Below are 144179 nucleotides of genomic sequence, written 5' to 3'. Positions count from 1 at the left end.
AGGGAAATGTATGCATGGCTTATTATTTTCCTAGATTTTTCTCCATCTGTGTCTTCGGAAACATGAGCATCCTGAGAAGAGGACGTGATGACTCTCCCTTAGGCTCTGAGAAGGGATATGAAAAATGTAGCGAGAGAGGCAGTGGAAGGGTTAAACCATCTCCTGTAGCACTCCTAAGGCAGCAAAAATAGGGATTACTTAGAAAAGCAAGAGCTGTCACTGATATGCCAGGTTAATTCTCGAGTCTTTTCCCCTTCCTGAAAATTGAGCTAGTGCCAGTGGATGCATCATTTGGATCTTGGTCCGTTGTGTGAATCGTTCTACGTGCATAGCAGGTGCAAAATAGCATCGGGATCAGTGAAGAACAGCTGCAATCTCTGTTCGGCCTCTATATGCACTGGAGGAGAACTTGATAAAAATGCTGGTCTGGACAAGTTTATAGAGACACGTTTAGCTTCATATTGCGTGGAAATAGAGAGATAAGAATTACAACGCACCAGGGAATATTTTTCAAAGTATCTTCGGTGTAGAAGTGTTATTTTCTTTTATTGTCTCTTGCATCATATTTATGGCTCATACACACAGACATTTAAATCAAGCACACAAAACACGCATGTCAAAGCCTACTTAGCGATCTCAATACTCTCTGAAGCAGTAGCTCCAAAAATAACGTCAGCGCTGTCACATCAGTTCCGATATTACTTGCAGCATTCACAATCGTACACATATAATAAAAGTTATGGAGTTCTATGGAAATGTTAATTGTCGTCTGTGAAAGTACTATAGCGTACCATGCTTCAGCGCAGCTCTGAGACACGTTAAAGAACACATGTCTAAGGTCTCCTGAAGCTCAACTTCCGCCCATGTGTACGTAGCCTTACCAACTGCCCGGCAAAGCTTTCTTTATCCAATGCCATGCATCAGAAAGGACAAAAACAAAATTTTATTTTGCAGAGCGAAAATTATTATAATGAGATAAAGTGGTGGAGAAGACGCATTTTAAGAGGCCTACCATTTTGTAGGGAAGGGGGCACAGCCCTTTCCACTCCGCAAAGAAGTTGAATTTTGCACAAGTTTAGAGTTGGCAGAGATTGGATCTCTCTCATCATCGTCATCAGCTATTTATATAGCGCCACTAATTCCACAGCGCTGTACAGAGAACTCACTCACACACACACCCTCTACTAGTATGTTTCTAGAGCATAGGAAGGAGACCAGCACCCAGAGGAAACCGAGGCCAACACATCATCCCACTTCTCTGTTCCCATCAGAAGGACACATATATGCAAACCAATATGTCACAAAAACGGTTTTAAAAAGGTTCTACATTAAAAACCTTCAGCAGGAAAGCAGAAGACAAAGATAGGTTAAGATGATGAAGCAAGAAAAAGCCCAGGGCCACCAACTCTGCCGTCTTACACCCTATGTGACCACAAATTATAGCCTGACTGTTCTATACCAATTTCAATTTATTTATGTCATTATACGTTGTCATCAAAAGGACAGTCCCTAATTTGGTGTGGTTGAGATGAAAGGGGTAAATGTACCAAGGATGTAAACTAAATTGTTTAGGAGAGGACGTTGATGAAACCTGAAAATACATTTTGCAATGCTTTATAGTAGAGAGTGAAATACAGTTCTCAGCTTGGTGACACATTCTGTTTACTCAGATGATAGATGTAGCCCCTGCACCACCAGGTACCTCGATGCACCTGGTTGGGAGAGGGGTAGTAAACCTCACGGTTAGGGTAATCTCACCTTTTGTCAAATGCAGTGCCTCCATCCAAGCTGTGTCTGTCACGGTGCTGGCAGCTCCCAGGAAAGAACCACTTGGCTGGGGTAACAATCAGAGACACAACACGTCTGGCCAAGCCACCTAGTCGAGAGAGGACTGGTTGTGAGGTACAAGCTGAAGTCAAATGGTTGTAGAAGGAAGAATAGTGAGGATAAATCCAAAGTCAAGGGATTGGAGAAGATAGAATAGTGATGGACAAGGTCAAAGTCAAGGGATTGGAGAAGGTAGAATAGTGATGGACAAGGTCAAAGTCAAGGGATTGGAGAAGGTAGATAGTGATGGACAAAGCTGTTTTACTCTCCGCCCATCCAACTTATAGACCCTGTCTACCCCTCCCCTATGACATCAGATGGACGTACTTTATAGTTAACTATTAACCCAAGAGAATAAATCCAGTTAAAGATACAGCCTCAGCTTTTAAATTGCCTTTGAGCTTATTTCAGCCCTCAGTTCTTATTTCAGTGGTGTGTTGGGGGGGGGGAGGAGTTACCAGTGTCGAGAATCCCCTCAGGAAAGGAAAAGTCTGAAAGTTTCTACTACAGGCAGAGGAAAGTGTTTATCCCGCCTGCACCACTAATAGTTTTTGTGTGACTCTCTGTAAGAGAAACAATATTACTGTATAAAGGTAGTGATATCTATCCAAGACTAATATAAATACTTTTGTATTCAGCAGCAGAACTACCAGGGGTGCAGGGGTGCCCCAGAGGCGAGGGCAGTCTGGTAGTGCAAACTAGGGGCCTGATTCATTAGTGATCTTATCTTGTGCAAAAGTTAAGATACTTATTTTAAGATGAAAAACGGGGAGATAAGAGTGAAGTTAAGATGGATTTTCATCTTAACTTAAGAAATTCTTTAGTTACGCAGTGGATTTTGCTTCTTATCTCCCTTTTCTGAGCATGCACAGAGTGGATTTGCTTAAAATAAGCAAAAAACAGCAGATAAGATCCTTAATGAATCAGGCCCTAAATTCTTAAAAATATGAAAGCAAGAAGAAAAGTATTTCTATTGTAAATTATGTTTATTTATTCACAGCACAGTTCTACAAACTTTCAGACAGATCTTCAAGATAAGCTACAATAACAACTTACCTCAAATGTAGAATGTGTATTTCACAATACCATATCTGTCATTACTCCTAATCATAACTATTGCCTATTGTTTATCTTACCTTTAAGATGACTATCAGTTGAATAGTATGATTCATGTTTTTATTACTATAAATTACTTTTGTTATTACAACGCATTTTCTTTTATTTTTATATCATAATTGAGTTTGACAGCGATCAGCTGATACTCTAGGCGACAAACACCTTTCCTATCTTCCCTATTTGAGGATGGTGTTTGACTGTATGTTCTGTACTCAATTAGTGGTAGATATATCCAACCTTCTAGAATGGTAAAGGTAGAGTATACTAGAAAAATAATAGCTAGAATCTGATTGGTTGCTTTGGGCAACATCTCCACTTTCACAAATCTACCCCTTAACCTCAGACAAAAATTGTGGGTAGATGTAAGAAGATTCTTGGGCTCAATCTGTCATTAATATTGATTTAATTAAAACATTTACAGGGACACCATATACAAGTTTTGAGATATAACCTTGAATAAACTTCTGTCAGGTATTACAGAGCCTTAGAATTTGCAAAAGTAAATTCTCGATTTCTATTAGAAGAATTTTCCACCCGCATTACCCATTTAATATATGGAAATAAAATGCGTCAAGACAAGCTATAAAAAGATATCTAAAAGTTTCCCGTTTGGAGTTTCCACGGTCAGAAACATCATAAAGAAATGGAAATTAAAGGGAATTATTGAAGTAAAGGAAGATCTGGAAGATCTATAAATATCTGTGATAGACCCGCTCATACGCCAGTCAGATATGTAAAGCAGAACCCACATATCACTACTAAGAACCTTCTACTACACCAGGGTAGTGGTCCATAATACAGGATTCAGAAAGAATCTGCACAGAGGAGATTTCAGATGGACACCTTTCCTAAGACCTCATCAAAAGGCAACATCCGAGGTATGCAAGATAGTATTCAGAAACTTTTTGGAACAAAATGCTGCAGACTGATGATTACTTTTAACCTCAACCACAAAGGAAACAAAGAGAAAAGCAGGAGAAATGTTTCTAGAAAAGAACTCCTTGCCAACCTTTAAGCATTGAGGAGGATCTATTATGCTATTGGGATGTGTGGCCGCTTTTGGCCCAGAAAGTATTGTCCAGGTGTAAGGAAGTATCGTCATCATTAGCTATTTATATAGCGCCACTAATTCCACAGCACTCTACAGAGAATTGTCATCAGTCCCTGCCCCATTGGAGTTTACAGTCTAAATTCCATAACACACACTCACAAAGACTAGGGTCAATTTGATAGCAGCCAATTAACCTACCAGTGTTTTTGGAGTTCGGGAGGAAACCAGAGCAAACCCACGCAGACACATGGAGAACATACAAACTGCACAAAGGTCGGCCATGGTCAGGAATTGAACTCATGACCCCAGTGCTGTGAGGCAGAAGGGCTAACCACTAAGCCACCGTGCTGCCCATGGGTTTCACTAAATGTCTCCACTCCTAGAAGATATTGTCCTTGCATATTTCATCATAATAAAGATCCAAAACATACCTCAAAATTAATCATGAGATCTTTACAGGAATGGAAGATTAAAGGTTTTGGATTGGCCTTCAGATTCTCCAGGCTTACATATTGTTGAAAATATGTGGGGAGATTTTAAAACATGCAATACATGCTAGAAAACTCGGAAATATTTCTGAACTCAAAGAACTCTTAAGGAAAGGCGGGAAAGATTCCTAAAGCAAGAATAGAAAGACTCTTCGTTTGATACAAGTAACGTTTTAAAGCTGTGATTTCTGGCCCATGAAAAAAATCAGGTGTGTTTTTTTTTAACATAAATCACTGTGGCAGGCTATAAGAATGTTGGTATTTACCATATTCCCTTTTGTTTCCTTCAGGCTGCTATAAATGATTTATGATTCTGGACTACCATGGCAACCACAGTCACATGCCACATGATATAGTGAACAAAGAGCCTTTAGAACACCCCGCTGAAATATTGTGAAATGGAGATAATGACTTATAGAAGGATAGCTAAAAAAAGAAAATACCTAAAAAGTACTGAACTTGCTATTTAAAGATAAAAATCCACATGGCATAGCTTCGTTATTTTCAGGAAATAATTAATAATTGATCATTGATATTTGCAGTAATATGGACACATTAAAGCAAATTACATTTTTTCTTGTTGCAGGCCCTGCAATTTCCATATTGCTCAGTTTAGAATATCAGAACATTATTCAACAGGGCTGAAAACCCTTCCAAATATTTTAATGATGACCACTATGAGTGAACTTCCTGAGTTTTTTGTTCTTCAAATTAAATAGAGACCCCCAGCCTTAATCCATCATTTTATGAAGATGACTGAATCCTTTTTCTCATCGCTATTAATTCTTTATGTTTTTTTTATTATATTAGACAGCAGATGTCTAAGTAAACCATCCTCTTAGAAAAGATTATTGTGTAAATGAATATACATATGTTGCTCTGCTTTCACACCCACACTAATAATGCGAGGCTAAGCACGCACTTTTCTGTTTGGACAGCTGTGCTTGACAACACTATTTAAAGTACAGCGTATCTCAACATTGCCTGGATGCATGCCTTACAATGCAGCAGGTAGCTTGCAAATTGCACCGATGGATATATATGTGCGTCAAAATCTAAATTTTGTATTAATATAAAAAGTTACTTTTTTCACAGCTCAAAAATAAAAAGCTTAATGTTTTTTAATCCGAATATATTGGTTTGTAATTTGCAACTTCAGAAAGTTCCAAAACTGCCTTCTCTGTTTTATCAAACATTTTGCCCAAATTACAGTGATTTCAGGATTTCTTACAAGTTTATTTTAATAATTTTCACAAAAGATCTCTTATTAAAAAATGTTGATATTTATTTATTTTGTATACAAAATAAAAAAAATGTGTATTTTATATACACGTATAGTATATATATATTTATATTTATCCTGACGCGTTTCATCATGGGGACTATATGACGCCAGGGCCTAATTAAGGGGTCAAGCCACCCTAGGCTAATATGCTTGCAGCATTCCATTGAATTCCATACTAGGCTAATTTGCAGTAGGCAATATTGAACTTGTTCTTAATTTAAAATCCAGCTTCCTGTACCCCTTCCCCGAACAGTGTTTTCATTCGCACATTTTTGAAACTCAGCTCCACCTGGCCTTTTAAACATGTCATGGCAATCTTTATCACTCATTTTATTTTCATTAAAATCATAACTGCATAGCGAAATGGAGGAGTGAACAAGCGCTACTGAGGGTTAAGGTGGAGGTGGGGGTGGCTGTCGCTTCTTCACCTGTCGACATCCTTGTCTCTCCTGCCTGTTTATGCTCAAGCGCCCGCCAAAGGATGAATCTTTGTTTTCGGTTTTATACCATAGGAATACTACATTTTTCTTCAATGTTTTCATTTTACTTTGAAGAACAACTATTCTATTCTATTTTAAAATTAATTTCAGTTTGAGCCCCAAACAACCTTGCACCCTAGGCTGTCGCCTAGCCAGCCTTTTGGATAAACAAAGCCTGCATGAAACTGTAACCTTCCTGAAATGATAACTGAGCTGTGAAATTCTTTTTCTGCACTGTAGGAAAAAAGTTAATGAAAGCAAAAGCAAAATGATTAGAAAAATAACATACAAAGAAATCTAGTTACATGGGATTTCAAACAAATAAACTCACTTATTATCAAGCACAGTTATCACTTTTGCACTTACATCTCTTGTAATTGAGTGTTATATAGTATATGTGTTGGTGATTGCTTAGGAGTCTTGTTCTTTAGTTACTAATAGTTTCCTGAATTATCGTATGGCCAAGTGGCTTCAGTCTCTCCACACTGGGCAATACGTGTCATAACTTTAAGCCAATAGTAGATCCATACTTGCCTACTCTCCCAGAATTCCCGGGAGGCTCCCGAATTTCGGGGAGTCCTCCCAGGCGAGTAGGCAAAGCTCCCGCAGTCGCCGAAATTCATGGCATTGAATGGAGGGGCAGGGCTTAACCGTGTCATTAAGGCCCACCCCCTATTAAATGCCGTGATGCAATGAAATGGAGGTGGAGCTATGATGACGCGACAATGTCACCACACCCCCCTCCTACCCCTTGTCACATGACTTCTCCCCCGGGAAAAATCTTAAAAGTTGGCATGTATGGGTGGATCTCTTTCCCTTAAAACGTGACACATAAGTTATGTTCCTTTAATAGTTTTGGGTCCAAATATACTACAATTTTCGCTTTTTACACCTAAAATGCCCTTTCTTGATTTCTTCATCTCATTAAAAAACAGCAAGGCCAGATTTCATGTTGTAAACTAAGTTTAAATTACTCTTAAAAAGTTTTCTTGAACATGGTGTCATGGTGTTTATTCAGCTGGGTCTTAAAACTTAAAAGTCGGAGCGTATAATCTGTCCGCCCACTGTCCCTCTTTATGTTCCTCCAGCAAGCATTTCAATTTTCACGCTAAAGTCGTGTTTTGCAAACGTTTATTCAGACATGTGACAATTATTCACTGGTCACATTCTCCATTACATGCTGAAATCAGCAGCAATGTGTAACAGCAGATGATACTCTCTGCAATCTTTCAACACTTCAAAGATTCTCACAGAATATTTCTGGTTCCTACGTTTAAAATGTAATGTTAGTTGTGGTATTTTCTTGATTTCCTTGATAAATGTGCCCCTAGATTTTGATATGTTGTGTAAAACTAAAATCAAATAAAAGCAAACTTTGCAGTTTATTACATTGGTAAAAATAAATAAATGATAGTTTTCATATTTACTTTGCCATTGTTATACCCTTTCTCTTTGTACTTTCATTTAATGTAAGGGTTGTTTTTAGAGATGCTCAGGCTCGATTCCTCGAAAACCAAAAACACGCGAACTTAGGGGATCTGAGTACCTTGCCAGCCCTCGGAATTGAAAACAAGGCAAAACGTCATTGTGACGTTGTCGTATCTCGGATCTCGTGAATTTTGAATTCCTTTTAAAGATCCAACATCACGGAGGGTGGGAGGGAGGGAGGACCCCCATTTATCTTTTCTGCCACTGCTGTGTGCCAATGTGTCCTAGATGTGCTAGGAACTGCCGTGTGTTTGTGTCGTTGCTCTGTCGCTTACCATCCAGCCAGGTCGCTGCAGTATTTGTCCCAAAGTGTATGAAAATAATATTGTGACCTATGAGGTGGTGTAAATAGACTGCAAATTACTTGAAATTTGTGTTATTGAGCCTAATAATAATGTAGGAACAAAAAAAGAGCAATATTATGTGATTTTAGCATATTTTAGGATTCTTCCTAAAAAATCCAAAACCAAAACCAAAACAAACGAGGGTGGCTTGCCAAAACCAAAACCAAAACACAAAGCTAATCCAGATCCAAAACCAAAACCAAAACCAGTTCATGGGTGTCAGGGAGCATCTCTAGTTATTTTGCTTAAAATAAAGTTTTTTGTATTGTAAACTTAAATATTAAATTAAATATTCTCCTTTTTACTTTAAAATGTTCAATTTCCATCGATCAAGGGTCGGGGAAGGACTAAATAATCAATCATTTTTTAATTGGAGACAAGGGGTAAATTATTATGGGCCCGCATACTGAGCACAACGTGTGTTTGTTTTAAAAAGTACGGAATTCCGGCATACGTACCCCCAAATTCACCAAGGAGCGGATCTGAAGATACGTGCGCTGATGAATTCAGGTGTAGATCTGCTCAGCTACACAAGACACTGCAGGATATGTCCAATACCTTTGTGGAATATACATATCCGAAATGCGTAGAAAGAAAATTCAATTAATGTCACCTGTTAATAACATAGTCATTAATGAGAAAACAGTTGAAAAAAAGGGTTGTTGCTTTTATTTTTCCGTGAAATACAATTATTAGAATGTTCTTAATGTCTAGTGAACATAACAGACATTTTTACAGCTGCTTGTGATTGCAAACACATGTTATAGCATGCACACGAGACAGTCATCACTAGTCGTCAGGACGTAGACTAGCCCTGTAGTTGGAGCTATAGATGCGGTGGAAAAACACGTACCTTTGAGATTGCCAAAGCTTGAATCAGACGTGGCTTCGCGCAATTTAGATGGGCACCCCCATACCCTCCATTGACTACAGACGAACACCCCTTTACCGCCCCGTTCCCTCAGAGAAATCATAAGCTGTAGTAAGTGTCCTTTGCGTATGAAGATGAATTAACCATTGCTGTGTTTAATTGTGTCCTTGATGGATCAGACCTATGTCTCTTTATATTGCCATGTTGTTATTTTTGTGTATATGTATAGGTTTTTTTTAGATTGTTGTTTGTTCAGTAAAAGTAATTTTATGTCCAGCTTTATGCTTATCTTACTCTATTACTTAGCACAATTGCGCTTTTATAGAAAGGCCACACTGCCGCCTCCACACACATGGACAGATGTGGTCACCATCCGGCCGGATGATCCAGTCATTTCAAAAGGACTAACCTATTGTCCAGCAACATTATGTGAGGTTTTAGACAATCGCTGGGCAATGTGCTGTAAACTAAGCAGAATCAATCAGTAGAATCATTAGGAACACAGACCTAACAAAGGTTGAGTGGGTGTGTACTGCAGGCACTAGAAGTCTAGACTCTGTGAGCTGTTTATAAGAGGACTAATAAATAACGTCTTCTTCCGTCACCGCAGAGTTTACATATCTGTAAAGAAACTGAAAAACAAATCATAGAGTAAGTTTCTTCTGTTCTGCCGAAATCAAGGTCTGGGGTCAAACCAATACCCAAGCTTTGCTTGTTCCAGGGTGATTCATGGTCCGGTGCCGCTATTTGATGACACACTGCTTTTGTGGGGCGTTCTTGATATCTGTGTTTTGTCTACAGTGACTATTAGCTATATTATTGTAGAACCATTTTACTTTGGCCCATGTGATCTGGGGGGAATCATACAGACAGGTAGCAGGAGTGAGCAAACATTATAGGAGTGTTTTCCCATTGATAAAACACACCTACTAAACTGCATGCTATTTAATTGCTTTAAATTTAAATTAGCTAGGCGGGATTAAAATAATTATACAAGATTGTGTGGGGGATAAGATACTAAAATTATGGAACCGTCTTAAGTTTATCCTTTTTTATTCATGCATATCATTCTCTGCACCTGTGAAGCTTACAATCTTATTTCCCAATAGGGCCTGATTAAGGGCTCAGGTAGCCCTAGGCTAATAGTGGCACCTTGCCTTCCACACCAGACTAATACATGATTGGTTAAAAACGAACTAATTTATTTAAAATTCCGGGTTCCTTCAACCCCCTCCCCCTTCAGTATTTATGTTTCCATGCTTTCGAAACTCAGCTCCACTTGTCAAAGGCCACAGCAATCCTTGTGACTCGTTTTGTTTACAGTAAAATCTGTATAGCAGAGCAGAGGCATGAACGGACGCTAATGAGAGGTTAGATGTGAAAAGGGAGAGGACAGTCATGTCTGTGCCTGTCGCTGTCCTTGTCTCTCCTCCTTGCTTATCCTCAAGTATCCGCTCAAGGATGACTCATTGGCAGGTATTCAATTACAATTCGCGGCTGCGATTATAAAGCGTCATTACGGTAGCGCAACATCGCAGATTTCTGTGCGCACCACTATGGGGTATGCACAGAAATCCACGATGTTGCAGTACCGGGACCTGTGTGGCCGTACGTAATCCCGCCCGAGAATCATAATTGAATATGCCCCATTGTCTTCATTCTTTACCATAGGAATACCTCAAGATTAAAACCTTGCTACATTTTTCTTTCATGTTTTCTTTTTTACTTTGTAGAACAACTATTCTGTTATATTTTAAAATTAATTTCAGTTTATACACCTCCCTGTCACAATTTTGCACCCCCAGCAATTTGGCTCCCCCAAAAAGCCTTGTGCCCTAGGTTCCAGCCTAGTCAGCCTAATGGATAATCAGTCCCTGGTCCCTTAACACACACACACACATACACACACACACACACACACACACACACACACACACATAAACATGAGACAATTTAGTTGGCAGTCATATAACCAACCAGTATGCTTTCAGAGCTAGCTATGAAAATTTATGAATTGTTATGAATAACGGAATAATAAAACAGAACGTTTGCATTAAAGGTAGCACCTGGTTATTGCATTTTGGTTATACAACTATGTGGGAGTATTATATTAAGGCCTAACATATGTTACTGCTACTATATATTTTCACATACATGTTTCGGAGGTTTCTTTAAATAAAGTATTTTTTATTGAGATTTTTTTTTGGGTTACATCATATAAATAACATATCTAACATCCTATCTGATTAACACCTATCTCTACCTATGTCGCTATAAATATTATACAGTGATATTTTTATACTATTATATACAATTTTATGTTATTATACATCATATTTTATTTTTACTATACAATATTATATATTATCTTATACTACTATACATTACATTTTTATGATATAATATAATATATTATAATATTAACTTTTATTAATTACACTTCATGTCAGATATATTGATGCTGTACAGGGCTGAGAGCTAACTACCCACCTGGTGACTCCCCAAACCCACCATATCATCTTGATGGGGGTGGATAACATAACTTGATTCATACCAATGGTGCCATATTTTATGGTATTAATGCATGGCCTTCCTACTTTCAGACATGAACCTCTCATGCCTCCAGACTTCAGTAAATGGATTGATCCAGTGAGGCACACTAGATGGCTCAGCCACCATCCACCCCCTAGCTATAGCCTGTGAGGTTAAGGTAAATATATATTTAAAGAGTGGGTGATTTATATTCTTTTCTAGTACAATACCAAACAGACAGATCTTAGGACACAATGAAAGGGTCACAGGTAGTGTGGAAGAGATGCAGATCCATATTTGGCCCCAAGGATTGGACAACTAGGCATGACTATAAAACATGCCAAAAAGTGCCCTCAGGGTCACCACACTTGGGGCACTCCACAGAGGTGCGCAGTCTCATCGTGTGCATCCTGACTGGTGTTAAGTATACTCTGTGTACCATGTAAAAATGCATCTGCTGAAACCTAAGACAAGAGGTGCCAGGTCTAGTACTTCCCACCACCACACTCTACTCCTCGTCGTCAAGAACCCCCAAATCGGCCTCCCGTTTTATTCTGAGCGGATCTAGTCCTCCCGGGGACACTTGAGGCAACAATAAGGCATAAAGTACAGAAATAATCTTATATAATCCCACAGACCGTAATACATTTTTAACTGGAGAATCTGATATCTGAAGTAAACCCCCAGGAAATTGGGCATTCAGGGCATGTGACAGCTGTAGATACCAGAAGAATTGGTTGTTGGGGAATAGGAAAGCCGTTCTCAATTGTAGCTAAATGACTGTCTATATATATTTGACCAATGGTGTAATTTCCTGCCCCTTTCAACAGTACTGAACCTTCCAACCCCACCAGTTTCTTGAAACCAGTATTGAACCACAAGGGAGAGTCCCTTCACCTCCCATAAGAGCATGTGGTTTTACCCAAAACATTGATGCCTGCCTTATTATAGGGGCCATCTCTTTAGGTTTTTGCTTAGATAATAAAACTTGCCCCAAGGGAGGGGTCTGTCTGCTCACCCAAGAAGTGTCGTAGAGTGATGTTCAGCGTATCTCCCAACCAGGATACCAAATGTGTAAGCTGGGAAGCAAGATAATAAATTCTACGATTGGGCAGGGCTCCACCTCATGAATTTTTGGTTTCACATAGTGTGTTCAAGCACACCCTAGCTGTCTTGACACTCCAGATCAGGGAAATGAGATGTTTATTAATATTTTAATATGCCCCTAGTCCACCTCAGACACTAAGGAGATCAGAGCGTGTGAGGCCAAGACTATATCTATTCTCAACAGGGAGTGGTGGGTGTGGGAGTGACAAGGAAAGTGTCTAATCTCTGGGTTTCTGAAACTCCAGACATCAATCAGACCCAGATTGTCAATGAGTTTACCAAAGGTGGTGGGCCCTCTTGGTAGTGACCAAAGGGTCTTTGCGCCATCTATCTATGGATACATCTATTACATTGTTAAAATCTCCTAGACATAGCACTGGTGTGTCGGGAGCTGGGGCAATAAATTTGGCTCCCTTACACATGATATCATTATCATCATGTTTCGGAGGTCTACCACCTATGTGTGCTGTACACTATTCAGCGTTGTTGTGACAAACGATGACGGTTTGTGTGTGATTTACAGAACTTTCAGGCTGATGTTTACTTACTCAAGGCTGTAATAAATGTTACACAAGCCATAACTGAAATCACGAGGGCAAATAAGAGATTAGTCTGTCTATGAGAAAAGTATAGGGAAGCCAGCCAAGTGTAGACTGGCTATTTAGTCTTTTCTTCTTGTGTAGCACTTATCGCCAAAGCTACAAATGTTTACCTGTCTGGAAAAACACAGTTGTACACAGTGGTATAACTAAAGATGTATTAGTCTTAAGGCAAAATTTAAATTCTTTATTTCACAGAGCAGTTTATTGAGGCACAGGAAACAGGTCTGTGCTTGGTATCACAGCATAGTATATATATATTATAATGACTAGATATAAGGGAACAGCACAGCCTTAATTAGTATAGATCAGGGCCCACAATGGTGCATAGACCTGTTAGTGGTTGCATAACTTGTCTCTATGATAAAGTAAGGACACTTTCATAGTGTCAGTCATTTGCTACAATCACTGCACCATAGAGGGGGCAATGAATAAACAGAGCTGGCAATTACTGCTGTGTATTTAGCCAATCAAATTTGCCCCATAGAACAAGCAACAACAGCTGCCAATCAGCTGCCTTCAACGCCCTGGGTCAGTCCCGCCCATACTGGTGGGTATCTTGACCCTCATATATAGAGAGAGAGAAAGAGGCCCTAATTCATTAAGGAAAGTAAAGCAAAAAAATGAGTAACTTTGAACCTTGGCAAAACCATGTTGTATTGGAGTGGGAGGTAAATTTAAAATGTGAGGACAGATTTATAAATGGGTTAGAACATGTCATAGGTCAACTTTTAATGTCAGTGCAGAAATAAAACTATCAAGTATTTGTGTGCTACATGAAAAGAACAGACAATGTTTTCCTTATGTGCAAAATAATAAACTAATTTGCACCCCTTGCATTGCAACATGGTTTTGCCAAGGTTCAAAGTTACTCATTTTTTTGCTTTACTTTCCTTAACAAATCAGGTCCTGAGTGTTTATAAGTACAGAAAATTTGCCAGTACATACATGTTTCAGTGTTAAACATTATAAAAAGTAAAAAAAAAAGGCTAAAAATGCAAAATATATAACAAAATGTATAACATCTAGATACCTACCACATATACACATTTTAATTTCCAGAAAGGATATTTTATAGTAAACACATCATTAAAGAGTGTGGGAAATTCATTGTTATTCCCCCCAGGGTTTCTCACTACTGTAAGTGGTGCAGACGGTAAACAGGATTCAGCTTCCAGTAATGAGGTAATGCAAAGCAAATAAGGCTGTATCCTAATGCCAGAAACATTTCATATTATCCGCAAACAATGACTGGTAAACATTATATTACACATTCATGTAAGTGACTCAAAATATATTTAAATTGCAGATGATTAATCTTGTAGTCTATTTTAATACAAAATACATTGAACATTGCTTATACAGACCTTGGGGTATATTTACTAAAGTGCGGGTTTCAAAAAGTGGAGATGTTGCCTATAGCAACCAATCAGAATCTAGCTTTCATTTATTAGTGCATTCTACAAAATGACAGTTAGAATCTGATTGGCTGCTATAGGCAACATCTCCACTTTTTCAAACCCGCAGTTTAGTATATTTAGCCCCTTGTGTACCCTTCAAATGTCATAAAGCCTCTAGATGGAGGTCAACTGGTTTATTTTGGCCCCCCGGCAGTTAAACTAATAGAATCTATCTGATAAAGTAACTGGCGTCTTTGACTCGGCAGTAAAAAGTCAAGTTTCAGAGGATTTGGAGCCAACTATTATCCCTGCACTGACTAATATCATCATCCTTATATATAGACTGACACTTTAATTTGATGCTGTTGTACAACTTTTGTATATGTAGCCCACCTACACGAACTTTCATTGCACGGATTCCCAGCCACACCGCACAGGCTTCAGACGTTGTACACTTTAGAGGAGTTGGTATGGTCCAACCAACAGATACAGCTGTTGCTCTCATGGGATCAAAGGACGGGGAAGTAGAAAACTGTTTAACTGCTACTATACTGTATATGTTCCTGTAATAATCATAATTAAGTGTTTAATGACGCATTACGGTGTTAGACATAAAGAACACAACACGAGTCATGATACAAAGACTCCCTTTCACATTGCACAGGCCTCCGGCTGCACTGTAAATATCATAGGTCACAATGCACTGACTGCTGGGCAGATAAAACAGAAGTCAACCATATTGCACAAACCTATAGCTTAACAGACACCCAGACGAATTATACAGCCTCTGTCCTCTAGTGTTATTGCACAGTCTCCTAGACTGATTACACAACTCTCAGCCGTACTGCACAGATTTCCCATATCTGTCCAATCGGTTCTATCACCACCAGAGGCGGAACTATCGAGCTGTAGGCCTTGGTGCAGGGAAGCCCACAGCTCGCTAGTTCCCCGTGCAGAGGGCCCTATTATCTCCATGGGTGCCGGTGCACTGCACCTGCGGCACCACTGATAGATCCGCCACTGATCCTGATATTATTAGAAGCTTTGGAGCTTTCCTCAATCAATGGTCCTCTCCAATAACCATGTTGTCATATAAATAACATTGATAAAGTTTGTTCAGTGAAACAATGGTTAAAGCATTGAATATGTATATTTAGCTGACTAAAGAGTTAAGTATTTATTGTGGCATCAACACATACATCACATCATACTTGTTATGCTCTGACAAATGATGACTTCCAATCTAATTATGGTGCTTTGATAACTTAAAATGCACACTATACTCATTTAACACTATAACATTTTGAAAAACAGGGAAAATTTACCATGAATAAATTAGATATAGAAACTTATTTATAATGGAGGCTTGTGTATTTTGTGTAATGTGTTTCTGCTATTGTACATAAAGGGTAAATCTAGCAAAAATGTATTTTGTACCCAACACCCACCTAATGTCCCAGCTTGTGAGAATCATGAGGGTTGAATGCCAGACACCTCTGCAGTTTGATAGAATTCCACCAGTACTACAGGACTCCTAGTCCAGGAGTTGATCGCTGGAAAACCGAAGGTTGAAACAGTTGCGAATTGGACAGAGTTGTGGTTCTACTCTTGGGGGACAATGGAATGTTGGGTAAAAGTTAAATTTATAATAGTGATAGTGCTCCCCACATCATTACTCCCTACTATATGCCCGAGCCTATCCCCTCTATCCGCTGTTGCTGCACCCTCCACCACATATGACTTTGTCATCCCCCAGACATCCAATCCCACCAACCTTATTCCCATCCTTCCTTTCACTCACCTTCCCCTGTCCTGCTCGCTCTGGAATGCAAGATTTGACTGCAATAAGCTCACTCCCATTCATGACCTCTTCCTCTCTCATTCCATTAGTCCCTTGGCACCTACGGAAACATGGATCTTCCCCTCTGATACTGATTCCCTTGCTACACTCTCCCGTGAGGGTCTCTCCTTCTCCCACAATCCTTGTCCTGGGGCCCACCAAGGAGGTGTTGTAGGTGTCCTACTGTCTTCTGACTAAACCTTCAGTATTATCCCCCCTGAACCCTCCCTCTCCTTCTCCTGCTTTGATGTTCACTCTATCTGCTTCTTCTCCACTCTCCACCTTCATGTCGCTGTCCTCTATCATCCCCCTGGACCTTCCTCCCAGTTTTTTGATAACTTTGCCATCTGGCTTTCTTGTTTCCTCTCTTCTGATCTTCCCACTATTATTATTGGGGATTTTAACATTCCTACCGGCTCTCCTATTGCCGCCACGGTCTCTAAACTCCTAACTCTCACTTCCTTCTATGGCCTCTCCAAAAGGACAACTTCTACCACCAATCGTGATGGTCACTCCCTGGACCTAGTGTTCTCCCATCTTTGTGACATTTCCAACTTCTCCAAGTCTGTCTAACCCCCTTTGACCAAAATCTCCTTTCCTTTACCGTCTCTTTACCCCTTGCTCCCACCCAAAGTCGCTCGCATGCAGCGTCCCCTCAACAGGATTGACCCCATCCTCTTTGCATCCTCCCTAAAACCCCTCCTCACTTCCATTCTTCCCTGTAATGCCCCAATGCCGATGTCTCTCTTTACAACTCTATACTCTCTGTTGCCCTTGATACTTCAACCCCAGCCACCCCATTTTGTCTCCGCCAATCTAAACCCCAACCCTGGCACACCCCTCTTTCTCGTCTCCTCCAAAAGTACTCTCGCTCCTCTGAACGCCAATGTAGGAAATCCCGCTTCATCGTTGACTTCATTCAATTCAAATTCATCCTTTCCTCTTACTATTCTGCCCTCTCCCTTGCCAAACAATTTAATTTCATATCCCTCATCTCCTCTCTGTCCAATAAGCCCCAACGCCTCTTCACTATCATTAATTCTCGACTGTTTCCACGCCCACCTCATCCCTCCTCGTCCATCACTGCTCTGAACTTGGCTACCTACTTAAAAGACAAAATTGACTTTATCCACAATCATATCTGTTCTTACCAGCTTTACCTTCCCCTACCTGTCCTCTCTATCAATCTCTGTTCCAACCTTGGCTCCTACCCTTCTGTAACTGTGTCTGAGATACTCACTCTTCACTCCTCCTCTTCTACAACCTGTCCTCTTGACCATGTTCCCTCCAAGTTCCTCCACTCCCTCTCTCCCAATATCTGTTGACACCTCTGCAAGCTAGAAGAGCGCCTAGGTGTGTGGAGAGGTGGTAAAGTGTAAAGAGGAGAACTGTTCAAAAGGGTAAATGTTTACATTTGCTAAAGGTGTGTTCAATTAAGTCAAGTCTAGGACGAGACCTGTTCTCTGCCAGCTCAGTTCTGGTAAAAAAAAAAATCAAATAATTTTGCGGAGTGCAAGTAACACCCATAGGAATAAGCACTCACCACCCTTTCATCTAGTTTCAATATTTTAGGAAGTTATTGGTTTATGCAGTCACTTATACCTCATCTGGGAACGTGGGTGGGTGGACGGATGGGGCTCCAGCCCCTTAATTATTGCCATCTGCCAGGGGAGGGCTGGCAAATTTTAGTCCGGGGGGTAAGACTCGACTCAGCAGCCTATTAGGAACATTTTAAAGGTGGCCCAGCCCAAGGTAGCCCACTATGGGCCGGCCCAGGGTGGATGCCCCCCTGCCCCCCAGCCCAGCCCCCACACTAGACCTGGACCAAGTACTTTGTAACCATCCCCCTTCCTGTCTGCGCCCCTGCTGGTAACACTACACTATTTTAAGCAGAATATAAATTCGCCAGTGTAATGACTATTATCTTTTGTTCATTTGTTAGCAAGTAGACTTTTACCTATACACACAACTTATCTCAGAAAACACTGTCAGGTTAAAGATATCCCAAGGGTATTTACTAACTGTCAGGGTTTATCTTGTTTTGAGTTGTTCAGTTCCTCTTCTGCCTTTTTTAAATATGATTCATAAAGGAGGGAGATTTCGCTGACAGCATTCTTAGCGGCTGAGTGGTCAGGGAAGGAAATAAAAGTTATTGTAGTACTCTAAGAGGGCACTCATGGGGTTTAAATATACACTTGTTTTCTGACGAAAATATAACTTAATTAAAAAGGCCATGACTCAAATTACTGTATATCCAGAATTTGATCAATGCAAAAACAAATCGTATCAGCTTTCATAATATGTTTTGAGGAGTTGTGCTTTGTGGCACTGGATACGGTTTACAGAACTGAGTCAGTTTGTTCATTTTCGCATTTATGGATTATTGCAGTTTTGAAACTCTCAACTCAAACATTTTATTTTCTTTAAATGGACATTGCACTCCAGAATTCCTTGTTTTAAAAATAATGCATGTGTAAATACCACAAAGATAGACAGTGTTATTATTGCTGTCAAGCAAGAGTGTGTAATGCATGTAGCCCATAGCTGCCTACTCTCTCGGAATGTCTGGGAGACTCACGGATTTCTGGGAGTCCCCCAGGACTCCTGGGAGAGCAGGGCAACCTCCCAGCCAGTTTGGTAAGTTAAATTTAGGGGACGGGGCGAAGTGACACGATTAACCTGTCATCGTGGCCCTTGTTTAGGGGGTGGGGCCAATTATGCAAGTTTCCGAGCCCCCCCCTACACACACACACACACACACACACACACTCACCTGCACCCCGGAACTATCGGAAAGCAAATTGCAAGGTTTGGCAAGTATGATGTAGCCAGGGCTGCCAAGAGGAATTTGGGCTCCCAGTACAGCAACTATTTGGGCTTTCATCCATAGGAAAGAGGAAAGGAGACCCGATATTTGCTAGCTAAGAGATGGTGCAACAATAAAGTCATTTTGCAGCGTACACCTATCCACATACCAAGGAGCACCATTAATAAAAACATTTACTACCCCTTACACCTCTTTTCAATATATTTTGCTCCACAAAATCAAATCTCGTTCTACAGCGCTCTGTAAAACTAGGTGTAATATTAAGCCTACTCCGTACAAGAAATGCCCTCACTCCTTCCAACATCTCCCACTGGACTAGTGCTTCTCCAGATATGCCGCCATGTTGCTCCATAAACCTATAGTTACTACCCTGCTCACTTCACCTGGGTGATTCCTCTATCCTTCTCGCACAGTGTTAGAAAGAAAGGACACTATGCAGATTGAGCTGCTCTCTCCTACCTGTTCTTGCGGCTATCCCTACCTGCTGCTACTGGTGTCTTAAGCTCCTTTGCTGCTAGCCTAAATCCTGGAATGTTGTGGCATCCTGTTTCCTGCTTGGGGAAAAAAGGATAGGCGCATGAAGTATGGAAAGCCTAGCAACGGGGAAACCCTCTAGGCCTCCCTCACCCAAACCTGCCTAATGTTAAACCAATAGCACCCACGTTTAATGATTAGGCCTCCCTATCTGCAACATGTGCTGACATTAAATTAATAGCATTCACACTTTATAAATAGACTTATTTCCTCATCCTGCACTGATATTAATTAAATAGTATTACATTTAATAAATACACCTACTCCCCAAACAGTGTTGATATTAAATAATTAGTATTCACATTTAATAAATTACCCTTCTTCTCCCCAAACTCAGACCCACATTTAATTATTAGCCCTGAAACCACCCCATCATTAAATAAATGGTCTCATTACCCCATCTTAAATTCACAGGCACTACCATGATTCATCTATCAAATGAAATAGCCCCCACCATCAACACCCCAATAAATCAATATCTACAAGCAACTGTTATATGACTAGCCCTCACAATTACCTTTAAATGGATGATCCATGCACCCCCCCACTTATTAACGACCCCCCGTACTAATCTTCTTTGTTGTATCCCAAACTCTGGATAAAACATCAGGGGGAAGGTGATTATTTATAATGGAAACTTCGATGTGTTTAGTTATTTTCTGTATGTGAAGTTAGAGGATAAGGAAAAATTAGGACCCATTACTTATCCCTACATCCTCCCAGAAGCCTCCATTTAACCATAACTCAATCACAGTGATAAGCAACCCCACATTGTCCCCTATGCTGCTTATTTTGGATACTTACAGAATGCCCCTTAGTGTTTCCTGTAGGGCCTTGTGGGCAGGGGGGTGGGCGTAACTGTGCCACTGCACCAGGCAAAGAACAGATACAGAAATTGCCAGAACACATTCAATGTTGCACTGCATGCTGCGAGAGATGGCCATATCACAGGATTAAGGGAGCAATGCACTGTCTGGGCCCCAACTTCCTAAGGGGCCCTTCTGGAATTTTCCCAGTTCCCCGGTGGGCCAGTCCAACCCTGGTTCTTTCCACTAGACAGGCACTTATGTTATTATCAGTTGAACTGGCAACCTGGGCCTTCCGAAACAAATGCCATCATGCAGCGCTCCTTCTTCTTAAACCCCTCCTCCAGTCCTAGCGCAAAACCTCAGCAACAGCTGGTGTTGCACGCGCAGCCTAGGGAGTATGACTGCGTGGAAAACATCCTAGACTGCCCACTTAGCTTTGGTCAAAGCCGGTACTGCACACGCAGCCTATGAGGGGTGTGACAGCACGGAGCAATAGGAAGTTCTCATCCGGCTCAGATGGGTACATGGTTGGGGTGATGTTGCTGAAGCCCTAATCATCCCCAAAATTATCTCCCCCAGCTAGCCCCCTCTCTAGGCACCCCTGCTGGTAACTCTACAATCTTTTAAGCAGAAATTAAATATGCCACTTTAATTACTAATATCTTTTGTTCTGTTGTTACTATGTAGACTTTTACCTATACACAACTCATCTCAGAAAACACTGTCAGGTTACACATATCCTGAGGGTATTTGGGAGCTGTCAGAGTTTATCTTGTTTTGAGTTGTTCAGTTCTTCTGTTTTTTTTAATGTGATTCATAAAGGAAGGAGATCTTGCTGACAGCATTCCTAGCTGCTGAGTGTTCAGGGAAAAAAATAAAAGTTATTGTAGTACTACACACTTGTTTTTGTTTTTATAAAAATCTAACTTAATTAAAAGGTCCGTGACTCAAAGTACTGTCTGTCCAGAATTTTTATCAATGCAAACACAAATCGTATCAGGTTCCATAATATGTTTTGGAAAGGGGTGCTCTGATAGTTTATGGCGTTGGATACTGTTCCAAGAACTGACTAGTTTTGATATTTTTTATTTGAGGATTAAGCTGTTGAAATATTTTGACAAAGGAGCCCTTAAAACGTTTGCTATGGGGCTCATGGACGTCTAGTTATGCCCCGCTACGGTGTCACAACTGAAGTTACTGCTCTAAGTGATGTCATAGCTGTCAAGCAAGAGTTCATCCATTTTGTTCTGATTGAGTATGTTATTGTATGGATATATAAATTTTCAATAGCTGAAGAGGGAAATTTAAAATGTAGCACACCTTTTCTCGTGTTCACAAACAGTCAGCAGACTTATTATGTGGACTACAAAACCTTAGAATTAGAGATGCTCACTGACCCTCGTGAACTGGTTTTGGTTTTGGATCTGGATTAGCTTCTTGTTTTGGATTTGTAAAAAAGCACCCTCGTGTGTTTTGGTTTTTGATTTTTAGAAAAAATCCTAAAATATACTAAAATCACATAATATTGCTCTTTTTTGTTCCTATATTATTATTAACCTCAATAACACTAATTTCAAGTCATTCACAGTCAATTTTGACCACTTTATAGGTCACAATATTATTTTCATACACTTTTGGACAAATACTCCAGCGACCTGGCTGGATGGTAAGCGACAGAGCAATGACTCAAACACACGGCAGTTCCTAGCACATCTAGGACACATTGGCACACAGCAGTGGCAGAAAAGAAAAATGGTGCAAGATGGAATTATTCTTGGGCTCGCCCTCCCTCCCACCCGCCGTTATGTTGGATCTTAAAAAGGAATCCAAAAATCGTGAGATCTGAGATCCGACGAAGTAACAATGACGTTTCGCCTCATTTTGAAATCCGAAAAAGTGCAAAAGTACCGAACCGACTGAGCTCGGTACTCGGATCTGCTAAGTTCAGGTATGTTCGGTTCTCGGGGGAACCGAGCCTGAGCATCTGTACTTAAAACAAGCAAATGTTAACATACATTTACTAGCGAAGTAAAAACAAAAGAAACCACGATTAGGCATTCATTATAAGAACACAGTGACTGATATCACCTATAGCGGGTACATTATGCAGCTCCTATAAGGGGTAACTCTACCCCCCCCCCCCCCCCCAAGTGGAAGTAGCTAATAATTAACAAGAACAAGAGGCGCTGAATGTGTCCCAACTGGATGTCAAATACTCAATAGCACATAACTTAAATAATAAAACATATATAAAAGTTTAGAATTATTTGCGAAACGCATCACGCTCAAAACATATTAATCTGGTTGTTACTGGTTAACGTATGAAGGTTTGATGTTATCCTTGCCTGAATGATGGTAATTCTTTACCTGGATGATTAGTAGAGGAATTGCATTACAGCGCTGCAAAAAGTTCCCAGTGACAGAACATATTAGCCATGGCTCCGATATACAGCAAGCTGTGAATTTGGAACAGTAAGCTAATTAACTGCACATATCGTTTCCCGGGTTCCACACCATTTATTGCACACTGAGTTCTTTAAAAAAGCTTTGACAGCACTTATTTATTTGCAAATTCATTATCTCAGCACAGAATTATTTTTTAAACAGTAAACGTACTATAACTACAGCATATACTTTATAGATGTCACGTCAAATGGAGAATTCATTTCTTACAGGGTAATTTGTGAAAATAGAGAGCAACATTCTGTTCCGGATTACACTAATTTGACACTCTTACTCCTGGAGTATTTTCCTATGGACATATTGGGCCTGATTCACTAAGGAAAGTAAAGCAAAAAAAATGAGTAACTTTGCACCTTGGCAACACCATGTTGCTTTGGAGGGGGAGGTAAATTTAAACTGTGGTGACAGATTTATAATTGGGGAAGGGCATGTACTAGATCAACTTTAAATTTCAGTGTAAATATAAAGCTATCAAGCATTTGTGAGCTACATGAAAAAACAGACGGTATTTAACTTATGTACAAAACAATAAACTAATTTGCACCCCTTGGATTGTAACATGGTTTTGTCCAGGAGAAAACTTACTCCTTTTTTGCCTTATATGGCTGAAGTCTGCTACTTGTTTATTGATTATCGCAGCCAAGAGTAATTATGATTAATTATTAATTATGTCACTAACCTCTTATTATTCTGAACATCCATATTTTATTTTATTTTATTATGATTCCTGCTTTTCTTTTATTCATTATGGTTATTGTCCACTAATTGAATATATATGTAATAGTTGTTTTCTATATGTGTTTTATTGTTCTTTCTATTTGGCATCTAGTTGTGACTCATTCAGAGCTCCTTGTTCTTGTTGATTGTTACCTTCGTAGCCAAGAAGACATTTTTGATGTTAATAGATGAGTCTACACATACAAATCTACGCAAGTCACTTTATTTCTCATGCCTCAGTCATTACTTACTAGGGCACTGGTTTCCAACCCATTTTATGCCAGTGACGCATACGCTGATACATCCGTTTCATATTTATTTTTAAGACACACCTGTTTTAGAGCATTGTTCTAAATAAAACTAACATACCGGATCAGCCCACACAATAGCTGCTTCCACGAAGTGGAGGTGACTGGTCCACTTTAAAGCAACTTTCTCTGACTGTGGTCTATCACCTGGCTAATCTCCAGTTAGCTGCAGGGTTATCCTATGGTGACTAATCACCTGCACCTGCATTCATAGACAACTGCATGCATCTGTGGCTGATCAGTAAAACCCACCCCCTGCAATTCCTGATGACACCCTCACAGAGGCATTGGCCAGGGTAGTCAATGGGCACACCGGCTGTTATAGACCTTGTGCCGTACTTGACCAGCATTTAGTCAGCTAGTAATTGGAGAAATAAATTTTTTGGAAGACAAGGGATGTCACCTAGATGATAGGGGGTTTACTTGACTAACTAGATTTTGGGGTGGAGGTTGAGCATATCTGAAGAAAGTTCTTAAAATGCTCTTAAAAATGCTTCATTGAATGGGATTCTAAAGAATAAGTGACTAAACATATGTTTTAGAAAGTTCTCTATGAGACAACCTAAAAAACACTTGTAGAGTTTTTTCTTAAAATGTCTTAATGCAAGTTACCCTCTATTTGCCCTGGAGTGCAAAGTTAGCATGCTAATCAGCCCAGCTAGTATGCTAATCACTTCAGCACGTAGAGCTCTGCTTCTCCACCACCATCTTCTGCTGTATGTGTGTGCCCATCATCCTAAACCATTAACAAGCTATAAGAGTGCTGATGTGGAGCAGGGGACAGAGGGCAGTAGAGAGAGTGTCAACTACTGGATGGTTTGAAATATGGACAAGATTCTTTCTGGATGCTTTCCTGGGCAAAGGTGAGGGAGGATTTTATCTATTAAGCCTTTTTGACTATGTAGTTTATTGAATGATCCCTGTAATTAATTGCCCATTGATGGACCCTCTTAATGGTTGCCTATTATTAAAAGTTCACCAAACCTACAAGGCGTATCCCATATGAAAGACATCTTTGTAATATTTAAGAACTCAGCGCCCTATCACATTCAATATATATGATGATATATCTGAAATATTTGTCAGTGCTGAATTTGTACCCACAAGAATCACATTTAGTCTATGTACCACAATATGTATCACTCGTGACATATAGTAAGTACATTGTCTGATAGTCCATACCATGCAGCCAAATCAATAAAAATACTTGTGTGTGTTCAGCAATATTGAAAACACATAATGGAATACTTGACAGTATCTATTGTATTATCACTGCACAAATTCTACAATTAGGTTCCAACCACCATCTTGTTCTGAAAAAGAATAAAAAAAACTGATAAATCCATAATATTACAACATAAATGGTTAGCTCCTGGGTAGTTCTGATGGGCCTTGTAACATTAGCAGTCTGTTTCCATAAAACTACAATACAGGTGGAAGAGTAACAGGGGCATATTCAATTAGCTGTGATGTTCGGATGAACATCGCAGCTGCGCATTTTTATGTTATACAGTACCGTAATATCGCAGATTTCCCTTTGCAACCCTGTGCTGAAGCATAGGGAAATCGGTGATGTTGCGATAAGGCGGAGTGCCTCCGGAACGGAAGCGAAGGCACTCCGCGCACCATTGAATATACCACACAGTGTGCTCTTTGTAAGTATTCTCCTCTTATAGATTCCACACTTTAACTGATTTACTTAGTCCAAGGGTTCTTTATATTCCATATATTGGTAGTAAAAGATATCACTTACATTTTCATTGATGGTCTCGTGCACGGAACAAGTTTCTTTCGGATGGAGGATACCTATCCTCATGAAATATCTCCACCTCTCTCAGGGAGATATTTCCTCCTCGTCTGTCTCCACAAGAGGACGCTCCATGTGTTGAAGGCTACTGCACTGAGCTGTTGCTGTTTCACATTTAAGCTCTGAATTGGAAAATGTTTTAGATAAGACTTCTTGAGTTTTGCTTGTAATAGGTTATGGTTGTATATATTCCAACGCATTTCACTGCATTATTGTGACTTCTTCAGGGAATCTGTTTATATCATTGTAATACTTGCAAATTACCTAAGGTGTAACGACAGCATTGGATAAGATAACAAAAAACTAGAAACTCTTCATGAGGTCTTCACCTACGGCAGCCCCCTTTCAAAGGAACGCTATATGTTCCAGAGTACTAGGCTGCACCCAGGTTTTAACTCATGGTTAAACATTACATATTATATTGCTGAATGTGGTGGACAAGATATGGAAGGAGGTAATAAATGGGAAGCGAGATAGGAAGAAACAGTCCAATACACAGGCCAAAAATCAGGGCGGGCAGAGATCAACAACGAAGTCTATAAACAAGGTGAAGTCAGGGCTGGCTGACATTAACAGTAGTACTGATAATACAAGCTGAGGTCAAGGCTGAATTCCGGACAGAATCCAATAATCAGTCCAAGGGCAGGATGGGAAGAGGTCAAATGTGAATCCAGATAACAAGCAGTGGTCAAGGGCAGGGGAAATGCAGCCAAATAACTACAGATGTTCACTGACTCCCATGTTCTGGTTTTGGTTTTGGATCTGGATTAACTTTTGGTTTTGGCAAAACCGCCCTCGCGTGTTTTTCTAAAATCCCATTTTTTTTTTAAAATCACATAATTTGTCTCTTTTTGTTGTACCTACATTATTATTAACCTCAATAACATTAATTTACAGTCATTTCCAGTCAATTTTTATCATGTGACAAAAACACTGCTACCCCTCCTGTTTCTGTGTGAGCAATGGCACTGAGCAATGTCACTGGAGACTGGAGAGTGACAAGAACACTGCTACCCCTGTTTCTGTGTGAGCAATGGCACTGAGCAATGTCACTGGAGACTGGAGAGTGACAAGAACACTGTTACCCCTGTTTCTGTGTGAGCAATGGCACTGAGCAATGTCACTGGAGAATGGAGAGTGACAAGAACACTGCTACCCGCGAGATCCGACAACGCAACGATGACGTTTTGCCTCGATTCAGAACTGAGGACGCGCAAAAGTACTGAGCCGGCTCGCGAGCCTACTCGGATCCCCTAAGTTCGGGTAGGCTCGGTTTTCAGAAATCCGAGCCTGAGCATCTCTAGAAATAACGGTCTGGATCACAGCAGCAAGTCAATTCACAGCACATTAACAGATCTTAAACTCTCACCCATACAGGTGATAGACAAGAAGGAGTCTTTATTTGCTGGGCAACTAATGAGAGGCAGAGCCCAAAGAGCCCTAACAGGCAGCACCTGAACAAATAGAAACACTGCCAGGCAGCTGCAACTGGCTGGATGCCGGCAGCAGAAGCAGAAGACGCTAATTGCCATTACCTGGTTACCAGTTGGGAGCGAGTTGGCACCTGCCTAGTCCTACTGGTTATAGGGCTCTGGTTGACGTTGACAGACAACCAGCTCAGCGGACTGCGGTGCCCGCAGCTACTTTTAGCACAAGGTAATAACGCTAGATATCTTTTCCCATCAAAACTAATAAAATATCAGTATTCCTAATTACATTACATAAATGCATTTCATTTTATGGTAGGATGGTACTTTGCCAGTTACCATATACCTACAGTCATGTTTGATCCTCTTTTCTGTATTTACAACTGTTAAACACCCATAGTAGGCTTGTATGTATTTATTTATTCTGACAGGCATTCCCAGAAAGCAGTTAAAGTAGGTTCCTGCAGGGATATGGACTGGGCAAGCCCCACCTTTCATTTTTAGCAACATAGATGGGCATGTTTTCCAAAGACCGGTCATGACTGCTGGCCTTTACTCCGCTCAGCCATCCAGATTATGCTGTGAGCGGGAGAGGATGGTTAAAGGCTTGTTTGCACTCAGCTAAATAACGTTTTGTTTATTACATACAGTCCGCTTCTTGCCATCCCCTTTATTCTACTAGTTATGTTGTATCATGCTTATAGTGGAAAGTTCTCTGTCTGACTGATAATGTTAAGGCTTGGGTGGTCAGACAAAGATCTATTTTTTAGCAGAGCTAAGTACATAAATAATCAAATAGAGAGGTTTTTTTCAGTAATTATGCAGAAGTAACCTGGTATCAATAGGTAGGTGTATTCTAGATTTGGGACCGGTTGTGATAGTAGCTGAATAAATGTTTCTGTAAACTGTGAACATCTCAAAGTTCCAAAATAGAATGTTTGGGTGGCCTTCCCTACATTGCTCCACTGTGACAGCAAACCGCATCTGAGGCTGTATGAATGGATCTCCCCTGAGAAAGACTCATCTTAATTAGTCCCGCTATTCCCACCCACTCCACCATCAAGATGAAAGTAAAAGCATTAAAGAGTAAACAGCTGGCAGCTTGAACACACATTAAACTTTCCAGTCTCCTTACCAAACTGCCGGAAATTAATTAAATCAAATAGAAGATACACACAAATTAATCTCTTGTTACATTGTTACCCCCTCAGACGGCAGGGGTGCAGGTGAAATAACTAAGAAGTTGTGATATTTCATGATAACAGTTGACAATGCATTTTTTATTTTAATATTTGAACGTAGCTACTTTTTCATTATATTGTCATGTTACACATAAAAAGTGCAATCAAAAGCAGACATGAAGAGGCAATCAAGAGAAGGATTAGCCTGTGTCCAGCGTATGATAGGGTCTATGAGACAGAGCACAGCTGATAATGACCAGCACGGATGATATGAGTAAGATCGCTGTGGGGTATGGAACAGGTGAAGGAAATGATTTGCTCTCCCACCTGCTTCCCCACGTATCATGCTGCAATAGTGAACTTTATAACATAAACAGCAAAAGTCCAACATGTAGTACATACAAAACAAGGCCAAATAGGATGTTTAAAATAAATACCAGGAAAACAAAGGTGACATTGACCCTGGTATTCATTGAAAGGTCCTGTTTCATCATACTTTCTTGGAACATGCAAAACACTTTTACGCATTGACTTGTTTAAACAAGATGTTCCATTAAAGCACAACATATATATATATATATATATATATATATATATATATATATATATATATATTTGCCAATAAAACCTGTGCATATTACTTTAGAACATACAGCAATGCCTGGACTATTGTGGAGATTTATTATTTAGCTTGGATGGCCTGGGTAACAGATGACTATGCAGTCTTGGGACAGACTGATCCAACTTCAAACTTCATTTTGTGTTGCCTTCTCAGCTGTTTGGAGAAACACCACACTATATTGCCACTGCTCTCCCAAGAGAACTACCCAAAATTTGGGAGTCTCCCACATGCTCCGGGAGAGTAGGCAAGTATGAATAAAAATCCAAAGACACATTTTTTGGGCAAGCCACAGATACTATTTAAAGGTGAAGGTTATATTTAACTTATTCCCATTAAAAAGCAATTTCTACACTCTTAATTTCATTCATTTCATACTGTACCTCCAACATGGTCCATTTCACTTGTTTATTGACCTCCAACATGATTTGTTTCCCAGGTACTAAATGTTCTGTTTCTGACATTACCACTTATTTTCTTAAAACAACTTGTGGCAGAATTAAAGGGACACTAATCCTAAAACACAAGGTACTTTATCTGAAAGAGCAACTATGGCATTCAAAAATATATTTGTAAAAATTCCTGTACCTTTACGGAAAGAGATTTTGGGCCTGATTCATTAAGGAACTTAAATTAAGAAGTTTCTTATTTCAGTCTCCTGGACAAAACCATGTTACAATGCAAGGGTTGCAAATTAGTATTCTGTTTTGCACATAAATTAAATACTGACTGTTTTTTCATGTAGCACACAGTTACAAAAATCTCATAGGGCTGGAGTAACAGGCTTGTTGGTGTCACTATTAAACAAAGACAAATTATTTTCAAACCAGATAAGTATAGAGATTATTGCAACATGAAGACGCTTTATATAAGGGCAGAACAAGGTGGTGCCCTAGAATCCTCTGGCTCTAACTGAGGGACTGTCAGGGAGAATAGTAGTCAGTAATGGCTGTATGCTCACTACAGCAATTATGGGCCTGATATAGAGTTGAACCTAACTGCATTTGCGTGACACAAACACGTGTCTTGGCACACAATAGTCACTGAAAGTGTGGAATGGTAAGACTTTATACCATGTAGGAAGTAAAATTCTGAGAGTTCCGAGCGTTCAAGAAAAGACCATCCAGGTTCCTCAGGTATGGGTACGGCCATGGGGACTAAGTTTACCCCTAGCTATATGTACCTTTACATGAATCTTCCTACATTTGGGGAGGTGAATTTGGGCTGGACCTTGTCCTCTATGGCCGTTATATTGATAATCTATTTATTATTTGGGGAGGTGGTGAACATAAAGTGCTGGAATTTGTTAATTTTCTTAATACCAAATATGAAATTTGTGCACAAGTATTACAGAACCTCTGCTAACTTTCTGAACCTGTCCCTTTGGGTCAGCGGTGATGCCATAAGCATGTCCACATATAATATAAACATTTGCCTTATGAGAGTGGCCACCATAAAATTTGGAAGGATAAAGTCCCAAAAGGCAATGTATGTGTATAATAAGCCATTGCTATTATCTTCATGAGTCCAGCAGCAGAGATGATGTAGAGTTTTAGAGAAAGAGGGTATACACAGAGTCAAGTAAGAAAGGCCTTCGATGACAAATATGTTCTATTAACATTATTTCCCAGAACTACTCAGAGAAAGAAAAAAGAATAAAAATAGGAATAGAAAATGTCCGAATAAAGAGTCACTAAATTTTTCTAATGTGGCTTTTATCTCCAAATTAAACAGACTATCATATAAAATGAAGTGGATTATCAAAAACAATTCTACAATCTTAAAACAAGATACAACACTAAGACCTCTATTATCTCTATACGGTCGTTATATTCCAAAGAGGGACCAACCTAAACATTGACAAGCTCCCAGTTTTTAAGATGGGTTCACGCCAGGCTTTAGCTCAAAAACAATATGTTTCACTTGCAGTTTTATTACTAATAAAGTTACTGTGATATCAGATAAAGAAAATACCAGCCAGTTTAAGATCTGAGGCTTTACTTCTTGCAAAACTCGCTTTTTAATACATTTGTTATGCTGCAGATGTGACTTATTACATTGGTAGAACCACAGGGTCTCTCAAATATAGATTCAATGAATGCAGAAGTAACATTAAAAAAAGATCAATGACTAGAGATGCTCGGGCTTGGTTCTGCGAGAAGTGGTAGAACGGTTCTTGGCAGTCTTTAGTGCAGTTGGGCAGTGTCATATCTAAAACAGAAAGAGGAGGGGTGGCAGCTTTCTTAAAAGTCTCCAGTGACATTCTGCTGAATTATAGCTCACACAGAAACAGGAGAGGCCCCAGTTGTTGTTGCCAGTCTACAGTCTACGTGCCATTGCTCCATTGCTAATTGTCATTGCTGAAATAGAAATAATAGGACTGTCAGTGTTCTTCAAAATCATTGTACTGTGTTATCAAAATGGATTCACAGCAGTACACAGAAGACCAGGAGCACCAAGCAGCTGCTGCCACCAGTCATGATGATAGTAATCCCTCTACATCATCTGCTAAAGCCTATGTTAAAATGCATAGTGTTTTTAAGTCAGGGAAACAAAAATGTAAAAAACACCTTTTACCTTGGTCAAGAAAAAAAGACCTGTATTCCAGGCAAAGTTAACTGCAGTAAAAAATAAAATTGCCAACATGCCATTCTACACATCCAGTCACCATCCTGCTGTGATCGGAGATTTACAGCGCCGGTTTGGTTGTAAGTCTGCTTAGATTACAATCGTTTTTTCACACATTTGGAATTTAACTGTAGTACTCCTCGGTGACGGAATTATCCGCACCGTAAAATAGTACCCAACCACATTCAATGCTAGTAAGCAGGCTTTTCATAGGCCTTGTTGTAAGAGAGCTTTTTATAGTGGCATCCAAAAGAGGTGGAACAGGTGAAGTAAATAATTTGCTCTACCCCCTGCTTCCCTGTATCATGCTGCAATAGTGATTGCTGTAAAAAAAAACAGCAGAGGTCCAACATGAAGAGTAAAACAAGGGCAAACAGGAGGTTGAAAATAAATACCTGGAAAACAAAGGTAACATTGACCCTGGTGTTTATTGAAAGGTCTGGTTAGGTTTCATCATACTTTCTTGGAACATACAAAACACTATTACACAGTGACTTGTTTAAACAAGATGTTCTATTAAATTTAAAACAAAACAGATATATCTGGCATTGGTATCTATAAGAATTAGTTTAGAAGGTGCTACAATGCCTGGCTGGAGTTATAACACCCATGGGGTTGCCATGGTGATGTTAGTTCCCAGTGACAACCGATGTGCTCACCAGGAGTGCAGCGCTAGAGATGGGTGCTGACCTTAATATAGTAGGAAGGCGCTGGTGACGCGTAAGGTTACAACACCGGAGAGATTGCCCCATGCAATGACGTGGGCTGCTGTGTCATTGGCAGGCAGAGGTGCTCTTAGGGGGAATTGCCAATTGCCCAAAACCTCCTTGGGCTCCAATCATGACAGTTCTGTGATTCAGAAAAGGCAACAGAACCTCCTGCTCCTGTCTGCATTACAAAAAACTACTAAAAACAAAATTAATGTTTTAATGAACTTTGGCTTCAACAAAATGGCCGCCATGATGATTCTTACAGTTGGCTTTAGTGTATGGTTCTTACATATGTTTTGGCTCTATTATTTCTGTGACTTAAGGAGAAAATAGATAAGCAGTAACAGTATGATACCTGTGCTCCTCTGCAGTTTCCTGGCTGCTGAGAGTGATGTGGAGCAGTGGATGGAAAACTGTAACACTAATTGTGTGTGTGTGTGTGTTTTTCATCAAAACCATAGAAAAATAAGCCCGCGCTCGGTATATCCCACATTATATATGGTACCAGCTGCTTGGCAATAAGCCTGCGCTCAGTATATTCCATATTGTATGTGGTACCAGCTGCGTGGCAATATAAATGCCCATATATGTGTACAAACAAAAAGACAGTTGTCAGCGCTTATCCTTTACACTGCATATCTGTGTGTGTCTAGCAAAATGAAAACATGAGGTATTAGTTCATATCTTTATCAAAAGATTTAAGCCTACATCCCAGCGTCAAGGAAACCTCATTATATGCAGGTCCTACACTGACCTATATGCTTTAAACACCATTAAAATGCAGTTAAAATCAGATGCACTCACCTCCCAGGTATAGGGGTTTACATCTAGCAAGGACTGGCTTGTGAGCCACACCCAAATGTGCCTTAAATAGGATTAATGGACAGCTGCTATGACAAAAAGGCAATATTTTGAAACAAAACCATAGAAAAATAAGCCCGCGCTCGGTATATCCCACATTATATATGGTACCAGCTGCTTGCCAATAAGCCCACGCACAGTATATTTCATATTGTATGTGGTACCAGCTGCGTGGCAATATAAATGCCCATATATGTGTACAAAGCAAAAAGACAGTTGTCAGCACTTACCCTTTACACTGCTCCTGTCTGCATTAATGTTTTAATGAATTTTGGTTTCAACAAAATGGCCGCCATGATGATTCTTACAGTTGGCTCTAGTGTATGGTTCTTACTTATGTTTTGGCTCTAGTATTTCTGTGACTTAAGGAGAAAATAGATAAGCAGTAACAGTATGATACCTGTGCTCCTCTGCAGTTTCCTGGCTGCTGAGAGTGATGTGGAGCAGTGAATGGAAAACTGTAACACTAATTGTGTGTGTGTTTAATGTAAGATATGAGGGGAGATTAGCATTCATTTTGTAGAGTTGTATTTCTATTCGTTTGGTAAGATGGTCAAGATTGATTTTTTTAAAGGAGGTCAATATTAATGTAGGTCTTTAATGTACAGTTTACTTTACGCATCATTATTTAAAACAAATAAACATCATAAGAAATTATAACAAAACAATCCAACTTCCCTGGTCCGTCTACTGGGGTTGAATGGAAGAGATAAGAAAAACAGATTTTGCTACCTTGAACTAAGAAATATTTTACTACTTTTTACACCAAATCAATATTTTAAACTTATTTCACCATAGGAATAATGATGCATACATAATAATTTTAGAATTTAATGAATATATAACAATTTTAGAGTTTAATGAATGCTCTAAACTTTTACAGTAATCAGTCCATCTTAAAGTTCATCCATTTCCAGCTGCGGTGACCGTCTTCCCCATGTCTCTGATTGTCCTCTGCAGGACGTGTATGTTATTATTCTTAGCCCTCGTCTCCTTCTCCGTTCTCATTAATTCCTTCTGTAAGATCTCAATGTTCATCCTCATCAGCTTGTTCTCCATTTGTGTTTCCTTTAATTCCTTCAGAAGTACTTGTACCTCCTCCCTCTCGTCTCCATAGATAATATAAGCCGTACTACACAAGCAGAGCAGCGAACAGACAATCGCGATAGTAGCCTCAATCTCCGGTTCGTATTGTAGAATCTTCTCATACACAGTCTCCACCTCCGTCTCACCATCACTTCTCCCTCGCTCACCCAGTCGCTGAGCCCGTCCCGGCATCGTGCTGGAGGGCCGCGAATTGCAAATCCGAAATAAACCTGAACGTTTAAGAAGCAATCAGTTCAGTCACAAGTCCAAACTCCCTCTGACGGACCGCGGTTGACGGACCGCTGACAATAAGAACACAGATGATGTCAGAGATGATGTCACAGTGGTATTATTTCACAGTGACGTGGATAACTAAAGGAGAAATCTTCTAGCTATGGCTACAGCTGCTCCGGCAGTAAAGCACAAAATAAAAAAATTCCTCAGCTGACTTTGTGGTGCGGCCATCATATAGTCAGTCGTACATCTCAGCCATCACTGTGAAAACCGGATGTTTGGGACAAGCACAGGGCTATTGCCAAGGGAAGGAAAAGTTTAGTACAATGTGTAAATAGCATACTTGCTCCGAATTTTGGGGAGTCCTCCCAGACTCCCGGAAGAGTAGGCAAACCTCCCAGATTTGCTGAAATTCACGGCATTGAATGGCAAGGGGCGGGGCACAATCGCGTCATTAGTGCTTAGTGTGAGTTTATAGTGGGGGCAGGGTTATGGTGGCACGACTGCAGTGCTACCCGCCTGTCACATGACTTCTCCCCATGCATGGTCAATAGGTGAGCAGTCAAATATGTTTAGGGCAGTAGAGCACAAAAGAAAATTCCTCAGCTGACTTTGTGGTGCTGCCATCATATAGTCAGTCGTACATCTCAGCCATGACTGTGAAAACCGGATGCTTGGGACAAGCACAGGGCTCCGGCCAGGGGAAGGAAAAGTTTTATAAAATGTGTCAGTAGCACACTTGCCTACTCTCCCGGAATTTTCCGGGGCATGATGGCGTCATTAATCCCCACCCCTGCTATTCAATGCCGTGAGTGTATAGTGGGTGGCGAGGTTATGGTGGCACCACTACATCACTACTCCCTCTCCTACCCTCCCACCCCCCTGTCACATGACTTCTCCCCATGCATGGTCAATAGGTGTAAGTGCAGTTCTAAATAAAACTGGTCTGTTTATCTCCTAAAATACTCTTTGGTTTGTGCTTAAATTGTATCTTGAATGAATGATGTGAGTGAGAGAACATCCGGACTGTATATATTACATTTGTGTGCATAACGTTTTTTTAATAAGCTCTTTACAATGTGGCAGAAAGGGGTAGGCACAGCCATTTTGGTGGAGCCCAGCATCTAGGTGTTGCTTTCCCAATCTCCCTGAAATGATTTTTCAAAAGCAGACAAGTATGCCACAAGGTCCAACTCTTCGGCTTCTGATGGAGATCTAGGGACACTGGCACAAATTGGACATTTATTCAATATATTTAATCAATATATTCCTGTATCTTTGCTACTTCCTTACTATAATTATATCATCAGTGACAATTGTTTTTGTGTGTAACCCTGGTATTCCACGTAGTTTCACTGTACGCTCTGTGTTGGATGCCATAAGAGTAAATAACTAAATAACTACTGGATCATGTAAATAGCAGAGACAGGTGACAACTCAACTCATTTCACAGTCTAGACCAGTGTTGGCTAACCTGTGACACTCCAGGTGTTGTGAAACTACAAGTCCCAGCATGCTTTGCCAATATATAGCAGCTTATTGCTGGAAGGGTATGCTGGGACTTGTAGTTTCACAACACCTGGAGTGTCACAGGTTAGCCAACACTGGTCTAGACTGTGAAATGAGTTGAGTTGTCACCTGTCTCTGCTATTTACATGATCCAGTAGTTATTTAGTTATTTATTCAACTATTGATTTTCCGCACAGTAAGGCGAAAATCTGAGACTGCAGCTTTACTGTACAGGGTCGTTTGCCCAGAATATTTGTAAAAAAATATAACCTTTTGTAAAAAATGTCATTTATAACAGTAATCTATCCTTAAGTTTCTGTTTAAATATATAGATATTTAGGGATGCCCTTAGATGTGGGGGGTCTCTAGTAATGACAGTTCTATGAACCAACTCCTGTTTACACTGAAAAACTAACATAGTCTGCAGTCTAAGACCCATTTTTGTGGGGATTTGCCTTTTTTTTAATGAACTTTGGCTTCAACAAAATGGCTGCCATGATGATTCTTACAGTTGGCTCTAGTATATGGTTCTTACTTATGTTTTGGCTCTAGTGTCCCTGTGACTTAAGGAAAATAGATAAGCAGTAACAGTATGATACCTGTGCTCCTCTGCAGTTTCCTGGCTGCTGAGAGTGATGTGGAGCAGTGGGTGAGTGACTGTAACACTAATTGTATTTTTTTTTTATATATATATATATATATATATATATATATATATATATAATCGGATGTGATGGGACTAAAACATACATTTTTTAGAATAGTATTACTTTTCAAAATATTATATTATATTAATATTAATGTAGGTTTTTACTGTACAGTTTACTTTATGCATCATTTTATTTTAACGTGCACTATTACATTTACATACATTAAGATTTTATAACTTTAACATCATTGTAGCGAGTGATCTTTGTTTCGCTTTTTCTCTAAAAACCAAGCATTTGGAACCCCCCCTTAGAAATCCTGCATCTGCCCCTGGCCGCGGCATGACCAACAGCGTATGGAAGGGTGACTGGATTCTATAAAGAGTTTATAAAGACTCTGGTTTCCCCACGCTAGGGGTGCTTGCTACACTGAAACGGGGGGAATTGGGTTGACAAGCTATTGCTGTGATTTAAGAGTAAGTTGATAATACCCAAGGAATTAAGTAATATTGAAGGGAAGGTACCACAGGGGGTACACCAGGAAGAAGGCACCAGAAGGGGTGGGAGCACAGGAAGCACAGGAAGACATTATATAAAAAAAGAGGGGAAAGAGCCCCCCAATACCTAAGAGCCCCCAACAATTAAGAGGGTTCATATGAGAAAGACCACCCACTCCTTAACCTCTAGGCTGTTTGAGCTCGACCTGTTGATGTTCCAATGCTCTTCATGTGTTCCAAGTCCTGGGGGCATCCCATGGGGAAAGGTGGCTGCTATAGGCCCAACAGCATGCTGGGAACTCGGTTCTCCAATAGTGGTTTGTAGCTATTCTTATTATTGTGCTATTCCTGCCTCAGTCTTGTCAGAGTATTGAGTATGTGTCCTATTTATGGTGTCATTTAACTCCTGGTATTGACTCCTGCCTGACTACCAGTTTTGTTTTTACCAAGTGCTACGTGGCTGCCTTCTCTGGACTACTAACCCTGGTCTGTCTGACTATTCTCTGGTTGTGACTCCTTTTATTGGTTACAATGTCCACAAATTATCCCTCTCCGCAGAACCTCCCAAGTCCCCACTTGCCCATCCTGTCCATTTCTGTTATCTCCCGTCCTGGGATTCCATTGTCTCCCAGTTACTGATGAGCGATAACCAGCTGATCATTACATTTTCCCTATCGATTTTTCCATTTGCAGCAACCTGGTATAGATTGAATCATGTAAAAACAGCTTTTATGTCAATCATTTAATACAGCACAGATTACGTTAAAGCTGCACTACCAGCTGGAGCGAATGTGCATCACTTTAGGTGTTAATGCAGCGTTAATGAGAAAATATGTCAGGAAAAAACATACCATGGTGAATAAAGGTTTTATCTGAAGGTATAAAAATTATTGACGTGTTTGTAAAGTGATTATAATAGATTATTCTATTGACTTACTGTTAAGTTTCAAATATATTTTTCCTATTTGCTATATATTTCTCATCCCAATAACACCAAAATATTTAACTCACCGGGTGTGACTGATTGTGTTATTAACCCAATATTGCCACCTAGTGACATACATAGAAACGTACACATATTTCGGAGACTATACTGGCCCTGATTCATCTTAGAACTCAATGTGAACGCAATTTGCGTTTAAAAAAGTCGGACGTTACTTCTATGCCTGACCGCTTGTATTCAAGTACAAGCGGATCCCAAGAAATGTTTCCATTTCAATCTGGGTATAAGTTTCCTCTGGCTATAAGTTTTTTGCCATATGCAGACAGAGAGAGCAGACTGCAGGATACACACATACATATGTGCTTTATCATTAACAACTTTTAACAGTATAATCATTAATAATTTACATTTTAAGCAAAATGTTTTTGTAATTTTTTTTCAACATGAAACACATAGCGGATGTTCTTAGTGCGTACTGTATATAAAATGCATTTTTACAGTTTATCTTACTTGCAAACACATTTCTGGCATGCATATCTGTCAGCACTTACACCTGCAGGGGCAAACGCAGGATTTGTAGAGGGGGGTTTCCACACCATGCTGCCAGTGGGCGTGACAAGCATGCATGGGGGCGTGGCTATAATATTAGACAATGCTTGGCTGCTCTCTAACTCTTCCTATCCCCATAATATACATGGGCAATGCTGCGTGCACTACTGTTAGGTGCACGCACCTCTCCCTTTTCAAGCAGAGCTGTGTGAAGCGGGAGCTGGGTACAGCCACCTCAATTATACAGTGTCCCAGGCTTGGAGGGGGTTTCCAGGCACTAGGAAACTCCCCTTGGTTTGCCTATGACCTGCCCTGTAGCTGATGCAAGTGATTTGGGTAAAAAACTAAGGGTGTGCACCGGCCACTTCTAGTGTTTTGGGTTTTGGGTTTTGCGTTCTGATTAGCTTGAGGTTTTGGGTTCTGATTTGTTTTACCAAAACATCCGACGAAAGGTTTTGGTTCTGATTTATTTTTAAAAAAGCATAAAAAGTGCTAAAAACCAGTTTTGTGGGGTTTTTTTCACTCCTACGTTATTATTAACCTCAATAACATTCAATAACAATCATTTCCACTAATTTCCAGTCTATTCTGAACACCTCACAATATTGTTTTTAGGCCAAAAGGTTGCACCGAGGTAGCTTGAGCACATAATGCCAAAAAAAGAGGTACAAGATGGAATTGTTCTGGGCCCTCCCTCCCACCCCTCGCGAGATTCGACGCGAGACTTGGACGACAGAGCCTCGTTTTCAATTTTTTTGCCCGCCGGAAATATCCGAACAGTGCTCGGATCCCGTTCGGATCCGCACTGTTCGGGTGGGCTCTGATTAGCGGAATCCGAGCCCGCTCATCTCTATAAAAAACACATACGAGATGCACAGAGCTTGAACCGGACGAGTGCGCGAGCCCTTGACCTAACCACGCCCTTACTGTACATTGCCTTCGTGTGTCCGCCTCTTCTCTCTTTGTGCTCTGAAAGCTAGTAAATATAATCCATTTATTTTTTGGTTAGCCAATAAAGGTGTCACTCCTATAATACTTTTCTCTTTTTTGACACAAAAGTATTTAACATCACATGGTCTATAGTAATAACCGAGACTTGTCCCATACATGAAACCTTGGAAATTGTGACCAATGCATAGACATCCTGTAAGAGCTTATTATCTTCCCTCCTGCCAGAGTCACCACCTCCCCTCAAATCTCCCTCACTGTCAGTAACACAGCAATTTCCTCAGTCTTCCCAATCCCGCTGTCTTGGTGTCACACTTGACTCCACCCTCTGCTTTATTCCTCACATCCAGACTCTCTCCCAGTCCTGTCAACTCCACTTTAAAAACATTGGCAGAATACGACCTTTTCTTACTCAACATGCTACCAAAACTCTTATCCATTCTCTCATCATCTCCCGTCTTGATTATTGCAACCTCCTGCTATCTGGCATTCCTGACACCCATATATCCACACCTCAATGCTGCTGCAAGACTGATCTACCTGTCTCACCGCTCCACATCTGCTGCACCACTTTGCAAATCCCTACACTGGCTTACTCACCCTTACCTACAAAGCCTTTAACAACACTACCCCTGCATACATCCCAAATCTCATATCAAAATACTCTCCTTCCTGCCCTCTAAGATCTACCTCTGACCTTGTCTCATCTCCGGTAACCACCTCTCACTCCCGCCTACAAGACTTCTCCCATGCTGCTGTCTGCTTATGGAATTCCCTACCACGCTCTACCAGACTTTCCCACAGCCTTCAAATCTTTAGATGCTCTTTGAAAACACATCTCTTATTTAGAGGTGAACTTATCCCCGATAACACTATTCACACTAATGCATCCTCATAGCTGTCCCAATCTCCACTCTGAGCCACACTCGCTCCTCTTGTTTCAGCTGTGCCCTCCTCCACTTAGAATGTAAGCTCTCTAATGAGCAGGGTCCTCCATACCCTTTGTTTTCATGTCTGCATTTATTTTGTCTGCCTTGTATGTCACTGTTTTAAGTATGTCCTGTTTTCCCTACTGTACAGCGCTGCGGAGCACTGTGGCGCCTTACACATCTACGATAATAATAAGTGTAGCACAGTGTAGAGCAGAGGCAGGAAATCTATGTCTCTCCAGCTGATATGGAACTACAAGTCACAGCATGCATCCTGAGAGCCTTGTACAGAACATACAGACTACTTGCAAGTATTTGTGTTCCCACACTGATCAACAAAGGATATAGAGGGCAAAAAAAGAAGCTTATGGAAATGTATAAATCCAGATTTAATTAACGTGTGAAAAGAATTGTGTGTATCGGAGTAGAGCTTCAGAATAATTTTAGACTGCTAACCCTATTTAAGTGACATACTAATATATGATGTGGTTTGATTGTATAGTGTAAGCTTATTGCATGTGCCTAGCACCATCTGAGAAACATGAAACCCTATTTGCAAAAGCACCATAGCAAATGAGCTAATCACAATGGAATTTAATGGTCATTTTAAAGCCCACCATAGTAATCCTGTCCTTTTTTCATAAGGATTAGTATAGCATTTTTTTGTAAGAGCAAAAAAGACAGGAAGATGTCATAATTCAACCCCAGTTTTTCTTAAGTCCACACAGAGTATAATGATTGGTCAATTTAGCTGGATTGATCATACTGTTGCATGTGCTTGCAGCAATGCCAGAGCACAGGAGAAGCAGGAGAACATAACCATAAGGGAAAGCAACAAAACAACAATGACCAGCACAAGTAATAGAAAGAGGCAGGTATAAGTAGGGAACCACCAGCTGCAGGAGATAATTAGTGCAACAGGTTAACCCCTATTAGTGAGAATGATAAAAGCACAACAGCAGCACCTCTGGTGAATTAAAGGTACTGCCAGATAATACATACAATGAAATACAATAAAAAGTCCAATCTAATCCCAGAGGTAGGAGCCGTGGAGATGAAGCAGCAACCTGAGGCGAAGCTGCAAAGGAAGCAAAGCAGATCCTGACAGCACCTAGACCAGTGTTGGCTAACCTGTGACACTCCAGGTATTGTGAAACTACAAGTCCCAGCATACCCTTCCAGCAATTAGCTGCTATATATTGGCAAAGCATGCTGGGACTTGTAGTTTCACAACAAGTGGAGTGTCACAGGTTAGCCAACACTGACCTAGATCCTACTAAGAACTGTTACCGAGAGTCAGTATACCCAATGTATTGCTTGACAAAATTCTTCTCATTATACCTTATTTTTCTATGGTTTAGCTGATGAAAATGAAGGGACATTAGGGTTTGATTTACGTTTCCAATATACAGCAGCACAGCGACAAATTACTGGTACCGATAGGCTAAATTGTAGAAAGTAGGATACAAATGAATAAGGAAAGAAGTAATAAATAACACTCTCCTTTCCCTGGCCCATCTGGCCAACACGTCTGTTTTCTCCAGTCCAACAGGAACAGCAGCTGGACCGATTCTGGATCCTGTCCAACCAAGTTGTGCACTTGAGCTGGAACATTCAGGTCAGGGAGACCCCAATTGGTGTATGTTATGTTTAGGTTATGTCAAGCAAGCACTGTCATGTCACTAGGGGGTGTCTCCCAGACCCTCCTCTTCCATGCAGCCTGACCATTGAGCCATTGTAGGCCTGCATGTATGTGTGCTGTGCACAGGGTAGGCAAACAATGAGTGCAGTGACAGTTGGAGTCTCGTGAGGGGTACCCGAATCTCATAGAGCAACCTATGTCTCCGGGGCCTGCAGCAGCCGCATGGGCCACTACCAGGGCCGTAACTAGGGCTGTGCGACAGGGGCGACTGCCCAGGGTGCAATGCTGAAGGGGGGGCGCAATTTAGGAATATTTTAGGTTCATTTTGTTAAAATTGAGGGCTAGGGGGCTGCATTTTTCTTTCTCACCCCAGGCGCTAGAATTCTAAGTAACGGCTCTGGCCACTACTATTGCAAACACCCCCCTGCTTAACATCTCAGGATGTTGTACTCACACTCAACAACCATGGGCTCCTCCAAGTTGACTAAGGACTTGATCAAATGACTGTTAAAAAGCAGGGGGAGACCGGAAAAAGAAATATAAATGATTCCAGCCATAAGTTTTCATAAACAACATTAAGAAATGGAATTTGAATGGAACTGATGAAGTCAAGACAAGACTTGAAAGACCTAGACTGTTTGATAAAACTCTTCCTAAATGGTCACATATGCAAAGTAGAATCAACATATTACTGAACAGGAACTACAGAAAGGTTTATCTCACATCCGAGAAGTAGTCCACAAAAATGATCTGCATGGATGAGTGGTCAAAAATAAACCTTGGCTCATCTAGAGCTGTCTTAATGCATGAGTGCACTGGGCAGTTGCCCAAGGGCACCACAAGCATTGGGGGCCCATAGGTTTGCCATCTTTTTGGGATATTGTTCCGGGTGATTTATTCAAAACCTTAAAACCCTCTTTATTAAAACGTTTAGGTGGACTAATCACCTCAGTATCAGCTGCTATCTGTACATGCGATCTTGCTATTGAGAATACATATCTTGACCTTGTTGAAGACAACGTACACGTGCTACATAAGCAAGACAAAATCAACACACTCAATTTTTTAAAGCAATTTTTGAAGTAATTCTTTGCAAATGTTTGTGTTGAACACTTGATTAATAATAAATAATTTCTAGTAATTTCGTACTGTGCCAATTCCGTCTGTATGATTTTTCAATTGAGTACCATTTTTATGTTGAATTTCTTGTTTTTCAAGGCTCATGTTATATTGTCTAAACGTTTGTGTGGATTAATCTCTGCTGTACAACATGTTTTTCAATGTTTAAATGCTGATTTTGTTGGAGGTACCAATAAATATAATATAATCTAATTGACATGTTTATTTCTGTGAGTGGTTGTGTAGTTAGAGATGTGCAAATCTCTAGAGACTGAACTGTCTAATTCTTACCGCTCCTTGGCAGTATTTTTTCAATAAATGTAGGCAATAAGTGATTTTTGATTGCAGTGATAAGTGCCAATAAAAAAATATTATTATTGTTGATTTGTAAGGCACCACAGTGCTCCCTAGTGGGAAAACAGGACGCAGATAAACAAGGCACACAATATAAATGCAGACATGAAAACAAAGAGTAGGGTAGACCCTACTCCGGACAGAGCTTGCATACTAATTAGAAGAGGACACAGCTGAGACAAGGCTCAAAGTAGAGTTTGGGACAGTTGTGAGGGTGCATTAGTGGGAGTAGAGTAAGCTCTAATACAGAAATGGGTTTTCAGAGAGCGGCTAAAGATATGAAGAGTGTGGGAGCATCTTACCAGGCGTGGTAGGGAAGTCCACAACTAGGGAGCAGCACAGGAGAAGTGTTGTAGGTGGGAATGAGAGGTGGTTTCCAGAAGTGAGACGCAGTTCAGAGGTAGATCTAAGAGGGCGGGAGGGAGAGTAATTTGATATGAGATTTGAGAAGTATAAAGGGGCGGTGTTGTTGAGGGCTTTGTAGGTAAGGGTGAGTAATTTGAACTGGATTCTGAAAGACACAGGAAGCTAATGTAGGGATTGGCAAAGTGGTGCAGCTGATATGAAGCGGTGAGAGAGGTAGATCAGTCTAGCTGTTTCATTTATGATGGATTGAAGAGGGATAGATGGGTGAGGAGAATGGCAGATAGCAAGAGGTTGCAGTAATCAAGACGGGAGATGTTTCTGTAATACGTGATTTTGTACTATATAGATATGGACTTGTAACTAATAAAGCAGAGCTAATTGTACTCGCAAACTTGCAGTGTCTCTTATTCTCTCCGGCTGATGAGCTCATAACTAATAAACTGACACTTAGAGGTGAACAATCTGATTTAGATTCCACAAGTGATATCACTGAGACATCCAAACTGAGTGATGTCATTCTGGAACTGGACTAAGGTTAGTGGCTTATGTTCGTCATAAAGACAATAAGCCTGGTATACACAATATAACTGACACAATAAAACACAATTCGACAGGCTGTCAAAAGACGCATCAATTGAAAGTATTCAGATTTATATGGAATATATTTCAATTTTACTGTAGCTATTTTTATGATATGACATCAAATTCAGCTTACTGCACGCAATGAATCAGCAACTTCTTTTTCTGATTGCTAAATATTGCATTGTTGGAAGAAATGTCTGTGTAACTTGACTAAGCACAATCTGTGAATTTCATGTTCTTGACAGTCAACTTGGAATAAAAGTAATGATTAAACAGCGCACCTAATCCTGACAGCCTGCTGTTCTGCACGTATAGCAGAAATCTTTTATGGCAACGTGTTGCTTGGCTCGTATAAGCACCTTTGACCTTGAAAATGAATTATTGTCATGTGGTTTCCTCTAGCCTGGAGACATTCAAAATGTTCTTTAATTATTAACTGTTTGACAGGTTTTAACACAAGGCAGTATATAAAAAAAAGTTTCTAAAGTCACGGTCGTATTTTATTTACTGAGGAAACTATAATGGTCACGTATTCTGCAGGTTTACTAACAAATATAATATGCTCGGTTGGTTCCCATACAGACGTCATAGCTGGGCATGGCCAAGGTCTACCTCACAGGTCATGTGATGTACACAAACAGTGTCGGCACGTGGACATTGTCTACGTCTGTTGTGAACAGTTATGGATGTCATAAAGCAAGTATAGAAATTAACCTTTCATGAAACAGCTTTTAAATGCTTTGCACTGTCCAGTTCTGCATAAAAAATTGGTGTTTTGTAAGTAATGGATAACAGTAATAATAATAATAATAATAATAATAATAATAATAATAGACCAGTGATACTAAAATATGTGTAACCTGTAAATAATAACTGTATAAACCATACTTGCCAACTTTTCCTCGTTGGCTTCAGGGAGATCCCGGGGGAGGTGGGCGTGCGGGGGCGGGGCTTGACAAATCACATCATCGGGGCTAAGATGACACGATATTTGCGTCATTAAGCCTCCCCCCCAACTTATCTATTGCGGGGTCGAGAATCGGGACGTTGCCCTTCTCTCCCGGGAGGTCTCCCAGAAATGCGGGAGTCTCCCGAACATCCCGGGAGAGTAGGCAACTATGTGTTAAAGCAAAGCAGCTAATGAATATCTAGAGACTGAAGTGTCTTTTACATTCCTGTCTCCATTACTGAAGACATGTTGTCTTACCCGTCAGTCTTTGATTTAATCTTGGTCTCCATGAAAATGGCCACCTCCATAGGCATCAATACATGGACATAGGACACAATTTCTGAACTGTGTCATCATGCCACAGATGGCGAAGCCAACCACGTCCTGTACTGGCTCAGCATCAGGGAGAATGCCAGACTCTTCAGGGAGTGAGGGAGAGTGGCAAGTATGGTATAAACGTTGAATTATATGGGAGGCAGGGTACCAATATTTGGGTATGCAGCATCAGGACAGGGGGGCGTGGCTTGTCAAGATGATGGTGTAACGACGCCCTGATAGGGGTGTGGCCACATCCTTGGAACATACCTTGTGATTTTTAAGCGCTAGACATGCCCCATTCATTCCTCCCCTCCTGTCCAAACCCCTTCATGGCCATGCAAAGCAAAGCCCTCAAATTGGGACCATCCCTCCTAAATCGTGACGGTTGGGTGGTTTGCATTGTACCACTGTAGTTAGCATTGCTGTGATCCCCATGTGTGTGTGGTAGAGAATTTAGACTGTAAGCTCCACTATGGCAGGGACTGATGTGTATGGTGTAAAAAAACAAACAAAAATAAACATTCTTTGTAAAGGGCTACGTAATAGCTTGGCGCTATATAAAGGTTAATAAATAACCACATCAGTGTTCAATAGGAAAACTTGTGCATTATAAGGAATAAACACACACCCTGTTGTAACTTATAACAGATATTGTACGACACCTCAGATTTGTGACCTGTCTAAAGCCCTTGTGCTGGTACCGTAACATGGTCACAAATCTCCTTGGTGACTTTTTATACACAGCATTATCCAAAATAAATATTTTTTTATTATACTTTAATTATTATAACGGTTTACGGACTGGTGATTCCAGAAAGTGTAGAGAAATCCAGGTAACTGATGTTTGAGCACATTTCAGATACAGTAAGATCATGTTTCAGCAAATATTAGCTGTCATTAAGGAAGACCCATCAAGTCTTTTGCTACTCATCTTGGTATTCACTGGTCTGATCTATGCTGTTATTTTGTCACGGCTAAGGATAATTATGGATCCCCAGCCTCTACTTAGGTGCTGATAGTAGAGGGTGGTGGAGACAGGACACAGTGGAATTGAAGTTCTTAACTTGAGAGCATCACAAGGAACAATAACACAAACAATGGTAGTAGTGTTGCAACTTGATGTATTGATAGAAGGTACAACAGCAGTTATAATAAAATACAATCGAAATCACAAATGCACTTCAGTTGGTAACCAATGGCAACAGCATATGAAATAGACAATATAACAGTTCAACGCTAGATGGTAATAGAACACTTGGATCCTACACGAAACCCACAGCAGATGAAGGTGAACCACTGACACAGCTAAAAGTCCGATGAGAATAGTATGTAGACTTGGCTGATCCAAACGTATAATATGATTCACTTTAGCAGGTGGTTATAGGTATCACAATAGTTCATATAGCGGAACAAAGAACGTTATATGCTATCCAGGAACTTGGGTAAGCAGGAAGGTGTTGCCTAGAAGTACAGCGTGATAACGAAATCCAAACTGAGCGTAGAACTACAGGTCACAGATGATCCGGTAACAGGTAAGCAAGAGTTCATCACAATTAGACGACAGCTGGTAATGCACACAACTTGAATTGAAGTAAAGGCTCCCGGCTTAGCAGTATATTCATATTAACAGTCCAGCAAATAATAATCAGCAGAATAATAATAGCCGTGCCAGACATAGAACCACAGATGACAAAGAGAACTTGATTGTAGTTCAACATAACATACCGCAACATAGACAGCCGAGTAGAATAGTACTGGAGCCAATCAGCATGAGCGCAGGTATAGCAGACAACTCACGAGTAGTTCTGTGTGCAGATGAATAATCACCACATAACTTCAGCTTGTAGATGAACCACGAACTGGCATACAGCGGAGCCGATGGAGGGCAATGATGACAGGTAACTTCGGCCACCAATAGTATCCAGCAGATAGGCAAAAGGTCCGATATGCAGCTAAAACCCACGGCAGTGTGAGTAACACGAAGATCAAACAATGAGTCCATGATTACGGGAACTTGAAATAGTCCTCTAGGACCAATAGGCTTCAGAAGGAGGTCCCAATCAATATAACGAGAAACATGTATAAACAGGTAGAGACTCTGAAGCAAAAGCAAGCACCAACATAGGTCTTAAAGGGCAAGCCACAACGCCAGTACCTAGCTGTGGGACCTGCGTGTGACATATTTCTAGCATTACACTGATTCTGGGCCAGAGTTACGATCACATAGAGTCTGATATAACTGTAAGTAATAGTACCCCAGCTGGTATACAGAAGCAGTACCGTACCAAATGGTCAAGGGCAAGCAGCAAACAGGGATACCAAGGTCAAGCCAGAAGGTCAGGACGGGCCGCAAGCAAGGAAGGTCCAATAATAAATCCAAGGTTCGAGACGGGCAGCAGATAAGGAACAAGCAGGGTCAGGCAACAAGTAATCAATCAGAAAATCAGGTTTCAGCAACACAGCAGGCTTCACAAATAATACAGGACATAAACGCTATAACCGTCAAGGAGGCCAAGCCCTCCTTACTATTTAAAGTGCTGTTGGCCAATCCCAAGGGCTGCTCAGAGACATGCAGCGATAGGCTGCAATAACACAGCTGGCCGTGCGACCAATCGGAAGAAGCGTCCCAGCTGCTTGGCAATCACCCAGGACATACCGAGCGGAAGTCAGAAGGACATCATGTCAGAGTGATCCATCGCGATTACCACCGCGGCTCATAATATCGTATGACAAGAATGATAATTGACATAAGTTATCAATAATGATTGGGTGAACACAGTTGCCTGAATATCAGCAATAACATAGTACAAATTCACATAAATCTCAAAGAGGAAGGCTCCACAACATATAACAACGATGATTTATTGTTGATTTCCAATGACACTACTAATGATAATACAGTAAGATAGACTCCACATTCTTGGCCAGCAAGTATTGGTGGATAGGCCTAATATGGGCAGTATTCATATTTAGACCTATGGGCCAACACCTTAAACTAACAGTATCTCTTTGCACAATAATAATTGCAATAAGAGGAAATGAAAATCAATGATCTAAGGAATCTTATTGTAAGAAGTTAGTGACCTGAGTCATTAAGATTTCAGCAAATTGGATTACATATGCAACCTGGCCCATAAGGCAAATGGGTTTGGTATGTCCCTCTAGCGTTACCAGTACAGGAACCTTACACAAGGATGCTTACTCAAGACTGAATAAGGATTTCCACTGGTAAACATTGAGAGGATCCTGGGCCAATACACTGGCCATCCCCATGTGTGTATGGAGAGCTGGCATGGAAACCTGCATGAGTTAAGCTTTGTGTTCCTTTAATAACAAACGTAAAGACACACACAAGGAAGTACACATGTACTTCCTCATAACAGAACCAGAAAGACTTCAGAATGCAAAACATAAATGCAACTTATCAGATATTTGCATTCATTAGTCCAGCACTTTACTGATAAATAGTAATATCTGATTTAGAATACAGAAGATTGGGGCACTTATTCCATGTTATTAAATGGGTGTTATGCTGAAACATTCAATACCAATATCTTTATAGAGTTCTTCTTGATAAGTCGAGAAGCTCAAAAATTTCAATCCTGTTCGAAATTCAGACTAATTTTGCCAATTTGGTGACCCGAACATGTTCACGGTACAACCAGCTACCGTATGGCCATTCAAACTTCAGTTCAAAATTTAAGGCACATTGTTTACATTCGCCATTTAACGTAACATTTTTAAAAAATTAAAAATCAAAGTAATATTTGTTTTTATTTATTACTTTAACTTTTTTTTAGTGGAACTGTTTAATGCTACTGTGTTCACAGTTTGCCGTTCACATAAGAAAACACCAAAATGATTCAAATTTAACTCAATGTGGAAACTAACTCGAACATGTGTAAAGTAGAGATGCTCACAGACCCCCGTGAAGTGGTTTTGGTTTTGGATCTGGATTAGCTTCGTGTTTTGGTTTGGGCAAAACCACCCTCGTGTGTTTTGGGTTTTTTTACAAAAAATCCTAAAATATGCTAAAATCACATAATTTAGCTCTTTTTTTGTTCCTACATTATTATTAACCTCAATGACACTAATTTAAAGTTATTTGCAGTCAATTTTGACCACCTCACAGGTCACAATATTATTTTCATACACTTTCGGACAAATACTGCAGCGACCTGGCTGGATGGTAAGCGACAGAGCAATGACACAAACACACGGCAGTTCCTAGCACATCTGGCTGGATGCTAAGCGACAGAGCAATGACACAAACACACGGCAGTTCCTAGCACATCTAGGACACATTGGCACACAGCAGTGGCAGAAAAGAAAAATGGGGGTCCGGCCTCCCTCCCACCCCCCGCTATGTTGTATCTTAAAAAGGAATTCAAAACTCGCAAGATCCGAGATCCGACAACATCACAATGGCGTTTTGCCTCGTTTTTAATTCCAAGGGCGCCCGACAGTACCGAGCCGAGTACTCGGATCCCCTAAGTTCGGGTGTGTTCGGTTCTCGAGGAACCGAGCCTGAGCATCTCTAGTGCAAAGTGACTTGCATACGGACGAACCTGCTCGAAAATGGTCTAGCTGGCTCATAGCTGTTTCCACTTGTATGACTTTCTAAACTTTTTAACTAGTTTTAAAATTTGGGAAATTCCAATAATTTTTCGACTTCATCGGCGTCCCTTGAACCTATTTTAAAATGTTCATAAATATGGGCTATGTACCATTCGCATGCCAAAAATAGGGACTGTTGATAGGTATGGATAAGAATTGCTTAGAAAAAGACATAATAACATTGCGCAAACAGCACACTTTTGCGATAACTTCTGCAACCAATGAAATGATTGATTAACCACTGATATGATATCAGTGGTTAGTTAGAATAATGATAGAAACCATTTGATTAGCTGCTAAGAGTGACAGCCCATGTAAGCTATTTTCAATGTCCCCTGATGGAAATCCTGACTGCACTGACATTATCCAGAACACGTGAATAGAGTAATATAAACTTTTAGTTGCAAAACAGGACCAGATCCCTCATTTCAGTGACACCAAATTTGTTTCACAGAGAATTAATGGATGTTTTCCTGAAAAATCAGGATTATCGAAGGCTCAATTCTTTTTTTTTTTCATACAAAAAACGAAACGATTATTATTCCAGTCAGAACACAAAGTGAGGTTTTGTGTTCTGGTAAGCCAAAATCTGTGCCCAAAATGACACCGCAACTAGGGCAAAGAGAAACAGTTGGACTTCAGAGGGATTTTAATTAAAATTAGACAGAAATTGAAGTAAGACTGGACACTGCGTTCTAAGCCCATCAAATTAATTTGTTAGGGTCTTTGTTAGCTGGAAGTAAGTAAGAATATTTCTAAACACAGTATGAAATCAAGGAGGCAGCTAAATAGGATTTGGTACTTTCCACAACAAATGCAGCCAAATGAAATAGCTAAAAATAGACCACAGTCTATAAGCAGTTTAAAAATGTTCCATGAAAGACAACTTTTTCATGTGATGGGTGCATGCTACAGAGGACCACCCAAATGTTAATGTAGAAATTACCTACGCAGTGCAGGCAGCCATTTTGTGTACCGAAACAATATTTATGAGAATACGGTCAATTCATGAGGAACCAGTGACAGCACAAAATGGCTGCCTACATTGTGTAACAAGGTGACTGGTACATTTTAAGCATGTAAGAAGTCCCATGTTTTATCAGGACTGCAGGTTTGAAAAGGTGGAGAGGTTGCCTATGGCAACCAATCAGATTCTAGTTATCATTTATTTAGTACATTCTACAAAATGACAGCTAGAATCTGATTGGTTGCTATAGGAAACATCTCCCCTTTTTCAAACCCGCAGTTTAGTAAATATACCTCCTGGTGTTGATACTGTAATTCTTTATTTTGACGTAGAATTCATATGAGTAATTGAAGTATATCTACCACAAAAAAATTAGAATTAAATGTGATCAGTTTAAATAGTTCATTTCCATAACAAATGTATATATATTGTGGTATTTTTCACTCCATACACACTGCAATATCATGCCAATTGCCCGGTATCAGTTGTAATATTGCAGTATGCATGAGTATTGAAAGCTTGCAATGATTTCACTATAGTTACCTATTAAAGGTAAAAAAAAAAAAAAACCTACTTTTCATGACCTCCATCTATTTTTATGGAATTCTTATAAGAATATATTCATCTAAAAGTGACTAATAGTCTTAAAAATGTTTCTGTACATTGTATTTTCTCTCACGTTGTTACCATAGGCATTTACCTGCACTCTTAAAATATGTACTGGATACAATCCCATAAATCAAGGAGAAACAACAGTAGGGGAAAGATAGGGATAAAAAATAATTATTTGCAGAAGGCAAATATACTTTGAAAACAATTGTTCTAGAACAGTTTACTGAATCTAATGTATCATGGTTTGTGGAGCTACTCACAAGGGCACAGGTGGATGTATCAGGCTGCTGAGACACTATAATCCCACCTGTGCTCCATGTTGCAGATCCACATTACTGGTTAGACTAGAGAATGGTTTTGAGAACCAATGGTTTAGTCGGAAACCTGTGCTGTAAAATATGGCAACGGCGAGCATCACACTTCAATGCAGAAAACTGGAAATCACAGCTATGGAGCCGGGATATGATGAAAGCATAAGATGTTTATTGAACAGGTATAAACCAGAAAATACAGGTATTGCTACGAACCAAATATTGCAGATAATGAACAGGGATTTCTGAGTGAAGCTGAAAACTGGTAGCAAAAGGAATACAACAGATGCAGGTGGAAAGGCTGAGTAGAAAGATATCCAGTGCAGAGAGGTAATCAGCAGCATGTAAAAGTCCCAGAGCATAGGAGAAGCAGGAGAGCACAAGCATAAGGAACAAAAACATAACAACAATTAACAGCACAGGTAACTGCAGGGGAGAGGCAGATATAAATAGGGAGCCACCAGGTGCAGGTGATTAATTACTGCAACATGTTAACCCATAGTAGAAACAGGAAGCAAGGCACAATAGTAGCACCCCTGGTGAATTAGAGGTACTACTGGACAATACATTCAATGTAAAGTCCAATATAGTCCTGGAGGCAGGAGCTGCCAATACAAGCAGCATGCAGATGCAGTAAAGGTGAAAGCAGATCCTGACAGCCAGGGAAGGGATGGTAACATAGACCACCTCCATGTTTACAATCACAGACTAATATGGAACTAGCTATAATAGTTCTAAAATAATTCCAACATCCTGCAGGGTTTATGGTTTTACTGAAGACTTGTACTGACCCTTGCCTGTTCCTATGGGCCAGTAGTATCCAGTAAGCGTCCACATACACTACGTACAGTAACCACGCATAGCACTGAATGTCCAGATTGACATTTGCCTTCTTTGCCTATCCTTCCCAGTCCATAGAACACAGAGCTAGTGATAGTATAGTGTATACTTCATCATTGGTCTTCCTTGATAAGTTCACTCTTCACTCCTTTTCTAGATAAGATATTGTCTGTAACAGGGTGGTGTCCAGACGAGAAGTTGGAAATTGGTCACAAGGTCTACACACGACAATTACTGGTAAGTAGGGTTACTTGGGGTCACAGTTATCAATCTTTACAAAATCCTAACTAGAGATAAGTAGCAGTACACTCATTGTATAACAGGTGGCCAAAGTCCAATGAATAAGTTAGGACTAACTCATGTCAAAGACGCTGCCATGACATTACTAGAAGCAACCAACGTGGCGATACTACCTTATGAACTTGTTATTACTCTATATTAGGCTTAAACAACCAGCGGATCTTCAGGTGTTGTGGAACCACAATACCCAACATGCTCTACCAGCCTGGGTCTGATAGGACAGGGTAGGAGTTGTAGTCCCACAACAGCTGGAGAACCAGATGTTTCCTACCTCTTCTCTATATACACAAAACTCATTTCCAAATTACCAATCAAGAACACCCCCCCCCCTCATGTTAGAGTTTGATGAGAACCGTTAACTTACAAATATGTTTAAGATATTAACTCACAATTTCCAGTGCTTCATAAGTCTCAAGTTGCCTCAATGATAATGATCACATTTCCTTTCAGGAGTCCTTGGCTGGCTTTCCAGGGATTGATTTTACACAGATATCCCGGTCTGTAAGCCCCGGCCACAGCTTGCTCTCAATCTTATTTATTTTTACTTTTCCCTTTTTTGGCTTATTAATACTAAGCACATGAGCTAATATATTTGGATTGCCAGCTTCTGTTTAGTAAGAATTCCCAATCCCAACGCAGAGCTTGCTGAGCCGGGCACATTCTTCAGTGATGACAGAGGCTGAAGGTGATGAATGGACGATATGTAGGACAGTCCTCTATCTGATAGATGCATTATTGTACACAGCCTCAGGTACTGATTATATAACAGTGTTAAAGGCTTTAAAGGGGAAAATACATTGGTAGCATTAAACATAATAGTTTTAAAGATTCCCCCACCGCACCACCACCACCAGGAAAGAGCTTTTAAAGGACATCAGGGCTAGTGTCCCTCAGGTCACTCTTCGGCATTGTCAGCTATTTATATAGCGCCGCTAATTCTGCAGCGATGTACAGAGAACTCACTCATATCAGTCCCTGCCCCTTATTCATATGTCCCTTACTGACTGGCAATAAGAGATTCTATCAGTGCTTTTCTTAGTGTGTTAGGCTGGGTACACACTATACAAAAGCATTCTGATGTGATATCCTTAATGATTCTACTAACGACTGGAAGGAAAAAAAAGTCCCGATCAGCAGCCGGTGACACACTAAACACATTTTACACAATTTACTTTCAGACCTGTGCTCTTCATCTGCCATAATCATCGGCTGAGAAGACGGTGAAGCGATACGATGAGCTTTAGAACAATAATCATTTATCATTGGAGAATACACCCTAATGCGATATCGAGCCGAACGGTCGTTTATCGTGTGATTGGCCCGATAATTATCTGATGACTTTGTAATTGCTCTTACATTGATTTTAATGCAACTGTAAGCAAAATATAATGAACAAATATAAACTAGAAAAGTAGGGGAAAACTTTTCTAAGCAACATATTTTCACGAACGTGCTCCTTTAAGAAATATTCCATTGATGAATATGCCATTTATCCTATGATAAAATCTGGATATTCTTATAAAGAAATTATTTTATTCTTCTGCATATATTTTTGTTCTTAACCTCATACTCACCGGTTGCTGGGGTATGATCTTTCCATTACTTTTAATGATTCAAAAGATTTATTTTGTTTTATTTTATTTTTTTAAAAAGAAGAAAAATAAACATATGTAGCTACTGATATTCTCATTAGAGATTGATATTACGGCAGGCAACATCAACAAAGACTGGCGAGCTCGCCAAACGTGCTACATGCCAGGGTTGACACGGAAAGTCGAAAGGCCCAGTGGGGTCCTGCCATATGCTGAGATATTTAAAGTGGCCGCCAAGGATAACTGTCCCGGAGAATCCATAAACTTGTAGCTGGTAGATTTCATGTTTTCGCATTTGTACCAAAACGGCGACTGTTTACATAGTTAAATAGAAATGTATAATGTGCAAAACAGAGGGATCTATTACACAGGGAAAACCAGGAGACATGAAGTCCAAGTAGAATAAAGTGTAAGAGGAGAGGGACGTTGTGTAGGAACTAATATAGTGGCAATATGTGTCCCTTTATGGATACAAAACATTAATAGGTCCCTAATGGAAGATAAAATGGACCAAGTACATCACTCATGTCAAGGTGCGATTTCCTGTGATCAGACTCCGCCAACATTTGGGTTCTGTGACATGCACGATTGCCATAAAGTTATTGACAAAAAAAAAAAATAGGTAAAATTTTTTGTCAGTCAGGAAAAACATTTTAATGATCAGTAAAACTACGACAGTCTACTGACACTAATAAACTCTGATTTGAATTTACAGTTTGCAAATTTGCAGCTCACGTTTGCCGTGCGCAGTTCATGTCGCTCACCGTTTGTGTTAAAAAGAGTGTTTTCTTAAAAAGAAATAAAAATGAAACACTATTTTAAACAAAATGTTTATTAAAAATCAAACCTCAAACACTACTGTGTTCGAAGTTCGTTGTTTGAGGTTCGTCGCTAACAGTGAAAATTGTTATAATATTTTATTTATAAGGCGCCGTAAAGGTCCGCAATGCCGTAAATTACATTTAGGGGGGGAATTCAATTAGCCGTGCGGTGTCTCCGGAATGTCTCTTAGAGACAGAGGAGATTTGACAGAAATCTCCACTCATTTTGCACCCCATAGACAGTGGCGCACACAGGGGGGGGTTTCTGGGTCTCCAGAAATCCCCCTCCCCCTCCGCTAACTAAGTGCCCACCATAGCGGCACTGTACTATACAGCAGCCGCGGCGCTGTCAAAGAAGCGTCCGCGGCTGCTGTATAGGACAGCGCAGCTCTCTCGCTTGTTGTTTTTGGGGTTTATTTGGGTCAGGGGGGCCCTGACAATCCTGCGTGCGCCCCTGATAGAGGTGTGATGGAAAATTAGTGTAGATTTTTACCGTAATTGCCCACAATGTGCGCGGCGTGATGTCCGCGTGCCACATGGCAGTAATATACAGTATAGTTTTTTCTTACGCGGAAGAAAAAACTCGGGACTAAGAAGACAAAGGACACTTCAGGGTACGATTAGTTTCACCAATAGGGATAGGATTTGATGACTATCGCTCTCTCCCTTAAGAGCTACAACTACTCTGCAAAAGGCTATTACATTATCATATGTGTTTGACCAGGTTGGTCTCAATTGATCTTATCAACTCATTTGTGTACGTCATGATCTATTATTATTTAATCAGATCACATTTACTCACAAGATATGTTTTTAACCTGTATCCATCCACAATTTGAATAAATATTATAATGTATTATCAATAACCCCTATGCCTTTTTATATTTAGCACCATATTCACCAACTCATAATAACATTTACTGATAATCAAGAAGTGATTCGCGCTCCTTTTGAAAATTTCTTCTAAGATTCAAGGAATTCCGTCAAACTTTCGAATTTTAGAACAGGTTCACCAAAGTGGTTCAAGCGACTGCACTTCAAACTTTCATTTTGTGTCGATATTGCCCCCTTGATTGTGCACAATATAATTTTATCATACTGAATGTTATATAGGAGGGTTTCACAGCCTGCAGTACACGTACTTCAGACAGGTATAGCCTGATAAATTAAACAGTTATAAAATAATGTGTAATAAGTAGAGATGCTCAGGCTCGGTTTTCTGAAAACCGAGTCCACCCAAACTTAGGGGATCTGGGTAGGCTCGCGAGCCGGCTCGTTACTTTCACGCGTCCTCAAAAACAAAACATCATTGTTGCGTCGTCGGATCTCGCAGGTTTTGGATTCCATAAGTACCTCCCTCCCAAAGAGATCCAGCGCCATTGCTCACACAGAAACAGGGGTAGCAGTGTTCTTGTCACTCTCCAGTCTCCAGTGACATTGCTCAATGCCATTGCTCACACAGAAACAGAGGTAGCAGTGTTCTTGTCACTCTCCAGTCACATTGCTCAGTGCCATTGCTCACACAGAAACAGGGGTAGCCATGTTCTTGTCACTCTCCATTCTCCAGTGACATTGCTCAGTGCCATTGCTCACACAGAAACAGGGGTAGCAGTGTTCTTGTCACTCTCCAGTCTCCAGTCACATTGCTCAGTGCCATTGCTCACACAGAAACAGGGGTAGCCATGTTCTTGTCACTCTCCATTCTCCAGTGACATTGCTCAGTGCCATTGCTCACACAGAAACAGGGATAGCAGTGTTCTTGTCACTCTCCATTCTCCAGTGACATTGCTCAGTGCCATTGCTCACACAGAAACAGGGGTAGCCATGTTCTTGTCACTCTCCATTCTCCAGTGACATTGCTTAGTGCCATTGCTCACACAGAAACAGGGGTATCAGTGTTCTTGTTACTCTCCAGTCTCCAGTCACATTGCTCAGTGCCATTGCTCATACAGAAACAGGAGGGATAGCAGTGTTCTTGTCACTTTCCATTCTCCAGTGACATTGCTCAATGCCATTGCTCACACAGAAACAGGGGTAGCAGTGTTCTTGTCACTCTCCATTCTCCAGTGACATTGCTCAGTGCCATTGCTCACACAGAAACAGGAGGGATAGCAGTGTTCTTGTCACTTGACAAAAATTGACTGGAAATTTTTGGAAATTAATGTTATTGAGATTACCAATAATGTAGAGATAAAAAAAGAGCCAAATTATGTGATTTTAGCAAAAAAAAAAGTGATTTTAGAAAAAAATCGGGATCCAAAACCAAAACATGCGAGGGCAGTTTTTCTAAAACCAAAACCAAAACTGAAGGGGCCCCCAAACCAGTATTTTAACTATGGCCCCGTCAAGTCTTAATCAGTCTTCAGTTTTACAAAGCCATAAACAGTTGCATATAAATATATAGCGTTGATTATTCCTTCAAATCCCCCCCACCACAAACTTAGATTTGTACCTCACTTATACTAACAAAATAACAACAGGACAAATCATTAAGCTTGGAAAAGAAGGCAGTTTATAGAACCTTACATGAACCATCGGTGGCAGGGCAGAGCAGGGCAGTCAGCTACAATTAGCGAAAACAATAAAGGTGGAACGGTCAGACCATTGTACCAGCAACCCAGGCTGTACCTTATCTATTGGTCAGTGCTAAAAGGTTCAAGAGGTGTCTACTACCCTTCTGGACTCGACAGTGACGTGCAACCGCTCAGCAGGTCAAGAGGTCCTCCTAGCTAGAGGTCCAAGAGTCTGGTGACTTCGAAAGGTGTATTGCTGATAAACTAACACCACGTACTCTCTGGCTGCTGACAGCTTATCTCCTATCGCAACTGGTTCTAGACTGCAAGGAAGAAAATGTTAGAGCTAGTAAGTTCGATTGACAGGTGGATGGGTGGCTTCAGAACTATAAGCCACACGGGACCACTCCTAGGGGGTTGAAAGCTTATTATATCAGTAAGTATGAACACTCCCATGTGCTGCTATTGGCTATTCATTTTCTGAGAAAGTTAACTCCGTGGGGTTAAGTATTTTAATACACAAACGCATCATTTTAAAAGCGTTCAGCTTATGGGCTTCTCTTTTCCTAATTTGGATATCGATACAAAACATTTTTTTAAGTTAACGTTAAAGTTAAGTTCCACTTTAACTAACTTTGTTTAGATTTATATACCTAGATTTATATTGTGCTGATTATATACATTTATCATGTTATCTATAGATTTTGAAACCAGAATTTGCAGGTGTTATGTTGTACATTTTATACTGTCTTGGATGTAGTGTTGTTTAGATTAGATTTAATCATAGTCTACTCTCCCGGAATATCAGGGAGACTTCCCAATTAGAGGGTTACCTCCGGAACTCCAGAGGGATAAGGCAATTCTCTCGGGAGTACTTACCTGGTGGGCAGGGTTTGATAAAGTGACAACATTTATTCATTCAGATAAATCCCAGACCCAGTTGAACACATGCAGACACTTACACATACCTTTTTTTTTAACCCAGAGCAGAATGAAATAACCATAAATGTAAAATTAAAAATCCCTTTTTATAAAAAAAAAAATAATGAAAGAAAATATATTGTAATTTGCAATATATATAACACTGTTCTTCAAAATGAACGAAAACTTTTGGCTGACATTTCTTCATGGCCCCAAAAAAATGTGATGGGCTGCAGTACTGTCTTTAAGCCCCTAGATGGCATTGTTATTTCTCTCTATGGAGTGCATTTGTCAACAACAGAAAACTATGGCCTGTATTGTCTATTTATTAGATAGTTCCAAAACTTCACACTCCCTCCAGTCAGCGTGGGAAGATTGCATTAACAATTTTTTTGCAAAAATCAAGCCTTGCTGTTGACACAAAGTATCTAAAAATAACAACTTTTTAAATTATGTTATCTCTGGTGTATCCTAACAAGGCATGTTTACAAGAATAGATAGATATCTCAACTACATCACTTCTGGGGGTCAAGTTCTACGTCCCTACTGTGCTGTACTCTTACTATATTTAGACCTGACCTTGTTTCTTGAAACAAAACAATTCCAAATTGCTGTTTAACTTAAAGGACTTTGATGGCATCTAGTGGACAAGACACAGATTACATGGAGAGACGTGTATTTTGTGGCGTAGGAATATTATTTGGCAGTCAAATATATACTGTTTTAGCACATGTGTCTTTAATCAAACTTTCTTTTTATTTCAGTAGTGACTGTGTGTAATTGCTTTATAGGTCACTATATATACAGTGTTTTGCACCAGACATGAAACATTTCTCCTGCTTTTGTTATGAAGCAGAGGTTGGACCATCTGTTTACAATGTTCCCCTACATTTAATTCTGACTTTGCTGCTGGACACAAGAATTTAATTTTTTTTTCTTTTTCCAGCTATAAAAAGAAACGACAGTCTGCTTCTGAAAAAATATAACGCAAAACAAATTTGGAACATATGTGTAGTTTTTGTAGGTATTTTTGTTCACATAAAAATGATGGAATGATTCAAGAGAAGAAAATAATGATATAGACCACGCATACCTTCCATTAATAAATACAGTTTAAGAAAGTTGTACTTACAAATGGCAGCAACACATTGAATACACAGTATAATAATGATTTCCAATCTGTGCCCCTTCTACACGTTTCAGGGTATCCCCTTCCCCCTTCAACAAGTAAAATGGGACACATAAAACTCTGCCTGATGAGCATCGCTTGGACAACATCGCTATACCATCTCATAGGCAAACCGAGGGGGAGTCCTAATGCCTGGAAACCCCCCTCCAAGCCTGGGGCACTGTATAATTGAGGTGGCTGGACCCTGACCCCCGCTTCACACGGCTCTACTTGAAAAGGGAGAGCTGTGTGCCTCTAACAGTAGTGCACGCAGCATTGCCCATGTATATTATGGGGATAAGAACAGTTGTAGAGCAGCCAAGCACTGTCTAAAATTATAGCCACGCCCCCATGCATGCTGGTCACGCCTACTGGCGGCGTGGTGTGGACAACCCCCTCTACAAATCCTGCGTTTGCCCCTGCATCTGCTCAGTTTATTCCAGGGATCTGTAAGTGCAATTTATTCTAGATTTATGTGTTAATAAAATGTTCATTTGGTCTAGATGCCTGTTTTCTTCTCTAGCGCTTTTTCCACTTTTTATCTCTCTTGGCGATGTCTTTCTGGGAATAGACAAATTTCCATTTAAGTTTCTTTACATCTGGTTATTTGGGCCCACTAGCAGTGTATGTTTTCCAATTATCCTATAGAAAGTATATGTCACACTTCAATGTTGAAAACTGGAAATAACAGCTATCGAGCCCGGAATATGGTGAAAGCACATGATATTTAGTGAACAGATTAATCCAGATAATGCAGAATGGTACAAACAGAGCGTTGCCGATATTGAACAAGAATTGCTGAGAGAGTCTGAAAGCAAATAACAATAAACACGGCTGGTGCAGGTGAACAGGCTGAGTTGAGAGAAACCAGGTAAAGAGATGTCGGCAAGCAGCTTGTAGAAGTCCCAGGGAACAGGAGAAACAAGTGAACATAACAACAATGACCAGCCAAGGTAACTGGGAGAGGCAGATATAAATAAGGAGACAACAGGTGCAAACGATTACTAGTGCAGCAGGTTAACCTCTGGTCGTGAGAAGAGGCAAAGCACAATAGCAGCATATCTGGCGGATTATAGGTACTGCAGGATAATAAAATAATCTAAAGTCCCATATAGTCCCAGAGGCAGGAGTTGCTGATGCAAAGCAGCATGCAAATGCAATGCAGCAGTACAAGCGAAGGCAGATCCTGACAGTATATCTGTGCTAATCATAGACTGCTTAATTGTGATATATCACCTATATTAATTATTTCAGCTATGAGTCTGTGATGAGACCTGGAAAATATGCACGATTAGTGTAAGCTGAGAGCTGTTCCACAACATCTGGGGCCTAATTCATTAAGGAAAAGAAAGCAAAAAAATAGTAGTAACTTTGCACCTTGGCAACACCATGTGTGGACAGATTTATAGTTGGGGTAGGGCAAGTCCTAGATCAATTTTAAATTTCAGTGTAAAAATAAAGCTATCAAGTATCTGTGTGCTACATGAAAAAACAGCCAGTATTTAACTTATGTGCAAAATAATAAACTAATTTGCACCCCTTGCATTGTAACATGGTTTGTCCAGTAGAAAATTTATACTTTTTTTGCCTTGTTTTCCTTCATCAATCAGGCCCCTGATGTCTTCTGAATTAGACCATGTTACCTTATGGTGAGGAGTGCACTTTAATCATTATGTGTGGCTGCCCTGAGGGATAATACAGTGAATTCTCAGATGATCAGGCTGAAATCCCGCCCCACTTCCTCCAGAGTTCCTCTGATGGTGTCATGTCATATGCTAAGCGTTGAGAGCGACCATCCATTAGAGAAGTCCATCATCGTTACTCAGTTGACTGACAGAACCTGGGATCACTGTTCTAAGGGGTAACACTTTTCTCCAGCAGAGCTTCTCATTGAACCCCTGCATAGTAGAATGTGCATTATTCCATAGGATTTAGATAATAGGCATTTAGCGATGCTCAAATTGGCTGCATATTGATTCTAGAACTAGTTTGACCAACTGGTTCTAAAATTCAAAAGTTCACCAAAATTTCTCTAGTTTTAGATCTATTAAAAAAGTTGAATTAAATTTGAAAAAAATTAAACAGGTTTGACCAAGTGAGAATCAGGTTATATTGATGATTGTAGGTAAACATGTTGGTGGCCATCGAACTAATGAAATTCGATCCAATTTAGAAATGGTTTGAAATTTTTGAGCATCTCTAGAGGCAAGTAATGTTTTCTTAAAGTACTGGTTTTAAAAGGAACTATATTTTTTGTGAATTCATCTATTGAATAAAAGCAAATAAACAAATTACCAGCATTTTGTTTCTTATTATTATTATTATTATTATTAATTTTTATTTATAGGGCGCCACAAAGTATCCGTAGCGCCGTACAAGGACAAACAATGGCACAGTACAAGGTGAAACAGCACAGTACAAGTAACAGTAAGCACTATAACTCTGGGGGCTCAGGCCCAGCATGAAAGAGAGGGAGGGAGGGGAAAAGTGAGTACAGGCAGGTAACTATGGCCCAAGAGGGTGGGCACGGATGACAGGTTGAGAGTCACTGAGGGGAGTGGAGAGAAGCGAGAGGAGACAGAGGGCAGAGGGACCGAGAGGAGGTGAGCTGAGTAGCTGGAGAGCGCAGTTAAAAGTGATGGAAACAGAAGGTAGGAGAGCCCTGCTCAAAGGAGCGAACAATCTAAAGGGAGGGGAAGACAGACAGACACATGGATGAGACGGAGAGACGGGAGGAAGGGGGAGAAGGGAAGAAGGGATGAGACAGAGCGGTAGCCGACCGGTGGGAGTTTAGGCATGAGACTGGAAGGCTTTAAGGAAAAGGCGGGTTTTTAATGTTCGTTTGAAAGAGGACAGATTAGGGGAAGTTCTGATGGAGCGGGGGAGCTTGTTCCAACGGAGGGGAGCGGCGCGGGAGAAGTCTTGGATACGTGCGTGAGAGGAGGTAATCAGAGGGGAAGGACAATATGGCACTAGTCAGTTCTGGAAGACTGCGTACAACTGAAATCCTTAAGATGTCATGAACTGCAGGATATGTGAGCGCTATATACCCTGTATAAGAGAGTATATATAGCAGAGAGCTGCTGGAAGCTATATTAGCAAAACGGAAACAATCACAAAGGTGGATGTTTGGTTTAAGTTGAGTTTGCGCCCTCAAATAAATTAAATCCAACATCTCCATACACTTATTAAATTGTTTTGCTCATGTCTAGAACAGAGGCCGAGTAGACACTACCCTAGAGGTTATAAGTAAATAAGTCCTATATTATTATCTGCATTAGACAACAATTCTTGGCATTGTTATGAATATACTGATATTACATATACTACAAATTTCTGCCCACTTTGACACAGATCATAATGGCAGTTTCTAGTAAAAGGATGAGATTTTAGAACGTGTTGCAGGGTTTCTTAAATCCAGTTCTCTGGGCCCTTAACAGGGCAGGTTTTCCAGGTGACCAGTGATATAATTATACCACCTGTGGATCTGTTACAATGTGTCAGTCAGTAATGAGTACACCTGTGCTCCAGCAAGGAGATATGGAAAACCTGCACTGTTAGGTGTCCCTGAGGACTGGGTTTGAGAAACGCTGGATTAAGGTATATACTAGCCTAATGTAACACGTGCAGGAAATGACAACACGCACACAGATCTTACCTCTTCAGGATGCAACCACTGGGACATCCACCAAAGGGCTCCAGGTGGGGCAGGGGCGGATCTAGAAAGATTTTCTACCCCGGGCGATTTAGGGGGGGGGGAAGGTTTAGGCCCCGCCCCCTTTCTGACTTTTAAGGCTGCCAGTGGCTGCACAGTATGCGCAGGGCCGCTCGATAGTGACAATGTGCTGCCTGGCTGCTCTAAACACAATCAGAACAGCCGGGCAGCACATAGTCAATGCCGAGCGGACCTGCAAATAATGTGCAGCCGCCGGCAGCAAGCCCCTGCTAGGGGGGGTGATTGCCCCGATCGCCCCCCCTGGATCTGCCACTAGGTGGGGGTGTATCCTTTATCCTTGAAGTCTTGTACCAATAGTCCTTGCAGGGTTCCCTGAAAGTCTCGCCATATTCGGAAACTCTTTTCCGTAAACGCCATCAACAACTCCCTGCAAGGATAAAAAGCACTGGACACACTAGGTCAAAGAAACACAAAAACAGGGACCACTCACCACAACATTAGTTCACTGTGTATTCTCCCTCTCTCTCAGCGACTGTGGGGCACACAGCACAACCCCACCCTCCTCCCACACACGACTGACTGGCCCTAATCTGGTTATCTGCCATGGCTACATAATACAATATTAGCTTACATTTAGCACCAGGATGCAATGGGCATGATTCATCAAGGTACGTATACGCCAATTTTGTGTGTATTGTACGCAAAATCATTCTGTGCATGTTCAGAACAGGCACGGAAGCGACTTTTTGCCATAGTCAATGTACAGTAGGTGCGTGCCCAACTCAAGCGCACACAGCCACGTCCGAATCCATCTCTGGCCATCTCAAAGTTACTTGATTTTCTGCCGTATCTCTTGCTCCAGCTAAGGGTCTAGTCTAGGTCCTAATCAGTAGTGATGACATTCTAATGTGCATGCTCTAACATGTGTTTCTAATTACGAGAAACTGTAAAAATGTATTTTATGTTCAGTAGACATTAACAGCATTCTAATTAGAGATGCTCACTGACCCCCTTGTTTTAGTTTTGGTTTTGGATCTGGATTACCTTCAGGTTTTGGTTTTGGTTTTGTCAAAACCGCCCTTGCGTGTTTTGGTTTTGGTTTTGGATCTGTATTGTTTTTAGAAGAATTGCTAAAATATGTTAAAATCACATAATTTTTCTGTTTTTTTGATCCTACATTATTATTAACCTCACTAACACTAATTTCAAGTAATTTGCAGTCAGTTTTGACCAACTCACAGGTCACATTATTATTTTCATACACTTTTGGACCAATACTGCAGCGACCTGGCTGGATGGTAAGCGACAGATCAATGACACAAACACACAGCAGTTCCTAGCACATCTAAGACACATTGGCACACAGCAGTGGCAGAAAAGAAAAGTGGTGCAAGATGGAATTGTCCTTGGATCATGAAACCAGTTATGGTTCATTTGATCGCTCCACCTGTTTCTTGGATAACTGAGGTAATTCTACAGCTAATACATGGCAAAGATTGTTCCACCTGTTTCTTGGATAAGTGAGGCAATTCTAAAGCTAATACATGGCAACGATTGCTCCACCTGTTTCTTGGATAAGTGAGGTAATTCTACAGCTAATACATGGCAAAGATTGCTCCACCTGTTTCTTGGATAAGTGAGGCAATTCTAAAGCTAATACATGGCAACGATTGCTCCACCTGTTTCTTGGATAAGTGAGGTAATTCTACAGCTAATACATGGCAAAGATTGCTCCACCTGTTTCTTGGATAAGTGAGGCAATTCTAAAGCTAATACATGGCAACGATTGCTCCACCTGTTTCTTGGATAAGTGAGGTAATTCTACAGCTAATACATGGCAACGAGCTCTGACCCCCCGGGATGCATGTTTTATCAGACACACACCAATCCAGGGTGCCAGACAATGCACTAAAAGGAGCCATTGAAATTCCCAGCTAAAGGCCAGTTCATCAGTGAGCTTCGAATCAGCCCCAATTCCCACAAATTTATAATCTAGCGAGGTGCCTTTCATGTAAAGTGCAGATTACAAACACAACAAAACACGTGTGGGAGAATGTGGCCTCTAAGAGGCTGACTACTAGACACAAAGACATTGCATGGATGGCTATCCACAGATGTCTGCCTCTCAGGACATTCATGCACTCCCGGAACCTGTGCCGATATGTCCACTGCCCCTTCTGCATCACCAGAAGGGAAACAGCACAGCATATTTTTTGGGACTGCCCCACTGCACATGTTGGATACCTTGGAACATGAACATAAGGACAGTGTGCCCAGAACTTGCCTTTCATACCATTCGGCATTTTATGGATTATTTCCTGGGACCCACATCATTGGGGCAATCCAAGAAGCATGGAGCCTAATGAACTGCTTTAAGGACGCTATTAGGCTTGCCAGGAATCGCCTCATCTTGAAAAGGGAGAAGATGACCATCCAGGACTGTCGCAGGCTGATCCACAGCCTACTAAGAGACTATAACACCATTGACAGTCCTGAGGTAGTGGAAGATAATTATTTTTCTGTCTGCCTTTTCTCCTTCTCCCCCTAGGTGTATGTCTGTTTATTCAATATAACACTGTTGAATTTGCCTGCAAATTCAGAAGACAAGCCTGCTTGTCTGCCTATTCATCAATGACTGTTAGCAATGGAGCACTCATCTTTGTGTGTATATTAGACCCTACACTTTGTAGTGCAAATTCAGAAAAATACAGTGCAATGACTGCTATTAGGATTTCAGCACTCCTACTTCTTTTTGATCACTTTGCCTGCTCAATATTCTGACCTAACCCTTCTCTGTCCCTCTCTCAAATGGTGCTAGATCGCCGTGCTTATTGATTCCAAAACTTGAGAGATGCGAGATCCGAGATCCGACGACGTCACAATGACGTTTTGCCTCATTTTGGAATCCAAGTAGGCACGAGAGTACCGAGCCAACTCAGCTCGGTACTCGGAACCCCAAAGTTCGGATGGGTTCGGTTTTAAGGAAACCGAGCCCACCCATCTCTAATTCTAATCAATGTTGTTCGTGGGAAAAAAAATTATAAAAAAAAATCTTTTTTTAAATGTTTCATCATTAATGCCTTTATTATTAACAGGTGACATTAATTCAATAGATTTTTATTTTACTTTCCTGTGCGTTCTTTAGTGAAATTATAATCCACATAGGCATTGGACGCATCCTTCGGAGTCTTGTGTTGTAGAGGACTGCAGACCTGCACCTGAATTCAACAGTGCACGTATCTTCAGATCCGTGTCTTGGTGAATTCGGGAGTACATCAAGCCTAAATACCTGCGTATAACACTGAGCGTGGGTTGCGCACAGAAAACGTGCATAGATGAATCAGACCCAATGACTCTAGGTCAAGACTTTGATGCAGTTGACCAAATCCTGAGGATTCAGTCCAACTTGAATAACATTTTACTTAAAATAGATTATTACAAAAAAAAAGTGTTGCACATTTTTGAAACTTTACCATAAAGTTCAAGCGAAGAAGAAAAGGATCTAAATCCTTTGGAGTTTGTATGTTCTCCCTGTGTTTGCGTGGGTTTCCTCCAGGTGCTCCGGTTTCCTCCCACACTCCAAAAACATACTGGTAGGTTAATTGGCTGCTATTAAATTGCCCTTAGTCTCTCTCGGTCTGTGTGTGTGTGTGTATGTGTTAGGGTATTTAGATTGTAAGCTCCAATGGGGCAGGGACTGAGGTGAATGAGTTCTCTGTACAGCGCTGCAGAATTAGTGGCGCTATATAAATAAATGATGATGATGATCCTTGTATTTAGCAATCGCTTCTCGTTTGTGTGTACTGTAATGACTGCAATATTTGTACAAATGTCCCTGGAGAAAACGGTGACTGGCATGTTATTCTATTAGCAGTAAACCTGCAGTATTCCCAGGATAACTCTTGCGCTGTCTGCCCTAGGTGCTTCCAGTGTAAGGTGTGCGGAGTGGTACTGAGCACCAGCTCTGAACAATGGGAGACACCAGGAGACAGGCAGATCAGACAGGCATCAGACTACAGAGAGGACCAGTGCAGTGATGTCACAGCACACACACACACACACCTCCCCCCACCTTCACACAGCCAGAAGGAAGAATCCTTGGGTACAGGGAGGGAGGATGCAGCAGAGACAGGCTGGGGAACCCTCTCCGTTATCCGCAATCCAGCCTCTGAACAGAATGTCTTTAAAACCCCAGGTAACAACCAGCAGCATTTCTGCAAACCTTTGCATTGCACTATAGGTATCACTGCACCCTTTAAGTATCAATGTATCAGTCCCTTTATATTTCCATGTGCTGCTATTTTAGATTTTGATGGGTGGGTGCCTTTTGTTCATTTTTTGAATGATTATTTTACTTCTGGTGCATTGCCGTTATAAAACAAAAAAAGGATAATGATGTGACGATTTCATTGGACAGTGTCAGGACATGTAGCAGGAGATCCCAGCTAATACTATGTATGCTGAGACATTGATACATGTGCTTGGCTTACATCACATTAGTAGATAAGACTTGCTCGTCAGTTCAGCTTGACACAGGTTTTACTATGTCACATCCTTCACCGGGATATCAGTTGTATCTCTGTATCTGTGCGGCTGTGTATCCCTTTTATTATTAATGATTGAATTTAGTATTTTTTCTGTCGTTGAGGTTAGACTTTGCGTCTACCGCCCGTGTATGTTTTATGCTGTTTGTATTTGAGCTATGCTATTTTTATTTTCAATATATATACAAATTCTAATGTTACTCTTTTTGTTGCGATTTCAATCTTAAATTAGAATTGCTTCTAATTAAGTCCCATCCACCTGGCATTAACATCGTAATAGGGCCTCTTCTTCTATACAGCCTGATATTCTATGTGTTGAATATGTGTTTAGAACATAGGTTATTGCAGTATATAGATTTGTGTTACCTTGTAGGTTTTTTTTATAAAAATAACAAGTTTCCATGAAATACCGGCAAGGCCCCCTGATTTATGTACCAAAAAAATTTATGTGCTGACAGCTTACATTTTCAAGGTTCTTTTTTCAATGACTTTGATACACCCAGTACTCACATGAAATATTTGTGGAGGGGACGTGTTGGGTTTCCTAATTACTGTCCCTCGTAGAAGTCCGTGTTCCCATCATGTAGCTAAAAGTCAGGCCTATCCTCATGTTTCTGTGCTGACTCAGCTTGTGGCTGACATTGATTCTATTCCAAGTAAGGTGCAATATTTCATGTTCGTAGTAATCAGCACTTCCAGTCAGTGTGATGCTCACGGGTATATGGACATAGGCATTGCTGTGTTTTAAAAAAAAATCGAACATTTAAGAAAATAATAAACTAGTAAAAGTGACCCGGTTGCTGTCATGGCATGACAGTGTGGTGGTGGGCTTAGATGTGTGTATGAGGGTGGGAGAGAGGCTGTGTGATTAAGCATCATAAGAGTTATATGACACAGAGCAGCTGGTGAGAGTGGGTTTACAATATGGGCAGTGACAAATCATGGCAGGTGAATGGTTATCACTTAGGGTAGAACGATACAGTTATCAGTTTCTAATGTTGGTTTGTGGATGAAAAGCGTTGTAGGGGTTGAGGGGGTTGTAATGGTGTAACTATAGGCAGTGTGTGACACCCTAATGTGTGTTGTTTATAAGATAGGAATAATCACACTGATTCCACTGCCAGCTCCCAACATGTACCAATCCCACTGCCAGCTCCCAACATGTACCAATCCCACTGGCTGCTCCCAACATGTACCAATCCCACTGCCTGCTCCCAACATGTACCAATCCCACTGCCAGCTCCCAACATGTACCAATCCCACTGCCAGCTCCCAACATGTACCAATCCCACTGCCAGCTCCCAACATGTACCAATCCCACTGCCAGCTCCCAACATGTACCAATCCCACTGCCTGCTCCCAACATGTACCAATCCCACTGCCTGCTCCCAACATGTACCAATCCCACTGCCAGCTCCCAACATGTACCAATCCCACTGGCTGCTCCCAACATGTACCAATCCCACTGGCTGCTCCCAACATGTACCAATCCCACTGCCAGCTCCCAACATGTACCAATTCCACTGGCTGCTCCCAACATGTACCAATCCCACTGCCAGCTCCCAACATGTACCAATCCCACTGCCAGCTCCCAACATGTACCAATCCCACTGGCTGCTCCAAACATGTACCAATCCCACTGCCAGCTCCCAACATGTACCAATCCCACTGCCTGCTCCCAACATGCACTGATTCCACTGCCAGCTCCCAACATGCACTGATTCCACTGCCAGCTCCCAACATGTACCAATCCCACTGCCTGCTCCCAACGTGTACCAATCCCACTGCCTGCTCCCAACGTGTACCAATCCCACTGCCTGCTCCCAACATGCACTGATCCCACTAACAGCTCCCAACATGCACTGATCCCACTGACAGCTTCCAACAGGCACTGATTCCACTGCCAGCTCCCAACATATACCAATCCCACTGCCTGCTCCCAACATGTACCAATCCCACTGCCTGCTCCCAACAGGCACTGATCCCACTAACAGCTCCCAACATGCACTGATTCCACTGCCAGCTCCCAACATATACCAATCCCACTGCCTGCTCCCAATATGCACTGATCCCACTAACAGCTCCCAACATGCACTGATCCCACTGCCAGCTTCCAACAGGCACTGATTCCACTGCCAGCTCCCAACATATACCAATCCCACTGCCTGCTCCCAACATGTACCAATCCCACTGCCTGCTCCCAACAGGCACTGATCCCACTAACAGCTCCCAACATGCACTGATTCCACTGCCAGCTCCCAACATATACCAATCCCACTGCCTGCTCCCAACATGTACCAATCCCACTGCCTGCTCCCAACATGCACTGATCCCACTAACAGCTCCCAACATGTACCAATCCCACTGCCAGCTCCCAACATGTACCAATCTCACTGCCAGCTCCCAACATGTACCAATCCCACTGCCTGCTCCCAACATGCACTGATCCCACTAACAGCTCCCAACATGCACTGATCCCACTGCCAGCTCCCAACATGTACCAATCCCACTGCCAGCTCCCAACATGTACCAATCCCACTGCCAGCTCCCAACATGTACCAATCCCACTGCCAGCTCCCAACATGTACCAATCCCACTGCCTGCTCCCAACATGCACTGATCCCACTAACAGCTCCCAACATGTACCAATCCCACTGCCAGCTCCCAACATGTACCAATCCCACTGCCAGCTCCCAACATGTACCAATCCCACTGCCAGCTCCCAACATGTACCAATCCCACTGCCTGCTCCCAACATGCACTGATCCCACTAACAGCTCCCAACATGTACCAATCCCACTGCCAGCTCCCAACATATACCAATCCCACTGCCAGCTCCCAACATGTACCAATCCCACTGCCTGCTCCCAACATGCACTGATCCCACTAACAGCTCCCAACATGCACTGATCCCACTGACAGCTTCCAACAGGCACTGATCCCACTAACAGCTCCCAACATGCACTGATTCCACTGCCTGCTCCCAACATGCACTGATCCCACTAACAGCTCCCAACATGCACTGATCCCACTGACAGCTTCCAACAGGCACTGATCCCACTAACAGCTCCCAACATATACCAATCCCACTGCCTGCTCCCAATATGCACTGATCCCACTAACAGCTCCCAACATGCACTGATCCCACTGACAGCTTCCAACAGGCACTGATCCCACTAACAGCTCCCAACATGTACCAATCCCACTTCCAGCTCCCAACATGCACTGATCCCACTAACAGCTCCCAACATGCACTGATTCCACTGCCAGCTCCCAACATATACCAATCCCACTGCCTGCTCCCAACATGCACTGATCCCACTAACAGCTCCCAACATGCACTGATCCCACTGACAGCTTCCAACAGGCACTGATCCCACTGCCAGCTCCCAACATATACCAATCCCACTGCCTGCTCCCAACATGTATCAATCCCACTGCCAGCTCCCAACACTCAGCTCAACTCTCAGCTCCCAATCCCACTGCCAGCTACCGGAATGCACTGATCCCACTGCCGGCTCCCAATAGGCACTGATAGGTGTGAAAGGTTGGGCTTAGCAGTTAGGGTTTGCACACATAGGTCTGCACTTACATTGATAATACAATGTATATTTCTGTGTTAGTGTAGTGTCTGTATTTCTGTGCTGGTGTAGTGACTGTGGACCTGTTTCAGAGTGAGTGCATGTTTACATAGTGTATCTTTGCATTTTTTTGCATTGAGCATGTTCAGAAAGTAAACGTACAAATACTGTGACTATTTGGCCCTTATGGCTCCTTACGCCTGAAAAGTTGTGATGGGGTAAGGAATGGATGTTCTAACTTAGGCAATATACAATAAGGGAGTGTTTGGGCAATTGTGTCCGGATTCAGACTGGGACGTAGTCACAGATACTGCCGAAAAAAGAATTTTAATTGTCGGTGGTCAGGGGCAGGTGTAAGTAGCGGATGGAGAGGAGGAGGAACACCTGAACTATCGTGGTCGTAACACATAAAATAAAGTCAGCTTGGTATTTTCGTGCTTTTTCGGATTCCAAAACGAGGCAAAACGCCATCGTGACGTCCTCAGATCTCGGATCTCGCGAGTTTTGGAATCTATAAATACTGCCCTAATATACTAGTCCTTGCAGACTTTTTTTCTGAATTTGCACCAAAAAGTGTAGGGTGTTATATACACCCAAACACAAGAGCTCCATTGTTAATTGTCATTGCTGAAATACAAATATACTAGTCCTTGCAGGCTTTTCTTCTGAATTTGCACCAAAAAGTGTACAGTGTTATCCAAATGGATTCACAGCAGTACACAGAAGAGCAGGAGCAGCAAGCAGCTGCTGCCACCAGTCCTGATTATAGTAATCCCTGTACGTCATCTGGTAAAGCCTATGTAAAAGAACATAGTCTTTTTAAGTCAGGGAAACAAACACTTAAAAAAAACACCTTTTACCGTGCTCAAGAAAAAAAGAGCTGTAATCCAGGCAAAGTTATCTGCCGGAAAAAAAACAATTGCCAACATGCCATTCTACACACGCAGTGGCAAAGAAAGAATGAGGCCTTCACCTTTCTCTGTTAGTGCCAGATCTAAAAATGTTACTGAGCCTTCTTCTTGTTAGGTCACTCGTGACCAAGGCAGACCAAGTAATTTGGAGTCCAAAAGTGGTGCACAACTACTGTTACGTGTGAAAGCCGAGCTGCAAGAATCACAGTAAGGCATTAGAGGAAAATGTATGCTTAGAATCAGAAATGACACCAATCCTTGAGGAGAGTCCATCCACGAGTGCTACATGTAATTGTGACCATTCTGATAGTGTACCCATAAAGAAGGCCCCTTTCAGCATTTCTGCAGATGTGTGCCTGAACAGTCCGAGTGTAGCCAGTGATACACCAATTGAGGATGCCACTTTGGAATTAAACTTCTGTAATGGTAGATTCCAGCGGTGATAAGTTAATAATGTGTAAGGATGATGTACACACTGATGAGGGTGAGGATGAGGCTGAGGATGATGACAACAACATCTTGCCACAGTAGAGTTAATTAACAGCACTATTACCTTAGGTGCTTTAAGCCCATTGTTAGCTTGTTTTGTGGGGGCCCAAACAAACCAAGCACTTCAGCCACAAGGAGTGGCACTTTTGTGGCTGAAGTGCTTGGTTTGTTAAAGTGTGCATGTCCTTTTTAAGATCCAACATAAGGGTGGGAAGGCCCAAGGACAATTCCATCTTGCACCATATTTCTTTCCTGCCACTGCTGTGTGCCAATGTGTCCTAGATGTGCTAGGAACTGCCGTGTGTTTGAGTCATTGCTCTGTCGCTTACCATCCAGCCAGGTCGCTGCAGTATTTGCCAGAAAGTGTATGAAAATAATAGTGTGACCTGTGAGGTGGTCAAAATTGACTGCAAATGACTTGAAATTAGTGTTTTTGAGGTTAATAATAATGTAGGATCAAAAAAAGAACAAAATTATGTGATTTTAGCATATTTAAGCAATTTGTCTAAAAAAAATACAGATCCAAAACCAAAACCAAAACCCACGAGGGTGGTTTTGCCAAAACCAAAACCAAAACACAAAGCTAATCCAGATCCAAAACCAAAACCAAAACCACTTCACGGGGGTCAGTGAGCATCTCTAGTATTAGAGCAGTATCAGTGTGTGTATGTGTATTAGAGCAGTATTATTGTGTATTACAGCAGTGCCAGTTTGTCTCTATGTCATACTTGTCCACTCTGCCTGAATTCCCGGGAGACTCACGAATTCAGGGCAGGTCCCCACTCCTGTGAGAGCAGGCTATTCTCCCGCATCCCACTCACTTTCTAGTGAAAAGGGCAGGATGGGCAGGGCCGTCTTTCCCATTAGGCACGCTGGGAAGGTGCCCGGGGGCCCTGCAGCCCAGGGGGGCCCTCCGGAGGCAGGAAAAAAAAGAAAACCCTGAAAAAAAAAGAAGAAAATACTTACCGTACTGTCAGCTGGTGATCCGGCTCCCTCCCTGGTCTCCTCCTCCGTCGCGCTGGCAGTGCATGTCGGGCGTGACGTCATCACGCCCGCCCGACATCCATTGCGGAGCGCGACGGAGGAGGAGACCAGGGAGGGAGCCGGATCGGCAGCTGGCAGCACGGTAAGTATTTTCTTCTTTTTTTCAGGGTTTTCTTTTTCCTGCCTCCGACGGGCGCCCCTGGGCTGCAGGGCCCATATATATATATATATATATATATATATATATATATATATATATATAATCATTATTTTTTTATTTTTGTATATATAGGGGCCCCGGTGCACTGCTGTGCCTGGGGGCCCAAGAGGTTCTTAAGAGGGCCCTGAGGATGGGGGCCAAAATGACGCGATTCACTGCGCCCTGTCACCTACGGACTCATTCTTCACCTCCCCTCTGGTGACAAGGAAGTAAAAGTAGGCAAAAATGCTCTATGTATGTGGGTATCTCCACAGGTATCAGTGCAGTGTCTATATGTGTTCAATGCTCTTATATGCAACTGGCCCTGGGGCCATGGACCCATGTAGTATTGAAATTAACTTCTCCAGTCCCTGTCTGGAAATCTTCTCATTTTGGAGCTGATAGTCAAATGGATTAGTCCAGCCTGGGGTAAGGAAATTATAGGAGCTGTAATAACCTACACTGTGATTGGTCACTCCTGTTGCTTCTCATTCAGTGTACTCTGACAGCCAATCAGAGTGTTATATCAGGCACTGGCTATTGGCCTGTATTCTATACTTGGTATAAAACTTTATTGCATAACAACAATAATATGCTGGAGATAGACAAAGTGAAAGGTAATTGAACATTGCAATTCATCTTATAAGGAAAAAATAATTTTGATATTTAGTGTTACTGATACTCCTATATTACATCTAAGGTTTTCTTCTATTTGCAGCCTTTAATATATTGCTGTCTGTGGCTAGAAAAACTTCGAAGGAGAGGGTGCGTCATAACCAAACAGTCACTATTTATCTATGAGACCTCTCCAGTTGTGGGACGAACTGCACAGATTTGGTTGTCTGGTAATCAGACAAAACAACCGGATCACATGTGGCCCACGCAATGCAATCAGCCAATCACTATGCACGTCCAGATTGCAGTCACTTTGAACTTGCAAACGTGGGGTAAATGTATAAGGCTGAGAGTTTTACTGCGGGTTTGAAAAACCAATCAGATTCTAGCTATCATTTGTTTAGTACATTCTACAAAATGATAGCTAGAATCTGATTGGTTGCTATAGGCAACATCTCCACTTTTCAAACCCGCAGGAAAACTCTCAGCTTGATACATTTACCCCTGTGTCTCATTAAAATCCAGTCTTCCCTAAAAAATTGTGATTAGTCTGCTTGGCCCAGGGATGAAGGATGTTAGACAGGGTTGGTAAAAAATAAGAAAACTGCCCAACATAATGTTCTGACATAGGGGTCTATTTAAGAAGCTTGTAATCGCAACAGTGGCGGATCAAGGGGGGGGGGGGCGATCGGGGTGATCGCCACCCCCCTAGCAGGGGCTTGCTGCCGGCGGCTGCACACTGTGCAGGTCCGTTCAGCAGTGACAGTGTGCTGCCCGGCTGCTCTGATTGTGTTTTAAACACAATCAGAGCAGCGGGGCAGCATACTGTCACTGCCGAGCGGACCTGCACATACTGTGCAGCCGCCGGCAGCCTTAGAAATTAGAAAGGGGGTGGGGCCTAAATCGCCCCCCCCTAAAATCGCCTGGGGTATAGCAAAAGTCTGGATCCGCCCCTGAATCGCAACCACAATATTAAGGATCGCAGGCAAAAATTCAAAGATGTTCTGAACTTGTGCCTGATGGCCAACGTGATCTTACGCCATTTGAAGATGGCGTTATCCATTGAAGCCTATGGGGAGAGCATTGCGGTAGAGGCATCTACAAAAAAAACCTTACTTCAAATCTTCATATAATGATACTTTCCCGTCCCTGATCCATAACTTGAGGCATTACAGTTCCACGGTCAAAGTTATCTATTAGTCACATCTAAAAGCTAATCATCGTCATTTATGTCACTTACTACGGATAAGCTCAGGGAGATTTTTGGATACAAGTGGCCTTTTTGCTCTACGCAGCACTTAAATAATGCAGTTAAGTAAAAAAAAACATCAATATATATACAGATGGGCAGGAAACCATACGGTGATACAGAGAGATGACGCTGTGTGTACACTCTGATGGTCATCTAAGTAACTTATAACTGCAGACATGGATAGAAGTGACTAGAAGCACAAGCACTGTCAGGGCATAGTTGCCCTTAGTCTGCATTTATGTAAATGAGTGAGAGCATGAATAATTGATAAATGATACTCATGTTAGCACAAACAAAACTGGTACTATACCTCTCAACTGTCCCGATTTGAGTTCTCTAGCCCATCATCCCAATCGTGAATGGGATAGGAGGGAGGGGAGGAGCGACCAGGGCAGCTTAGAGCTTGAAAAGCGACACTCAGGTGTGGCGATTACACTATAGAGGAGTGCCCGGCCACGTCTCCAGTCCCGATCCAGCCTACCCAAATGTTGGGAGTTATGTGGTACTGTCTAAAATGTCAGGACAAAAGTTGTCCACCCCCCCCCCCCCATTCTGCCCAACCACTCCCCTAATTCATCAACCAAGCCCCAATCCGCCCAACCACACCTATCATTTTTCCAAGGTCAGGATTATAATTCTTAAATATAATTCTAAAAACCTTCTTGTATTCTTCTTCTTCTTCCCTATCCAGTGTGTGGCAGGTGTCCCTAGGTGTCTAATAAAGATATTATTGCATGGGGAGTACTTGCCTTTAAAAGCTGCGTACAGTTAAGACTTAACTCAGTTAAAAAGCATAGAACTGATCATGTTAAAGTTCATATTGGAGTTATGTATGTGCAGGTCTGGGCAAAAGGGGAAGACTGGCGTGAGTTGGTCAGCTTAACGTGTATTGCAATATGTGAAACTTACATATTGCAATAATATAAGGTACAGCTTGTACTGGCTAGAATAGCACTAATAATGTCTTTGGAGAGTGTAGAACATCAATGCAAATTGTTTTAATAAGTTGGCCTGCTAGCAGTCATTTATACGCCCTTTATCTTATTACAAATAACACTAAGGGGTAAATTTACTAAACTGCAGCTTTGAAAAAGTGGAGATGTTGCCTATAACAACCAATCAGATTCTAGCTGTCATTTGTAGAATGTATTAAATGATAACTACAATCTGATTGGTTGCTATAGGCAACATCTCCACTTTTTCAAACCCACAGATATACCCCTAAATGTTAAAACATTCCCATAAGAGAATTAAAATTGTTATTAAATTTTTCATGTTTTTTTATTATACACAACATAATAAAAACTAATTTAAGATCTTCATCAAGACAGCAAACCCAGAGATTTTGGAACTGATGTCAGTTTGAAATTCTCACATGTTTATGAATAGGTATCAGCTACATGGAGTTTTATGATGTGTTTTTTAACTTTAGTAGGAGTTTCCACCTTCAGATTACTTTAATATATTTACTTGTATTTTTCATTCTGTGCTTTCCAGCCATGCATTTCTCAGGCGGTGTTGTCTATTTCTGTTGCCCCTGGATATGACCCAGCTCTGCTACGCTCTCTGCATTGTATCCGAAGAGCAGCTCTGTGTCGTCTCCAAGAGCAACAAACAGAACTCTGTCTGATGACCTAAAGATAATGAACGTTAGAAATAAAAAAGCAATGTATCTGGTAAAAGATGTTTTAAGGCGAGTACAAAACAATAAATAAAGTCATCTGCAGCTGGAAAACTAATTTAATTATCTCTCAAATACTGTGACAGCAAATGTTACAATCATAGTAACTCAGTTTTTTCTTTACAGGAATAACATAATCTGCCCATCATGTCTTCATCTGTGACATCACAGCCGGTGGATCCGAGTATGGTTTCCCAGGATTTCTGGAGGTCACAGGTTTGTGGCTATTCCTCATCCGTCACGGGTCATATCAGCCATCGAGCCAACAATTTCAAAAGACATCCAAAGAGAAGAAAACTAATCCGGCCGTCACCTCCTCCTCCCCCCAACACCCCGTGTCCACTCGATCTGATTGATTTTGTGGACCTACATCCTCGAAGATCTTTTGTGGAACTCATGTTTAACGGGTGCATACTGTTCGGGATAGAGTTCTGTTATGCAATGGAAACTGCTTATGTCACTCCGGTTCTGCTCCAGATGGGTCTTCCTGACGAGTTCTATAGTATGGTGTGGTTTATCAGCCCCATCTTGGGTAATAATGAGCTTTTACATGACGTTTTAGTAGAATTCATGAAACATGTTTAAAGTGCACCTGTCATCTTCGCGCCGTGGAGGCAGACATTTTGTTTCCTTTTCCAATTCTTAGAATTCAGACTAAGATTTTAAGAACTAGGGGCCTATTTATTAATTAACAGGGTTTTGCCCCATTATTTATAATCTGTCACCGCATGTATTTATTAAAAATCATCACGGGACAACGCTTCCGATAGGAGGCTGTCCCCGAGGTGACTTTACTTAAACTGCGGTAGTCTGTCTCTCCCCTCCAGTTACTATTGCAAAGTGGCTTTGTGCATGCGCCACCTAAGGTCACCGGTGGGGAGAGCAGGAAGGCTGTGGTGACGCATCCGAAGATCTCTCTACCTCAATGCTCCCCCCCCACGGTAGAATGACTAACGCCATCTTCAGATTGTGCCAGCCCACTGGCTCAAGCTCCGAAAAGCTAGGCTAGGCTGGAACTGTGTGTTTAGTAAAGGTTGCAAGGGGGTGTCTTCATAAGAGAGTAAATTAAAGTACCCTGAAGGTGGAAAGCACATAAAAAAAAAGCTATATATTATTCTGCACAAACTTGATTGGTATACTGTGAATATTTCCATTTGTTCCTATGAGGTTGGGAGCTGCCACGTTATCATGTACTATACTTAGCAAGAAGATGGACACAAAGCACTTATTGTATCCGACAAGGTAATTTTTCGTGACTGTCCCTTTAAGAAAACAATGTATAATACCTGGGATGCTTTTTGTTCCCATAAGGCTTTCTGCTCCAGCCATTACTGGGGGCGTGGAGTGACACCTGCACATCCCGATTCGGTAGGAGGCGGCCGTTCATCCTGGTCCTGGCGATAGGTAGGTGCTCAATATACAAAGATATGTGACTTGAAATATGGAAAATACTTAACGGATAAATGATTTCCTGTGGACCTGACGTCATAAATGAGAAATGTCTAATTTCATTATGCATCAAAATCAACTCATACATCCTGTCAGACAGGTTTTCTAGTTATTTGATTGTCTCCTCCACGTTAATGTGACACTTCCCCAATTTTAGCAAGCACCATGAAGGGAGGGGGAGCTTGGGGCCCTGACCTGTCTGGATTGTCGGTGGAGCCACCAACTTGGTGTGACCTCTGCCCCTTTAGGTGGCTATGGAAGGGGCCCCAAGATGTTGCTCTACAGGGGCCCAAAATTTCTCTTGGCTGCCCTGGGCTTCACAAATGACCTTCGTTGTGTGCAGACAACAGTACTCAAAATGTAGCAATTCTATACTTGCCAACTCTCCCGGAATGTCCGGGAGACTCCCGCATTTCGCGAAATTCTCACGGACTACCAGGAGAGTATGGCAATCTCCTGGATCCGTCCACATCCGAAGTGGGCAGAATTAGGTCCAAAAAGCCACGATTCACTGGGAATCGATGTGTTTGGCCCCGCCCCCTGCTGTAAAATGACGCGTTGACGTAATGACAAACGCGTCATTTTACAGCAGGGGGCGGGTCTAAAATGACGCAAATTTTGGAGCCCCGCCCCCCATCACGCCCACCTCCCCCCGGCAGGCTCCCGGAAGCCAACTTTAGAAAGTTGGCAAGTATGAGCAATTCACTGTCGATGGGCTGGGGGGCCGGTCCCATAGTGGGCTATCTTGGGCTGGGTTACCTGCATTTTTTTTCTTTTAATATGTTCCTAATACGTTCGCTGAGTCGAATCTTGCCCCCCGTGCTGAAATTTGCCAGCGCTTACCTGTCTGCCGAGAAATAAATCTACCCATTTTCTTGTTTCTCTAAAATATATTTTTATACTTTAAAATAATATATTATTTTAATTACAGCAGTGTATTCCAATTATTCCGCACAAGCTCTTCCCTTGTGTCCCACATCTCAAATAAAAAATAATAAATCAGGATAAATTCTGCCATTTCTATTCTAATAGGCCACGTCCCGATCTGTCCAACCATGCCCCAATTACACCATACTTCATTTTGATACTGGGTATGACATCTTTATAATCAGTAATAGCCTATGTAGAGGTGTGCACATTAATTACAGCAGCTGCTGTTTGTTGTATTACTTTTTGTTGTATCGTTGTTCTTTTCTCAGCGTACAACTGAAAGTCACTGACTTCCCTGCAATAAACAGTCAAACAGCAGAAACAAACATATAGTGATATAGCATTTCACTTTTATTTATAGTTTTATGTATAACAATAATACAGGACCGACATATATTTACACTATTTTCAAAACATGAAAGATTACTTTTATATTTATATGTAACTAAATCAACATACTTTAACCAAAGTCACACATTGACCTGGAGCAGAAAGCAGATAACACAAAGAGGGAATTCTGGGTCTGGGTGATCATAAACATGGGCTGATAAACCTAGTGCTGGTAACGCCTGTATGTGCTCAACGCCCTTATGACAGTCACATCAGTGTTATCTCTGTCCTGATAATTGTCTAGGTGATGTATAATACACATCCCAACAACACTGTGATCATATGATAACCAAGCTGTATAGTAAGGGATAAGTGGAAAATAAACTACTTTTATAGTGTTGTACTTATATTGGGTCCACCATGGAAAAAAGGGGCCCCCACAAAATAGCATGCTGCCTTATTGGTATCTATCTATCTATCTATCTATCTATCTATCTATCTATCTATCTGTCTCATATCTATCTATCTATCTATCTGTCCCATATCTATCTATCTATCTATCTATCTATCTATCTATCTATCTATCTATCTAGCTCATATCTATCTATCTATCTTATATATATCTATCTCATATCTATCTATCTATCTGTCTCATATCTATCTATCTATCTATCTAGCTCCTATCTATCTCATATCTATCTATCTATCTATCTCATATCTATCTATCTCATATCTATCTATCTATCTGTCTCATATCTATTTATCTATCTATCTATCTATCATCTATCTCATATCTATCAATCTATCTCATATCTATCTATATATCTATCTATCTATTTCATATCTATCTATCTATCTATCTCATATCTATCTATCTATCTATCTCATATCTATCTATCTATCTATCGATCTATCTCATATCTGTCTGTCTAGCTATCTAATTTCTATCTTGTATCTATTTCTTATCTATCTATCTATCTATCTATCTATCTATCTATCTATCTATCTGTCTCTTATTTATCTATCTATCTATCTATCTATCTATCTATCTATCTATCTATCTATCTATCTCATATCTGTCTGTCTAGCTATCTAATTTCTATCTCATATCTATCTCCTATCTATCTATCTATCTCATATATATCTGTCTGTCTAACTATCTAATTTCTATCTATCTCGTACCTATCTATCTCTTATCTGTCTAATTTCTACCTATCTCATATCTATCTATCTATCTATCTATCTATCTATCTCTTATTTATCTATCTCCTATCTATCTATCTATATATCTATCTATCTATGTATCTGTTTATCTATCTCATATCTATCTGTCTGTCTGTCTATCTATCTAATTTCTATATATCTATTTATCTATCTATCTATTTATCTATCTTATATAGTTTCAGGTAATTACGGATAAGTTGTTGTATTTTTGTCCTAACACCTGAAACCTGGAGGCTTTCTAGAAATTTGAGTTTTTGGGATGAAAACTCCATTCCTCACCAAGAATAGCCCTTGCCTGTTAGACTGTTTTACAATCTGACTATAGGGCAGTGAAGGGCAACATGAAATAGCTGGAGGGCTGCATGTGGCCTTTCAGCCTTTAAAGGGGCCGCAGAGAGGAAGGAGGGAGAGCCCTCCCTCCTCCTCCGGGTATGCCCCATAACCTCCTGCACTGTACAGAGGAGGTCACATGATGCAAGCTGCCCTTGTTCTGATAAGATCTACAGCAGGCGGCTAGGGGGGCTGCAGAGGAAGGCTCAATGGGCCGCTGGCCCCTGTTGCCCACCGCTGCTATTCAAATAGAAATATATAGGTTCTTAGATCTGCCAGCATTTCCCACTGCCTCATTGTGTGTAGAGTTTTCTATATTGGTAAAAATATTATTAAACACTGACGGTGATTGTTCTGTCCATGGTTTGACTAAATAGATGATAATGTTTCTTTCACTCCTAGGTGCCTTATTTGGTCTAACGCTTCTACTCAATGGAAGAGACATAGGACTCTCTGTGGCGGACACATATAGTGATCATAAATGGGGCCTCATCCTTACAATCTGTGGAGTGGTTCTCATGGATTTTAGTGCAGACTCTGCAGATAATCCCAGCCATGCGTATATGATGGACGTCTGCACCCCAGAGGACCAAGATCGGGGACTGAACATACACGCTCTGCTAGGAGGTAATTACTAAAACTAGTCATTATAAGCTTAATAAATGGAAAGAAATATCAATGTTCCTTATAGAAAAATGACACCTTTGGCCATGTCCTCGATCCACCCAGGCTACACCCAATGTCCCAAATATGCAAAACCACACAGCCCCCTTTCTGCTTAACTCTGCAAATAACTTGCTAGTCTTCATCCTCTTTTTGCTATGAAAATTGTGACTCTCTCACGGGAAAAATAGACAATTGCTGGGCATGAAGGGGTCAATTAATGACTGACCTGCAGTCATTATTCTGAGTTTCTAAACAATAGTTTTTGTTATAGTTATATAGAGAATTAAGAATTCATTTTATTCATAAGCTGATAAAACACGTCAGCCTGATGTATTGTGATATCGTTTAGCAAGAAAAAAACCATTGGCTAGGATTGTTAGATAGCAACTGTGACCAACTTGTAGGGTGTCCAAAGCTGCTTTTAAAACCTGTTCCAGTAGAATTAATCAATAGGTCAATGAAGAACTCAACAAGATCATTAATTTGTTTTAGCAATATCATAGGAAGAAGGAGCACGCACTCTAGTGGAATACTAAAGATTTAGGTAGTGACAATGGAAATATTGCTTGATGGTTCAATAGCGTACAATATACAGTGTTTTCATAACAATAATATTAAGTAACCAAGAAAATGTATGCTCATTTATTTTATGTTAGAATATCATCATCTTCAGCTAATTATATAGCGCCACTTATTCCGCAGCATTGTACAGAGAACTCACATAAGTCCCTACTCCATTGGAGCTTACAGTCTAAACTCCCTAACATACAGAGAGACCAAGGTCAATTTAATAACAGCCAATTAACCTACTAGTAAGTTTTTGCAGTGTGGGAGGAAACCGGAGCACCAGGAGGAAACCCATGCAAACACGGGGAGAACATACAAACTCCTCACAGAAAAGGCCATGGTCGGGAATTGAGCTCGTGACCCCAGCGCTGTGATGCAGAAGTGCTAACCACTGAGCCACCGTGCTGCCCCATACAAAAAACATTCCACTGACCTCTATACACTACATAGAGCATTCTATTGACATCTGTACAGTTCATTATTGTGAATATCTCTAATAAGTAAAGAACAGTGAACTATTTCAGCACATGTTTTACCAAACTTTCCCATATGTGTCCACCATTTATCAGACCTGGCAAATTGAACTGGAATAGATCACAGTACAGTCGGCCAGCTGCATTGTCAATTGTCAGTTCATGTTGTTCGATGATCCTGCCATGTGTAGCTAGCTGTAGGACATTTTCAAAGGGCCTATAATGTGTCCCTTCTCTTCATCATTTCAAAAACCGGCATTTTGTCTGACTGGTCTCAGGAGTCAGCATGAAGACACCTGTAAAGTATAGTGCTTTATAAACATGTATATTACATCTCCCTTTTACCATTGTAAGCATCACCTTAGGAGGTTTGCTTATGGTAACAGTAATTACCGGAAAACAATAGATACCTGTGTTATAACTAATTGGTTTACTGTGTCGTTATTTCATTAAGCCTACAATCGATTCATTAATTGAGTAGTGGTAGAGAAACCACTTCATCCAACTCAACGTTTGCGTCTTAATGAAGTAGAGGGGACAGATACATAAAGAATGTACACAAAGATCCAGGTCAATAAAACAGAGGGGGGGCCTTAACATTATTGATGTTGCTAATTACAGCACACTAGCACATAATTAACGTTAGAAGGCACAACGCAAATTTGTCATGTTGAGTTCACTTTAATGCTATATTATGATTGTAATATATAAAGCAATGACTGTGAAAATGGATGTTGTTGATGATGATGATTATTTCACCAATGCTCCTTTATTTCCCCCAGGGCTCGGCGGTGGCTTTGGCTACGTTGTTGGCGGCATAAACTGGAACAAGACGGGTTTTGGCAAAGCGATGGGAGGGCAGTTACGAGTCATCTACATCTTCACCTCCATCATCCTGTCCATCACGACAATCTTAACGTTGATCAGCATTCCCGAAAGACCTCTTCAGGCCTTCAACAAAAAGAAGGTGGTGATGAAAAGTCCTAGTCTCCCCTTGCCCCCATCGCCTCCAGTTTTCTTTGAAGAACAGGAAAATGAGACCGTACCTGCTCAAAACTCAAACCACCTGTACGCCACCTTCACCAGCCCCATCTCTCCCCTCAGTCCACTCACACCAAAGTACGGCAGTTTGATCAGCCGAGACAATTCTTTGACGGGGATTAATGAGTTTGCTTCGTCATTTGGCACTACCAATATCGACAGTGTCCTTATTGACTGCTTTACCGGAGGACATGAGGGTTTCTCTTCAACCTCCGGTAGTTTGCCGAGGCAAGCGAGTAGCCTTCCGCGCATACCGGAAAGTCTGTACTGCGGTGGAGACAGGAGCCTGGATTCTGCGGACAACTTGACAAGTCCTGGCACAGATAGAAGCAGCTTGAGAGTTGGGTCGCTTGACGCACCAAAGTCTAGATCATCGGGAATATTGAAAAGGCCGCAGTCATTAGCTATTCCGGATATAGTTACAGGAATATGCCCAGAGAGCAGCCGGAGAAGAAATGTAACGTTCAGTCAACAGGTAAAATGAACAAGATATAGTTCTTTCTCTACTAAAAGTTTTCTTTTACAACTATAATTCTAAGTGCATGTTCTGTATTAACAATAGCTAGCTGTATTAGGGTGAGGATGGAACAAATATTTAGGTGTTCCTTTGGGTACAGTGCACACATTTAATTTTTGGAACCTGGTGCAGAGGAATGCTTTTGTGCTTAATTGCAATTCAGCGCAAGAAAAACGTAAATGACAAAACACATTAAACGAAGTGCGTCCTATTTGTTCTGTTACTTTCACAAGTTTTGTTATCTGAAATACAACTCTAAAGCTGGGTACACACTACAGAATTTTCCACCAACTGTTTATGGCGATCGATTTTACATCCGATCGATGGTCCATGGACTGCATACACACTAGCCTTGTTTTAGACGATAGAGGGAAGAGCAGCTGTCCCGTTAGCGACTTTTTACAGCCATGTTGTCGTGAGCAATGACTGTAATTTCTTACTCACAGTCGTGGATCGGTTGGAAATTTATACTTTATATTCAAAGGTACGACCAACCAAATGAGGCCACAATCGTCCATTTGGGCAGACTTTCGACCATCCTGTCACTACACACACTGACCCGACTTTCGAACCAGCGGTCGTATGTCGGCTGGTTGAGCCGATTATTGGACAAAAACCCTGTAGTGTGTACCTAGCTTAACTTTACACAACTCGTGTTTAAAGTGTAACTTTGAAACAATGGTATGTTCTGTTAATGAAAGCGTGTGCACATGACACAAGACATTATTATTTTCTCTTCTTTCATTATATATCACTGACATATTCCATAGCGCTGCGTAGGGTAAACACATTGACCATAACATAATTAAAAATACAGTAAAAAAAACAAACAATGAAATAAAAGGTAAGAGAGCCCTGGAATTTGCTACCTAGTGGAGATTACGGAACTGAGACGAGGTAGTGCTTGTTTTGTACAGCGATTACAAAGATGAACTATTGAATAACGCTGTAGGAAGCGGTCTTTCAGCAAGTCTCTAGGCAAGCACAGGAATATAACGCCCTGAGGAGCAGATATTGGTGTAAGAAACAAACAGGAGCAGGAGAATGTAGTGTGACAGCTGTAAACACAATGTAAATATATTGTAGAGGGCAGGGTTGGGTCATAGGGTATTGGGCTATGTACTAAATTAAAGGATATAATACTACGGCACTGTATTTAGGAAACTTTACAAAAGTCATAATTTACATTGTATCCTGGAAGAAACAGTTAGTGATATTGGCAGCATTGGTAAAATGGTTATTAAGGAAAATCAGCCTGGTAGCCGCATTGAAGATGTATCGCACCACAGCGCTAGTTTGGCCAATGAAAGGATGAATGGAAGGAGGTTACATTCGTCAAGATAGGAAATAATGAGAACATGAATTAATGTTTTAGTGTTGTTATTACTGAGATAAGAGCAGATATTTTTGAGGTGAAGGAGACACAATTTTAGAAGGGTATAAATGTGGGGGCACTGCAGGGGCAATTAAATCACTGGATCAGTAACACTGGCCTAATGGTAGCACCGAGATGTTGCTCAAGCTCTACAAACCGCCATATATCTTGAATCAGGTATACTTATATGTATTGTATACAGGTATATAAGTGTGTGCATTTGTTATTCTGCATTGCATTTTTTAATATTATTATTATTTTATGATTTATTTCTTTATTAAAGGGTCTTTATTTAAAATCTTCATATTTAGAAGTAATAAAATATTACTCCACCTTAAAAACATTGCCAGAATACACCCTTTTCTTACTCAAACATGCTGCCAAAACTCTTATCCAATCTCTCAGCATCTCCCGTCTTGACTATTGCAACCCCCTGCTATCTGGCATTCCTGACACCCATATATCCACACTTCAATCCAACCTAAATGCTGCTGCAAGGCTAATCTTCCTCTCACTGCTCCACATCTGCTGCACCACTTTGCAAATCCCTACACTGGCTCCCTGTGTCCTCCAGAATCAAATTCAAATTACTCACCCTTACCTACAAAGCCCTCAACATCACCACCCCTGCATACATCTCAAATGTCATATCAAAATACTCTCCCTCCCGTCCTCTTAGATCTACCTCTGACCTGCGCCTTGTCTCGTCTCTGGTGACCACCTCTCGCTCCCACCTACTAAACTCCTCCCGCACTGCTCCCCACTTATGGAATTCCCTACCACGCCCAATCAGACTTTCCCGCAGCCTTCAAATCTTTAGATGCTCTTTGAAAACCCATCTCTTTATTAGAGGTGACCTTATCCCCGATAACACTATTCCCACTAATGCACCCTCACTACTATCCCAATCTCCACTCTGAGCCACACTCGCTCCTCTTGTTTCAGCTGTGCCCTCTTCCACTTAGACTGTAAGCTCTCTAATGAGCAGGGTCCTCCATACCCTTTGTTTTCATGTCTCCATTCATTTTGTCTGCCTTGTATGTTTTATGTATGTCCTTGGCTTCCCTACTGTACGGCGCTGCGGAGCACTGTAGCGCCTTACAAATCTACGATAATAATAATAATAATAATAATAATAATAATAATAATAATAATAAAAACTGATCTAGTTTAAATAGTTCCAAACCTCGCATATATACGCAAGTCATCTACCACTTATACATTACTTCCCAAAACAGAGCTACAAAATATGATTGCCTTTGGACATTTCATAGGATGCATTACCATTTGGACATTTTCGGTTTGTCATAATATTCATGCAATACCTCATGTTCTGGTACAGCGATCCCCCACTTAGCTCTATTAATACGTTCTTGAAAACTCGAGCGCTAAATGAAAATTGATTTCCCATTAGAATTATTTGAAATCAAATTATTTCATTCCCAAGGTCCAGAAAGCTGTATCATAATTAAGTAAAAAGTAATTTAAAAAAAAACTAAAATTAAAATAGTAATTGACAACATTTATTAAATACAGTATTGCATACTTGCCTACTTTGAGTTGGAGGCCTCCGGGAGATGCCGGATAGGGGGCGTGGGCGGGCGCGGTGAATCACCTCATTTTTCTCCTGCCCCGTGAAAAAAATCACTATTTTGTTGCAGGGCTGGGGCCAAAACAACACAATTCACCGCAAATTGCGTTATTTTGGCTGCCGAATTGTTTGCTCTCCCGGGAGTCCTACCCAGAATTTGGGAGTCTCCCGGACATTCTAGGAGAGTGGGCAAGTATGCAGTATTGTACTGTACATATATTCAGCAAACATATTGAACACAAACAAAATACTGTACTGTATTATGTATAATTACTGTACTTCTAAAAATGTACTTTAATCTCTGCTGCTTCCATTGCTTTTGACTATATTTGTCTTCATCATTCTCTGTGTATGCCCAGCCTGAGCGTAAGATTGAATTTGATAAGAGTATAAATTTTTGTTCCTGTGAGCGGTAGACATTTTGTTGTAGACCTTCGGGAAGGACAGTTTTCCACAGCTTCTTGTTGAGCCTTTGTTTTTACGCTGATGACTTTGAGGTCCTATGAAGGTCACTGTGCATGACTTAATGTTACATGGTTTGATTTCTAGGTGTTTCTCACTTTATTGTATGCTGATGTGGAGTTCTTGTGGTGCAGGTGGCTAATATATTGCTGAATGGAGTAAAGTACGAAAGTGACCTTAATGGATCAATGGAGATATCCCAGCGACCGCTTTCAATGAAACTTCTGTGTTCATCCATCTGCCACATACCAAAGGCGCTGCGGAACCTGTGCATCAATCACTTCTTAGGTAATATCGCTGACCCTGTGAGGGTGTAAAGGACTTTTAAAGTCGTTGTGGGGAAGGTTGTAATATGTATATATGTATATATATATATATATATATATATATAATATATATGCCATGCTGTTAGCCAGCTAGCCCATGAGCTTGGATCCGAATTGCAAACCGCTACGGAATTTGCTGGCGCTATATAAATAAATGTTGATGATGGATTGGCCCTTTTTTTCATCAAAATATTGACTTATAATCTTAATCTCATATTTAAATAATTGCTTACAGGAAGAAGAGACATATATACTATAAAATGGTTGTCTACTTATGAAAAGCCCCCTTTCTTTACATAATGCCCCTCATATATTGCTTTGCCTCACCCCACCCAAAATCCGCCTCATTACCACATGTAAGAGCAGGGATCTTGAATAACGAAGGACTAATACAGTCTTAGTATTTCAGTTTAGTAGGACAGAGAGTGTATAGAGCACCTGATGGGATTGGTCACATCCTCTGCCCAATAAGGTGACACATTCGCGACACACCTCCGTACCATGCAGGTTTGAATGATCTGACTGGGATCGTCCATCAGAATTAAGGCCCCCTGTTCCTATAGAACCGGCCGCTGCAAGTAGATAACAGTGGCAAGGGGAGAAGGTGGAAATACTACATGTAGCGGATGGACTTTGTAACGAGGAGGAGGGGTCCAAAATATTGTTATAAGCTATATGTACAAAATGTGTGTGTAGGACATGTTTACATAGTTATCAAGTGGTATAAAATAAATAAATGACTTTTCTCTCTTTTGTAGGATGGCTGTCATTTGAGGGAATGCTGCTATTTTATACCGACTTCATGGGCGAAGTGATTTTCCAAGGGGATCCAAAGGCCCCTCACAATTCGGAGGACTATCATAAATACAATGCAGGCGTTACAATGGGATGCTGGGGGATGTGTATATATGCCTTCAGTGCTGCCTTCTACTCAGGTATGTAATCACCGTGTTGCATTTAGTGTAAGAATCTATATTACGATGTCCTTGCTTTATCATGTTTACATTGTCAGCTCTCTATGTGTGTTGAAGTGAAGGTTCTGTATAAAGCTAAAAAAAATGGGAAATTCATCCCACCGTCACGGATTTTCTGATTAAAACATTCACAGGGCAATAACCTCCCTCTTACTCCCCGTGTAATTGGTAAGAGAAGTCATAAAGACCCTTACCCGGTATTTCACGTAGAAAGGGGACAGTTTACTCCCCTCTTACATTTTGTAATCTAAAGGTAGGGTGGTTATCATGATTTAGACCTGCTACATGGAATCACCATTCATCATAGTAACCAAATCCAGGTTTTAAGATGCTCTTAATACAGACCTGGGGGTAAATTTGTCAAGCTGCGGGTTTGAAAAAGTGGAGATGTTGCCTATAGCGACCAATCAGATTCTAGCTGTCATTTTGTAGAATGTACTAAATAAATGATAACTAGAATCTGATTGGTTGCTATAGGCAACATCTCCACTTTTTCAAGCCCGTAGTTTAGTAAATATACCCTTCTGTGTGTTTGTTAGAGCAATTAAAGAGGTGATAATTACACAATTTCCATGAGACCCCTGTGTAAAACGGGGCTACCCGTGATCATAGCAATCAAAGCAAAATCTTGTCTGTGTGGGGTTGGTAGCTTTTGGCAAAGGGGAATCAAAAAACTAACTGACACACACATACAGACCACTACCACCAGCCGGAACAGGCTCCAGCACTGAAAGACACCGGTGATTTTTGTTTTTGGCTATAAATAATGATCTGAAAACCACAGATGTGCACAAGAGCTAGGTTTATTTATTTTTAATTAGACAAGGCCAGGAATAAAAGAGGGTAGACCACCCTTACATATTGCAACCCACACTTAAATGCTTTTATTACCCATCCTGGGGGTAAATGTATCAAGCTGAAAGTTTTCTGGTGGGTTTGAAAAACCAATCAGATTCTAGCTATCATTTATTTAGTACACTTTACAAAATGACAGCTAGAATGTCATTGGTTGCTTTAGGCAACATCTCCACTTTTCAAACCCGCCGGAAAACTCTCAGCTTGATACATTTACCCCCTGGTATCGGTGATGGCTAGAGAAGCAAAAGTGAAATGATCATAAGGCCCGCAGACCACATGGCCGTTACCTGCCACACATTGCCAGCTCCTTGTACATCGCCACTCACAACATGGGGTAACAATACTGTCGTAGGTCATCGCGTCTTAGTAAATATGGGAGTAGTTGACAGATCTGTATCTATGTCCTCGCTGGCAGGTGGGGGATTATCTCTGTACCATCATTGACCGCTCTTTGGTTGCTTCTCTTCGTACTATTTTACTGTGTAAAACAAATTGCAGCATCAAAGATACTCTCTAATGTGCTTTTTTAATTTTTTTTCCATTAAAGCCATACTGGAAAAACTGGAAGAGTATTTCAGCATCCGCACCCTGTACTTTATCGCATATCTTACATTTGGACTGGGAACTGGCCTAGCGACATTGTCTAGCAATGTATATATAATCCTATCCCTATGTGTGACACATGGCATCCTGTTCTCTACACTGTGTATCCTGCCCTATTCGCTGCTCTGTGATTACTACCAGAATAAAAAGGTAAGTATTGTTTATTTAATTTGTGCATGTTCAATTGCTTGGCTGTTTTTTGAAAGGGGGGGTTGACTTGGCCATTTCCGTGACTTTTATTTAAATGTGATTTGTACAACCTGTTTTAGGCCAGCTACCCACTGGTGTTGCGTTTGTGTAGAAAATGGCAAGGGCAAACTGCGTGTGAAATCCATTTCAATAGCCCATTTGTTTCAATGGGGTTTCCAGCATGTGAGCTACTTGCAGAAACCCCACTGAAATGAATGGGCTATTGAAATAAATGTGAGAAACACCATTACTATTAACAAGGAACCCTCAGTGTGTGATAGTGGAACTAGCCCAGGCTTTTAGGAGGGGTTAAATCATTACGCCCTGTTCTGCCATACTAGAAAAGTAATAAAATATAAATAAAACACAGGAGATTGCCAAATAAACTTTTTTTAAGTAAAAACTTCCCAAATCTTTGTTCATCAAATCTTCCTGTAACCAAGGTGAGCTGCTTCCTGTAATCTAAAGTGAAGATTTTCTTGTAATCCAAAACAAATGTTCCATATTTGTATTCCAAAGGGAACATCATATTTTTCTTAATCCATAGAAACATAATCTTATTTTAATCTACTGGAAACAAATTTAAAATGGCATAAGAAACAATGCAAACCTCTCAGACCCCCATCGCAGAGTGAGGCCCCGTTTGTCGTACATCAATGGAAATTAATCGAATCTCTATTAATTTGGGGGGAAAGTACTTACCAGTGCTGTGCAGCTCCATTCATATCAATAGCTCATTCATTTCAGCAGGGTTTCTACATGTATCGTACAACCCCTTTCAAATGAATGGGCCATGGGAATGAATGGACCATTGGCATAAATGTAAAAACACAGCACATTACAGGTTAAATGAGTCCTATTAGCCCCTAATTGGTTTTACTATATCTTTACATGTCTTTGCATTGAGAACACAAGACAGATGCAATATTTAAACACCAGTGGAGAATAGCTCTTAAAGTGACATTGTAATATTCACCAATTTAGTTAGAGTTTCTAATCATGTTTCTGGTGGTTGTAATTAATCTCTTCTAACATGACCTATTTCAACATATTGCATGCTCCGTACTATTTTCCCAATTAAAATAAACACAACTGAATTAATTAATTTGTTACAGTTGTTTTATAAAACCATTACACACGAATGTTCCTGTACAACCCGTAAAAACTATGCTATTGTGCTTTCAAAAATGACCTTTTCAAAAGTGGACCACAAATTTTGAGTTTTTTTGTGGGGAAACCAGCATTACAAGGAACATTCAACATAAAAATGCCCAAAAAAAATGTATCAGGTTACCTACTTGTGTTAAAGGCTTTTTTTGTCCCCTCTTCAGTTTGTAGGTTCGAATTCTGATGGAACCAAACGTGGGATGGGCGTGGACATCTCTCTATTAAGCTGTCAGTATTTCCTTGCCCAGATCCTCGTATCCATTGTGATGGGACCTCTGACGTCCATGGTCGGCAGTGCCAGCGGAGTCATGTACTTTTCCAGCCTTATGGCGTTTGTTGGTTGTTTCTATTCCTCCTTGTTCGTCATCTATGACATTCCACCAAGTGGAGATCTAGAGGATGAGCAGCAACCACTTCTGCTTGATATCTGATCAAAATCGAAAAGAACGTTTTACAACTGTGACTTTGTTTTAAAAGGAAAACACTTGCTGGATTATTGAGCTGCCTTTGGGTAATTTTGCCCCAAATGTCCTACTAAAACCATAACAAAAATATGAATTAGTGATAAAATAGTGCACATTAAAGCATTATCAATGTCACAACATGTATGTGTATGGATCTTTTGTATAACAGGCCACGTGATAAAATTATTTGAACAATACCGCAACCTTCTAGTGGCCTGATAGAGATTTCCGTTGATATGTATAAAGTTAGTTTGAAAACTTAGTTGGTGTGGCCACGAAACAAGACCAACAAATAATAGTAATAAAAGCAAAGAAAGGATAGATTTGTAGGTTTGCCAGACTGGGACACTGGATTATAGGGTGCCACGTACAGTTAGATTTGTGGACATGTAAACAATAAATCTCATTGATTGTGATATTAAGGTTTGTGATATTAAGGTTGGTCATTTCGAACCTACACAATGGAGGAAATTTATCACGTTGTGGTTTAGAAAATCATCGTTCTCTGGCTATTTTTTGGGGCGGTTTGAGAACCGTAGATGTATGAAAGTGACAACTGGTAGAAAAACATTGACTTTTTCATAAGCGACACATTACATCCCGATTTTTAGCCATGATATGAATAAAAAGTGTGAGATGTATCGAGAAGCAGTTTAGTAAACCAATACCCAGCAACTACTAGAATAATAGAGGTTGTTCTGAGAGGTGAGATTGCCAAAAACGCCAGCCATTGACCTATACAGGCTTATGATGTTTGTAAAAAGGACCCCAAATCCGTCTGATCCTGTTGGTGCGGCAATATGGCTATTGTAGGCAATCTGCTCGATGCTTTGGTCGCTGTTTAATGAAAATGGTGATAGTAAAGTGGTAGGAGGTTGGACTTTAGCTGTGACGTTTATATTTTCGCACAGTGCGCCACTTAAGATTATTTTATCTCTTGACAAACCTAGACGCACCTCTGGCTTACCTGGAGTTGGCACTGCCAAATGGGAATTTCGAGTGAATGTACCATAAATTAGTGACTCTTACGTTCCTCTAATATCTTTCAATTAATTTTTTTTTATTTTTTTTTGAAGCAAAGAGTGATGTTTTATTTCGCTCAGGTGCCCTGACAAGGACAGTTCCACTGATTAAAGGTATCAGTGGTCAGGTCAGATGAAACATCAGAATTATACATTTCAGTGTGGAGGACAGTGCTTTTTATACAGATTTGGACACAGGCTATTTTTAGAATCAAGATGTAACCTGTTTACCAAAACATAGATTTACATGCATTGCAAAGCTAACAATATTTACACTTATCTGTGAAATTCTAGAAACTCTGATCTCATTTTTACAGTTAAAAATATGTGGTATGTAAAGACGCGCTGCAAATAACTTAAAAAGGAAAACAGTATTAAAATAAAATAAAGCAAAATAAAACCATGGCAATAATTCTCTGTCAAAGCTGCTGCCCTAGGCAGGTATCCAGGGTGCCCATGTGGTAAATACAGCTACTGGCACCTCCAGGATATACAATAAAAATACAACTTTGTTGATAACTGTGGAATGAACACAACACAGCCCTATGGATAGAGCAGGTATGATATACAAGTATGTTATATTTTTAAACAGTGATACAACCCCTTTCAAGAATTGTTGTTTATGATTATGAATTTCTTATAGGGGCATATTCATTTACAAGCGGTATTCTGACGGAACCTTTGCCAGATTCCTCCGTGGGATGTTCAGGGTTAAAATCATCTTTTATTTTTGCTTGCAGCTCTTAGTGGTATGAGCAACAGTTCAGTGCGGTAATTGCCAGTACTGACTCATTCTGCATTTCACAGTGAATCTCTGGCATATATTATAAATGTTCTGCATGGAATTCTCCAGCATCAAGTCACGTATATTAGTTTTATATTTTGAAATTAAGAGCAAAACTTTCCAGGAGGTACCCCAGCAGGTAATAATTTACATTTAAATTATAAGTGGACATCTAATTTCTAATTACAGGCACTCCAGCAGGTAATTAATTTACATTTAAATTGTATCTGTTTTCAGTCTTGCAGCTGAGTGCAGGGTCAGAGGTGGAGGTGAGAGGGGCCCATCGCTCTCAAGTTTATATCACCGGGCCCCCGCTCTGCTTGCTCACTGCTAGGATGAAGAGCCGCCGGGGGCTCTCAGTAACATCTAGCTGACAGCTTCTAGTACTCTATTTCGTTAATAGTGTCAGACAGTGCGCGGTATAAAAACTTGCTGTCTGACACTATTAACCAATCAGTTGCAAGGAGCAGAGACATCAGACATCAGCTGCGGCTTTTCACATGAGCAAGCGGCTGCAGAGCCGAGGTCAGATTCAGGAACCTGAGTGAGTTCATTTGGGGAGGGGTGTTACTATAAAGACTACCCATCAGATTGAGGTCTGTTTATACATTAGCCACCAGATTGCAGGTAATCTGTATGCTAACTTCCAGATTTCAGATCTGCTGTTCACCAGACTGGAGGCCTACCAAGCACTAACCATCAGCTAAATCAGATCTGCTAGCATTCTCAATTACAAAGATGTGAACATTTACACCATATCCCCATTGTATTCAAACCGAGCTCTGCCAATTTCAGGGCAGAGAAACATCTATTTCAGCATCTGAGAATGTTCCTCAAAGTCAAGATATTGGCAGCTATGCCTAAACTGTAACTAACCAATTGAAGGCCTGCTAAAAATTAGTCAATAGATCAGAGGTCTGTTAAACACTGGCCACCAGATCAGAGGTCTGTAAACACTAGCCACCAGGTCAGAGATCTGTAAACACTAGCCACCATATCAAAGATCTGTTAATCACTAGCCACTAGATCAGAGGTCTGTAAACACTAGCCACCAGATCAGAAATCTGTAAACACTAGTCACCAGATCAGAGGACTGTAAACACTAGCCACCAGATCAGAGATCTGTTAATCACTAGCCACCAGATCAGAGGTCTGTAAACACTAGCCACCAGATCAGAGATCTGTTAAACACTAGTCACCAGATCAGAGGTCTGTAAACACTAGTCACCAGATCAGAATTCTGTAAACACTAGTCACCAGATCAGAATTCTGTAAACACTAGCCACCAGACCAGAGATCTGTTAAACTCTAGTCACCAGATCAGAGTTCTGTAAATACTAGCCACCAAATCAGAGTGCTGTGAACACTAGCCATCCGATCAGAGGTCTGTAAACACTATTAACCAGATCAGAGGTCTATTAAACACAAGCCACCAGATCAGAGGTCTTTTAAACATTAACCACCAGATCAGAGGTCTGTTATGGACTACGCATAATAATTGAGGTTTGCTATATAGTAGTCAGAACATTAGATCTGCTTTATACAATAGCTACCCGATTAGAAATCTTGTATAAACCACCCGCCAGATTGGACGTCTGCTTTATATAGGAGACAAGACTTTGACAAGTCTAGACCAGAGCCTAGGCTAGGCAGGTGCGGACGGTGCCGTCGCCCAGGGCACAAGCCCAAGGGGGCGCTGCAGCCGCCCACTACCTGACTCTGTGCCCTGGCTCAATCACTGCACACAGCGCTCTACTTGAACCTTCGGCAAGCCTTCCCCACCAGAAACAACTTGTTACTGGCATCGGAAGCATTGGAGCGCATGTGCGTTCCACTGGCAGGAAGTTCGGCATTTGGAACGCAAACTAATGTTCCAATGCTTCTGATATTGCTTTCTTGTATTGTAGATGCTTCCTTGTGTTGTAGAATGATAAACATCACCTCCTCTTCAGTGCAGTATAGCGCTTGGCTTGATCTTGTCTCTGGAGGTCAAATTAAATTTATTTGCTGAAGGTAATAAACATTCAGTGTACAACAATTCCATGCTAGTTTAATGTGCGCATATCAATTGGCTCATTAAAAAAGCAAGATTGTGCCTTAAGATCATCTGTAAATACTTGGCACTTTTTCAATATCGTTGACAGGGGCCAGAGAAGAATTGACATAGGAGAGGAGCGTTAGAGCAAGAACTAGGTAGTTAGTAGTTTATAAATAGTGATTTCTGAGAATTGTTTGTATTTCATTTTATAATATGGGATATACTGAGCGCAGGCATATGAGAGAGATTGCTATTATGTATATATATCATGCATTTGCAAATATGTGTAAGATAATTCTTTCAGTAAAGTGCTAGCCACACCCCCACATTAGGTTGGCCACACCCACTTGGCAAATGTCATTCCCACTTCGATAGGGGGCGCCGGTGCCCTGTCTCGCCCAGGGCACTAAAATGTCTCGTTACGGCACTGGTCTAGACACACTACAAAGAGATTATAAAAAACATAACACACACACATAAGTCACACATAATAAACGCAGTCCCTCACTCACATCATTCATTTAAGATACAAATTAGGCAAGAGAAACATTATTTTGGCATAAAAACAGACAAGTTTTCTTGAAAACTGCAAGCACACCTACTGATACATTTTATTAAACTAAGACTTCTCCTTCTACAAATCCTGCGTTTGCCCCTGTAAGGGGTTTTATTTGCTACAAATAATGATAAACGGTTGTAAATACCACCCAGAAACACCATTCAGGTGATAATTCTATAATTTGTTGTACTGAATATACTACACTATATATTTTTTCCCTTTGTGCTTATTTTTGGGGTGAGATTAATACATAGAGGATTGTTCAAGTACTCATCAGAACATTCAAAGCTAATCCTCCAGAACGCCTTGAAAAGATTAATCTTCTATCGTCAAGAATTTAGTGGAGGACTGTTAGACTGGTATCGCTTGTGTTCTTTGTTTTCAATTTCCTGTGCTCTTCTTCCCTCACCAGTCACCCACAGTAGAATGGTCTATATATTATAGTGTTCCAGTGTGAGCTTTGTCCATTGAACGAGTACTCATTAACTATACTGAGCACAGTTCGTCAAGAAATTATCACCTCTAGGTGACTCACCCTGTATGGATCAGTAGCATTTTTCCTTCTCCACTTTTCTCCTCTCTGCCACCCACTTACCATACTCATTTATGTAAGGAGAAAAATGAACACGTCCTTTTTATTCTACAAGTTGCAGCCTTGTTCAACTAATTGTAATCCTCTACTGACATCTTGTGGTGAACTGAAGAAACCACAGGTTAACATGTGAAATCTGCTCTGTAAAGTACACCTAATATTTAATTCTGGCCACTAACAACCTTTTAGTCTATCACCATGACCCAGCCCAATGTACCCAACTAAGGGACCAGCCCGAGGGGTAGATCCCTGCCTGCCCCTGCTCACAGTGCTGGGGTTATGTGCTCGATTGATTTCCTGACCATGGCCTTATCTGTGAGGAGTTTGTATGTTCTCCCCTTGTTTGCGTGGGTTTCCTCCAGGTGCTCTGGTTTCCTCCACACACTCCAAAAACATACTGGTAGGTTAATTGGCTGCTCTTAAATTGACCCTAGTCTGTGTGTGTGTGTGTGTGTAAGGGAATTTAGACTGTAAGTTCCAATGGGGCAGGGACTGATGTGAGCGAGTTCTCTGTACAACGCTGCAGAACTAGTGGCGCTATATAAATAAATGGTGATGATGATGATAAAAGCACCCACATATTTGACTATAATTACAGGAGCTTTCCTGTCACCCTAGGCTCATTTCCAATGCTATTAACATCTCTGAAGTCTGATGTTACATCTAAATTTAGATTGACTGTTAAAGAAATAAAATCTGACTTTCCCTTACATCGGAGAATACTGGTTTTCTCTTTTAATCCTCTTTGCATTTCAGGGTCTCTTTGTACAGTTTTGCTGTAGACAGATGGTGCTCAACTTTAAGGGCCTAATTCAAGTCCGAAACCCACTTTGCACCCAAGTTGCGTTTAAAAAACTTTGCACAGAATTTGAGCATAGATCTGCCCGTATTCAAATCCAAAAATATCACAGGATGCGTTAAATCTGAGTTGATGCCGTGACAGTCACCATTATCAGTCGGCACATACACCCGCCCTGTAGCTGGTACACATGATACGGCTTAAACAAGCACATACCATCTGTTTCAGAATCCCCTCGGCAGGCCCTATCTGTACACTGCTTACATCTATCCGCCCATTAACTCCCTCATTCAGCGCTTCAAGTTGTAGGTGTCATTTGCGTTCGAAAATGCGATTGTGCTCATTGGCGCAAAGTCCGTTTCTGTTCATGTGCAAATTTCAAAGAGATATCACGCACGATACTCTAAGCAAACAGGCGTATGACCAAACATGAATCAGGCTCTAAGTGTAAAATCTCCTGACGCATTGGGGGGAATTCAATGGCGCACTATTACCAATATTACGGTAATAGTGCGCGTAGTTACCGTTAATACAGTCATTTCAATGCCAGCTTTTTGAGCAGAAAGCAGGGTTAAAATGATTGCTTTAACGGTAATAGGTTTAACGCTGCGCTACTTTGGGGGGGGGGGGATTTAGTTCCCCCCATTGTGTAAGTACTTTTAACTAGACTTTCCACCTAAAGGCTTTTTTCACATCCATCTTAAAGAGCATTTTTACTTTAAACTATTTTAGCTTGGAATTAGTATAAATATTGTTATTATGTATCTTTTTTTCCTGACTTTCAGTATTCTATGTACTAAGGTTACTGTTAATGTAACTGTTGATGTTGTTATTTATATATATATATATATATATATATATATATATATATATATATAGCTTTAAAAGGAATGCATTAATATAGAATATATGTTATACACATATATACTATGCACATTGTAGATCTCAATACTTATTATAAAATAAATTTAGTGACAAGACTTGCTGTTTACTGATTATTATCAATATTATATTCTATTTAACAAAATATGTTTAAAGAAGTGACTAAAGAGACTTCAGATAAAAATTTATTATGACATTTTATGCTTAAATGGAAAATATATCTGTTTTCCCCAAGTTTTTGCTCTACCCCCCCCCCCCCCCCCACTCTACCCGACATTTACAATGAGGAGTTCACCTGCCTCTTCTTTACCTAGGATTAACGTCGATTCTCACCACCTAGTCCATCCCTTTCAATGGTCTATTTCTTGTCTGAAAATGCTAAGGGCTTAAACTCTCCTAATCATCGATGAATATCCCTCTAGTGCCTCTCAGAAGTCTGACATTGTAGCTGTACAGGTGAATCACCGTCTCATACACTCTTAGTTCAGGAACTACAAATACCCCACTTGTTATATCTCAAGTGGACCCTTTAAGCGAAATTGGGTAGCCATCCTAATAAGTGCCAATTGTTGGTTTAAACTTGAAAAGAAAGTGCCAATGACATTGTAAGTCTCTCCAAGAACTTGAGGAGTTTCAAAAGCTATCGTTTCTGTATCGGATGTATTAAGTTTATGATAAAAAGCAGCAGAATATTTTTGGAGAATTTGGTGTAGGGCCGGAAATGAGGAGTCGGGACTAGGTATAAAAATTTGTGCATGGCGATCTTATCTGGATGGTGATCAGATAGTTCCATCACTGGGCGCAACCATGCTGGAATCAGCTGTTTAAAGTGTTCAATCATTGCATCATAGACACAACTGTCAATCATTCAATTTGGCTACTGCTATTGGATACCCTGTGCTGGGTGTAGTTTAGCTCTGCTAGTGGGTGCTTGCTTGTCTCTATAGTTCCGTTTGGACGTTCTGGATTTTGACCTCAGATTGGATTTTTGTTGTTTTGCTGTACATTGCCTGCCCCGACCTCTAGATCGCATTTTGACTTCACTAGAACTCTGCCTGCACTGATTTTGAATTCATTCTGGACTTTTGTTTAACACCGGTACTTGGACCTCCCCGTGTCACGTCCTCACCGCAAATTACTTGTCCACCTAAGACGGCACTACCTAGAGCTTAAGACCTCGGGGCACCCAAGTATTGGTGATCAGTCTACGCTCTATGAGAACGGTGGCTGCTTTTGGTGAAGGCCTCTGCAGGCTGGTTCTGCAGGTCTTTGAGTTGACCCAGTATCAAAATAGCCTGTTATAAAATCCTTTTAACTCATAAGGATCATAAACTACCAATCCAATTAAATGGGAATCAGAATTACAAATTTCTCTAACAGATAAGTGTAACCCCTGTCACTGTGTGCAGTGTTGAGGTGCACAGTTTAGGCAGTATCCACCTTCTCAGCCCTGGCTAGCTCCTGGAGTGGATGTAGATGACCAGAGGGTCCCGGCACATGCAGGTTATTTTTACAGAGTGTCTGTGAAGATGTTGGGACACAGGTGATGTAACTTGGTGGTGCCATCAGATGTCTCAATAATTTTGGCGCCACACCATCTCTATATTACAAAATAAACTCTTTATTTACACTCCTCTTCACTCCAGCACATTCTTTAATCGTTGTAGTGATAAAGTAAATATATACAGTTCCTATATACATCTCCTGTCTCCTCCTGGACAGTTCTTAAGGGCTACATGGACATAATATTACTGGGGAAGTGACACATCCAAAATGGTGGCTCTCTAGCTCACATCTCTCTCTCACAGCAGTGTGCAGGCACTGTGTGAATCTCAACTGCAGCTCACTGCTCCTTGCAGCTCTTCCCTATCTACTGCAGTCACGCTGCTCTGCTATTCTCCTATCCTGGGGTCTCTCTCAGAACTCTCTCTAGTCCTTATTCAGAGGACTTTCCTTCCTCTGAAGATCTGGTGCTCCACCTAATATGTTCAGCGATTCCCCCCTCCAGTGTTGGCTAACCTGTTGCACTCCAAGTGTTGTGAAACTACAAGCCCCAGCATGCTTTGCCAACATATAACAGCTTATTGCTAGAAGGGTATGCTGGGACTTGTAGTTTCACAAACACCTGGAGTGCTACAGGTTAGCCAACACTGATCTAGTCTCACCGTGGTAAAACCAAGGCTTCGTGTATGAGGTTAACTGTTTTGTAGGAGACAATAAAATAATACGGAGGATTGGTGAGAAGGCACAAGCAATAGACAGACCAGAGTCTAGACATCTCAACAAATAAGAGAGCATTAGGAAGGACGCACTCGGATCACACAGACAGTTAACACTTATTTTTCGCTCCAGTACACCGTGATTATAGAGATGACAGATGTCACTGTCCTCTGCAGGGCTTATAATTTTATGCTATGTCAAAGGTTAAAATAATAATCGTGTGCAATCTATTTATTATTAGAGAGGTGCACATAAAACACCCAACTTCTCCCCAATTGGCTAAATATATGTAATGTTAATGTCAGGGTAGACCTAATTGCTGCCTGAACCTTGCGTCAGTGTGAGGTTTGCTTTAAAACACCAATACTGTTCAATTAATCATTATAAGAGCTACCAGCAAGGTAAAAAGTAAAAACACTCATATTGAGTCCTGAAGCAAGAACGTGTCCATTCTTTCAATTATTCTCTTTATTTTTCAGCCCTTCAAAACCCGGTGTCACGTTATACAATAGGCTGACCCCTGTTAGGAACACAGTAAACAGTAGCACAGTATAAGTGGGAATATATGGATGCGCTATATGGGTATGTGGGTGGGGGCAGGGGGGACATTAAAGCACGTTTCTCAGCTATAGCTCAATATATTGTGTCTTCCACTTCTACACACAAGAACACAATAAGTAGAGTCACTCTAAGCCATCAGTGGACCCCAGGGCAAAGACCTCATTAGTGGACCACCATATCTCTTTGCAAAACTCTCTTTGCTAGTGTGGACTAGCGATAGAGTTTCCGTGCACCGCGTAAATGGGATTAATGGCCTGGGACGTACATAAAACATGAACCTCATTATTTTCCAGACAAATGTATCCTGTGACACATCTGTCCAATGGACACAATGATGGATATATGCATTACTGGTGAACGCTGTCTTCTGCGGCTAAGATTCTCTTGAATGCTTCTTAGACCCAACATTTGCTGATTATACTATTTAGCTTGTCAAGGTCAGAGTAGGTTGCAAGGTACTTGTCTGTAGCTACACGTATATGGTCCCACTGACATGTTATACACTCAAATGAGTTCTTGCCTTAGGCTGGGTACACTCTAGTATTTTCATCTGATTATCAGGCCAGACAATAAACAATTGGTTGGTTCAATATCGCATGTATGATACAACGATGAACGGTTATCATTCCAAAGCTCATCGTATCGTTTCATTTGATTTTTAAACCGAACTAAAAATCTTGTTCAACGATGGAACGATGTCGTCCCAACCCCGCAGTGTGTAAGCACACCGGCAGTGTCCATAGATCTCTATGGAGTGTGCAGAGTCACAATATTTTCAGCCGATGGTTATGACAGATGAAGAGCACAGATCTGAAGGTAAATCCTGTAAACCGTGTATAGTGTGTACACATGAATCGGCATGATGATCGGGACTTTTTTTTTCCTGACGTTGGTAAAATTGTTAAAGATGTCGCATCGATAGAATTTTCCTGTAGTGTGCACCCAGCCTTAGTTAGAGTCTCCAAAATCCAATCACACTGTTCCCTGGAGCAGAAAGTACCCTACGCATTTCGAGTGGATGTGTGCCCATATGATAAATACAGCTATTGACACATCCAGGCTAATCAATAACAATAAAACTTTGTTGATAACCGTTGAGTGAACATAACACAGCCCAATAGATAAAGCAGGATTGATATACAGATATGTATTTTTTTAATAGTAAAACAGCCCCATTCAAGAATTGCTGTTTATAATTACGAATGCCCTATAGAGTGTCATATTGTCGTACGTTTCCATATGGAGCTACAATATGCATGCCATTCTCATTTTGATAAATAGAGCTATGCAGATGCATTATTTTTACTTTAAACATAATAAAATGTACATAATTAATTTACAGCATATTATAAAATACTGTTTTATGGACAACTCAGACTGCGCCATGCATACAATGAACCACAAGGTGGCGAAATTTAACTAAAAATGTGCAGTAATTGGTTGAACAAATTGAAAGCAACTAAAAAAAGAAAAAATTGGGACAAATTGAGAGTTGTTTATGGAAATATAAATGTGGGGTTTCCCATAGTAATCAATCAAATATTTGCTTTCATTTTCTAAACTGTCCTGGGAACAATACAGTGAGAAACTGATTGGCTGCTATATCCGCACCTTTACATAAGCAGATTGAATTTTTCCAGAAAATGGAAATTAAGAGATCACTTCACACTAGAGATAAATGGACTTTTAAAACTGTTCTGCGGAATTTTCACCTCCTTCCTTGTCTAACTGATATGTCCCATGTTTCTCTGACAGAAATTGGCATTAAAGTGCTGCGGAGTATGTTGGTACCATAACAATATATTTTAGTGTTCGGAGTTCTCCCAATCATTTTAATTCCGTCCGGAATCCCGGTTCAACCCCTAAGCTCACCATACAACAAAATGGATTGATAACTTTGTCCCATTAATAGAATATAAATTCTGTGAAATGTGAATTTATAAACAGAGCAAAATGCCCATTCTGCGTGAAATAAGGAAGCAAAAGTGAAACTGGGAGATTGTATCAAATTAGCATGACACTAACAGTGCTGGGGATTCCAGCTATCTGCTTAAGCAGAGGATTCTTAAAGGTAACTGTATTAATCTTTTCACATTTCGGCGATTTTGCCAGTAGGATTTAAAACGGCAATTTAATTAAAGGCACAATTTTTTTGCCTTCAAGGTGAGACTAAAATACTCTTTGAATGGGCAGGTTTTTGGATCTGTTTTACCAAACGTCAGCTGCACCATTTGCATTCACCCAACGCATCAGCAATTTGCAAATACATAGTATATAGGCCACGCCCCCCTTGTGTCACATGATTCATTTGTTGCATTATGGAAGGAATAGTGGTCAGTGAAGACATAACACACCTGGGTAAGAAAGACAGTAGATTTTATTCCTAATGTTCCTTCAGGTATCGGTGCTGATCAAAAGAATGGTTGAGTTAGAGTTGCAAAATTAGGTCTAAAGGTGACCAACACATGTGACAGATTTGCCATCCAATGTGGCCAATTTACCACATTCTGCTAGTAAATTAGTATCTCTAACACATATACAAAACCTATCCATGTAATGGCATATTTCCTAGCACATATTATATAGTCATAAGATAAATCCAGTGGTGGTACACTATTATTATTATTATTATATATGTATTAATTTACTTATTTATAAGGCGCCACAGATTCCGTAGTGCCGGATACAGAAGCAAGTAACAAATAGATGAGGAAATACACATAAGTAGCACAGATGAGTGTGAGTAATGCTATGGGGACTCACACGGAGTGCAGCAAAAGACGTGACAGGACGTACGAGGGGGTCAGACAATAGACAGACATGGAACAATAGGAAGAGAGAACCCTGTCCGTGAGAGCTTACATTCTAGAGGGAGGGGGGTGAGAGGCAGAAGGACTAGCTGGGAGAAATTGGAGATGGCAGGACGAAGGAAGAGGAGGTGATGGATAAGATGGTTAGGAGGTGGCAGGATAATCGAGCTTGTAAAGGCGAGTAGTTTTGAGTGAGTGTTTGAAGGACTGAAGTTTGAGGGAGAGTCGAGGTGAGGTAACGAGTTCCAAAGATTAGGGACATCACGGCAGAAGTCTTGGAAGCGAACATGGGAAAAGGGAATGAGAGGTGAATTGCGGCTGAGGTCAGAGATGTAAGGGGAAGAAGAGTCAGTAAGGGATTTGTACTCTCTTCAGAGATTAGGGCAGAAATGTGAAACCTATAGGTCAGAACTTCAAGTAGGGTTCCAAGATGTTTTTGGAGTCTCCTGATTGTCAGATATGTAATGACTCCTATTGCTATCTACCTCTTTGGGGTCCTAGAACCATGGCACACTGACACTTATCCCAAAAGTAACAAAAAGGTTGAGCATCACTGAAATAGGGATATCACTAATCTAACAATTTTCTCCCACATCCCTTCCTAGTGCATGAAGAAACCCAGGGCAAGGTGAGAACAAACCTCCTTAGGGGTTGTCTACTTTGGTAAAAACCCACCTGTATTATGCTAGAGCCCTTCTATATAACACTTCACTGTTACTTGCTCTGCAGATACTCAATTCGTTATTTTAGGGTGGAGTTCTCAATAGACCAAGCTTTTAACTCTTCATTTCCAGAGTACACAGCTCAGAGGAAACAATGGCTCCTGGTAGGCAGGGTTTGTGAAGTGTATGCAACACCTGATTGGGTGTTCCTGGCTCCCGCCCAATCAGGAGATGAATTTGCTTCCTCTGTCACCTCTTAGCAGTTTGAATCTCCACCAAAGTCCTCTATACAGTACTGACAGCTTCTTTAACCAGCGCCGAAGATCAATTAACGGTAGAGGTCCAGAGATTTATTATTAATATCATTTATTTGTGCACTCTAACAAAACAGGTAGGTTTTCTAAAGAGGACAACTCCTTTAAAGATTCACTATTGCCACAACTTAAGGCAACTTATTCACCTAGAACCCAATGAAACTTGGGACAACCTTTATGTCATTGCGGAGCTAGTCCTGAAAATATTTTCTATAGTTTATGCGTGAGTTTTTTTCTCCATTTTAAATACTGTACAATAATGTGTCTTAACAGACAAAAAAGTAGAACAGTGTTTTAGTTGATTGTTATAATCTGTGGTGCAATAACAGGGATATCTTTCTCATTATTCTTATTCCTAAGACTGAACCATGAACTTTATAACAGAGCTGTTGTAAAGAGAACGTTGTATGTCCCCTGTGTGTGTTTGTGGCTGCTGGCCTTTCAGTAACACTCAGGTGGAGGTCACATACATTTAATCTGCATTACCATTATATGGGCTGGCTCCTTGATTATATATTCATGGGAAAAGTAGCTCTCCATGGAAAGGGTTAAGAAACCCTCATCCAACCCACTCAGCAATGGACCAGAAGCAACAATTTGTGCACCCACAGCAGAACACACTGGTCATTGTTCCGGCCAAGCAGGAAAACAATTGTAGGTGGGATGCTGGTCTCATTATCATAACTCATACAATATGGAAGACTCAGTATGTGGAACTATAAAGAGGGGAAATATTGCCCCCTCCATCTGTTTCCAGGCAAGGATTCTCTCCACACTAATACAGATGAAAAGAGACTAAACACAATAATTAAGTGTAAAAAGAACTAGACACCCAACTATTAAAACAGTTACTAAGTATTGTTTGAAAGTTATTACCGGCTAATGTATGAATGATTCATGTTATTTTTACAAGCAGCCTCTGGGTAGCAATTGTGATCCATTATTATGAAACTGTGGTACTAGTAGTCAGTCTTTTTCATGTTCTGAACTCAAGTCACTGACTTGCAGTTAACCTTCTTCAAGTACATGTTAAACTGTTTAGCGTTAGTTCTACTTCAATTGAAAGCATTGCATTGACTACAGAAAGCAAAATTGTGATCCAAGCACTGGGAGTCCAAGGATTATCAACCTGTCCTGTCGCCTGTGTAACTTCAGATAATATCTCATTGGATTAGAAATCTATGGGCAAATGATGTAATCAGAAGGTGACCAAGCTGGACAGTAGGATGGGCTCCTGTGTGGCCAGTTTGAGTTTTGAGTTAGCCCATTCTATAGAGATTAGAAGAAACATCACCAATGTGTCTCTGGACTAGAATGTAGTATGTAGTCCATAGGGCATTGTACTGGAACACTAAAGATAATCCTTATTGATAAACAGGCTTATTTCCCCTTCGAAGGGAAAATTCCACTATAGACCATACTTGCCCATTTTTAGTTTTTTAATTCCGGGAGATCTCAGAGGGGGGCGTGGTGCATCATTTTGGCCCCACCCCCAGCGATGAAATTGCCATTTTGTCACAGGGGCGGAGCCTAAATTACAAGATTTTCCAGCGCATTGCGTTGCTGAGGCTTACATTCACTGCACTAGATAGTGGACAGGATGCGGGAGAGTTGTCTGCTCTCCCAAGAGTCCGAGAGACCTACCCGGGATTCGGGAGTCTCCTGGACATTCCGAGAGAGTTGGCAAATATGTTATAGGCCCATTAAAAGAGAAGGAATACTGCCATTACATTGTGGATGATTTATTAAATATCTTTATTTATATTTATTAAATATCTATATTTATGTTTATTAAATATCTCTATCTATAAAAATCGTTATAAAGAGAAATTATTGTTATAAATTACATTACATAGCTAATATTTTTTTACTACTATTCTTGGAAAATGACCCTGTACAGTAAAGCTGCAGTCTCAGTTTATCCCATTACTGTGCTGCAAAACAACAGTTGTATTACTTTGAACTAGCTGCGGATGTTGTCTATAGCCTGGCCTGAGACTCACTAACTGAGTGATGTGAGTTAATGTGTCATTTGTCACTTGTCCCTGCTATTTACATCATCCAGTAGTTATTAATTGTCATTGTATCCAACGCACACGTTACAGTAGAGCTGTGTGCAATACCAGGGTAACATACAAAAACAACTGTGTCTGATTATATAAATATAGAGGAAGCAGGAAAAATACAGGAATATATGTAATATATATATGTAATATAGGAATATAATGTGCGATTTGTGTGAGCATGCCTAGATCTCCGTAAAAGCGCTTTGTTCACTGTGCAAGATATTGGTATTTGCAAAAAGCTGAGTAGTTGGATTGAGAGAAGGGCGGCCCTTGTATGGGGTAGACACAGCGATGCCCCCTTCTAGAGAGTAGTGCAAACATGAGATTTAATTTAGCAAAACGAGATTATTGAGACAATTATAGAAGAGGGCATAGAGCCTGAGTCATTAAGGAAAGTGAGGCAAAAAAATAAGTAAATGTTCTCCGGGACAAACCATGTTGCATTGCAAGGGGTGCAAATTAGTTTATTGTTTTGCGCACAAGTGAAATACTGTTTTTTCATGTAGCACACAAATACTTGATAGCTTTATTTTTACACTGAATTTTACAGTTGATCTAGGACATGCCCTACCCCAACTATAAATCTGTCCGCCATATTTTTCATTTACCTCCCCCCTCCAATGCAACATGGTTTTGCCCAGGTGCAAAGTTACTACCTTTTTAAGCTTTGCTCTCTTTACTGACTGGGACCCAAAGTGCAGATACTATAATATAATATAATATAATGTGGGTTAAGTGTAACAAAAACAAACACTTTGAATAGGATGCAATTTGGGAAATACAAAAGAATAGCAATGTCAATATGGAATAGCAACTGAATATAATTGATAGTAAAATGGACAATAGCACAGAATAATAATGCAATAACAATACACATGCAGAGGGATTTATGCAGTGATAATGGTACAAATAAGATGTAACAATAGGAACTCACAACCTGTATAAGGCCAAGACACGCAATGCAGTCCGAGGGGTAAATGTATCAAGCTGAGAGTTTTCCGGCGGGTTTGATAAGTGGAGCAACCAATCAGATTCTATTCTAGCTGTCATTTTGTAGAATGTACTAAATAAATGACAGCTAGAATCTGATTGGTTTTTCAAACCCGCCGGAAAACTCTCAGCTCAATACATTTACCCCCGAGTGTTTCTGCTAGGTGGAAACCAATCATAACAAGAGGGATTGTCCCTATATTTGTCTGATATAAGTAAAGTTCCTGTAACAGCGGACAGTATGTTCAGAATGTGGGGTTATGGGAGATTCAGCATGTAAATAATATGCTGTTACTCTACAGATGGGGGTAGATGTAGTGAAAAAGGACGTAAAAGTACCTTAAACTGTAGTCACTACTTAGTGTGTGGTAAGTTTACTGTAGGTGAGGAACAGCAGTCCCAGAAGTGTAGGACATTGCCAGGCAGTACCTCTGTCCCAAACAGACTGTCACGTGGGCAGATAGCTCTGGGTGTGGTGCAGCGTTAGGCTGGTTATTCACACATTAGTTTTACATTGGTCGAGGTGCACATTGAAGCAATTTCCCAGAGAAGTGCAAATGAACAATACAAAGTGTATCCCATTATACGGTTAGGGCTAAGATCCAATCTCCGGGACCTCAAAGGTGGCTGAGAATTCAAAGCCTTTTGCGGGGAGGGAAAGGCTTTGTCCCCTTCCATAAAGCAGGGAAGAACTCTCTCCACCCCTTTAAAGCTTTGAAATAATCCTCTTCCACCAAGTGAAATTGCAGCTTTGCACTTAGTACAAAACATAGTCGCACTTGTATGCCTATCAGTGTTGTGTGGCTCAATTCATGTCTATGGCCCATTTATTCAACTGGGGTTTCTATATGCAGCGCATCACCAAATTGAAATAAATGGTTAATAGAAATGAATGGGCAATAGACATAAATGAGAATACAGCACAACACCGCCTGTATTAATCCCTAATGGTTATGTACACAGTGCACTCCCATAGAGATCAATGGACTATTTCAAGTCATATTCGGTGACATGTTTTGAATGCACTGATAGACCAAGTAGCGTCCATAAAATCATGCTGTAATGCAAATGCAAGCAGACACAAGTATGAACACAAATGGATATGGACACATAGAATAGAATGGATCTTAATTTTATGAGTTTTCATGCATTACACTTGCGTTACAATGCAATTCAGACACATTTGAACACCAGTGAGTAACCGATCTAACAGAGCTCAGACACATTGAGGACAGCCACAGGATGAAAGGAACAGAACTCAGCCACGGGTGTTAGAAGGAAAACTTAGCCACAGGGGCATAGAGCAGAGTATAGCCTAGGTTGTGTGGATAAAAGATCAGTCACACAGAGTGGGCAACACAGCTCAGCCAAGGAGTGTGAGGAACACAGCTCAGCCAAGGAGTGTAAGAAACACAGCTCAGCCAAGGAGTGTAAGAAACACCGCTAGGCCAAAGAGTGTAAGAAACTACGCTCAGCCAAGGAGTGTGAGAAACACAGCTCAGCCAAGGACTGTAAGAAACACAGCTCAGCCAAAGAGTGGAAAAAACACCGCTAGGCCAAAGAGTGTAAGAAACTACGCTCAGCCAAGGACTGTAAGAAACACCGCTAGGCCAAAGAGTGTAAGAAACTACGCTCAGCCAAGGAGTGTGAGGAACACAACTCAGCCAAGGACTGTAAGAAACACAGCTCAGCCAAAGAGTGGAAAAAACACCGCTAGGCCAAAGAGTGTAAGAAACTACGCTCAGCCAAGGACTGTAAGAAACACCGCTAGGCCAAAGAGTGTAAGAAACTACGCTCAGCCAAGGAGTGTGAGGAACACAACTCAGCCAAGGACTGTAAGAAACACAGCTCAGCCAAAGAGTGGAAAAAACACCGCTAGGCCAAAGAGTGTAAGAAACTACGCTCAGCCAAGGAGTGTGAGGAACAGAACTCAGCCAAGAACTGTGAAAAACACAGCTCAGCCAAGGAGTGTGAACAACACAGCTCAGTCACACTCACAGAATATGAGGAACACAGCTCAGCCACAAACTTTGAGGAACTCAGCTCAGCCATGGAGTGTGAGAAACACAGCTCAGCCAAGAAGTAGATGTATTGTGGATGCTGCATCTCATTTAACCACTTGCAAAGTGAATTAATCTGTGCTGTGGATTTCCACTCATGTTTCTGTAAATGTTTATACCTAAAATTCATTTTATTGGATTGCAATAACCACCATTATATGGTGCAAGACTAGCTCAAGGTCATAAATGCAGAAAATAATATTTAATTGACTTGATTTAATAACCTGTTCATTGCCTATGGCTAATACACAGACATGGGATATTTTAGAAAATAAATAATTGCTGCATGTATATACAGACATGATCTCAAAGTGCTTCCACCTAGTCATTGTGAGGATGTCTGTTAAACTAGCAAATGATAAAGGAATGCAGGGACAGTACGAAAATACACAGGTTCATTACTAAATGTGTTTAGTGGATTTCAAGCATTCCGACTTAAACCCCATTCATTCTGGACAAAAGACCCTAAACATATAGGGCCTGATTCATTAAGTAAAGTTAAGCAAAAGTAAGTAAGGCAAAACCATGTTGCATTGGAGGAGGAGGTAAATTTAAAATGTAGGGACAGATTTATAACTGGAGTAGGGCATGTCCTAGATCAACTTTAAATTTCAGTGTACAAATAAAGCTATTATTTGTGTGCTTCATGAAAAAGCAGACAGTATTTCCCTTATGTGCAAAAATAATAAACTAATTTGCACCCCTTGCATTGCAACGCGGTTTTGTCCAGAAAACTTGAGTAAGAAAACTTACTCAATTTTTTGCTTAACTTTCCTTAATGAATCAGGCCCATATACTGTATATATACACAGTGTCAGTGTGCACCAACAACACATTTTTTTTAACAGCAGTTCATACAAATGCAGCTCTGGCAGAATCTACGCAGCAAGTGCCTGTGTGTACATCTACTGGGGCCTGGAGCTGTCTCAAATTAAGGAAACAAAGGCCTTCTAGAAAAGCAAGTGCAATAGGATAAAAAAAAAAAACCCCTGTAGTTAAGCAACCCTAAAAATGTTTTGCCTCTAGACGAAATGTAAGAGGGAGCTGGGTGTGTGTGCAACCCACTACAAATTTACACAACTACTAAAACCTAAGCAACGAAAGAATATAAAGGTATAAATATATATCAGTAATATAGCAACAGTGAGATTAATGTTAGCTTGGCATACTCTCTTATACGTCTATTCAGTTTATCTACCTGTTATGGCCAAGATAGGAAGGAAATATCACTGCAGCTCATAGAAATATTGTCCGACAGTGTGAAATCTGGCCTGTATTTGTTACAATTAGTAATCACAATGACATCACTGTCTATACCCTGAGTGTTGACTGTGTGCTTATCATCAGCAGAAAGAACTGCTGCTATTCATTAGCTCTGGTGCTAACTACCATTTATATTCCATTCTTCAGTAGCAGAAACACTTCTGGATCTTTAGCAAATGTGTTTACTGACTTCCTGAGACTTGTTAGTCAAAGGTGTAACTCCTTATTCAGTGCTCTGCATTTTTAATGAGGGCTGCAGCTTGCAAAATCATGTCCACAGGCCCAATACTCTTACAACACTGATGTTGGCAAGCTGAGGATATAGAGGTTTACTAGGGTATTAAGGCAGTTACATGCGCATTTTAGACAGGTGCGCTTGGTTTCAGTGGCAATGAGAGTTTCAAAATGCCGTGGTACTAGCTATGTGAATAATCAAACTTCTTTTGAGAAACCATGTGTAGTCCTCTGACCACTTAGGATGGGTTAGGGGGGGCGGGGACAGGAGCAGTGCCACCTTAGGGCCTCGTGTGGAGTTGGACGCAAGTCCAACTGATCAGCGCAAAAAGCACTTTTGGCCAAGGATCCGTCTCGGATTGCACTCATACTGAGATGGATCTCCTTCTTGCACCTCTCTGCGCTTACAGAGGTGGAACGGAGAAGGTAGTGGCCGAGCCCAGCAATGTAAAGGCGTGTTCAAACACTTTACATGCTATGCTGAGTTGAAAGCAGCTGCAGATAGGTCTCTAGGAGACAAATCTTTTGCGGGTGCTTTCTCCTGGTGCAACGGACCTTGTATTAAGCAAAAAAAAATATTGTATTAAAAAAAAAAAAAAAGTCACAAGTAATTCAATTTTTTAAAAAAAACCAGCGTGCATCCCCACCCAAACAGCTTAATCAACCCTAGTGCTGTTTGGGGGGGGAGAGGGCAGACCCTATGGGTGCCTCGAACTGAGAATGTTTGGGATATACTGACTTAGAGCAAAGGTTCTCAAGTTTGATCCATGGTGGGTGCACACAAGCCAGGCCTTTGGAATATTCCTGACTACACACAAATTAAATTACTATTCTTAAGTCATTGTGGCTGAGCCAACTGGGTTGAAGAAGAGATTTAAAATGTTTCCATTGAGAACAAATGGATTTGAGAAACCCATTATTTGCCACACCTAACAGCTACATTTGCAAAGTTGTATAACCAACTAAAATCTCTTCGTATCTGCAAAATACGCTCATAGATTTTTGCCCCACAATGATCATTTTAAATTCTCCAGTTTAAAAGGAAGCAGTAGGTAACAGTAGTGAAAATATAGAAATACATCTGGAAATTCTGATCACTTTTTAATGCATAATACTTAATTTTGAGTACCTTCTGCTATTTTTGGAGTGAGTTTTGGCTCAGGAAATCTGCAGAGTGCTCTGCTACTAATGTGTGTTTTACGGTTTTACAGAAACCCAGGCTGAAATTGTAAAAAAAAACAAGATATCAATTATAATAAGAATTATAAATGTAGCTGTAAAAACAGCTACAGCTATAACTTTAGGGTGATAACAAGTGTCTGCTATAATTCAATGTCAACATTTCCTGGGATGTTAAAGGAAGAGGGAGCTGAATCTACTGCAGAAATACATGTGACCAGGTGGGGGCGATGTAGAACCCTTGCATTCTACATCTGCATCGAATGGTCCCTTTGATCTTGTATTTTAGGCAAGACTTCACAATTAAGTGTATTTGTGGTGTCTGCTGTAGTGGAACCACCTGCCCGGTGAAAAACATTCATTCGCTTATTGTATCATGCATACACCTTTCTAAATGGACTTTATTCCCACAGCATCAAATGTTTTCTTTATAGGAAGAATTTATCACAAGATCAGCATATAATAAGCTACAATCTCTCAATAAAACAAAGCATCTGTGAGTTATACACTGACAGTGCAAATGTATAGTAACCCACCCACAACCAATCAGCTTTGTCCGATCTAGTGCAGGTTAGATGTTGAAAGCAAATGTGTAATTGCTTTCTGTGGATTACTGCAGATTTGCAGTGTTAGAAAATAACTCACTATCAGCAAAACCAATTTGTAAAATAAACAACCGTTGTTTTTAAAATGTATATTTCAGATAAGATTCCTTTTATCACTTAGAACTTTAAAATTGTTTTATTGGGTATAATAAAGTGAATTGTTATATGACACTTACTGCCAGGCAACATTTTGTGCAATAGATACCTTATTACTGTACTGATCACAGTCACCAGTAAGCAATCTAGATTTTATCTTTTATTTAGAAGGCGCCACAAGACTTTCACAGCACCGTTCATAAGGGGTTAGAGTACGCAACAAAGTTACAAACTATGTCTCTCAATGCTGAAGCTCCCTAAAACAAATGCTTTATAGATGTCCCAATTGTCTGCTAGTTTGGCCAAAAAGAATCAAATTACCAGATAAAAATTTGCACATGAAGATACCATAATAAAAAAAAACAAACAAAAACAAAGGTCGTCCGAGCTGGGTTAGATTGTATGCGACACCAGCTGAGAAAATTCAGTATAACTTGTCGGAAAAGGCTGCATTGGGAAACACCACCAACCTGTTTAACAAGAAACGAGTCTGTTCTATGAATATAGGTTCTGTGTTCTTCACATAATTACTGGGTTGCTACAGGCAATGAGGAAATGTAACAGTAGGAACAATAAGTAAATATTAAAAAAGTCACAGCACACCTGTAAGGCGTTTGCAACACTATACACCACATATTCCACAGTATCTATTTTGGCTGTTAGTCCAGATGAGGCATCTAATATTGAGAAATGTATTTTTCTTTAATACACATACACTGTACTATTTTCAGTAGCTCTGTGAATGAATTTAAGATTGCTGTGCACATCTGCTCCTCTTATTAAGAGTATCAGATAATATGCAAACCACCTACATCCTTATAGACACCCGTCAATAGAAAGCAGAAACCAAGGCACCTCCATGTCCCGCTTGCCCGTGTGAGCTTGTAATATAACAAAGTCTCAAGTGAAAACGGATGGCCAAATAGCAACTTATTCTAGTCCGGGTCACATTGTTTGACTGTACTCATTTGAAGCTGCAGAATAAAAACGTTAACATGTTTAAAAATTAAAATGTAGGATCTACTACAGGGAAAGAGGAACATGTTTGCAGTTATGGCTCTCAACATTGTTAAAGTCCCCGTGGAGAGTTGTATGGGTGTGCTCTGCTGCTCCCCTGTAACACATTGCTCTGCCCAGCACCCCAGGCTTGTTGTATACATTACTCTCAATCTATTTACCTGTCCTGTAATGAGGACAAGGTGGCTCCCAGGCAGTGACAATTCCCACCAGTAGTGTTGGACTAGCAGCAAATCAGAGCACCGGCTGCTCATTCTCGTTCAAATTCTGGCAGAGTGACATCAGTCATAGTCCACACCCCCCAAATGTTGGATATACTACAGTAGTACTTCTGTCCCCCTGCATCTGCCCTGCTTCCCACAGAAAAATAATACCTTCAGGGCATAATGCATAGCTCTCCTGGAGCTCAACGTTGAAACAAGATTACGGGCTAGATTTACTACGCTGCGGGTTTGAAAAAGTGGAGATGTTGCCTATAGCAACCAATCAGATTCTAGCTGTCATTTATTTAGTGCATTGTACAAAATGACAGCTAGAATCTGATTGGTTGCTATAGGCAACATCTCCGCTTTTTCCAACCCGCAGTTTAGTAAATATACCCCTATGTGTACTTTATTACCTGCCCTCCCTTGTGAATGGACTGACAGAATAAACCTTTATTTTTTTATAATTATATAGACCGCAAAGCACAATATATTAAATAAAAAAAACACAAGTGAAGTTGTACAACAGAGCTGCAAGAGGATAGATTGTTTTACCATCTGCAACCATTTAAAGAACCCTGCTCGACATGCAGGAACAAAAAGAAATGTCCAGATCATAGGTATTCTGTAAGGTTTTGGTCACAGACTAAAGGGTAGATCTAAACCTTCTAGAGGAAAAAGTGGAGGTGTTGCCTATAGCAACCCATCAAAGAATGTAGTAAATAAATGATAGTTAGCATGACTGGTTGGTATGAAACATTATTTATGGGTTTATTTTTACTTTGAAAAGTTAATTATTGGGGTGACCAATTAAAAATTGCAATGAAAATTAAATACCATTACAATACCCATTAAAGGATAGCTACTGCAAACAAAACTTAAAACAGGTGTTATATATATATATATATATATATATATATATATATATACACACATACATACACACTTACCTACTCCCGGAAAGGGGCGTGACTAGGGGGCGGGGCGCGTCATTTTGGCCCCCGCCACCCACAACGGAAATGACCGTTTTCGCGGGGGGTGGGGCCAAAATGACACTATTCTCGGTGAATCACGCCATTTTAATAAGGGAATTCCAGGATGCGAGAGAAATGCCAACTCTCGCGGGAGACTGACCCGAATTTTGGGAGTCTCACGGACTTTCCAGGAGAGTTGGCATGTATAATATATAGACAAAATAATCCTGATTGGAGTAAATGTGAAAATCTTATTTTCTCAGAAACATTAGAAAGAAATATAGAGCAATATCTGTACATATTAGATTTTAGGTGGGACAGATGATCAAAACATAATTATTATGTTGTGTGAAATAAATTATGGATCTCTTTAATCTGTTACCAAAGACTCATATTCTTCATCTATAAATGCAGAATATTTGGGAGTGACTAAATACCTTCATGGACATAGCAAGGTAATAAGTGACATCTGTGAATGTTTATGTATGTTCACATTACAGCATCTTTAAGAGTATTTATATTCCCTGTTAATTATTTAAACTGTATGATAGCCAATAAAGGTCCAGTAACACACGTCCTTTAAAGAAATGGAAATTACGCATTATGTTTAAAATAAAGCACAAAGTCACATTTTTTTTTTTTTATAAAAGAAAGATTTATTTATAGTACTTAACCTGAATATACAAAGTAGTGGTCAAGCATCAACTAATGAGGTATATGGTTTTATAACCTAGTCATAAACGGTATGAAGACTAGTGGCTATGCCTCAAAAATATCTGCCATACACACTTTGATAGCACATTAGGATACAGAGAAAAATTTACATATTGAACCTTGCAATTTCCAAACTTTGCTTTGCACCACAACTATATACCGAACAGCAACAAAAATTGAGTCCAAAGATCTATACAGAATGCCCCAGGTTTCCCTCTGGCTATATAAGACCCACATCTTTGGCCTTTATTGCATATTAAACTTTCTATCCTAACACCATTATATTACAGGAAGGCAGCTTCACTCAAGAATACACATGGCTGTACTAATATGAAAGACATGTGCTTCAAAGATGTACAAAAAAAAGCAAAGCTATACCACCACTTAAAAACAAAAGTTTAAGATCTTTTTATTGTAGCAGTCAACCAGTACAAACAAGCACCAATAAATAACATTTTACAAAAAAACCTTAGCTATCTTGGCTGTGATGTTACAGGTCTCTAGTGCATGTGGGCTTACAGTATATAAAAAGTCAATTCTGTAAAATGTACAGATATAAAGCACGTTCTCTACCATTTAAATTCAACCATGTCACTTAAGCTATAAAATGTGTGAAGGGAGGAGAAGGGGGGTGGGTTGGGTGGGAATTAGGCAGACTCTTTAACTTCTGTGGAATCTCCATTTTCTGTCTTCTGTTTTTTAGTTTCAGTTTCCTCCTGTAAAGTAAACAAGGCCATTAGTTGTAAAGAACTTTCAATTAGCTTCCGTTAAAGTGCACCCACCAACTTAACACAGTGAAGGTAGCCATTTTGTGGGCTGAACCCTACATACATGACAATGCAGCCCACCCATTGGCTGGCTCCCATATTTGGAGTTGACAGGTTCATAGTAAGCTACAGGTCATGGTTATCACAACCTGACCAGACTTGCTCTAATATCCTGGCAATGGAATGTAAGTGCCAGTAGCAAAGACAACCAATAAATTAAGTTACAAAACATGAAGAACGCACCTTGCTCGCCTCATCCTCTGCCGGGCGTTTTACAGGATGACCATCTGATTCGGTTTTATCTCCTTCACCCTCCTCCTCCTCCTCTTCTCCTTTGCCGTCACCCTCACTCTCTACTGAGAAAAACAGTGAACAACAATTCAACCGATATTCATAGTTGTTGACTGTAAACTGTGAGGATTTTAAATCTTTTTCATTTTACAGAATTACTCCAAATTTACCTTCATCCTCCTCTTCTTCAGGATCCTCTGTGTTCTCTTCACTGTGATCTGCACCATTCTCCTCCTGTGAAAGGGAATAAATGGCAAATTGAGCAACTATTTTGATGATCACGTGCATGGCGAACTTCTCAATCGTATTCCTAAATGTATGCAAAAAAATAATTTTCCCTGTTAATTTATCAGTATTATGTTTGTGTATATAGATAGTGAACTAGGGCTTGGTAACCTGTGGCCTTCCTTGCTGCTGTGGAAGTACAAGTACCATCATGGCTTACCAGTCTTTGGCTTGGAACAAGTAGATAGATACACAACAACACGAAGGCCCCCATGTCACCCAAGCCTGCAATATGGTACATTGCTGTGATCTAGGTATAATAAGTACAAGGGGGAGAAGAAAAACCAACTTACAGTTCCATTGGAGGGAGCATCTCCACTTCCATTCTCTGTCTTCTCTGGTTCCTCTGCCACTTCTTTCTTATCTTTAAGATCTTTAAGATCCTGCATGATGAGAAACCAATAAATAAAACTTAAAACAATGTTTTGGGGGGGTTTTTTTGCAACAAAACACCCTTACCCCGTGGGGAAAAAAATGAATTTTTTAGTTCCCCCAGGATAGAGCATTTTATTTATAGAATCGTTTTCTCTCTACAAAGTAGCTGTGACTGAGCAAGCCGAACATCATCAACATTTATTTATATAGCACCAGCAGATTCTGTAGCTTGTACAATTGGGAATATGGGCAAGCTCACCCACCGACTGCCCGACCCGGTCATTCAGCACCATGGTTCACCCCGGGTCAGGTGTCCTCTCTTCTGTCCACAGTAGCAGAGAAAGATGCTCTCTCTAGGGTGGCTGTTTCTCTTTATTTTGTTTGCTACAAACAACCATGTGCAGAAACAACATTAAAAATAAATTAATAATAATATCTAATAACACTGTCTGTGTAAACACAATACAACCAGGATCAATTTTTACATTTATTAATAACAATGAACTTCATGCCACAATGTAAAATAACAGGGTCTGTAAGTGCACTGGGAGAGCGCAGGAGGCGCGCGCCATGGGGGAAGGGGGGGGGGGAGCCTGAATACATCGAACATCTGCCACACACTAAGCGCGCTCCCGAGAGAGCCGGCGAGCCAGGAAGCGCGCGCGCGAGGCAGGGCAGACAAAGGCCGTCGTCTGGCGCCCGCCCGCAGGAAGAGAGGCGTCGCGCGCTGCGCGCTTCAGCGCTAAGCCCCGCCTCCTCCTCCTCTCCCCGCACTTTCCGAAGGGACCTCGCTCGCGCGCGCGCTCTTCCCGCCGATTCCCCGAAGCGTTTGAAGTGAACTCGGCTCTCTCGTCTCTCACTCAATAGAAAAAAAAACAAAAAAGGGGGCTGGAGCGGAGCCAGCGCAGGTGGCAAAGCTCTCCGAGGGGAGAAATATACAACAGCCATCTCCATGAACACAAACATGGGCACAGATAACAAATAAGACAGGATTGGGAAGAGCGACAACTTTACAGCTCTAGTCAGAGATGTCATTTATCAGCCGTGGCGCTGACGGGTCGGAGAGACCGAGTTAGTCCCCGAGCATCCCACAGTAGACCTGGGTATCACAAGTCGTCGACTTGTGATACCCAGGGGGGGGGGGACCGAACGACCATTAAAGAACGTGAGGGGACATTAATTGAATAGACGTAAAGTAAATTAGGTACAAGAAAGCGTGGGACGGTAGGACAGGCAAGTAAACCGAAAAAAATAGAAGTCGATAAACCGTGAAAAATTAAAACCCAGTTGAGAAGCTTCTTGGTCCCGACACCATTTCGGGTGTTCTGACAATAAAATCTCAATGGAAGGGATTTCTCGGGAAAATACCACATAAATACGAGCGTCGGGTTTGCGATCAGGACCGTTCTGGGACCGCAGCGCTAACAGGTGAAAGTTCGCGGGAATTAGAACGCTGCGGTTTCGTCGCCGGCTTCTTCAAAACCGCGTGGTCGATGAAAGGACAACAAAGAAAACCCGCCGCGAACAATGGAAGACAATGTGACAGAAGAGTAATCCGAGGGGGTTTACAATACCTTGGTTACAGGCACCTCGGTGGTGGTGGTAGTAGTGGTGGTGGTATCAACGTCGGTGTCTGCCATGGTCTTGGAAGTTTTGGTGATTTAAATGAGGGGGAATCAAAGCTTGGACTTGTGCGCAAGAAGAACGAAGACCAGAGGAGGAGGGAGAAGAGATGGAAGACACCAGCACGCAGGACTATAAAGAGAGGAATGAAACAACTGTACCACAAACCGAGAATTAAATACGAACTATGGTTGGGCGGGATTATGCTTATTTAAGCTTTGTTACTGGCCGGGGCAGTGTTATAACTCGGCTTTGGTTCGGCTTTGGAACTGTCTATTATCAGACATTAGCCGGCCCCCGTACAGTTGCTAGGGCTCTCGACTTGTGATTGGCTCCACGTAGGTGACATCGCCCCGCCCAGTATGTTAATAGAGCCCCTTTTTTTTCAGTTGGAACAGATGCTCCACAACCTCTATTGGTTGACAGAGAGGCTCGTAGAATGGCACAGACCTGGCCCCCTTTGTTCTACGGATGATTGTTACTGGCTGGTACCACAGTCCGTGCTGTTTCCATTCTCTAAGTTACCATTGGTTTGTTGTATAGTGTTGTTGCAACTAGTAGGAGGGGATACAGAAATGTGCGTCTTGTGCAGGGGGGATGGGGATGTTTTCTGGGGAGTTACATGAGTTTAAACTAATATTTCCGGTTGCTGCCTTTTTGTGGGCTATAGCAAACCATGATTTATCTTGGAATAGTTCCTTATTAGAACCATCTTGATGTGGACTTTGCTGAGCTTCCCCTGTAAATACAGGTTTCCTATGTGTTCGTGCTATGCAATGCATTTTTCTTTGAAATTAAGAAGAAGTGCATATGCACAAAAGTACATGTTTAAACACTTTTATTATCTCAGTCTTGGAATAGACTGAGCCTCTCCCGGGGTATAAAGGCTTTGAATGCCCCCCCCCCGGGTTCAATAGAACGACGTTTTGTACTTATTCTAGACGGTGTGTGTGTTAGATGTGTAACACATGTTACTGTCAATGTTCATCTAAACTTGTTGCATTTTGCAATTGAAAATCTTAAGAAGTCTGACAATGCAACCCATAGTTTCGTTTCATTTTGTCCCTGTGGCTGAAGTTTAAGTCACACTCATTGGCTCATTCCTGTGTACTAATGGCAAATGGAGTACACGTCACGAACGTCAGAATGAATAATAATAATAACAACAACAAAATTAGACCATTTTACTGTGAAATACTTGTCAGACCTGTTAATCGTGATGAAAAATGTCTATAAGGTGCTACATTTTTATCCCTAAGTGACACCTTCTGTCCATTACATTACACAGCTTTTTAGATCTTGGAGCTTCAGTTTGTGCTATGGAATTTGCAAAATTGGGAACAACAATAGGGCAAATAATATATTGGAACAGACCAAAATAAAGGCAAGACCCCTCCCTGTTTATGGAAGTTTACCATCATTTTCCTCTATTTACAATATCTAGCTATTTAGTAACTGACATTTTAATAAACTGTAAATGACAATATATTTTACAATACCCTCAATGCCTTATAGATACCAATCTACTTTTCATGTCTAGTATCAATATGAATTATATTTTTTGCACACAGTTGCCTTTTAACACAATCTGTCATTTCCCCTTTATTGTATATCTTTCTCTTTCTCTGTCATTTAGTTCTCCATCACCTGCTGCAAAGTGTTTTCAGAATATCAGTATAGTATATTCCCATTTCACATATTATTTTACTTGCCAATGTCTTAAGAACTGAACATATCTATTATTTTCACTAGCTACAAGTTTACAATTAAATTGCAATCTCTTCAGGGCCATAAATTACGTTTATTTCTGTGAGACAAATAATAAGGGCTACCCCCTGGGCAAATAGCCTGCTCCTCATTCCTTTAAAAGCTGATATATGTAGAACCTGGCCCCTGAGCAGTACCCTAATGATTCTCCAGCTCTTCATCTTGTAATTGCCTGATCACCCATTGTCAATATTGCAAAGAGAGCATTGAAACTCAGATTTAATAAAAGATTTTATCAGGTAGTTGATGGCTGGTTTGAAGGTTAGTATACACAATTTCTTTCTGTGCAACCGTATAATGGTCAATCAGAACTGCGCTCATTGCTTATTAAACGCAGCATAACCAGGACTTCAAAGAGGGTTTGTTAAACCCAACTAAAAATGCGTTAATAGCAAGTACAAGCATTAAGAGTGATCACTGGACAGATCATGCACAAGTATTTAGACATGTAGTATCCATAAGTCCAGAGTTAACTCTGAATGCTTGCATGAACTGCAGATGTGTTCTTCATAGGGTCCAATAAACCCTGTCCAAAGTGCAGCTAATGTCTGGTACACCAAACAATGACTATGGAGTTCCTGCTCAGCACATCATAATGCATGACAAGCACATCAAGGGCGTGATGTAGAGTTGTATGCAATTTACACTCTAATTGTAAGTGTAATTTGTATCCCGTAATGTATACAGTATTCCAAGTCGCACAGATCTTTAGATCCGTGTGACTCAGAATACTATGCAAATTTCACAAACACACCTCTTTATCTGCCTTATGAGCCAGTGTGCATGATACACTTAAGTGTATCAGTCATAGAGGCCCTGTGAAGAAGATTAATGGATAAATAAATTAATGTAAAACAAAATAATGCCCCCCACCCCAACAGCACAAGGGTTAATTAAACGGGGGTGCACACCTTTTTTTTTTCTTTAAATAATTATTTTCTTACTTTTTTTTTAATACAGCATCATCTGTTGCACCAGGGGAAAGCACCTGCAAAAGATACGTCTCCTAGAGACCTATATGCGGCTACTTTCAACTCAGCATAGCATGTAAAGAGCATGAACACGCCTTTACATTGCTAGGCTCGCCCACTACCTTCCCTGTTCCACCTCTCTAAGCGCAGAGAGGTGCAAGAGGGAGATCCATCTCAGTATGAGTGCAAACTGAGACCGGTCCTTTGCCAAAAATGCTTTTTGCGCTGATCATTTGGATTTGCATCCAACTCTACGTGAGACCACAAATGTGCACAGTAAAGCGCTCAGCCAATTTAAAAGTGTATGAAAACTGCATCATAAGTGCACATTATATATATACATAGTATATCATGCCTAGTTTGTTGAAAAATTATGTGCCCATAGTGGTAAGTACTTCACATGTACTATGGTAAAGATTCTATAATTGTTTAGTGCAGTGAAAATAGAATTAATGTGCATGGGCTGGAACAATATGGCTGATGTGGAGTGGGACGTCCGCCAGTTTGCATAGCGTATCTTGTGTGAAATCACTGTGCATGCATGTGCGCCTACACGGCCTTGAGTTATTCTGGCACTTATTCCCACCTGCGCCTGGAGAGGCAGGACAGGGGAGGGTAGCGGACCAAGCATATGGGGCTCATGTAAACCTGCAGAAACATGCATATCTGCCTGTTAGAAGGCGTATTTTTTGCTCTTTCTATAGAGCAGGTATAAATACTCTCTGCTGATGATGACTTGTTGTAAACCAGGCACATATGCTGCTGATACAGAGGAAGACCAAGATTTGTATGGCTCTAAATATGGATGAAAATAAGCTTTCTTTCAGTGCTCTTTTTTTTTTTTTAAGAGAAATTTACTCCCATACTGGGACAACTCTGCATTAGGCCATAATATTAGACCTAAAGGTACCTTCATAAGTATCCATATAGCCACTGCATACAGTCTAAGCACCGCTATATTGCTTCACATGGCATCACACAGCCAATATATCACTTTAAAGCTTCACATGCCTCCACAAAGCCAATCTGCTCCCATGTAGCCGCCCTGCCTTTTGTTTTCATGTCTGCATTTATTTTGTCTACCTTGTATGCCACCAGATGGCAAATATACTTCCATATTATCATCATCATTTATTTATTTAGAGCCACTAATTACGCAGCGCTGTACAGAGAACTCACTCACATCAGTCCCTGCCCCATTGGGGCTTACAGTCTAAATTCCCTAACACACACACAGACAGACATACACACACTAGGGTCAATTTGTTAGCAGCCAATTAACCTACCAGTATGTTTTTGGAGTGTGGGAGGAAACCGGAGCACCCGGAGGAAACCCACACAAACACGGGGAAAACATACAAACTCCTCACAGATAAGGCCATGGTCGGGAATTGAACTCATGACCCCAGTGCTGTAGGCAGAAGTGCTAACTACTATGCCACCATGCTGTCCTACATCATCAACATTTTTCCATAGCTCCTCAAATGGCACTAAACAATCAATATGCCTATGTAGCCTTACATGCCAGTATATGTGTAATAAAGCTCAATGTAGCCAGTATACCCTCAAATGCCACTTGTGTAACAAGCCTCTATATGAAACAAAGTAGATACATTTAACCTGTTTAGTGCCGACATTGCGGACAAAAATGCATACTAAATGTAGCACAAGTTCATCCACTGCAGAGTTAAAAGCCGTGACATGTATTTAAATGTGTAAACACGATACCTATTTATTATGTATTTGAACATTTTTTTGTATTTATCGTTTTATTTAAGTGTAGCGTCACCCCCGTCTTTTAGCAATCCAATTTTTTTACAGCATAGAAATGATCAACGGAAAAGCTAACGTAAATCAATTTTTAAACATGCTAACAAGTACTATGACTAGAACAATAAAAAGCTTTGTACTATGGTTTGCTCTTGCAAAAAATTTACTAGGACATTGAAATTTCACGGAAATAATTACAGAAAAAGTAATCATAACATCAGACAGACAGAGTTATTTGCTATATGCAAAATAACTTTTTTACTGCAGAGTGTACTTTGGAAAGTGTCCCTGTGCACACAACCAGGAGGATTAGGTGTGGATATGCATGCTGGCAAATACTGATCATTGGAGCCTAATTCATTTCTTAAATGTCATCAGAGTAAGAAAACTTTGGGACACTTTATTGTACATATCACATTTTAAAATATTTTCCTGGTTTTCCTGTTTTGCATGCGGTGTGTTTTCTGGATCAGCGCTACCATTAGGCAAACCTAGGTGACAATGGTTAGATAGGGGGGACTGAATGAGTGACTTACTGTCACAGTCATTGTACTGTTCTCATGAGCCGCTGATGTGAAGAAGAAACAGCCAGCAGTTTCTTACATAAGAAGCCTCCAGTCAGTGTGGCGTCTGGAAATGTGGCGCTAGGCTATGATGTCATAGCCAACCTCCAGACTCCAATCTGCCACCACCTACCAAGGTAAGAGGCGCAGGGGAGGGGGTAGCCACATCCGAGGGGGAGGGTGCCCCCAGGACTTGCACCAACCATGTGTGTTATACATTATTTTCTTCAATAACGTTTAAGGCCCAGAGAATTAGAATAGACAAAGAGAATTGCAATTGCAACTGGTCAGTAATGAAAAACGGATAATTCCAGAGAGCAAATGTTACATTTTTGGCAACTATGGAATATGTGTTGTTTCTTTCTGTTTAGTAAACACATTCGATTGCACTCTTCTTTTTTCTATATCTACATATAATCTAATATATAAATGTCTAGTGGCGTCTGTGTGTGGAAAAAATAAAACCGAGCTGCAGCGCCACCTGCTGGGCAGAGTTATACACTGACCTACTAAATTCTTAGTGTGTGTGGAAAAAAAAAATCAAAAAGGGCTGAAATTTGGTAGGGCTCAAACTCATTTTCGTGAGGTAATTTTACCTCATGAACACACATGTGTAGAGGCATGCGTTAGTGTGTGTGTGTGTGGAAAAAACTATTTTCTCAGAAAGGGCTCATCCAATTGACCTGAAATTTGGTATACTGACATTATTTGACAAATAAAATAGAATAGTCAAGTCAGTTAACTTCCATCATCCCCCCTTCCCCCCGTGGGAGGGGTAGTAAAGGCTAAATTTACGAGTTGAGGGGTCAAACTCATTTTCGTGAGGTAATTTTACCTCATGAACACACATTAAAAAGGGAGCTTGCGTCTGGAAGTAACGATCTTCCCCTGAGGAGGATTTGGCTAGGCCCAAATGCATGACAAGAACCTTTTTAAGACCTTAAGTAGCTTGATTTGACTAGAATGCATGAGTATCATGCACGGGTTAACTTGTATATAATAAGTTGTTATTGAATAGTTAATTATGAAAAAAGAAAATCAGCATGTATGTAGAAGTAAAACAATTACAAACAGCTCATTGATATTTAACCGTTTTACATAATTAGTTTTTTAGTACACATGTAAAACAGCTTAATAAACATTAGATATAACTGAGATAATCATGTCTCATCAAGAACCATACACTGTTTTAAGCATGTTACTTAGTTATTATTAGTTATCATTTATGCCCCATTGGAGGTTACAGTCTAAATTCCCTATCACACCCACACAGACTAGGGTCAGTTTCGTCAGAAGCTAATTTATCTACCGGAATGTTTGGGCTTCAGGAGGAAATCCACACAAACACAGGGAGATCCTACAAACTCCACACAGATAGGGCCCTGGCCGGAATCAAACTCATGTCCCCATTGCTATGAGACAGAAATGATAACCACTGAGCCATCAAACTTGATACATGGCAAAAACATTTAATCATTTACAGGGCACTTTGCCTTTTACCAGGTGAATTTCTTTCTTTCACTTACAACATGGGTTAGATGAACCATGGTGCACAACAATCCTAGACGTCATATGTGCTTAATTTGCTTTTGAACATTTTGAATGCCTCTTTTCAATATACACTATTTTAAAAACCCATATGATAAAAACAGATGTTGAGAAGTGCATTGTGCAATAAAAAAAAATTAATATAGGGACATTTCCAGGGACAAATCTTTAAAACCTGGGTATGTCCCTATAAATTAGGGACAGTTGACCATCACATTGATAAATTAGTCTAATTGATAGCAACTGTTCACTATGAAATTAATTTTGACTGGACAATCTTTCAGAGATAGAGCACTCCTAGTGGTCAAACAGCAAGTGAAATGCAAAATCCTTTTTTTCTGTGGTCAAAATCATTCACATGGTAACATATTTAATCATATAAACTTTTCGCTTCTATGGGTTTTTCTATAAAAAATTGTCTGCGGCAGAGAAGAATTATGGGATTGGAGATAAGGAACTGCTCGCAATCAAGTCAGCACTTGAGGAAATTGAGCTCATGGTACCACCATTTTCGTAGGTCATAAGAACTTAATCTATTTCCAATTGGCCCACTCTCTCAAACCCAGGCAGGCGAGATGGTCCCTTTTCTTTAAACGTTTAAATCCTATTGTGACCTATAGAGTAGGTTCTGATGCCCTCTCCAATGCCTTCGATACTTTGGATCTTCAGGCCACTTCCAATCCTAAACCAATTTTGGATCCAAAATCCGTCAGAATAGAAAGGGACTTCAAGATTCAATGATTGAATTAAAAACAAATTCCTCAGGTGGTGAAAAGTTCTAGGGCAACAGATGGCCCTAGGGCCACACGTGGTACACCCTGCCTTCACCATTGGCTCGTTACAGGCCTCTGCTTTATGGCCCATAGCCCCCAGCTGTATGCCCCTTAACCCGTATCCCCAAGATCCTACTCAATAAATGCTGACACAGTGGGTGAAGCTTGATGGGTCGTAAAATAGAGAATAAGACTAAACATGATCAATTCTTGCTCATAACAGCCAACACCCACACCTCCCTGTGTGGTGCGTAGGAGGTCACGCAGTGCCAGCAGCACATCTGGGGAGGAGGGACGTTGTTCTGCACCACATGATATCTCTCCTTGCTCCACAGGGACGAGCTGCATGATTACTGCATCATTAATGGAAGGTAAGGAATGTTCATGCAGCAGCGTGCTGCAAAGTTGTCTATTTCTGGTTCCACTTACACATGTGAACAGAGATTTTTTTATCGTGTATCATCACATTTCTCGCAGCTTTTAAGCTCCTTGAATCTGGACTTATTGTGAAGGAGGATGTAGGTAACACTGGGCAGTTGACCACACCCCATGGCCGTGCCTAGCACTCCTGAAATGCTAGGCTGCCCCTTAGCCCCACCATAAGGAGGTACGTCATGGGGCATAGTAAAAGTTAGAGCAATAGGTTGATAGTCGGAAAAATCTCAGAAGAATTGTGTGGTGACTATTTCAGCCTTTCACATAACTTTCATAATCCGGTGGAAAATCATCCAGAAGTAACATTGAATTGTCAGATTATTTTTATATATTTCGTAACACTTTTTTTTATCTTACATTAAAAGGGCTGTAAATATGTTATTATATATTGGTGCTTTTATCTTTGAGCAAATGTATTGTTTTAACATATTACTGAACTTAAAGGAAATGTGTGGTCCTTTTGCTGGTTAGGGCCACACGTGCAGCCCTTGAAGTGTATCAGGTCGCCCATAAGTATTCTAGGTGGGATATATCTTTGATGGTCGCCAGCTCAGCAGATCACGTTAAGGAAAAAACAAGCCCCCACCGTTTCTCCCCATTACTTGATTGGACAAGTGAGAGGTGAACTCAGATCCACTAAGCTGGTGAACACTAGGGGCTAGATTTACTAAGCTGCGGGTTTGAAAAAGTGGGGATGTTGCCTATAGCAACCAATCAGATTCTAGCTGTCATTTTGTAGAAGGTACTAAATAAATGACAGCTAGAATCTGATTGGTTGCTATAGGCAACATCCCCACTTTTTCAAACCCGCAGCTTAGTAAATCTAGCCCTAGGGGTTTAGTTAATCATCCCTTAGTTTCTGAAACAACCTTCCATTGAATTAACCAACATGGATCAACTAACCAACCTCAGTACTGACCATTTTTGTAGCTGCAATTGTCTATGAGAACAAAAGGAAATGTCTGGCGCTCTAAAGCAAACAATATATAAATCACTATGTGTCAGCATATACAGATATAGGAGAATTTTGTGCACAATAAAGGTATATTTGAATAAGCTTACCTGCAAACAACAAGGCATCTCCTGTAGGTGAGTCCCTACCATGTGAAACAAATATATATTCAAGGTGTCACATTTAAACCCTTCCCTGAACCTCCATGTTCTAAAGTATGCAGCACCTGGAGGCTGGAGAGAGTAATCATTTCCTAAAAAACAAATTGCAATTGTCTATTTAGGAATTGTTTTAACATTGGCCTATTGAGTAAACCTCTGCAGAAGTTTGAGTTAAAATTTACACTTTATTACCATATTATGAAAAATTCAAAGTATGCAAAAGAAAACAATTATGACAGGACAGGATTCAAACAATGACATTTTGTTGGAATTATTATTAAGACATTTTTATTACATAGAAAATAAATGGTATGATATAAACCAATTGCTAACTTTTATGACTGCATCCACAATAATTTTTTCAAGTATGCAAGTGAATGATGGAATTTGTCACACTCTACCCATTTCAGTTTGCACCTGCATGTTTAGACTTTGTGAGAAAAGTTGTACTGGACCTTTAAGTATAGAGAAATACAAAAGTGGAAGCTGCTCAAATCAATTTATAGGCCATAACAGGTGCTTGAAAGGGTGGGGTTATCCTGCAAGGAACATACAACATCCTTGCAGGATAACCCCACCCTTTCAAGCACCTGTTATGGCCTATAAATTGATTTGAGCAGCTTCCACTTTTGTATTTGTCTGAGAGGCATGTTGGTGTCAGTAGCTGAGAGGGGGTATTGCTACTGAATTGCTGTTTGGAGGCTTCTGGGGTACCTCTTTGGTAAGTTGGCTCTCAATTTAAAAACACATATGTATGGCCCAAATATATGGGACTCTCATTGTTTAGAGTAGGACCATCCTATTAGCAAAAGCGCCTTGGCGTGGCGGAGGGTTTAAGTATAGAGGATGAGTCTGGGTACTCAAGTTAAAGCAAGTCCATACATTAGCCAGGGTTGCAGAACCAGAGAGGGTAGTCATTCAAGAGCTAGAGAATTAGTCATCCGAGAGCCATGGGTCAAGAGCCAGAGAAGTAGTCCTCCAAACATCAGGTGTCAAACAAGGCAGTCAAGGAGGTACGGGATAGTTGATAATTCACATGACAGAGATAGGCTCAATAAAGTATCAATGTAGTGTTCACAGGAAGCTGTTTTAGGCCTGAAACTGTGATAACAAGCCTCAGGTGCTCATTATTAGCAGCAGGTAATTAGGCCATTCCCTGATTCTGGACTTCACAAAAGAAATGAAAATATTGAGCCTGTGGTTCACCATGCAGAGGCTGCATTTATGTGTCCAGTAGCACCAGATTCCTCCTGGACATTGGTGATGTGAGGTGGCACAAAAAATCCTGTGCCAATTTCAAAAAAAGGTTTATTTTAAACCTTGACCTTTGCATTCTACCTGTAGTCTTTTGCGGCATATGCAATTCGCACTGTAGGGACTGTACTAGCACATGACATGACAACAGCAATCACATGGATCATATTTGTCTACTTTGTGGAGAACCCAGAAGGAAGGTCCAAGGGCTCAAGGTGTGATGACACATTTTGAGTAATTGCAGTCCCTCCCACCTCTGCACAAAGATGGCGAGTACTGATGCCACAAATCATGTCATCAAGGCCTATCAACTTCACCAGGAATAAAAGCGGGATCTGGGAGGCTGGCCTGCCTCTCCCAGACAGTCCTGAGGGGTAGGCAAGTATTTCATAAAGTGATACAAAAGGTGGATGGGTATTTACCAGTGAGAATTTACAATCTGTAAGAAGACACAAAAGAACAAATATATAAATTAACTTGTGGATGACATTTGTGGAAAAAAAAGGTGTTGTGACCCATAGCAACCAATCAGATTCTAGATGGAGTTTTTCTATTACAGTTTACAAAAGGAAAGCAAACATCCGATTATTTGTTATGTGTTATGGAATTTACAAAAAACTTTTTTGTACCAGTTTCTATAAATGTACCATATGCAGAGCCGGATTAACAATAGGGCTAAAGGGGCTACAGCCCAGGGGCCTCAGGCAGCTGGGGGGGCCCACCGGCATTCATTGGGCCGGGGTGTCCCCGCCCCCGACTCCGACTGTCATCTGTTCAAGGAGAATGGCAGGCAGCTAACAGCAAATGTTATGCTGTTAGCAGCCTGCTGTCACTGAAGTACTTAAGCGGCGCACAGTAATTTCATTACTGAGGAGATCTCGTGAGAGTGAGACTATAAGGAGATTACAGCATGCCATGGAAGTACTACAGGGAGTGTGGGGGGGTCCTTATTGGCGGGGGGCCCTCACAGTACCCGTAGCCCGTGGGCATCCCCTCCCTTAATCCAGCCCTGACCCCATGATGTTAGAATTGTGGTCCACTTTGTTGGGTCACGAATGATGCCAATCACAAGAACGGTTCCTGAGAAGAGTTAACAGTTATCCTATATAAGGAGAATGAGCTTGTCTAAAAGAGTAATATATGTCAGCTATGGTGAATCCTAGGGGGGGAAAGTATAAAGGAACTTTGCAAAAATCAAAGAGAAAATCTTATGGATTTTATATAGAGTCAAACTTTACCGTTACATTGCATAATAATAATCTGGAATCCAGATATACTGGAATGTAATGATTTTCTTATGGCAGAGAAATATTCGTGTGCTACATACTGTCTGTCCAGTTGGTGGGGCTCTAAATACCTTTTTGTCATCTACAGTTAGATTAATAACAGGTTATTATTATAAAGCCAACGTTCGAGGATTCTGATACAGCATTCTAACATTATTCAGTATTAAAACAGGGGTATCAGTGTATAGATAGGGCTTTATTTTTGCTGAGACTTATTTTTTAGGGTTCTAAAAGCTAATTTAGACTGTGTACACACTAAAGAATATTTCTCCCGATGAGTTTATCTGTAACAATTTTACCAACGACTGATAAAATAGTCCCGATTAGCCGATTCCTGTGTACACACTATACACGTTTTACAAGATTTACCTTCAGATCTGTGCTCTTCATCTGTCATAACCATCAGCTGAAAAGATTGTGACTCTGTAAACTCTATGGAGATCCTGATAGTGAGTGCAGACATACTGCAGATTTGGAACGACATCGTTCCACCTTTGAACAAGATTTTTAGTTTGGTTTAAAAATTAAATTAAACGATATGATGTGCTTTGGAACGTTAATCGCTCTTCGTTGCAGTATATCATACTTGCCAACTCTTCCGGAATGTCCGGGAGACTCCCGAAATTCGGGTAAGTCTCCCGGACTCCCAGGAGAGCAGGCAAGTATCCCGCATACGGCAACTCGCTCGTCAAAATGACGCAATTTGCTGTGAATTGCGTCATTTTGGCCCTGCCTCGCAACGGTTTTGTTACGGAGGTGGGGCCAAAAGTGACGCGATTGACTGCGCCCCATCCCCTCTCGCCCTCCAGCTACGCCCGCTTGCCTGGGATCTCATGGAATTCACTTTCCAAAGGTTGGCAAGTATGCAGTATACACTATATTGGGCCGAACAGTCATTCATCGCATAGGCAAACCGAGGGGGGGCTTTTCTAGTGCCTGGAAAACCCCCCCTCCAAGCCTGGGGCACTGTATAATTGAGGTGGCTGGACCCTGCCCCCACTTCACACGGCTCTGCTTGAAAAGAGAGAGCTGCGTGCACCTAACAGTAGTGCACGCAGCATTGCCCATGTATATTATGGGGATAAGAAGAGTTGGAGAGCAGCCAAGCACTCTCTAAAATTATAGCCACGCCCCCATGCATGCTGGTCACACCCACTGGCGGTGTGGTATGGAAACCCCCCCTGTACAAATCCTGCTTTTGTTATGCATCGGGTGATTGGGCCAATAATCGTCTGAAAACCCTTTAGTGTGTACCTAGCCTAAGATGACGTTACTAAAAAGCAAAAAGAAAAAAACACTTTTCCATGATTATATTCATTATTATTTCCAAGAAACTACTGGGAGTCTAAAAATCTGTCTTTTTACATGGCCCCCTATTCCTTTTAATTATATTAATAACTAACAAGTATTTTCTGTCTATGGAAAGTATATGGACTACTAATGCTTGTGTGTGATTTTTGTAAACTTTATTTTTTTTCACATTTTGTTACTTACCTGTTATTATTGGTATTTAATTATTTATTGTATAGACAGTACAGCATTCTATTTGTAAAAACACAGCGCTTAGATTTAAAGCCCATATCTATCACCACCATGAAAAAGCTGCGGTCATTCATTAAGGAATTAAAATAATTATTTACTCACTTAAAGTCGTTATTGAGGAAGGTCCCAAAGAACATAGTATCAGGACAGAATTATATTAGTAATGCCCTAGGATGAGGTCACTGTGAATGAAAATGGCCTAACAGTGCATCTCCATGCTGTCACACATATTCCTCCGTGCTCGGGACTGAATTAATGTATGGGTGGAACAGATAAGTGTGCAAAATGGAGAAAATTAGGTGACTTTGCATATTGCTTTTAGGTTTGGGCTTTATGCTCGTTATCATGATCAGATCACATCATCATTATCATCATCACCATTTATTTGTATAGTGCTACTAATTCCGCAGCGCTGTACAGAGAACTCATTCACATCAGTCCCTGCCCCATTGGAGCTTACAGTCTAAATTCCCTAATATACACACAGGCATAGACTAGGGTCAATTTGATAGCAGCCAATTAACCTACCAGTATGATTTTGTAGTGTGGGAGGAAACCGGAGCACCCTGAGGAAACCCACGCAAACACGGGGAGAACAGACAAACTCCACACAGATAAGGCCATAGTCGGGAATTAAACTCATGGCCCCAGTGCTGTAAGGCAGAAGTGCTAACCACTGAGCCACCATGCTGCTCACTACAATTTACTACAAACTGTTAGCAGGTACCCATCACTGCATCCCCTCATCCGTCAGGCAGAGGTGACAAGGACAACCCTGTTCAAAGATTTTTTTTTTTCTTATATTGAGTGTGTTAAATTACAGTATATACCTTTACAAATACATACAGTAAAACAAATTGTAAATACAGCCCAGAGTGCACCTGTATGTATCTTCAATACAAATATGAGTGCATAGTGTGGTCTGTTAAAATGTGTTCAGTTCAAATGCTCCATCTGAACGCAGCTGTAAACGCATCGAGGGGTAGATTTATCAGCCCTTCTAAAAGTGGAGGTGTTGTCTACAGCAACCAATCAGATTCTAGCTATCATTTTCTAGAATATACTAGATAAATGATAGCTAGAATCTGATTGGTTGCTATTGGCAACACCTCAGCTTTTCCATTTTAGAAGGTTTACTAAATCTACCCCATGTTTATGATCTCACTAGGATCATGTTGTTCTGTCTTCTCATGTGTTCTGCACACGTCTTAAACATACGTGGATTGCATAAAATAAAATATCTGAGTATCTCCTGAAAATAATAAAAAGTTGGGTAAACTTTCTTGTGAGCAGCAAGATATGTTACATGTCTAGAAATGATTGATTCAGTAACTTTATGCAACCTTTGGAGGCACTGAGACCCGTAAAGCAGGTAGCCCGGGGACAAATGTCTTGATTACCTTACTCCTTTACATTGCCCCAGCATGCATAGTGCTTAAGAGACACACGAGGTATATGCAGTGTGAGCTTCTTCTTATTGTAGAATAGGGTTAGGCTATTTCGTTTTGTTGTACACACTCATAGACACGCAACATATATTTGAAACTACTCAAAACTCAGAAATCTATGTTAATACACAACAATACAGAATCACAGTCATTTCACTGTTTTGTGGACTCTCACAGACCGAACACAATAAAATAACCCTGTGGAGTAACTCCATGCTCCTGGACTTCAGTCTTATATTGCAAATGAGACATGGGTCCATTTATTCTGCCTATGGGGGTATCCCATTCTTTTTGGGTTTTTTCTGGCCATTTTCTTTGTTTGTCCTACACTTTGATGGTATCCTGCATTCTACACTGAAATGTCTGTCAATTTCCCTTGTAAAGGTCTTATTGTATTTGCATCCTCCCACCCCCTACTGTGGTCTCATCTGCCTTCCCTCCCCCACAAAAGACATTGGATTCTTCTGTCTCCCACCAACATAAGACCTAGCTGGTCACATACCCTGCAATCATGTCCCAATGTCTCCCTCGCATATGTATCATGTGATCATTTTAGCCTTTTCCTTATAATTTTGATAAATATCAATTTATGCAATATTATTTTGTACTGCTACTCTGCACAGGCAGCTAGAGATAATGTTACCTGTGCAGTACAGTAATTAGCAAATATTATGTATTATATGTTATATGATTTTTACATATAGGGAACTGTCATTGCTAATATTGTTTTTTTTACTCAAAAGAGATCATTGTGTTAATCCAGAAGTCATTTTAATGGAGGATTAAAATGAAAATTCCATAAACAATATTGTTAAAATAAACATGTTAGCTGCTTATATAAATTCCAAATATTTACATATATGTTTTTTTAAACTGATATCTGTTGCAATCCTCTGCATTAATTTGTTGCACAGAAGTACACATCGTACTGCCACATTTTCTTGAGTCATATAATGTTAATTTTGTTTAAATTTGCTGCAGACTTTCAAAGATCCGTTTAAATCTGCTCAGATATTGGTTCCCACAAACAGATGTTGAAGCAATTGTAATTTATTATCAGTTATTTATTTAAAAAAGTTTATTACTCACACTTTCATGATCAGCAATTCGGCACCATAATGTGCTTTAATGGCAAATTGTTGTTAGGGGGTAAACTAGCGCTGCCTTGTACAGTGGTTGGTTTATACGGTATTATAATTTACTGTAGTTCTCTTAATGTAATAGTTTCTTTTCAATGTTCCACTTTGATGCATACCATTAATATTTTGGTCATGAATAAGTGACTTACTGAGCATTAAGAGATCATTATGAGGTATAGATTAATCAGTAACATTTGTTTCCTGTCACTGCCAGCAGATGGTGCTGCTGAATTCAGCCCATTATAAACTATTAAGTTTTACAAAGTGGATTATTTAAATAAAAACAAAAATAAAAAAGGCTTTAAAATGTAGATATGAGATAGATAGATATATATGAAATAGGATAGATAGATATATAGATAGGTAGATAGACAGACGACAGACAGATAGATATGAGATAGATAGATAGATAGATAGATAGATAGATAGATAGATAGATAGATAGGATAGATAGATATGAAATAGGATAGATAGATATATAGATAGGTAGATAGATAGACAGAGGACAGACAGATAGATAGATATGAGATAGATAGATATGAGACATATGGATAGAGATAGATAGATAGATAGATAGATAGATAGATAGATATGAAATAGGATAGATAGATATATAGATAGATAGATAGATAGATAGATAGATAGATAGATAGATAGATAGATATGAGATAGATAGATAGATGAGAGATAGATAGATAGATAAGAAATAGATACAAGATAGAAATTAGATAGCTAGACAGACAGATGATAGATAGATAGATAGATAGATAGATAGATAGATAGATAGATATGAGATAGATATATATGAGATAGATAGATAGACAGATCAATCCATCTAGCACTTCTGCCTCACAGCACTGGGGTCATGAGTTCGATTCCTGACCATGGCTTTAGCTGTGTGGAGTTTGTATGTTCTCCCCATGTTTGCGTGGTGCCACAAGTCATGTTACCATCAGAAAGGATGCTGTTTTTTGTTAGTATGATGAGCAGCACCACTTAAGACAAGCCAATATTGTGATATTGGATCTATATGCATGGCCACGGATGTCCATCTCAGCAGTGACTGTAGAGGGGCCCTACAATAGGATCACTGCTTGGCATGCTGTACAATTGCAGAGGGACATGCTATGGTGTCATGTAGAAAATGTTCGTTATTACTTTAGATATCTTGAAAAATGGACTAAATTTAGTGAGCCCAAAAGATACATTTAAAAAAAAAAAGGTTGTTTTGGGACAAAAAAAAGATTTACTGTACATGGATAGTTTTGGAACGGTGTTTAGCTGTTCATAGAATATATACCAGCTGTATAGCACAATTAAACACCCTTTAAGAAACAATTTTTAAAACTATTTTTATTGAAGACAGAGGTAGCTGTTTTCCTTTATCCTCAAGCCCATGTGTAACTCATAGAGCCTAATGCATTAAGGAACGTAAATGCCATATTTTGCGTAAAATAGACAATACACCAGTAAACGCATCCAATTCATCTTCGAGCGCAAAAGGACCGTTACGATAGCCTACGGTTTCAAGGGTGGGACAGGGAGGGCGTATGCACATAGTCTAGTCAATGTACAGTAAGGGCGTGTCAAGGATGAATGCGCGTAGAAACATCCAATCCAAGCTTTGGGCATCTCAAAAGTACGTGTGATTCTGTTGTATCTCTTGCACCAGTTACAGGTCAGGTGTAAGTGCAAGTGCTGATTACTAGTGATGACGGCTGTGTATGCAGCTAGAACATGTGTTTGCAATCAGGAGCAACTTAATAACATCATCATACATGTATTTTATGGGGGGAACTTTTTTCTTTTTTAATGTTTTTTCATTAATGAATATTTTTTTCTCTACTTTCTCGTGTGACTTTATATTCTACATATGTATTGGATGTATCCTGCATTGTTCTGTGTCTCTCAGAGCAGAGTGTACCCTAGAACTGCATTCAGCAAGAGACATTTCTTAAGGTCGGCTTCTTGTTGAATACTGATGTGGGAATGACTGATTTATGTGCGTTTTTTAAAGAAACACAATTTACATTCGTTTTGCGTGTATGAATTGAATTAAACCTATTGTCTTCAGCCTTTACCATTGGAGTATGTCAAGATTAAAACATTACTACATTTTTCTTTCATGTTTTATTTTTACTGGAGAACAACTATTCTCTTATATTTTAAAAAGAATTTCAATTTATCATCACCACTAATTTCACAGCGCTGTACAGAGAACTCACTCACATCAGTCCCTGCCCCATTGGAGCTTACAGTCTAAATTCCATAACATACACACAGACAGAGAGAGAGAGAGAGAGAGAGAGAGAGAGATGAGGGTCAATTTGAAAGCACCAAATTAACATACCAGTATGTTTTTGGAATGTGGGAGGAAACCAGAGCACCAGGAGGAAACTCACGCTAACACAGGGAGAACATACAAACTCCACACAGATAAGGCCATGATCAGGAATTGATCTCATGACCCCAGTGCTGTGAGGCAGAAGTGCTAATCACTAAGCCACTATGCTGTTCGGTCACAATTTTGCACCCCCAAAAAATGTTGTGCCCCCCAAAAGCCTCACACCCTAGGCTGTGTACCCAAACCTTGGAGCCAAAAGAGGACAAGTTTCTTCAGGTTACCCAGAGCCAGAAGGAAAAATCATCTGCATCCCTTTGCCAGACAGAAAACATCCATGTAAATGCACCTTCCCCATCAAAATGTTGATTAATGTGCCATGCGGCACCGAGCAAAGACCACCCCAATCCACCGAGACTCTTTCCATCGGAAGATGCTAAAGTTTGCATCCCAGCATTTACTGCTATGTTAGCCTGAAATACCATGTACTGTACTTACCTGTAAAAACGGGTGTATTCTATCCTGCTATTTTGCTCTTTCACAAATTACCCTTAGTGGCCGTAATCCATTTACATTCAACAAATGCAAGCCAGTAACGGTCTGTGCTAGCAGAATGAAATAATTATGTCTGCTTTAACCAGAAATAATATTAGTCATCTTCTCAATTACAGTGCAGTGAGGTCACTGAAAATGTTAATAAAATCCTCTAACATATATTATGATCAATGCGTTCCGAGCAAGGCCCTGTAATACTTTGGAAGCTGTGTAACCCATTCAGATCATATAGTCAATGTCCAGGACTGGCTACAATGCAGCATGCTTTAGTAAATACGTCTGACGTTGAACGTCTGAATCAAATTCTGTCAAAGACCAAAAAGCTAAGTGCAGAGATACGGACGGGCTACAATAGTGGTAGTTGAGGCTATTGTGGAGATGTTGCCTATAGTAACCAGTCAGATTCTGGCTGTCATTTTGTAGAATGTACTAAATGAATGATAACTAGAATCTGATTGGTTGCTATAGGCAACATCTCCACTTTTTCAAACCCGCAGTTAAGTAAATATAGCCCTAGGGATAATTAACGTACCAGTTTTTGGAGTGTGAAAGGAAACTGGAGCACCAGGAGAGAACCCACGCTAACATAGGGATAACATACAAACTCCACACAGACAGGGCCCTAGTCGAAATTGCACGTTTGACCAAACAGCTGTAGGGCAGCAATGCTAACCACTGTGCCTCATAAAATAGAATATCAAATATGATGGGGTTTTTTTGTGTTACTAATCACTACACAAAACGTATTATTTTCTAAATACGTATCTTGTTATATATTTGTTTATCTTTTATAAGTTTATTGTGTATACAGAACAAGTCCTATTTCCGTTTTGCAATGATCATTGTGGGTGGTCTTCAGCCATACAACCAACAAAGGAAATGCACGTGGTCATAAATGCCATCTGAATGGAGACTCATGAAACAATTTATAGCAATGTCCTCGCTGCAGTAGGGAACAGCACTTGCAGGGATCAGGGCTGATCTGCCTGTTTCTTACACAACTTCCTGGGCTATCATATAATGTATCACTTGTATTTTTTCACCAGAAGACACATCTGTAGCTTTACATAAGAGTAAATATATTGGTCTACTTTTTATTATAAAGAAGTTGATTTTTGAGTTTTACTGTGAAACTATACTTTTTTTGTGTGTGCGCTGGTTAGTTTTTCATTACTAGTCTATTAGACTTAAGCTGCCTGCAGGCATTGCAATTGGGTTCAACGTCATGAATGCCAAATAACCAAATCAATGCTCAATGGCACACATGAGGATGGCCAAATTGTACTGAACTGATTGTTTAGGAGTCGTGCGCGACTGACCAGGTATGGGATCCTCTACCTCTAGGTGCAGTGATCACCTCAAACTCACAGCAATAGAGCCTGTGAGTATCTGTCACAATACCAGTTACAGAAGACAGGGGGCAGTATACCGTTAACAGCGGCAGCTGCACATTTTTATCAGTGTGAGGATCCACCGCAATACCGGCTACTGATGACAGGTGTCAGCGTACCGTCAACACGGACAACTGCAACTTTACTGCAATCAGCACTCCTACTAAAGGTCAGGTCAATCAGCACTGAGTCCTCACCTGTACGCAGCCTTCTCCTGCCAAGCTTTGCATGAACACTGTGTGGATTTGCATTTCTCTGTTGGTGCTTCAAAGAGTCTTGTTTTGTTTTCCTGCTCATCAACCTCAGCATAGTCACTCACTATTCTACCTTCTCCAACTCATCGACTGGCTTCATCCCTATAATTACACCTTCTCCAACCCATCAGGATCAGTTTTGCCCCTTACAAACTGTTGTCTCAGGACTAAGCAGCTTGCTTGGATGTAGTGTGTCTCGGATAGCTACCCCAAGCAATCCTGGGAGCCACCGGCACCGTGATAAAGCCATTGTTTGACTCTTTCTTTCATACCCAGATATGTTTACATGTTCAGTTGGCCAACACTGTCCAGTGCACATGAATATACTGTTTTAACTGTTGCCGACACCTGTCCAACCTCACATTAGGGGTCTTAGTTATAATTATCATCAGGAGCTTGCACAGGTGGACCAGGTTTGACAGTAGAGTGCGCAGTTTGCCTTGATTGGCTGGTGCTATTACCACCTGGGGGTATATTTACTAAACTGCTGGTTTGAAAAAGTGGAGATGTTGCCTACAGCAACCAATCAGATTCTAGCTGTCATTTTGTAGAATGCACTAAATAAATGATAACTAGAATCTGATTGGTTGCTATAGGCAACATCTCCACTTTTTCAAGTCCGCAGTTTAGTAAATCTAGCCCCTGGTGTTCTTAGGAAGAACAACATCCCAAGTAGTATAGATCAATCCAAATGACTTAAACATTCAACAATAATTTTGACACAAACATATTCCCTGGACTAACCTATGGGCATGGCTAAACAATTATTGTCTTTAAATAGTTCAAATAAAAGGATGATATTTCCATATTTACTTTGTGTCACACATCAGGGTCTTAGCTGCACTTACCTCATCCGCCGCTGTCATATCACGACTACCCGAGTCCCTCCTGGTCACCTGCAGCATTCCTGCCCATCACATCTTCATTTGTAAACAAACACATACTGTTTGCTCTGCTGCATGGGCGTGGCCATCTTGGATGCAGTCAGGTGATCATTCCTGACCAACCAGATTCAGCCGCTGTGATCACATGAACTGTGCAACCAATAGTTGTTTGGAACATCCTATTTAAATCTGCTGCTGAGATCTGTTCATTGTCAGAACAAAACACTTCTCTCCTGAGGTTAGGTCTTAGTTCCAGGTTCCAGTTGTTTCTGCACTGTTCCTGATTACCCTGCGTTTACACATACTTGTCAACTCTCCCTGAATGTCAGGGAGACCCCCTGAAATAGGGGTGATCTCCCTCACTCCCGGAAGAGTCTGGCATTCTCCCAGATGCTGAGCCAGTACAAGACGTGGTTGGCTTTGCCATCTGTGGCATGATGACACAGTTCAGAAATTGTGTCCTATGTCCATGTATTGTATTTAATCAAAGACAGGTCAGGAATTAAATTAAAAATGCAGCAATTCCCTAAGAATCGCGGCATTTGGCCTCAAACCCCCCCCCCTCCCCTGCTGTAAAATGGTGTGTTTTGCGTCATTACATCACGGGGCGGGACCAAAATGGCGAGATTTTTTGAGCCCCGCCCACCGAACTCCTCCCCGACGCCGACTGCCATAAGTTGGCAAGTATGGGTAGAATATATAACTTTTGCAACATTATTAAACTTTTTTACACCCACTAGATATTTTGTTAAATTCCCTTCATATACTGGACAGCTTACATTTACATACAAAGCTGAACTTAATCATATACAGTCTTGTGCAAGATAAGAACTTCAAAGAAAATGTTGGCGTTCGAGAAATTAAGTAATCAGTTTTTTTATAAGCTGATAACGGCTTCAATTCTTTTGAACTATGAATACAGGAAATGTAATTTGTGTCTGGCCTATTCCCAAATTGTGAAAAAAAAATAATAATTAACATTTCTATAACTATCAAGACTCTCTCTTTATAGCATATTTGTCAAGTCAAAGTGGACCTGT

General features: G+C 40.6%; 1 protein-coding gene and 1 long non-coding RNA gene across 3 annotated transcripts; one reads left to right on the top strand and one right to left on the bottom strand.

The window, feature by feature from the left end:
- Positions 1-68293: 68293 nt before the first annotated feature.
- Positions 68294-94228, top strand: SLC45A1 (solute carrier family 45 member 1). 2 transcript variants are annotated; one of them, XM_075189958.1, is made up of 9 exons: positions 68294-68523; positions 78711-79116; positions 79896-79988; positions 83250-83474; positions 85336-86069; positions 89674-89827; positions 90624-90800; positions 92245-92450; positions 93821-94228. In XM_075189958.1, exons 2-9 carry the CDS (start codon positions 78732-78734, stop codon positions 94085-94087), a joined length of 2241 nt encoding a protein of 746 aa, XP_075046059.1. In that variant the 5' UTR covers positions 68294-68523; positions 78711-78731; the 3' UTR covers positions 94088-94228. The 2 variants fall into 2 exon arrangements, with proteins under 2 accessions (XP_075046059.1, XP_075046060.1); XM_075189959.1 differs by lacking the exon at positions 68294-68523 and having other exon boundaries at positions 78722-78800.
- Positions 93705-143173, bottom strand: LOC142106907 (uncharacterized). Its single transcript, XR_012679811.1, has 3 exons — positions 143104-143173; positions 130995-131137; positions 93705-94083 (listed from the first exon to the last, which is right to left on the bottom strand). It is a non-coding gene; the product is annotated as an uncharacterized LOC142106907 (long non-coding RNA).
- Positions 143174-144179: the final 1006 nt, after the last annotated feature.

Source organism: Mixophyes fleayi, chromosome 11 (assembly GCF_038048845.1).
Source record: "Mixophyes fleayi isolate aMixFle1 chromosome 11, aMixFle1.hap1, whole genome shotgun sequence".
In the NCBI taxonomy this organism is placed as follows: Eukaryota; Metazoa; Chordata; class Amphibia; order Anura; family Limnodynastidae; genus Mixophyes; species Mixophyes fleayi.
This window is presented reverse-complemented; position numbering and strand designations above follow the sequence as displayed.

Excerpts from the sequence above, each read along its gene's own strand:
- SLC45A1 (XM_075189958.1), top strand. The coding sequence starts at position 78,732 with ATGTCTTCATCTGTGACATCACAGCCGGTGGATCCGAGTATGGTTTCC. Across the intron at positions 79,117-79,895 it reads GTTTATCAGCCCCATCTTGG|GCTTTCTGCTCCAGCCATTA; the intron begins GTAATAATGAGC and ends TGTTCCCATAAG. Across the intron at positions 90,801-92,244 it reads CAGTGCTGCCTTCTACTCAG|CCATACTGGAAAAACTGGAA; the intron begins GTATGTAATCAC and ends TTTCCATTAAAG.